The sequence below is a fragment of the Choloepus didactylus genome, chromosome 6 (assembly GCF_015220235.1).
Source record: "Choloepus didactylus isolate mChoDid1 chromosome 6, mChoDid1.pri, whole genome shotgun sequence".
Classification (NCBI taxonomy): domain Eukaryota; kingdom Metazoa; phylum Chordata; class Mammalia; order Pilosa; family Megalonychidae; genus Choloepus; species Choloepus didactylus.
Genome location: NC_051312.1, coordinates 121773185 through 121917363, shown reverse-complemented (window position 1 = coordinate 121917363; position 144179 = coordinate 121773185). Strand labels below are relative to the sequence as shown.

At 36.5% G+C, this 144179-nt stretch overlaps 2 protein-coding genes across 4 annotated transcripts; one reads left to right on the top strand and one right to left on the bottom strand.

The window, feature by feature from the left end:
• Positions 1-63107: 63107 nt before the first annotated feature.
• AASDHPPT (aminoadipate-semialdehyde dehydrogenase-phosphopantetheinyl transferase) lies at positions 63108-104823 on the bottom strand. Its single transcript, XM_037841275.1, has 6 exons — positions 104561-104823; positions 102672-102897; positions 87181-87302; positions 86394-86555; positions 66507-66578; positions 63108-65133 (listed from the first exon to the last, which is right to left on the bottom strand). The coding sequence occupies exons 1-6, from the start codon at positions 104741-104743 to the stop codon at positions 64969-64971; spliced, it is 930 nt and encodes a 309-aa protein (XP_037697203.1). The 5' UTR covers positions 104744-104823; the 3' UTR covers positions 63108-64968.
• Positions 104824-104890: 67 nt separating this feature from the next.
• KBTBD3 (kelch repeat and BTB domain containing 3) lies at positions 104891-135550 on the top strand. 3 transcript variants are annotated; one of them, XM_037841271.1, is made up of 3 exons: positions 104891-105154; positions 123928-124166; positions 128370-135550. In XM_037841271.1, exons 2-3 carry the CDS (start codon positions 123952-123954, stop codon positions 129970-129972), a joined length of 1818 nt encoding a protein of 605 aa, XP_037697199.1. In that variant the 5' UTR covers positions 104891-105154; positions 123928-123951; the 3' UTR covers positions 129973-135550. The 3 variants fall into 3 exon arrangements, with proteins under 3 accessions (XP_037697199.1, XP_037697201.1, XP_037697200.1); XM_037841273.1 differs by lacking the exon at positions 104891-105154 and adding an exon at positions 107097-107435; XM_037841272.1 differs by lacking the exon at positions 104891-105154 and adding an exon at positions 121023-121381.
• Positions 135551-144179: the final 8629 nt, after the last annotated feature.

Genomic DNA, 144179 nt, shown 5'->3' with positions numbered 1-144179 from the left:
TCACAATACAAGATTAGAGGAAGCCGAACAACGTCTCAGTGTCCTAGAGTCCACAGAAGAGAAAATGAAAGAACAAAAGAAAGAATGAAGAAAAAAATCGAAAAAATCGAAAAGGATCTCAGGGATATGATAGATAAGATAAAACATCCAAACTTAAGACTCATTGGTGTCCCAGAAGGGGAAGAGAAGGGTAAAGGTCTAGAAAGAGTATTCAAAGAAATTGTTGGGGAAAACTTCCCCGACCTTCTACACAATGTAAATACACAAAGCATAAATGCCCAGTGAACTCCAAATAGAATAAATCCAAATAAACCCACTCCGAGACATATTCTGATCAGACTCTCAAATACTGAAGAGAAGGAGCAAGTTCTGAAAGCAGCAAGAGAAAAGCAATTCACCACATACAAAGGAAACAACATAAGACTAAGTTGTGACTACTCAGCGGCCACCATGGAGGCGAGAAGGCAGTGGCATGACATATTTAAAATTCTCAGAGAGAAAAATTTCCAACCAAGAATACTTTATCCAGCAAAACTCTCCTTCAAATTTGAGGGAGAGCTTAAATTTTTCACACACAAACAAATGCTGAGAGACTTTGCCAATAAAAGACCTGCCCTACTTCAGATTCTAAAGGGAGCCCTACCAACAGAAAAACTAAGAAAGGAGAAAGAGATATGGAGAATTTTAACAGACATACATAGTACCTTACATCCCAAATCACCAGGACACTCATTTTTCTCTAGTGATCATGGATCTTTCTCCAGAAGGGATCATAAGCTGGGACATAAAACAAGCCTCAAGAAATTAAAAAAAAAAAATTGAATATACTCAAAGCACATTCTCCAACCACAATGGAATACAAATAGAAGTCAATAATTTTTGAACTGTAACTCCACTATTTACTTCCTACATGATATAAAATACACAAATCCTAATGACAAATCAGTGGTTTTTGAACTCAAAGTAAAATATGTAATTTTAGCTATCAAGGTGGGGGAATGGAGGAGTATAGGAACATAGTTTATGTGTCCTATTGAAATGAAGGTGGTATCAAAGAAAAACAAGATTGTTATGGATTTAAGAGGTTAATTTTAAGCCCCACAGTAAACACAAAGTAATTATCAGAGAATATAACCATAGAGATGAAAAAGTAGAATATGGGTTAAGAGAAATGGGGGAAGGGGCAATGGGGAGTTAAGAAATGAGCGTAGGGTTGCTGTTTGAGGTGAAGGGAAATTTCTAGTAATGGATGGTGGGAAAGAGCATTACAACATTCTAAATGTGATGTTTCCACAATTGAAAAAAAAAAAAAAAACAAAAAAACTCTAAATAGATGACAATTGAATGCCAAGGATGAGCCTGGATGGGATTGGAGGATGGAGGACAGGAGGCTCAAAGGGACACAGTTGAGACATAAGGAAAAGGAAACACAGAATGTAAGCATTGTATCATTGTTGAATCTCTTGTACTTCTTAGCTGTGCTCAATAGGATTGCATAAAAGAATGTTCTTATTCATGGAAAGTGTATATGTGAATTACAGTGTTTGTTCAAGGGTGTGTGCAGCTAGCTCTCATATGTTCAGAAGACAGAGCAATAGATGATGGATGATAGGGAGGGAGCGAGGGAGGGAAAGAAATAGCAATGTGACAGCATGTTAAAGTTGGTGGATTGGGCTATCGGGGGAGGGGGGTCAGGGTATGATGGAATTCTGTGTATGGGGTTAGTATTGTTTTTGCAACTGTTCCTATAACTTTGAATTTATTTCAAAATAAAAAAAAAAGAAGTCAATAACCATCAGAGACATAGAAAATTCACAAACACCTGGAGGTTAAAAATGAGGGGGAGATGAAAACATTCCCGGTTAATCAAAAGCTAAGGGACTCCATCACCAGTAGATCAGTCCTGTAAGAAATGCTAAAGGGAATTGTGCAGGCTGAAAGGAAGGGTCACTAAACAATTGACTGAAACCACATGAAGAAATAAAGATTTCCAGTAAACATCACATGGTAAATAAATACCAATACTACTGTATTTTTTATTTGTAACTCCACTATTTACTTCTACAGGATCTAAAATACATAAACTGTAATGATAAATCAGTGGCTTTGGACTCAATGTGAAATACGTAATTTTTGACAAGAACTACATAGAGGTGGGGGAATGCAAGAGTATAGGAAAATAGTTTATGTGTCCTATTGAAGTTAAGTTGGTATCAAAGAAAAACATCTTAAATTTAAGATGTTAAATTTAAGCCCCATGGCAAACACAAAGAAAGTGTCAGAGAATATGACCCTAGAGATGAAAAGTAGAGTATGGGTTACGAGAAGTGTGGGAAGGGGCAATGGGGAGTTAAGAAATGAGTGTAGGGTTTCTGTTTGGGGTGAAGGGAAACTTCTAGAAATGGATGGTGGGAAGGTGATAGCATTGCAACATTCTAAATGTGATTAATCCCACTAATGGAATGCTAGGGAGGGGTTGGAATGGGAAGATTTTGGCTGTATATACATTTCCACAATTGAAAAAAAAAAAAAAAAAAGGCAATCTAAATAAATAATGACAATTAAATGCCAAGGATGATCCTGGATGGGATCTGAGGATGGAGGAGAGGAGGCTCAAAGGGACACAGATGAGACATAAGAAAAAAAAAAAGGAAATATAGAATGTAAGCTTTGTATCAACATTGAAATTCTTGAACTCCTTAGCTGCGCTTAATGGGATTGCATAAAAGAATGTTCTTGTTCATGGGAAATGTATATGTGAAAAATACTGTTTGTTCAAGGATGTGTGCAGCTTGCTCTCATATGTTCAGAAGACAGAGCAATAGATGATGGATGAGATAGATAGGGAGGGACCGAGGGAGGGAGGGAAAGAAAGAAATGGTGGTGTGACAGGATGTTAAAGTTGGTGGATCGGGGTATTGGGGGAAGGGGGTCGGGTATGCTGGAGTTCTGTGTATGGGGTTTGTATTGTTATTGCAACTGTTCCTGTAAGTTTGAATATATTTCAAAATAAAATTAAAAAAAAAAAAACTGGAAGAACTAGAAAAAGAAGATCAAATTAAAACCACAGCAAGCAGAAGGAAAGAAATAACAAAGATTAGAGTGGAGATAAATGGAATAGAGAACAACAAAAACAATGGAGAGAATCAACAAAACTAAAAAGTTGGTTCTTTGAAAAGATAAATAAAATTGACAAACCTTTAGCTAGACTGATGTGGTAAAAAAAGAGACAGGACAGAAATAACAACCCTGCCTAGGTAAGAAGGACTTTAAGAGCATACTATGAACAACTGTATGCCAGTAAGTTAGATGATACGGACAAATTCTTAGAAACACACAGACTAGCTACACTGGATCAAGAAGTAATAGAAGATCACAATTAAACAATAACAAGTAAAGAGCTTGAATCAATCATCAAATACCTTCCAACAACAACAAAAAAAGCCCAGGACCAGATGGCTTCAAAGGTGAATTCTATCAAACATTCTAAGAAGAATTAATACCAATCTTGCTAAAATTCTTCCAAAAACTTGAAAAGGAGGGAACTCTCCCTAATTTCATGCTATGAGGCCAACATCATTCTTATGCCAAGGACTGATAAAAAAATCACAAGAAAAAAACTACAGAAAATATCTCTTATGAATATATATGCAAAAATCCTTAGCAAAATTCTAGCAAACCAAATCTAACAGCACATTTAAAGAATTATACACCATGATCAAGTGGATTTATCCCAGGTATGCAAGTGTAGTTCAACATAAGAAAATTAATTAATATACTACACCACATTAAAAGAATAAAGGGGGTACACATCTCAGTGATGCAAAAAAGGCATTTGACAAAATCCAGCACGCTTTCTTGATATAAACACTTGGAAAACTAGGAATAGAAGGAAACTTCCTCAACATGATAAGGGCTTATATGAAAAATCAGCAGTCAACATCCCACTTAATGGTGAAAGACTGATTTTCCTCTAAAATCAGGAACAAGACAAGGATGCCCACTGTCACCACTGTTATTTAACATTGTTTTGGAAGTTCTTGCAGAGCAATCAGGCAAGAGAAAGAAATAAAAATCATCCAAATTTGAAAGGAAGAAGTAAAACTTTCCCTATTTGCTGATGACATGATCCTATATTCAGAAAATCCTGAAAAATCCACAAGGATCCTAGAACTAACAAAAGAATTCAGCAAAGTGGTGGGGTACAAGATCAATACCCAAAAATCAGTAGTGTGTATATACACAAAGGATGAGAAATCAGAAGAAGAAATCAAGACAAAAATTTAGTTACAATAGCAACTTAAAGAATCAAATATGTGGGAATAAATCTAACCAAGGATGTAAAGGACTTGTACATAGAAAACTACAAAATACAGCTAAAAGAAATCAAAGAAGACCCAAATAAATGGAAGGACATTCTGTGTTCATAGAATGGAAGACTAAATATCATTAAGAAGTCAATCCTACCCAAAGCAATTTATAGTTTCAATACAACCCCAATAAAAATCCCAACAATCCTCTTTGCAGAAATGGAAAAGTCAATCATCAAATGTGTATGGAAGAGTAAGGGGCCCCAAATAGCTAAACCTACCTTGAAAAGAATGAAGGTGGAGGACTCAAACTACTCAATCTTAAAACTTGTTACAAAGCCACAGTATTCAAAAGAGCATAGTACTAGCACAAGGACAGACATATAGACTAATGGAATTGAATTGAGAGCTCAGAAATCAACTCTCACATTATGGCCAACTGATCTTTGACAAGGGGGCAAAGTCTACTCAACTGGGAAAGAATAGGCTCTTCAAAAAATGGTGCTGGGAAAACTGGATCTCCATTTAACAACAATAACAACAACAACAAAAAAGGATTCCTTACCCCACACCACATATAAAAATCAACTCAAAAATGGATCAAAGAACTAAATATAAGAGCCAGAACTATCAAACTCCTAGAAGAAAATGTAGGGAAGCACCTCCAGAACCCTGTGTTAGGCAATGGTTTATTAGATTTTACACCCAAAGCACAAGCAACAAAAGAAAAAAAGAGATAAACGGACCTCATTGAAATTAAAACCTCTTGTGCCTCAAAGGACATTACCATGGAAGTAAAACAACCTATACAATAGGAGAAAATATTTGGAAACCACATATACAACAAAGGTTTAATTTCCAGAATATATAAAGAGTCCTTCAACTTAACAACAAAAAGACAAACAATCCAATTTTAAAATGAGCAAAAGATTTGTATAGACATTTCTCCAAAAATTATATACAAATAGTCAAAAAACCACATGAAAAGACGCCCAACATTATTAGGCATGAGGGAAATGCAAATGAGATACCATTTCACCCCCACTAAAATGGCTACTATTTTTACAAGAATAGAATTACTAGTGTTGGAGAGGATGCAGAGAAGTAGAAACATGGATTTATTGCTGATCGGGATGTCAAACGGTGCAGCTACTGTTTGCCAGTTCCTCAGAAAGTTAAGTACCATATGACCCAGCAATCCTGCTACTAGGTACATACCCAAAAGAATTGAAAGCAGGGACTCAAACAAATACTTGCCCACAACTGTTCATGGCGGCATTGTGCACAACTTCCAAAAGATGGAAAGCAACCCAAGAGTCCATCAACTGATCAATGGATAAACAAAATGTGGTATATATATATATATATATATATATATATATATATATATATATATATATACACAATGGAATATTATTCAGCTGTAAAAAGGAACAAAGCTCTGATATGCAACAACATGGATGAACCTTTAAAGACATCATGTTGAGTGAAGTCAGGCAGAATAGGACAAATATTGTATGATATCACTGATATGACTTAATCAGAATAAGCAAACTCAAAGAGTCAAAATCTAAAATACAGGTTACCAGGGGATAGGGTAGGATAGGGAATAAAGAGTTAAGGCTAAAAATGTACAGAGTTCATGTCTGGAACAATGGAAATATTTTGGTTTTGGATGGTGGTGACAGTAGCACAACATTGTGAATGTAATTAACAGCACTGAAATATATGTCTGAATGAGGTTAAAAGGTGAAATGCTAGGTTGCATGATATAGTGATAGAATTAAAAAATAATTAAATCCATTGAACTGCACTACACAGTGAACCATAAGTTAAACCACTGACTATATATAGTTAATAACACAATTACAAAAATGTGTTTTCATCAATATAACAAATGTATCACAGCAATGCAAAGTGTTAATAAGTTGGTACATGGGAATCCTGTATTTTATGCATGATTGTTCTGTAAACCCACATCTGTAATAACAAGAAAAAAATTATCTGTCTTCCACACATGCAACATACCATGGTGGAATGGGGACAGGATAACCATGGTAAACATTTGCATTTTTATTAAAAGGCAGAAAATGGGAGGCACACCAGTACTTGGTTAACAGCAATGTTGAAATCTCTCTGGGCACATGTTTCAATAAACCCTTACAATGGGGGTATGGAATATTCCTTGGTTAGGAACAGGTTTTCCGATTCGGGATTAGCTCCACAATCTATTGTTTTCCATGTCCCTTGGCTCCACCTCCTGGGAGGTATTCCCTTTCCATTTTCCTCCTTGGCCATATGTGAAGGAGGCAATGGAAAGTTTGCAGTCCTTTAGGACTAGGCAGGTTTCCCAGCCTACATTCTGCCCATAGAAGCTTTGGAGAGTCACAGTCTCATTTAAACCAGACTGGTAACGCTTTTGGCAGCAAGAGTCTCTTTAAAACTATGTCAACATTTTACTTTATTACAATCAGCTTCATGTGCCAATAATCATGCCCACCATTATTTTTGTAACATACATCTTTCTATATTAATAACAGGTACTTTTAGTTTATTGGGCTTCTGTGACACCATACCAAAAGAATTTACTGATACCCTCCCCCACCTGCCTTAATCATTTAAAGGCTTTGACAAAGGGCAAGATGACCACACCTTTAATTTGGTTTTTGCCCTAATGCTGAATCTTAATCAGCTCTTATTGCTTATAGCATTTCTTAGTTTTAACTTTTTTAGTTTTTTAAACCATTTGAAGTAAAACACAGTTGCATCTTTTGACTATTCAAGTTCCAGAATTTCTGGATTCTTTCTTTTCCCTCCATCCCTACATGCAAACAGACCAGTTCTTCTCTAAGCTCATGTCTTTCTAGTAGAATCTGGGCTAAATGAACCTAATAAGAACCAATGCATATGAGTAACAAATTCTATTTCCTAACCTCCTTACCTAAAGCCACAAGTATATCAGGCACATTATTTGCCTCTAGGTGTTTACAATTTGAAAAAGTTTTATCAAAATTTTTCTTCAGTGAAGAACATGAGCCACCATCTTTCAAGCTTCCAAAAACAGTGTATTTTGCTGCCCACTGCCTAACCCCAAAGCCATTCAACATATTTATTTGTTGTAGCTGCAGCCCACTTCTACGTGCCAATTTCTGTATTATTTAGCTTTGATACAGAACCAACCCCAAAATCTTATTGGCTTATAAAAAGAATGGCTTTTATCTGTCTCACATTATGTGTTAGGAGCCGTGGATGCTCCAGGTTGGCTGTAGCTCTGCCTCATGTGTCTTCTTCATTAAGAATATTGCCCTGGTTTGCCACTGCTGCCGTAACAAAGTACCACAGATTAGTTGGCCTAAACAAGATTTTTGTCTTACAGTTTTGGAGACTGTAAGTCCAAAGTCAAGGTATTGGCATGATCATGCTTTTCCAGAAGTCTGAAGAATTCTGGTTGTGGCTTGCCAGCATAATTCAATTTCTGCCTCCATCACATGACCATCTTTCTGTCTCTTCCTCCTGTTGTGTCCAAATTTCCTCTGCTTATAAGGACTCCAGTCATATTGGATTAAGTCCCAGCCTCATTCAGTTTGGCTCACTTTGACTAATACTGTCTTCCAAAGATCCTATTTACAAATGTGTTCATATCTATAGGACAAGGAGTTAAGGTTTGAATACGTCTTTGTGGGGGACATGATTCAGTCCATAACAAACATGATGTACTTGGGGCAGAGGAAAAAACTGGAAAACTGGTGAAAGCACACATGGCATGGTTTCTGCTGGGAGGCAGCATACCTCATATCTGCTCACATGTCATTAGTCAAAACAAATCACCTGGACAAGCTCAGTGTCAATAGGATGAGGATGTATAATCTACCTACAGAAAGGAATCAATTATTTAGGTACAAAAATACAGTCTACCACAGACAGGATGCAAAGGAAGAGGAGAATGTATGAGGGAGAAAATAATGTATTCATTTTCTGAATTGTGAAATTTTAATTGCCTGAGAGATCCAAATGTATATTTCCATTTGATCATTGGATATACACAAATAGAGGATTCAAAAAATGATCCAGATTGAGATATTAATTTGGAAGATACCAGCATTAAGATGGAAATGAAACCTTGACATGGATGAAATTTCCTGAAAAACCAAAGATTTGGAGTTAAAACAGAGCCAGTTGAAGAGTCCTTGAATTGCTTGAGATCACCAAGCTGGCTTCCTCATCTGGATGATACGAGTAATAATGGTAGATGCTTTCCTAACTTGTTATGAAGATTAATTGTGACAGAATTCTCAGCTGAAGTTAGATCATTTGCATCAAGGAAAAGAAGAATTTCTGCATCTATCAGCCCTGATACATGCACTTCCATGGAAATCCATGGAATGACACAGGTCATGCATCAGCATGAAACATAGAAGAAAATCACATGTCCAAATTATAATTCTTCTCCTTGGAATGGACTCTGTGACTATAAACTGTATTTCATAAAGTTAAAGACAGTATTTTCTATGACTTTTTGGTTTTTACTTATACTTTGCAGGGTACAAATTAGATTTTTGAAAAGTGGATATTAAAATGTTTTTATTTTTTATTACATTTTTTATTTTTTATATTTAAAGGCTTCATTGAGTTATACTCGATAAACAATAAATGCACATATTTAAAGTATAAAACTTGATGAGTTTTAACATATGTATTACACCCATGAAACTATCACCACAGTTGAGTTTTATGTGCTCCATTATAATCCCTCCCTTCTGCTACTTCTCCCCAGCCCTCGGCATCTACTGATCTGCTTTTTGTCCTATACATTAGTTTGCATCTGCCTAACAACTCTATGTCCAAACCTGACGTCAAAGATCAAAAAGATTTTCTCCAATACTTTCTTCTAAAAGCCTGACAGTTTTATGCTTAGATTTTTGGTTCATTTTAAGTTAATGTTCTGCAGGGTATAAGGTTTAGGTCGAAGCTTTTTTTTTTTTTTTTTGCTTATGAATATCCAATTGTTCTAACACCATATTTAAAGATTTTTCCTTTTTCTGTTGCATTGCCTTTGCCTTGGTCAAAAAGCAATGGGTCTATTTGAGCGGGTCTATTTCTGGACTCTCTTATATGTTCCTTTGGTCCATGTGCTTATCCCTTTGTCAATACCATTTTCTCTTTATTACTGTAGCTTTATAGTAAGACTTAAAATTGAGCACTGTGATTCTCCCAACTATATCCTTCCTCATAAACATTGATTTAGCTATTCTAATTCCATTGGTTTTCCATATAAATTTTAGAATTATCTTGTCTATTTCAACAAATCTTGCTGGAGTTTTTGGCTCAAATTGCATTGACTCTATAGATCAAGGGGAGATATGATGTATTAAATATATTTATTCTTGCAATCCATTAACATGGTATATCTCTTCAATTATTTAGATCTTTGATTTCCTTAATTAGTGTCTTGCAGTTGTCAGCATATAGATACTGGATTTCCTTTTTTAAAAATGTATAATTAATATAAATGGTATTGTTTTTAAATTTTAGTTTCAAGTTTTACATTTGTGATCATAAAGAAATAAAATTCATTCTTGAGTGTTAACCTTGTTAACTACAATAGAACTAAACTCACCTATTAGTTCTAAGAATATTTTTGTAGATTCCTTAGGAAGCTGTAGGATCTATAGCAATGCCCACTCTTCTATTACTGATATTGGTATTGTGACTTCTCTTTTTCCCTTGACAAATCAAGCTAAAGTCTTACCAATATTACTGTTGGTTATAAAAAATATTGGATTTTATTGATTTCTTTCTGTTGGGTTTCCATTTTTTATTTAATTAATCTCTGATCTTTATTATTTCTTTCCTTCCACTTACTTTGTTTTAATTTGCTCTTGTTTTCCTAATTCCCTATGGTGGAAGGTTAGATCATGAATTTTGGACACTTCTTTTCTAACATAGCATTTAAAGATAGTATTTTTCCTTAAAGCACCACTTTAGCTGCATCCTAGGAATTTTGATATGCTGTGTTTTCATTTTCATTCAGTATGAAATATTTTTTAATTTTTCTTGTGAGTTCTTAAAAGTGTGTTCTTTAATTTCTAGATAGCTGGAGTTATACAGATTTTTTCTGTCATTTAATAATTTGTTTTGTTGTGGACAGAAAACATAATCTGTTTTATTTCCTTCCTTTAAAATGTAATGAGAGGCTGAGGAGGGGCAAGATGGTGGCATAGAGAGGACTGGAATTTAGTTAGTCCCCTGGAATAACTAATAAACAACCAGGTACAACTAGTAAATAATCTGGAATAACTGCTGGGGGACAACCGTGACTGTCCACACATCATGCACCAACCTGGATTGGGTGGAATGGCCAAGATCGCGGCATAGAATCTGTAAGTAAAAACTGCGGAACCATGCTGGGATCCCCCACCCCCCATGGCAAGCTGAGCTGCAAAACCTCACTGTGGTAGAAAGCAGCACTCTCTGAGCAAGTAAATATAGCTCAGTCCAGCTCCAACTGGGGTTTTAATTAACAAATGTGGACTGCTGAATACAAGCTACATACACAAACCCCTAACAAGCAGACAGAGGCTTTTAGTGTCGACTCACCTTAAAGAGCCAGAAGACTCCTGTATCCCAGGAGGGGGAGCCTAGAAGACTATGTGCTATCTCTGGCCAATGGGTGAAACTGGGGGGGCTGTGGACTGGCCCTGAAAGGGAGATTTCTGTCCCTTTTTCTCTCTTTCAACCCGAGCAGCTCAGTGGAGAAAACCTCAGCCATTTTCAGTTTGCAGCACCCAGACAAAGGTGGAGATGGCAGAGGAAAAATAAAGACTGGGACTGTATAACTCAGTGAAACCTAGAGTCCTCAAAAATTGTGATAAAATTTACAAATATGTTTTTACATGAGGGAGAACAAATGAATGTCAACCTTGCAAGGTGTTAAAAATAGGGTGGTATTGGGGAAAAATGCAATAAATTCAAACTAGAGACTATAATCAACAGAAACTTTGTATTATGCCTCCCTTAATATAACAAAGGCAATATACCAAAGCTAAATGCCTATAAGAGGGGAACATAAGGAAAGGGTATGGGACTCTTGGCACTGGTGATGTTGTCTGACTCTTTTATTTACTTTAGTTTAATTCTATCTTTCCTCTTGTTTTTGCTTGTTTATTTGTTTTTTTAAATTTCTTTCATTTTCTTTTGTCTCTCTAACTTCTTTGACTCTTCTTCCTTCTTTGTGGAAGAAGTGGAGATGTCTTTATATGGATAGTGGTGATGGTGGTGAATACATAAATATGTAACTATACAGGGAACCATTGATTGTTTACTTAGTATGGAAAGAATGGTGGGTGAATAAAACCACCTTAAAAAAATAGGTTGAAGAAACCTTGAGGGCACTATATTGAGTGAAGTAAGTCAGACACATGAGGACAAATATTGTATGGTCCCTCTGATACGAACTAATTATAATATATAAACTCATAGACATGAAATATAAGTTACCACGTTGTAGAATGACACCTGAAATACTACACACAAAAGAACAGATAGGGTAAAGATTGGGAAAATATCAGCAACATCTCAGGCTATTAAATGACAACACGAAGCACATGAATGTACATGTCATGGGTGTCCCAGAAGGAGAAGAGAAAGGAAAAGGGGCAGAAGCAATTATAAAGAAAATGATCAATGAAAACTTCCCATCTCTTATGAAAGACATAAAATTACAGATCCAAGAAGTGCAGCATACCCCAAACAGAATAGATCTGAATAAACCTATGCCAAGACACTTAATAATCAGATTTTCAAATGTCAAAGATAAAGAGAATCCTGAAAGTAGCAAGAGAAAAGTGATCCATCACATACAAAGGAAACTTGATAAGACTATGAATGGATTTCTCAGTAGAAACCATGGAGGCAAGAAGGAAGTAGTGTGATATATTTAAGATACTGAAAGAGAAAAACTGCCAACCAAGAATCCTATATCTGGCAAAACTGTCCTTCAAATATGAGGAAGAGTTGAAAATATTCTCTAGCAAACAGACAATGAGAGAGCTGTGAACAAGATACCTGCGCTACAAGAAATACTAAAGGGAGCACTACAGATAGAAAAAGACAGGAGTGACAGGTTTGGAACACAATTTTGGGTGTTGGTAGCACAGCAATGTAAGTACACTAAACAAAAATGACTGTGAGTATGGTTGAAAGAGGAAGGTTAGGAGCATGTGGGACACCAGAAGGAAAGAGGAAAGATGAAGACTGGGACTGTATAACTCAGTGAAATCTAGAGTGCTCAACAATTGTGATAAAATGTACAAATACATTCTTATATGAGGGAGAACAAATGAATGTCAACCTTGCAAGGTGTTAAAAATGGATGGTATTCAGGGTGTAAATCTCCTTGGCAATGTGGGATATGACTACCAGGGATGAATCTGGACCCGACATCATGGGATTGAGAACATCTTGACCAAAAGGGGGATGTGAAATTAAATGAAATGAAGTTTCGGTGGCTGAGGGATTTCAAATGGAGTTGAGAGGTCACTCTGGTGGGCATTCTTATGCACTATATAGATAACCCTTTTTAGGTTTTAATGCATTGGAATAGCTAGAAGTAAATACCTGAAACTATCAAACTCCAACCCAGTAGCCTTGACTCTTGAAGACGATTGTATACCAATGAAGCTTACATGGGGTGACTGTTTTTGTGAAAGCCTTGTGGATCACACTCCCTTTATCCAGTGTATGGATGGATGAGTAGAGAAATGGGGCAAAAAACTAAATGAAAAAGAGGGTGGGGGGGATGATTTGGGTGTTCGTTTTTACTTTTATTTTTATATTCTTATTTTCACTTTTCTGGTACAAGGAACATGTTCAAAAAATAGATTGGGGTGATGAATGCACAGCTATGTGATGGTACTGTGAACAACTGTACATTTTGGATGACTGTATATTATATGAATATATCTCAATAAAATTGAATTAAAAATTGGGTTGTATTGGGGAAAAAATACAATCAATGCAAACTAGAGACTATAGTTAACAGAAACATTGTATTGTGTTTCCTTTAATGTACAAAGGCAATATACCAAAGCTAAATGCCTATAAGAGGGGGATATAAGGGAGGGGTATGGGATTCTTGGCATTGGTGATGTTGTCTCTTTTATTCTACTTTAGTTTAATTCTATCTTTCCTTTTGTTGCTTTTTAGTTGTCATGGATTTTTTTCTTTCTTTTTCTTTTTCTTTTGTCTCTCTACCTTCTTTTACTCTTCTTCCTTCTTTGTGGAAGAAATGGAGATGTCCTTATATAGATAGTGGTGATGGTGGTGAATGCATGAATATGTGATTATACAGGGAACCATCAATTGTTTACTTAGGTGGGTGAACAAAACCATCTTTAAAAAAATGGGTTGATGAAGAAATCTTGAGGGCACTATATTGAGTGAAGTAAGTCAGACACATGAGGACAAATATTGTATAGTCTCACTGATACGAACTAATTATAATATATAAACTCATAGACATGAAATATAAGTTACCAGCTTATAGAATGAGGCTAAAAAATGGGGGGCTATTATGAGCAGAATGTTCAACTAGGCTGACCCTAAGTGTTTGGAAGTGGACAGAAGTAATGGTAGCATGTTATTGTGAGAATAACTAACAGTGCTGAATGATGTGTGAATGTGGTGGAAAGGGGAAGCTTAGAGTCATGTATGTCAACAGAAGGAAACTTGGAGGTTAAAATATGGGAATGTATCAAACAGTGAATCTTGTGGTGGACAATGTCCATGATTAACTATACAAATATTAGAAATCTCTTTCATGAACTAGAACAAATGTATGACACTATAACTAGAAGTTAATAATAGAGGGGTATATAGGGAAAAATATATGTACTGCAAACTATGTACTATAGTTTGTGGTATTTTAACATTCTTTCTTCAACAGTAACCAATGTACTATACCAATACTATGAGTCAGTAATTGAGGGGGAGGAGTGATTAGGGGTATGGGAGGATTTGAGCTTTCTTTCTTTCTTTTTTTTATTTCTTTTCTGGAGTAATGAAAATGTTCTAAAAATTGAAAAAAAAATGTGGTGATGGATGTACAGCTGTATGATGGTACCATGGGCAACTGATTGTGCACTTTGGATCTTTGGATGATTGTATGGTATGTGAACAATCTCAACAAAATTAAATTTTAAAAAAATGTAATGATACTTGTTTTATTGGCCAGTATTGTGGTGAATGCTCCCCATGGACTTTGAAAGAATGTACATTTTCACAGTTGGTTATAGTGTTCTATATAAATTTCTGCTTAGTCCAAGTTGGTTTAAATTTATTGTTCATGTCTTCTATATCTTTCTTTCTGTCAATTTATTATATCAATTTTAGAAAAGATAACTGAATTCTTCAAATAAAATTGTGAATTTGTCTATTTTTTTCCTTTTGGTTTTGTTCATTTTTCTTCATATATTTTGAAATTTGTTATTTAGTACAAACCATTTAGTATTATGATATTGTTATAAATGGAAGCTTTTATGATTTATAAATTGAACCTTTTATCTTTATAAAATGTCTCTTTATCCCTAGTAATATGTCTTGTTCTAAAACCCATATTGTCCAGTATCAATATAACCACTCTAGCTGTCTTATGTTAATGTTTGCAAGGTATGTATTTTTCATACTTTTATTTTTAACCTGTGTCTTATATTCAAAGTTGGGTTTTGCTTTTTTTACCCAATTTGGCAATCTCTGCCTTTTAATTGATCATATATAGACAATTTATATTTAATATTATTACCAAGATGGCTGAGTTGAGATCCACCATCTTGCTCTTTGATTTCAACTTGTGCCGCTTGGTTTTTATTCCTCTTTCCACTTTTCTCATACTTTATTGGATTGAATATTTTATAATTTTATATCTAATACTGACTTTTTAACCTTAACTCTTTGGTTTAAATTTAGTGGTTGCTCTTGGATTTACAATATGAATCTTTAAATATTCATAGTCTGCATTTAAATAATATTATCTCACTTCATATATATCAACCTTAAACAATATACTTTCATTTCTCCCTTCCCATTGTGTTATTGCTGTCATCGGTTTTACTTATTGATCTGTTATGAAGCTGACTATACATTGATATTACATATGCTTTAAAAGGTCAAAAATCTTTTTTCCCCAAACATTCTATACCCAACAAACAACAATTATCTTTTAAAATATAAAAGTTAGGGAAATTTCATATGTACCTGTAGATTTACCATTTCAGATGTTCTTTATTCCTTTGTGTAGATTCAAGTTCTCATTTGTTATAACTTTTCTTCCACTTAAAAAACTTTGATAATTCTTGTGGTGTGGTTTTGTTGGCATTTAATTCTCTCAGCCCTTAGGAATCTTTATTTTGGCATTATTTCTGAAAGATATTTTTACAAGGTTTATAATTCTAGATTGATGACTTTTTTCAGCACTTTAAACATGCCATTCTATTGTCTTCTGATTTATATATTTTCTTACATATCTTTGATCATTCTTACCTTTGTCCCTTTTTGTGCAATGTGCCTTTTTCTCTCTGGCTAATTTTAAGGTTTTCTCTTCATCAATGGTCTCTGGAATTTGGTTGTGATGCGTCTAGCTCTGTTTTTCCTTGTGTTTGTTCTACTTGAGACTTATCGATCTTGTATCTGTGGGCTTATAAGTTTTCATCAAATTTGAAAGGGTTTTGGTTATTATTTCTTCAAATACTTTTATGTCTCTTCATCTCTCTTCTCTCATTCATAAATTCTAATTATATTAATGTTAGACTGCTTGATAGGTCATTGAGATTCTGTTACTCTTTTTTGGTCTCTTTTTCTCTGTGTTTTATTCTGAATAGTTTCTATTGCTATGTCTTTGAGTTCATTGATTTTATTTTTGGCATTGTCTAAGCTGCTAAGTGCATCCAGTAGTATTTTCTTTTTATTTTATTAAATATGTATATGTTTTGTAAATATAATATATACATATTATATATGTATAATCAAGTAACCAAATAAAATATATAAAAAATGTGTATAACTTTTCTATCATCACTATATTCACATTTTCCTTTAAACTTTTGAAAATATTTATAAGTGCTATTTTAATATCCTTATTCACTAATTTCATATCTCTATTATTTTTGGGTCTGTTACTATTGACTGATTTTTCTCCTGATCATGGGTCATTTTCCTTGCTTCTTAGCATGTCAAGTGATTTCATTGGATACTAGACATTGTAAATTTGATGTTATTATGGTATGAATTTTATTATTCTCATTTAAAGAGTTTTTCTCATAGGCAATAAAGTTGTTTGCAGTTTAGTCTGATTTGATCATGGATTGTTTCTAAACTTTATAGGGTGACTCTAGAGTATCCTTTTCTTGAGGGACAGATTACCCCCAATACTGAGGAAGGGCTTTTCTGGGGTCTCTTACTAAATGTCTCCACATAATTAACAAGGGCTTGTCTCTCTGGCTGTTGTAAAATCAAATGATTTTCATTTCTGTGTGAGTTCTGGGTACCATTCAGCTCACCACTCCCCAGTCACTTGATTTTCCAACTTTATGGTTTCATCTTATATATGCATGGGAATCCCTTGGCAGATTTATGGGGCTTTTTTCCTTTGTAATTTTGCCTCTCCAGGACTCTGCCATGAAACTTCCACTGCTTCATACTCTCTGAACTCTGATCTCTGTCTCAACAAAGAAGATGACTATGATCTGCTTGGGATGTCCCTCTCTGCTCCATGTTCCAGAATGTGCATCCAGGAAAAAATCCAGTGTAGTCATAAGGCTCACTTCATTTGTTTTTCTTTTCTCATGGGTCATAGTCCTGCCTATTGTTTAATGTTCAAAAACAGTTTTTACATATATTTTGTCTAGTTTACTAGTTGTTTGTAACAAGTTAAATTTGTTCCTTTATTCCACCAAGGCCAGAAATGGAAGTTGTCATGTGTTTTTTATTCTGGAATAATTCTTCAACCTTTCTTTACTTTCTCATGACACTTTTCATTTTTGAAGACAGCAGCCCAGTTTTTGTTAGAGTGTTGTTCAATTTGGTTTGCCTGTTTCCACAATACTAGATTCTGATTATGTACTTTCGTCAGGAATACTACAAAATTATTCTGTGATCTCTAAGTGCATATATCAGGAGGCATATGATGAAATGTCTTCTCGTTTTTCAATACATATTTGAATTATTTTGATACCTTGAAATTGTGCATGCCCTCAAGTTTATATTAGATTCTTGATATAATCTCTCATTTTTTCCCAAAATGTTCAGTCTTTTCCTAGTATCCACTCATCCCTACTCATACAAGAGAGGAAATACATGTTTTCTAGACAGAAATAGACATTCTGTTATTATGGGACTTAGGAAAGCCCATCTTTCCTCCATTTGTTAAACCAATGAGCAGAAGTCATGGATACAATGAAGACAGCAGTAATTGTAACAGAAGAAATAGACATTCATGTATTTCTATTTAGAATACCATCCTGAATATATCATTTTATATAGTATCATAAACAGCATTTTTGTTAAAGTTTATTGCAACAGAAAATGACTTTAGCTTTTAAAAATATTTTCCCTATATGAAACTGAATACATGGCTTTATATTTTTATTTGACCCAAGTTTCATGTTTCTTCCTTGATAGATAAGAGGCTCTCAATAGCTGGTATATGGACTGCTCCATTAACCATGGCAGTTTTTATTTAAAATTATAAATGAGGATATAAACACACTTAAAAGCATTGGGGGATCATAGAAACAGATAAATTGCCAGAGATCAGTTGCTATGGTTTTTACACTAAAAAAAAAAAAAAAAAAAAAAAATAGACAATAGACAATTATTTAACACAGTTCTTAACACAGCACTGGCCCTAACTAAACATTGGTTCCCTTCCTCACCCTCTCCTCTTTCTGTGGACAAGATGTCACAATGTCCCTTAGTAGCAAAAGAAAAAAAATTCCTGATTCTGACACTTGTATTTCCTCTCTTCCAACACTAACCTTGCAGGTGGCCAAGATTTAATATAAAACTAGCCAAACACTGTTTTCTTTACAAATCCTAATATTGGTTCCAAAAAAAGCACATTTTAATCTACAGGGGTGTGCTGGAGCCACTTCATGGTACAGTTAGCAGAGGCTGCATATTGCAGCTAACTGTCTGAACTATGCAAATGAAGCTGTAACAGCTGTAATTAGAAGGAATCTCACTGTAAATCAGTTGACATGAATAAGCATCTTCAATGCACTTCAGGAAGGCCTTTTTAATTAACAAGGTCTAATAATTTTAAAGGCTTAACGAGTAATTACACTAAAACCAATGATAGCACAAAGATGATTCATCCTTATTTATCGTTTTTTCTCAGATGTGATTTCTAATAATAGCGTAGGCAAGATAATGATTGTTCTACACTTATCAATATACCATTTTCATTACGAATCTACCCACTACCTAATGCTATGCATCCTAATAGGAAAGGGAAAGAAGAAAGGACATTTATTAAGCATCACTGATATAGGGGTTTTCTATATATTAACACAACTAATGAGAGAGCTATGGCAATTCACATTTTGTCAAATGAGGAAATTTAGATTCAGATATGTTCAGGAAAGATTACAGATATAACAGGTTTAACCCAGACTTACCAAACTTCAAATCTAATATCCTTTCTGCTATATCACATTGCCTCTTTTTTAATACCATTGTAGCTGTATATTGTTATTAATTCAGGATCAGAAACTAGCATTTTAACTTCCATCCCTATTCCTGCATTCTGATCAATAATTGATAAATCAATAAACATCTTACATTTTTTATTAGTATTTGAGGTGATTTTGTCTGTGTATAATAAAGGACACTGTGTCTTTATACAAGTAAGTCATATTGTGTCTTTTTGATGTTCAGCTAATTTATAAATGGATAATATTTATAAATAGCTTCCCATCCTATCCATCTACTTCTGTTACAATTACTTCTGTCTTCATTGTATCCATGATTTCTGCTCATTGGTTTAACAAATGGAGGAAAGATGGGCTTTCCTAAGTCCCATAATAACACCCACCAGTGCCTTATGTTCCTCTGAAATCTCTGAACTCACTTTTCTTTCTTCCACCCACTCCCAAGACAATTCTTTAGCTTGTGCTATGGGCAAATAGATTTTGGCAACACAATGCAAATATATAGACATGGTACACAATGAACAATACTAAGACCTTTTTATTCTCCTTGGAACTCAAAAGCAGAATTTGTTAACAATTCTTAGCTCTGAATAGCCAATGTCTTTGTTTTTATCCCTACCATTTCTTGTCTATTTTGTTCACAGTTGTATTCCCAGCATCTGCACAATACCTGACCCGCAGAGGGTGCTCAATTAATATTTGTTGAATGAATGATGCATAACTTGAAGTCCCTCATTTCTTCTTGCCCTTTCACCTGGCAGGACTGTAGTATAAAACCAACCTTTCATAAATCCCAGAACACTCAGTTGATAGTAATAATGACCTATCTGAATTGCTATTCTAGAATCTGTCTTATCATGATATGTCTCCCAAACCATGATCTTCTAATAATAGCCAAGTAAGAAAAGCTGCCATTGTTTATTCTGCCTTTGAGGGGAACTTGTATAATGTCAGTGAAATCAGATTTGAATCTGCAAGGCAATAAAGAAATAGCTGGACAGTAAACATTATAAGAAATCATTCACTTCCAAACATATTCACTTCCCCTATGCTGAGCACAAATGTATCAGCTGGGGAAATTTAATCTCTCCAGAGGACAAAGGTCACCTAATGTGTGGGTTCCATGAAAGATATCACCATTTTATTTTAAATTGACCCGTTGCCCCATCAAGTTAAAACTGCATAGCTCATATACAAGTGCAATTTAACTCAGGTTCTTATTAAACAATTCATAACATTTTAAAATGAAAACAATCATGCTGAAAGAAATTAGAAAATGTGCTCTGGAAATGAAAATGGTAAAATAAAAACACTGGATTTAATATTTCCAAAGGTCTGAAAGTAAATCCAAAAGGAAAGCTGCCAAAGTCTGAAGGGAGAATGGCAACCTTAACCACTTTAACAGTTCCCCAACCAGGAAGGACTAATTACAAAATAGTCATTCCATATTTCTACTAAATAAATACATGATCAGTGTAATTGGAGGACAGAGAGTTAAGCCCCCCATTCAGCTCCATATGAATATAAAGGAAAATTCTCCTTCATTATTTAAAAATGTGCGACGATGCCATGTGAACCAAGCCATAGATGTTTAATGATAGCGACTATTAGAAGGGACATTTCAATCCTAGACCTTGTGTCCACAGCCAGAAAGACAGAGACATGTGGATCCAGTCTCTCTTCAGACCTCACTGTCTCCTGTACTTTCTATCATTTCTCCTTAGTTTATTGGTATGTGTTAGGTAGCAGACAAACACCATGCCAGGCTGTACAAACAATATAAAAGGGAACAAGACAGTTCTTAACTTGCTTTCATGGATTTCATAGTCTGTAAGCAGAGAAAAAAAGGGAAGGAAAGAAAACTAGCATTTATCCTTAGCAAGAAGCAATACTGTATAGTAGTTAAGAACATGGGTTCAAATCCCAACACTACCACTTACTAGCTCTGTGGCCTTGAGTAAATTACTTAAGTGTGCCTCAGATTCCTTACCTGTAGAATGGGGTGATATTAAGACTACTCACCCCTTAGGATCACTGAAGAGAAATAATCAAGTAAACACATAAAATAAGCTCTCAATAAATATTAATTACTATCTTTAGATACTACTACAAGTACCATACTAGGTACTTTTGGATACATTAACTTTTGGCCTTCACATCACCCTTTGTGGTAGTTACCCTATCATACAGAAAACTGACATGCATAAAATTCAAATTCATTGCCCAATGATACATAGCACATAGTAGAGCTAAGAATGGAACTCAAATTTAATTGCAAAGCTTGCATTCTTTCTACTACAAATACATAACTGACATAAATATCTATGAAGTATTTCACTAGATGCCAGATTTAATAATTTTTAAAAGAGGTTCAATCAATACTTCCATACTTTCAAAAACAAACTTAAGCTCATCTTTATAACTTGGCTTAACTAGACTTCCTCTGCCATTTAAGATGGATCTAATCATGGTATAATTAACTACCATGAAAGTAGGCTACAAATTGATTTGATCTTCTTTTCTATACATTGATCTTGTTCCTCTCTTATGAACAAGAATAACTTTTTAGAATAATTACACTTTACCACAGATATTTCCAGAAATTGGGTTTTCAAAATTCTGCTACAGAGAGGGGAAAAAAAAAATGTGACTCATCTTGTCATATAAGGCCATGGATACTAGACCACCTAGGCTACTAGGGTAGGATTGGTGCCTAAAGTCAGATTTACTTCCAGATCTGGCTCTTGGTCTACACTTTGTACCATTTGTCAATTGCTCCATTCCTAGTCTTCTTAGCTGCAGACCCTAAAGACCTGAAGATTCTGGCATGTGCAGCTTCTGAATCCATTTTCTGTTTGCTCACTATATATTTATTGGGTGCTTTTGATGTTCCAGGCACCATTCTAGTCTCAAGAGAGATGGCAATAAACAAAAACAGTCGTTGTCTCTAAGAAGATTTACTTCTAGTGGGAGAAGAGATGCAATAAATCAAATAACAGAATGTCCAGGGATGAGAAATGCAATGGAGAAAAAACAACAGGGAAAAGAGAAAGTGTATGCAGTGGGGGAAGAGTTTCAATTTTAAACAAAATTATTAGGGAATCTTCACTGAACAAGTAATGTTTGAGCCAAGACCTTGAAGAGGTGAAGGAGCATGTCATGAGATATAAAAGAGAAGCATTCTAAGCAGAGACAACAAGCAAAAGGACCCTGAAGATAGACGATTCCTAATACTTTCAAGGAATTGCAAGTAAGTCATGATAGCAGGAGTTTGGTGGGCAAGGGGGAAAGTTGCATGAGATGAGGTAAGAGAAGGTCAGATCAATGACTTTAACTTTTACTTTATGGGAACTGAGATGACATTGGAGGTTTTGGAGCAGATGACACTGGAGTTTTTGGTCTTGTTGCTATGTTGAGAAAAGGTTGTAAAGGTTAATGGCAACAAGCAATATAGAAATAAAAACTTTTGCATTCTCAGAAGAAACTTGTGTTTAATGGGAATTAGAGGAGAAATAAAAAGAGTACAGCAAATGTAAAATATGAAATAAGATGGCAGAAATAAATTCTACCATATTAGTAATACTACCTATAAATGGGTGAAATTTACCAGTTAAAAAACAGAGGTCTCAAATTGGCCAAAAAATTAGTCAGCAATACATTTTGTACAAGAAACTCTCTTAAAAGAAAACAGCTCAGAAAAGTTATAAAGGTTGAATATAAAAAGATAAAAATTTTTTTATCAGTTTGGATTGTTTGTATAGATGTGAATGTATCTCAATAAAACTACATCAAAAATATTTATCAGGCAACCATGAAACCAGGGAGAGAAATATTAATATCTGGCAAACTTATAAGTAAGGCAAAAAATTACCCAAAGGAATATTATGTAATGGTAAAAGGAACAATAGGAGATGCTATATCTCTATTAACATCAATGCACCTAACAATGGTGCTTCAAAATATTTCAAGCAGCAACTGACTTAACTATAGGAATAAATACATAAATGAGTAACAATAACTGGAGATTTCAATACACCAATCTCAGAAAAAGAGATATCAAAGATTTGAACAATGTCATAAATATGCTGGTACTAATACACACAGAGAGAGAGAGGAATGAGAGAGAGAGAGAGAGACAAAGAGATAGAGTGAGAGAGAGAGAGAAATCTATACCCAATAATGAGGCATTCACAGAACATTTACAAAACTAGACCACATATTAAAACAAAAAGGAAGAAACAATAAAAGCAAAAGTGTTAACATTATATAGATTATATACACTGACCATAATGCAAGAAAATTAGCAAATAAAAAATAGCTTAAAATGTATACGCTTGAAAACTAATTAACATATTTCTAAAAAGGAAATCACATTGAAAATTCAATATTTTGAAGTAAGTGATTATGAAAACACTATATGTGAAAATTTGTATGATATAGCCGAAAGAGAGTAAGATTTTTTTTTTTCACTCCCTCCCTAAGAACCAATTTTCAACCTTTTGGGGGAAATATCACCTTTGTTGAGCATGCATGCCCTTGATCATCTACCAATTTATAGGAGTTGCAAGACATAGAGGAACATATTAGACACCACCACAGGGATGCAATCAGCAAAAGCCAGAGTGTACTTTTTTAAAAAAATTGAAGGATAAAATAAGACATTTTTTACCTTTGGGTAACCTTTTGGGAGGGAAGCTAACAAGGTGCAGAAAAGCTGAACTTCTCAATATATCCTGTTTTGTAGAATTGACTTTGCAACTACTATTTTTAAAAATTAAAAGAGCTCTAGATGTAACAAGGCCTCATTCAAAGAAGAAAAAAGGCAAGAGAGAAAACACCGAGTCCAATCCCAGTTGCCATCAGTGTGGTAAAGCAGATCTGGAGTCTAGAAATATAAAGATCCTCAAATCTGGTGTGACAAGAGCATGCTGAGACATAGCCCACTAGTTTCAGTAAGAGAGAAGACAGATGTTGCTGCTCTAAACGACCACAATTCAGTGCAATTTACAAAAGAGCAACTTGTGCTCCTCACTGTTTAACTATTATTGTAAACTACCTTTGTCTAGTGCAGAAGAATGAAGGATGTAATTTTCCTGATGCTGATGTTAAATGGGAGTGGATGGTAGCCAAGGTCAGAATATCAGAGTGAAAATCTGTAGAAGAGTGCCAGGAACTACTGTTGTATATAGCCAGTTCAGATTAGGCTCAGCTGCATATAATAAACATCCAAAATCAATGTTATCTAAATTATATTTTTAAAAGCCCAAAATCAGAGCTGTTCTGGAGAGCTAGACAAAGGAAATGCAGGAAATAGGTACATCAGGGAAATTGACCTTTCATTTGCCCTCTTAGTAAGCATTCAGGAATATGCTGGGATTGTTACAGTTATATATGCATTTTTACTGGCAAATAGGAAAGTAGCAGTGATCTACAGAACAGTCGGGGGGGCAGGATTTATAAAAACAAAAAAGCAACAACAAAACCTGAGAGTGAGAGAGAGAGGCAGAGAGCACTTCTCAAGGTACCAGACACAGATCCCATCACAGCTGATGGAATCATTGGTAGCACTTTGTTGGAGACCTGGAAGCTAGTGACATTTGTTCCTCTGGCTGTAATTGCTCTATGTGGCATCTACATGCTCTGAGTATATCCTTTGAAAATATTAAAGTAACTTGTATCCTTTACCAGTATCTACTGGAATCTTTCTATTAATCGTATCACAATTCTAGTATGACAACAGCATAGGAAGGAAAGGTTGAAAGATCTCAAAGTTGACAACTTTTATTAGATTTTGACAAACCATAGTGATATTTAGCTTCTAGAACATCTGACTTACCTATAATGCCACTATATTAAAAGATTAAGTATATATTAGAAAAGAATAGCTATGATATAAAAGAAAAAATATTGGCCCATTTGTTGACCACCATCTATGCTAGATAATTCAAATATGTTGTTTCTAACCCTTATAACGAACCATTTATAGAGAACGAAACTATGCAATGGGCAGATATATATGTTAAGGACTTGGCCAGAGGTTGCTGGTTGCTTCCCACTACATCTATTTCCCCTTTCCTCTTCAAATGGACACCTGATTTTCAGTGTTGCCATGCATGTGGTCAAAAGACTACATTTTCCTGACACATTTCCAACTAGGTGCAGCAATGAGACTATTTTCTAGCCAATGAAACATACACAAAAACACCATGTGAAACTTTCAGGAAGTTTCTTTAAAAGGAAAAGGTCATGCCAGTCTTTGTTTCCACCATTCTGTTAGCGGATGTGATGGCTGGCACTCCAACCACCATTTAGGACCATGAAGGCAAAAGCCACATCTTAGAATGGAGGAACACACAGCTGGCCCCTGTCCACATCATGTGGATTCTAAATGATACCTTTTATCTTCTGTATAAGAGAGAAAGATTTTAAAAATATCATTTAGCCAGGATTAATTTGGGGCTTTCATTGTATGCAGCTGAACCTAATCCAAACTTGTACAACACAACTAACATTCCAAGTTCGCAGATCTAGTAAGTGATAAAAACAAGATTTAAACCTACTCCAAACCTAGGTTTGTCTGATGCCGAAGTCCAGACTCTCTAGAAAATGACCAAGTGAAAGGGCAGGTGTTTTATGCTTGGTTCTCCAGGCAACAGATTCTGAATTGGAAGTTGGAGATTTGCATAGAGGAAATTTATTGGGGAATTCCCTCAGGAACAACATACATGAGGACTGGGCAGAAGGAGAACTTGAATTTCTGAAGCAATTGCAATAGAGGTCTCAGGTGTTCCCATGGGGAATTTTAAACCTGAGACGGCCTGTCCGAGATGTCTCAAATTGAGACAAGGGGGCACCTCAACCTCACTTCAACCAGTTATTGGATGCTGATTGTCCCCAGGTAAGAGTCATAGCCTTAGATAAGGTAACACCTCAAAAGGGGCTCAACTGTCAACCATAAGCAGCCATAAGCAGCCAAGATTCCCAAACATAGGAAAGAGTATCTGGGTTCTGAAAGTGTCTCTAAGTGGCTCCAGAGTTCCCACTGCAATGTATTTACTATTAATGAGATATCAAAAGGACTTAGATATTTTTCAAGTATGATCTTAGAACATTTGTTCCTGGTCACTCACTCATTTCAACACAGGACATTCTTAAGTACTTGATCTGCGCAAGGTGCTCTGGAAACAGAATCCTGGATTTGCTGTTCATAACCTGTGTTACTTGTCCAAATTATTGGACAACTCTCTACTTTTCTCATTTGCAAATAGGGCCACTAATTGTACCTGCCTCAAGGTTCTGTAAATAGTGAGTAAATTAATACATGTAAGACTCTTAGTGTCTGTATAGAGAAAGCACCCAATAAATGGTGACGATGATGTTGATGATGACAACCTTGTGATTCATGTTACATACTTACAAAAATTCTTGTCATGAAGATACATTTGCACAACATTGCATAGCTTGGTACATGTAATTCTTATCATTTAATTATTCAATATTACTGTCTTAGTCAACTGCATTTTCTTGGTAACTCAGATTATTTTAAACTGAGTTATCCACATAAACTGGCTTTTTAACCCTGAAAGTCTCAGTAGTTGTACTTCTCTATCAGCATCTTTCCTTCTCCTTCCCCCTCTCTCCTTCCACCTCCCTTCACAACACTTGTTCAGAATTAATGGAATAGAGGAAGAAGATATCATCAAAGTCTCAGGAGCCTGGAAACAGCTGGATCGTGGTGCATAGTGATTGTTCAGGACCACAAATACACTGACTGCAGCACTACATGCCAGCATATCCCCCTTACCTCATCCTCTCATACGAGACCTGTGTTACCATAAAGGAGGTTGGGAAGAAAGAGAAAAGACGATTAGAGACATCTTCCTCTATGGTTTTCTTTCTCTTCCTTCCATCTAAAGTTGTGGTTGTTGTAAAAAGGTCAAGCAGGACAAGAGACGCACTCACAGGAAAGGTTTGAAAAGCCGTATAATTAAGAAGCAAAATAAAGTCCCTGATGCTCTCAAGTTGTCCAGTTGAGTGCTCCAAGTCCGGAGATCCACTTTTGGCAGTATAGTCCAGTTGGCAAAGTCAAGGGGATATGACCATCCAGGCCACAAATTCCCTCCTTTAGAGCACTATCCAAATTACCTTCCCAAGTGGCCCAAACTGCTTCCAGTGCCTGCTCAGTTCTCTTCCCTAGTCTGAGGTAACTATTTAGCAATGTGCACAGAGCCTGGGTGTGTGGAATGGGTTGTCCACCCAAAGGAATGCAAAGAAAGGGTGTGAAAAGAATGGTGCATGCTACAGGCTGTGGCCAGGGGCTTGGGGCTATCTCCCCCATGCTGCCACATTCCACCAAAGAACTCTGAGGAATGTAAGAACTCTAAATTCAAACTTAGCCTTCTTAGTCAAGATGAAGATAGGAAGAAGGTAGGAGGATAGAACATAATTTATTTAATACTTTGTTGGTTTGATTAATAATGTTTTAATATTTACACGTGAGTACCCATTTGTACTTTTGTGCCACATCATAATAGCCTGAATGTTTGCCCAGAGCAGTCTCTATATTCTCCTTTTAAGAACCAAGTTGGGTAGCGATGGTTGCGTAAAAGGATTTGGTATCAAATTGATCCCAGCACAAATTGATCCCAATGAACAGTACCAGGAACAGTAGGTAGGCACTTAAAAATGTCTGTCAATGTCACTCAGTCCAATACCTTTGAAACTTAGCACTTAGCACACTGGCAAATATTTGTTGAACAAGAAAATAAAGGAATGAATGCACTCAGAAACTGTCCCAAAGGCTCAGAAGACTTGAGAAACTTGGATATAGCCTTCCATTTGGCTGCACATACTGCTAATATATGCAGGTGCCTTGTGAATGAGAAGCAATGAAGCTAATGAACAATAGCAATAACTTTGAAATTAGCATAAAATGCATATAGAAAAAACTATTTTCTGTTTTTTAACAGCACATTGAGGTACCCACAAGTGTAAACCAGCAATGCTACACTTGGAAATAAGGGCCACTTATTCTCAACTCCTTGATTACATATTCAAATAAACGTACACAGTTTTATTTGAATGTGCAATCCTATGTGAATGGGAACATTCAAACAAACTCATTTGGTCCATCTATTTAGATCTCTGATGGCTCATTCTAAGTAAAATGCATGCACTTTTCCCACTTTTCTTTCTAAACTATTAACTGGAAGAAACATAATTTGAAGTATTTTTTTAAAATAGCATTAAGGATGATGGGGTTCCTCCCCACCTTTATTTCTTTCTGTTGCTCTTACATTGAACTGTGATGCACAGAAGTGTATTTATCTCCACAGAAATGAATACACATTATGTATGACCTCAATAATATTCTACTAAGTAAAATGCCCTCATGTATAGCAATGATTTCTTATTATAAAGAAAAAAAATGGATTCCACTAGAACTAAAGTGAAAAGGATACTTTCTTATCTCTGCTGCTTCAACTACTGTGGATTGTAGGATTGAATGGGGGAAGATGGAAAGTAGGCCCTTAACATTACATAAAGGCTTAGCACGTCATGGGGGGTGAGGGTGGGGAGTAACATACAGAAAATTAGAAACTGCTTTTTTTGTGTGGCATATAGGCTTTCTAATCCTTATAACTGTGCCCTAGAGCCAGTGGCACATACAGGGAGTGATATGACTGGAGCTGAGTTTCCGGAAGGTTAATTTGAGAACAGTGTGTAAAAGCTAAAGGGAAAGAGAGATCGGGAAGGAGGGGATTCATCCTGTAATAGTCTCAATGAGAGTAATAAGGGTCTAGAATGGGGTCATGGCAACGGACAAAGAAAGATGGGGAAATGGTCAGCAGATATTGATTATGGAGGAAGTAACAAAGGGATCGACAATGAAACAATGAAACAGGTATTATTGCCTGTCCTCCCTCCAGAACCAGAGACCCTCTAATGGACTTCACACACACATGGGCATCTTTCAGAAATCTCAAAGTTGTAAAATCAACCCCTAACTTAGCATTTTTTACTATCTACTTAGTTCTTTCACAGTTGATGAGTATGTTAAAATCTTCCCCATCCTAAAATATATGTAATTTGTTAATGCTTCTCTGGTAACTTCTGGGTCTCTTTCCTTATTGTCAAACTTTTTCCCCTTTTCTCCTTCAGAAAGCTTCAGGTCAAGGACAAAATAGCCTTTGATGGGAAGGGTGAAGGGATTATGAAAATCTCCCTGTCTGCCTTTTGGGCTTCTTTTTTCTCCCTGGCCCTTTTTCAGATGGTAAGACAAAGAATAAAGTGAGTAACTGAGAAGAACTTTTACTTCTGGGGTTTGATGGGGACAGTGTGGGCCCAGTTTGGGCCAGCACATGTACCACCCAGCTCATTATAGAGAGAAAGAGAAAATAAGAATTTGAGCCAAGGCCTTCTCAAAAACGGAGTATACATTTGGCTGGAGCATCTCATGCCTTATTTCTGAGTAAACTCATCCTGATAAAGGCCAGACACTGGCAGGGTGGGAAGGAGAGAACCCCAGCTGCTAGGAAACCCTATGTACTCAGTCCTTTATGCAGCGCACTGTAACTTCCATTCCCATTACTTTATTGAAACAACTCTGGAAAAATGGGCTTCTCATCCCCAGTTCCTGTGGACGCTCTCCACTTCATGCAGCCTGGCTCTCTGCAATGGCTTCTAGGCACTCTTGCTTCCTTGCCTTCTGGGTAGTGCCTGGCTCCCCTACTATCTCTCTGACTACACCTATGCAGCTGGCACCTCGAGCTCTTCTTCCTTCTCCTCTATCTTACCCAATTGGTCTGCCCTTTTCTTTCTTTTCCATCGTATTTTCTCTTTAGGAAATTTCAATTTATCACATGGCTTCAACATCCATATTTGCTGAGTTGATTCCTAAATCTCTATCTCAGGTTCCAAAATCTCACCTAAGCTCCAGCCTCACAATTTCAACTGCTTGGCTTCTCCAAATTAGTGCACTCAAAATGAAATTCACCAGCTTTCCTTCCAAATCTGCTCCTTCTTCTAATTTTCCCTAAATACAATGATGCCAGACACACGTATGCAGTATTATTATTCATTCATTCACTGAAAAAAATGTTAACTATGCACCTGGTATATGTCATGTACTGTGCACTGTGACTGCTGTATACACATTTGTGCTGCAGTCGCCTTTTTCTTGTCTTTCATAGAATCCATTGCAAAATTCTAACAACTCTTTCTGGACAATATCTTTCAAATCCATCCTGTCCTATCCATTTGTGCCAGTTTAAATGTATTGTGTCCCCCAAACACCATTATCTTTGATGTAATCTTGTGTGGGCAGACGTTATCAGTGTTGATTAGATTTCTTTGAGTGTTTCTTTGGAATGTGCCCTACCCAGCTGTGGGTGATGACTCTGATTGGATAGTTTCCATGGAGGTGTTGCTCTGCCCATTCAGGGTGGATCTAAGTTGAGTCACTGGAGCCATATAAATGAGCTGACGGACAGAGGGAACTCAGTGCAGCTGTGAGTAACATTTTGAAGAGGAGCCACAGCCAATAGGGACACTTTGAAGAAAGCACAGGAGCTGCAGAAGAGAGACAGTTTGAAGACGGCCGTTGAAAGCAGACTCTTGCTCTGGAGAAGCTAAAAGAGGACAAATACCCCAAGTGCAATTAAGAGTGACATTTTTGAGGAACTGCAGCCTAGAGTGGAACATCCTGGGAGAAAGCCATTTTGAAACCAGTACTTTGGAGCAGACACCAGCCACGTGCCTTCCCAGCTAACAGAGGTTTTCCGGACACCACTGGCCATCCTCCAGTGAAGGTACCCGATTGCTGATGTGTTACCTTGGACACTTTATGGCCTCAAGACTGTAACTGTGTAACCAAATAAACCCCCTTTTATAAAAGCCAATACGGGGGCAAGATGGAAGACTGGTGAGCTGTATGTTTTAGTTACTCCTCCAGGAAAGTAGGTAGAAAGCCAGGAACTGCGTGGACTGGACACCACAGAGCAATCTGTCTTTGGGCATACTTCATACAACACTCATGAAAATGTCGAACTGCTGAGATCGGCGAAATCTGTAAGTTTTTTGCGGCCAGGGGACCCGCGCCCCTCCCTGCCAGGCTCAGTCCCGTGGGAGGAGGGGCTGTCAGCTCCGGGAAGGAGAAGGGAGAACTGCAGTGGCTGCTCTTATCGGAAACTCATTCTACTGATCCAGACTCCAACCATAGATAGAGACCAGACACCAGAGAATCTGTGAGCAGCCAGCCCAGCAGAGAGGAGACAGGCATAGAAAAAAAAAAAACAACACGAAAAACTCCAAAATAAAAGCAGAGGATTTTTAGAGTTCTGGTGAACACAGAAAGGGGAAGGGCGGAGCTCAGGCCTAAGGCGCATATGCAAATCCCGAAGAAAAGCCGATCTCTCTGCCCTGTGGACCTTTCCTTAATGGCCCTGGTTGCTTTGTCTCTTAGCATTTCAATAACCCATTAGATCTCTGAGGAGGACCCTTTTTTTTTTTTTTTTTTTTTTTTTAATCCTTTTTTCTTTTTCTAAAACAATTACTCTAAGAAGCCCAATACAGAAAGCTTCAAAGACTTTCAATTTGGGCACGTCAAGTCAAGAGCAGAACTAAGAGAGCTCTGAGACAAAAGGCAATAATTCAGTGGCTGAGAAAATTCACTAAACACCACAACTTCCCAAGAAAACGGGGGTGTCCGCTCACAGCCACCATCCTGGTGGACAGGAAACACTCCTGCCCATCGCCAGCCCCATAGCCCAGAGCTGCCCCAGACAACCCAGTGTGACGGAAGGGCTTCAAATAACAGGCACACACCACAAAACTGGGCGTGGACATTAGCCTTCCCTGCAACCTCAGCTGATTGTCCCAGAGTTGGGAAGGTGGAGCAGTGTGAATTAACAAAGCCCCATTCAGCCATCATTTCAGCAGACTGGGAGCCTCCCTACACAGCCCAGCAGCCCAGAACTGCCCTGAGGGGACAGCACTCACCTGTGACATAGCACAGTCATCCCTCAACAGAGGACCCGGGGTGCACGGCCTGGAAGAGGGGCCCACTTGCAAGTCTCAGGAGCCATACGCCAATACCAAGGACTTGTGGGTCAGTGGCAGAGACAAACTGTGACAGGACTGAACTGAAGGATTAGACTATTGCACCAGCTTTAAAACTCTAGGATCACCAGGGAGATTTGATTGTTAGGGCCACCCCCCCTCCCCGACTGCCCAGAAACACGCCCCACATACAGGGCAGGCAACACCAACTACACATGCAAGCTTGGTACACCAATTGGGCCCCACAAGACTCACTCCCCCACTCACCGAAAAGGCTAAGCAGGGGAGAACTGGCTTGTGGAGAACAGGTGGCTCGTGGACGCCACCTGCTGGTTAGTTAGAGAAAGTGTACTCCACGAAGCTGTAGATCTGATAAATTAGAGATAAGGACTTCAATAGGTCTACAAACCCTAAAAGAACCCTATTAAGTTCAGCAAATGCCATGAGGCCAAAAACAACAGAAAATTATAAAGCATATGAAAAAACCAGATGATATGGATAACCCAAGCCCAAGCACCCAAATCAAAAGACCAGAAGAGACACAGCACCTACAGCAGCTACTCAAAGAACTAAAGATGAACAATGAGACCATAGTACGGGATATGAAGGAAATCAAGAAGACTCTAGAAGAGCATAAAGAAGACATTGCAAGACTAAATAAAAAAATGGATGATCTTATGGAAATTAAAGAAACTGTTGACCAAATTAAAAAGATTCTGGACACTCATAGTACAAGACTAGAGGAAGTTGAACAACGAATCAGTGACCTGGAAGATGACAGAATGGAAAATGAAAGCATAAAAGAAAGAATGGGGAAAAAAATTGAAAAAATCGAAATGGACCTCAGGGATATGATAGATAATATGAAACGTCCAAATATAAGACTCATTGGTGTCCCAGAAGGGGAAGAAAAGGGTAAAGGTCTAGGAAGAGTATTCAAAGAAATTGTTGGGGAAAACTTCCCAAATCTTCTAAACAACATAAATACACAAATCATAAATGCTCAGCGAACTCCAAATAGAATAAATCCAAATAAACCCACTCCAAGACATATACTGATCACACTGTCAAACACAGAAGAGAAGGAGCAAGTTCTGAAAGCAGCAAGAGAAAAGCAATTCACCACATACAAAGGAAACAGCATAAGACTAAGTAGTGACTACTCAGCAGCCACCATGGAGGCAAGAAGGCAGTGGCACGATATATTTAAAATTCTGAGTGAGAAAAATTTCCAGCCAAGAATACTTTATCCAGCAAAGCTCTCCTTCAAATTTGAGGGAGAGCTTAAATTTTTCACAGACAAACAAATGCTGAGAGAATTTGCTAACAAGAGACCTGCCCTACTGGAGATACTCAAGGGAGCCCTACAGACAGAGAAACAAAGAAAGGACAGAGAGACTTGGAGAAAGGTTCAGTACTAAAGAGATTCGGTATGGGTACAATAAAGGATATTAACAGACAGAGGGGAAAAATAAGACAAACATAAATCAAAGGATAAGATGGCTGATTCAAGAAATGCCTTCACGGTTATAACGTTGAATGTAAATGGATTAAACTCCCCAATTAAAAGATATAGATTCGCAGAATGGATCAAAAAAAATGAACCATCAATATGTTGCATACAAGAGACTCATCTTAGACATAGGGACACAAAGAAACTGAAATTGAAAGGATGGAAAAAAATATTTCATGCAAGCTACACCCAAAAGAAAGCAGGTGTAGCAATATTAATCTCAGACAAAACAGACTTCAAATGCAGGGATGTTTTGAGAGACAAAGAAGGCCACTACGTACTAATAAAAGGGGCAATTCAGCAAGAAGAAATAACAATCGTAAATGTCTATGCACCCAATCAAGGTGCCACAAAATACATGAGAGAAACACTGGCAAAACTAAAGGAAGCAATTGATGTTTCCACAATAATTGTGGGAGACTTCAACACATCACTCTCTCCTATAGATAGATCAACCAGACAGAAGACCAATAAGGAAATTGAAAACCTAAACAATCTGATAAATGAATTAGATTTAACAGACATCTACAGGACATTACATCCCAAATCACCAGGATACACATACTTTTCTAGTGCTCACGGAACTTTCTCCAGAATAGATCATATGCTGGGGCATAAACAAGCCTGAATAAATTTAAAAAGATTGAAATTATTCAAAGCACATTCTCTGACCACAATGGAATACAATTAGAAGTCAATAACCATCAGAGACTTAGAAAATTCACAAATACCTGGAGGTTAAACAACACACTCCTAAACAATCAGTGGGTTAAAGAAGAAATAGCAAGAGAAATTGCTAAATATATAGAGACCAATGAAAATGAGAACACAACATACCAAAACCTATGGGATGCAGCAAAAGCAGTGCTGAGGGGGAAATTTATAGCACTAAACGCATATATTAAAAAGGAAGAAAGAGCCAAAATCAAAGAACTAATGGATCAACTGAAGAAGCTAGAAAATGAACAGCAAACCAATCCTAAACCAAGTACAAGAAAAGAAATAACAAGGATTAAAGCAGAAATAAATGACATAGAGAACAAAAAAACAATAGAGAGGATAAATATCACCAAAAGTTGGTTCTTTGAGATCAACAAGATTGACAAGCCCCTAGCTAGACTGACAAAATCAAAGAGAGAAGACCCATATAAACAAAATAATGAATGAAAAAGGTGACATAACTGCAGATCCTGAAGAAATTAAAAAAATTATAAGAGGATATTATGAACAACTGTATGGCAACAAACTGGACAATGTAGAAGAAATGGACAATTTCCTGGAAACATATGAACAACCTAGACTGACCAGAGAAGAAATAGAAGACCTCAACCAACCCATCACAAGCAAAGAGATCCAATCAGTCATCAAAAATCTTCCCACAAATAAATGCCCAGGGCCAGATGGCTTCACAGGGGAATTCTACCAAACTTTCCAGAAAGAACTGACACCAATCTTACTCAAACTCTTTCAAAACATTGAAGAAAATGGAACACTACCTAACTCATTTTATGAAGCTAACATCAACCTAATACCAAAACCAGGCAAAGATGCTACAAAAAAGGAAAACTACCGGCCAATCTCCCTAATGAATATAGATGCAAAAATCCTCAACAAAATACTTGCAATTCGAATCCAAAGACACATTAAAAAAATCATACACCATGACCAAGTGGGGTTCATTACAGGCATGCAAGGATGGTTCAACATAAGAAAAACAATCAATGTATTACAACACATTAAAAACTCGAAAGGGAAAAATCAATTGATCATCTCAATAGATGCTGAAAAAGCATTTGACAAAATCCAACATCCGTTTTTGATAAAAACACTTCAAAAGGTAGGAATTGAAGGAAACTTCCTCAACATGATAAAGAGCATATATGAAAAACCCACAGCCAGCATAGTACTCAATGGTGAGAGACTGAAAGCCTTCCCTCTAAGATCAGGAACAAGACAAGGATGCCCGCTGTCACCACTGTTATTCAACATTGTGCTGGAAGTGCTAGCCAGGGCAATCCGGCAAGACAAAGAAATAAAAGGCATCCAAATTGGAAAAGAAGGAGTAAAACTGTCATTGTTTGCAGACGATATGATCTTATATCTAGAAAACCCTGAGAAATCGACGATACAGCTACTAGAGCTAATAAACAAATTCAGCAAAGTAGCGGGATACAAGATTAATGCACATAAGTCAGTAATGTTTCTATATGCTAGAAATGAACAAACTGAAGAGACACTCAAGAAAAAGATACCATTTTCAATAGCAACTAAAAAAATCAAGTACTTAGGAATAAACTTAACCAAAGATGTAAAAGACCTATACAAAGAAAACTACATAACTCTACTAAAAGAAATAGAAGGGGACCTTAAAAGATGGAAAAATATTCCATGTTCATGGATAGGAAGGCTAAATGTCATTAAGATGTCAATTCTACCCAAACTCATCTACAGATTCAATGCAATCCCAATCAAAATTCCAACAACCTACTTTGCAGACTTGGAAAAGCTAGTTATCAAATTTATTTGGAAAGGGAAGATGCCTCGAATTGCTAAAGACACTCTAAAAAAGAAAAACCAAGTGGGAGGACTTACACTCCCTGACTTTGAAGCTTATTATAAAGCCACACTTGCCAAAACAGCATGGTACTGGCACAAAGATAGACATATAGATCAATGGAATCGAATTGAGAATTCAGAGATAGACCCTCAGATCTATGGCCGACTGATCTTTGATAAGGCCCCCAAAGTCACTGAACTGAGTCATAATGGTCTTTTCAACAAATGGGGCTGGGAGACTTGGATATCCATATCCAAAAGAATGAAAGAGGACCCCTACCTCACCCCCTACACAAAAATTAACTCAAAATGGACCAAAGATCTCAATATAAAAGAAAGTACCATAAAACTCCTAGAAGATAATGTAGGAAAACATCTTCAAGACCTTGTATTAGGCGGCCACTTCCTAGACTTTACACCCAAAGCACAAGCAACAAAAGAGAAAATAGATAAATGGGAACTCCTCAAGCTTAGAAGTTTCTGCACCTCAAAGGAATTTCTCAAAAAGGTAAAGAGGCAGCCAACTCAATGGGAAAAAATTTTTGGAAACCATGTATCTGACAAAAGACTGATATTGCATATACAAAGAAATCCTACAACTCAATGACAATAGTACAGACAGCCCAATTATAAAATGGGCAAAAGATATGAAAAGACAGTTCTCTGAAGAGGAAATACAAATGGCCAAGAAACACATGAAAAAATGTTCAGCTTCACTAGCTATTAGAGAGATGCAAATTAAAACTACAATGAGATACCATCTAACACCGGTTAGAATGGCTGCCATTAAACAAACAGGAAACTACAAATGCTGGAGGGGATGTGGAGAAATTGGAACTCTTATTCACTGTTGGTGGGACTGTATAATGGTTCAGCCACTCTGGAAGTCAGTCTGGCAGTTCCTTAGAAAACTAGATATAGAGCTACCATTCGATCCGGCGATTGCACTTCTCGGTATATACCCGGAAGATCGGAAAGCAGTGACACGAACAGATATCTGCATGCCAATGTTCATAGCAGCATTATTCACAATTGCCAAGAAATGGAAACAACCCAAATGTCCTTCAACAGATGAGTGGATAAATAAAATGTGGTATATACACACGATGGAATACTACGCGTCAGTAAGAAGGAACGATCTTGTGAAACATATGACAACATGGATGAACCTTGAAGACATAATGCTGAGGGAAATAAGCCAGGCACAAAAAGAGAAATATTATATGCTACCACTAATGTGAACTTTCAAAAATGTAAAACAAATGGTTTATAATGTAGAATGTAGGGGAACTAGCAGTAGAGAGTAATTAAGGAAGGGGGAACAATAATCCAAGAAGAACAGATAAGCTTTTTAACGTTCTGGGGATGCCCAGAAATGACTATGGTCTGTTAATTTCTGATGGATATAATAGGAACAAGTTCACAGAAAGGTTGCTATATTATGTAACTTTCTTGGGGTAAAGTAGGAACATGTTGGAAGTTAAGCAATTATCTTAGGTTAGTTGTCTTTTTCTTACTCCCTTGTTATGGTCTCTTTGAAATGTTCTTTTATTGTATGTTTGTTTTCTTTTTAACTTTTTTTTTCATACAGTTGATTTAAAAAAGAAGGGAAAGTTAAAAAAAAAAAAAGAAAGAAAGAAAAACAAGGAAAAAAAATGATGTAGTGCCCCCTTGAGGAGCCTGTGGAGAATGCAGGGGTATTCACCTACCCCACCTCCATGGTTGCTAACATGACCACAGACATAGGGGACTGGTGGTTTGATGGGTTGAGCCCTCTACCATAAGTTTTACCCTTGGGAAGACGGTTGCTGCAAAGGAGAGGCTAGGCCTCCCTATATCTGTGCCTAAGGGTCTCCTCCTGAATGCCTCTTTGTTGCTCAGATGTGGCCCTCTCTCTCTGGCTAAGCCAACTTGAAAGGTGAAATCACTGCCCTCCCCCCTACGTGGGATCAGACACCCAGGGGAGTGAATCTCCCTTGCAATGTGGAATATGACTCCCAGGGAGGAATGTAGACCCGGCATCGTGGGACGGAGAACATCTTCTTGACCAAAAGGGGGATGTGAAAGGAAATGAAATAAGCTTCAGTGGCAGAGAGATTCCAAAAGGAGCCGAGAGGTCACTCTGGTGGGCACTCTTACGCACACTTTAGACAACCCTTTTTAGGTTCTAAAGAATTGGGGTAGCTGGTGGTGGATACCTGAAACTATCAAACTACAACCCAGAACCCATGAATCTCGAAGACAGTTGTATAAAAATGTAGCTTATGAGGGGTGACAATGGGATTGGGAAAGCCATAAGGACCACACTCCACTTTGTCTAGTTTATGGATGGATGAGTAGAAAAATAGGGGAAGGAAACAAACAGACAAAGGTACTCAGTGTTCTTTTTTACTTCAATTGCTCTTTTTCACTCTAATTATTATTCTTGTTATTGTTGTGTGTGTGCTAATGAAGGTGTCAGGGATTGATTTAGGTGATGAATGTACAACTATGTAATGGTACTGTAAACAATGGAAAGTACAATTTGTTTTGTATGACTGCGTGGTATGTGAATATATCTCAATAAAATGATAAAAAAAAAAAAAAAAAAAAAAGCCAATACATCTCTGGTGTTTTGTATCCCGGCAGCATTAGCAAACCAGAACACCATTCTAGCTTCTACTACTCAAACTCAGACCTTCATATTTCTTAGTTGGATCATTGCCAGGTCCTTGTCATGGGCTTTCTTTCCTCCAGTGTCTCCCACCTTCCTAACTCATTTTAAAATCCATCACCAGATTAATTTCTTGAAGCACAGTTCTGATCACATCACTGAGCAGAAGCCAACACATAGAGGTAGAAAGACAGCCCCATCTCAATGAGACAAATCACTTTTCTTTTCTGAGCCTGTTCCTTCCTTTATAAAATGGGACTAATGATGCCATTTTCATCAGAGATGTTGTCAGGTTTCATGAAAAAAATAACAACATTGTTCCAAGCACTTTCTACATCAATAAATTCTGGCAGTAACATTATGAAGTATGTATTATTATACCCTTTTCACAGATAAGGAAACTGAGGCACAGAGAGAATAAGTAACTGACGCAAAGTCATAAAGCTAGCTGGACTGGATCCGAGGCAGTCTGATTCTAGACTATAAGTTCTTACCTAACACATAGTGGGTATAAAACAAATGTTCTTTCTTGTTCTCTTCCTAGATTTATGAGTTAATTTTCCCTCTTTTGTATAAACTAGAGAGACTTGGATTTCTGGCACTTGAGAGACTGAAAGAGTCTTAATTAATTTATCTGCCAACCACTTTAGTTCACCTTTGGTGAATATACAGGAGGCTTGGGAGAATCTCTGTACATGGACAAATCAAACTCTTTATGCAAAGCTTATGACATTAATCTTTTCAAATATGTTGTCCTAGTTTGCTAATGCTGCAGAATGCAAAACACCAGAGATAGATAGGCTTTTATAAAACGGGGGTTTATTTCGCTACACAGTTACAGTCTTAAGGCCACAAAGCGTCCAAGGTAACACCTCAGCAATCGGGTACCTTCACCGGAGGATGGCCAGTGGCGTCCGGAAAACCTCTGCTAGCTAGGAAGGCAGCTGGCGTCTGCTCCAAAGCTCTGGCCTCAAAACGGCTTTCTCCCAGGACGTTCCTCTCTAGCAAGCTTGCTCCTCTTCAAAACATCACTCCCAGCTGCACTCACTTTCCTCCCCCCAAGTCAGCTCATTTATACAGCTCCACTGATCAAGGCCCACCCTTAATGGGCGGGGCCACGCCTCCATGGGAACATCTCATCAGAATCATCTCCCACAGCTGGGTGGGGCACATTCCAAGCAAATCCAACCAGCACTAAAAACGTCTGTCCCACAAGACCACAAAGATAATGGCATTTGGGGGACACAATACATTCAAACTGGCACATTCCACCCCCTGGACCCCAAAATAACATCATCTTTCCAAATACAAAATACATTCATTCCACCACAATATCACAAAAACTCAAATCATTTCAGACAAAATCCCATCAAAATCAATTATAGGCATGGCCAATCCTAAGGCATAATTTTTCTTTAGCTGTGGATCTGTGAACTTGGAACAAGTTTTGTGCTCCCAATATACAAAGGAGAGACATTCAGAGGATAAACATTTCCATTGCCATAAGGAGAAACAGTAAGGAAAACAGGGTTAACAGGAGCAAAACAGTTCCTAAAACCCGCAGGACAAACTCCATTAGATTTCAAAGTCTGAGAGTCATTTACAGAACAATGTTGCATCCTTGGGGCTTGAGAGAGCGGGAGTCTAACCCTTCCTAAGGGCCTTTGTGGCAGCCCTTTTCTCTCCAAATGCTTGGGTGAGTGCTCCAACATATCCACACACTGGGGAGACCACCTTCTCGGCCCCACCCTCCTCAAACATCGGGGCAGCTCCCGGATTCCCTTCCATCTCCGGGGCACACGCTCAACCCCTTCAGAACAGTGTGGTGGCAGCCAGGCTCTCCCCAATTCCCTGGGAATGTGCTCCAACCTCTTTGGGACCTGAGGTGGCAAAACTCTTTCAGAGCATCGAGGCGGAAAGCCTGCCCTCAACCTCCAGGGCAAACTCACCCTTTCCATGAATGTGGGCTGCTCTGCTCTCCTAGCCCGAGACCTCCTGACTCCAGACCTCAACCTCCATGGCTCTATCTTTGAAGAGATTTTTCCTTTAATTTTTTCCTTGTCTGTCTCCAGTCCAGACTGGCAATGGCTCTGTCTATAAAGATCTCACAAAAATTCTGTTGGCTTTGCATGAAGCACACAGGGGTCAAAGCCATTAGACAATAGGACTTTCCACAAATCCTTTCTGGATAATTCCATCTCCAATCTTGGCTTGTACTGAAATGGTGGCTGGGTTCCATGTTTGGTTATATCCTCATGTTGGGCTATAGCTTCAGGGATTCCGCCCCCTAGAAGCTCGTAATTTTCCAGAATATCCATTTGAAAAGCCGTTCCAACATGTTTGGTATCTGCAAACTCAGCAGCAAAAGCACCCCACTTCTGGTACCAAAATCTGTCCTAGTTTGCTAATGCTGCAGAATGCAAAACACCAGAGATGGATAGGCTTTTATAAAATGGGGGTTTATTTTGCTACAGTTACAGTCTTAAGGCCACAAAGCGTCCAAGGTAACACCTCAGCAATCGGGTACCTTCACCGGAGGATGGCCAACGGCGTCCGGAAAACCTCTGTTAGCTAGGAAGGCAGCTGGCGTCTGCTCCAAAGCTCTGGCCTCAAAACGGCTTTCTCCCAGGATGCTCCTCTCTAGCAAGCTTGCTCCTCTTCAAAACATCACTCCCAGCTGCACTCCCTTTCCTCCCCCTGAGTCAGCTCATTTATGTAGCTCCACTGATCAAGGCCCACCCTGAATGGGCGGGGCCACACCTCCATGGGAACATCTCATCAGAATCATCTCCCACAGCTGGGTGGGGCACATTCCAAGCAAATCTAACCAGCACCAAAACTTCTGCCCCACAAAACTACAAAGATAATGGCATTTGGGGGACACAATACATTCAAACCGGCACATATGTTCAAAACATTTTGTTTAAAGGGAAAACCACAGAAAGTTTAACAAAAGAATATTTCTCAAGTATACTGTCTAAACAAAACATAATTTTCAATGTTCACGTTTACTCAAAAAACATGATTTTCAATGATCAGTTTTGTAATTTAAAGTGGAGTTTAGATATTGAGATTCCTCTCTATCCTGATATTGCTAGCATCTCATTTGAAATGACATTAAGTAGGTGAATAAACTTGAACTTTACAGGTAATTAATTTGCACATGTTGTTCCACTTCAGGTCATTTTTTATTCATTTAATCTTTAGTCAAATATTTGAGCAAAGGTCTACATTAGATATTGTATCAAATAGTATTGCAACCAGCCAGAGTTGGTAATTATGCCCATAGCTTCTTTGCTTTCTCAAATAAACACTCTATTCAGTAAGAGCTTTGTCTCTTACTTTTACCACCCTAAAGCCAGAACTGTTCTTTTATTTCCCACATTCTCCTGTCCCAGCCATAAAATGTACTCAAGACTGCAGCCATAGGCGCATTCTCAGCATGTGCCTTCTCTGCAGTAAGACTTAGTCTGAGGAGCCATCATTTAGACTGCTCAAGTTTATCTCTATTTTTGTATCCTCAAGCTTCCCATTGCACATATGGAATTTCTTTTAGAAGCATACAGTTTGTTAAGTAGTTTCAGCTATGCTTGGCATTGTAAGCGGAGAATCCAGCACGGGAAAAATGCCTTTTGAAATGTTTGCTATAGAATTTCTGCATATAGAGATGACAAATGCTAGGCTTGTTTTACAAAAATGTTGTTTAAAAAAATCGACCAGCTAAACGAGCATAATAAAAATTGGACAAAATAACAATATACATTGCCCTCTCTAAAATTAGTGTCTTAAGTTTGTATTGGGTTTACAGTACTCTGTAGACAAAATAAATAAAAGCAAAAATAAAAGTCCTGAAATTTGAGCACTAATGTATCACCAGAGCTTTCCTACATTCTTTGCTGCTACAAGTAGAGAAAGCACAAAGCTGAGCCAAATTCACTGTCTGGTTTAGAACTAATCTTTGGGCAGGCAGATGGCTTTTTATTTTCATACATTTTACTTGAGTTTTCCTCATCTCTCAAGTCAGCCTCATCAAGATTTATAAGCTTTGTAAACATTTCCAAAGGTTTTTGAGCCAGAGAAGTGCCCTTGGAACATCCAAACCCAGGTTTAGGGAAAATGATAAACAGTTAACTAGGTCAACTCTGATGTGATCTGACAATGAGAGAGTTGATCTGTCAATGGTTAAGCCTTTTCTCTTTTTTTTAGACATCTTTTTTTTTTTCAGTTTACCTATCTGGGGATAATAAATACAGCAGAAGGATGAAACATTTGTATTAACAGTTCCATACAATGTCCCTTTGGGCTCATGAGAGTCAAGCAAAGCTTGAAGGAAGACTTAATAACAACAGCCCTTTATAAATTATCAAAGCAATCCACTATTTCAAATCCCTCCATTGACTTCCTATCATCTATAACATAAAATTCAAATCCCTTAGCCTAACAAATGATTGATGACCAGCACCCTACTTACCACTCACATTTCACTACAGCCATCCTTGATACCAACTCCTGAACCTTAGATTTTATTTATTCTTCCATCTAATCCATCCACAGCTAACACAGCAATTTTCTAAGTTTTTCCTGCCTCTGTATCTTTGCTGCTGCTTCACTCTCTGCCTGGAATCCCTTCTCACTCCTATTAGCCCCACAATTAACAGACACTTTCAAGAATCAGGTCAATATCCCTGAAGATGGGGAAAATGATTAAACAAGAGGAAGGGGTAGCAACAGACAAGATACAATTTAACAAAGGATTATGAATACTGAATCTCTATGTAATTTTCTTTTTCTTAGTTGCTAGGGTATTAGAATAGTTAGAAGGAAAGAACTGAAATGGTGGAACTGTAACCCATAACATTCTTTGAAATTTGCTATATAGCTACTTCTTAAATTGTAATTTGAAAGTTATCACCTTTATATACAAATATATTTCACAATAAGGAAATAACTGAAACTATGGTACTGTAACCCATAACACTCTTGGAAATTTGGTAACTACTTGTAAAATTGCACTTGGAAAGTTATCACTTCTATGCATGTATGTATGTTATATTCCACAATAAAAAAATTAAAAAAAAAAATCAGGTTAAGTATCAACAACTTTATGCAGCCTCCCCAAGACCCTCTTTCCATCCAGAGAGAGTTGATCTGCCCCTTTGTTTTCTAACCATATACTACATATGCTCTTATAACACCAATAACACTTTATTATACTTATTTATATGTCTATTGCCTATTAAGAGATTATAAGCTCCTTGAGGACAGGGACTAGTTTATTGATCTTTACACCCTCAGTAATTAAAACACAGTTTGGCACACATTAGATAATGAATGGTTAGTGAGTAAATGAACACAAAAAATAAACTTCACTTCTTCACTAAAATTACATACTGGAAGGAAAGTTGAACTGGGAAATTCAGCTCAAATTTTTCAAACATTCTTTAAAAATTCTACTTGACCATACAAGACATAACTTTCAAAAATCAAGCATTCTTTCTTGGAACAAGAGTTCTCAAATGTATTCTCACGCCACTGTACCTACACACCTAATGCCCTTAAAATCTGAGATAATAAACACAAGATTTGTTTATTCTCTTGAGAAAATCAGCTCTTCTCATTAACAACTGATTTGCTTTTACAAGGGAATTAAGTTCCTTACTTTTGAGGAGTGTTCTATCTAATGGGATGCTTTAAAATGCAGAATTCTAGGTCCAGGCCCAGCTGAGCTGAATCCAAATTTCTGAGGGTGAGGACCATGAAGGTGCATTTTTTGCAAGCTTCCTAGATGTTTCTTAAAGTTTGACAACTGCTTCTCTACAGCTGGTGGATACTGATAAACAACAGTTAGTGCCAGGAGTCCCAGGTGCCACTGGGGGCTGGGATTGTTTCCCTTTTTGTGACAGTTCTTAGAACTGGAGCTTTTCTTCTCTGATGTAAAACATAACATGCCAGTTATACATGACTTTCTGACCCCTAAATCTTATTACTGCAAAGCACATTCTTTTGAGGTTTGCTTTGAAAATCACTTCAAAGTTACAGATAATCCAAACATTCACTGGCTTATTTGATTAAGTCACTAAGCCCTACTGAACACCAACACCTGCACTACTTACTCTGCACCAGCAGCAACCAATTTGCTGCAGGGCCCAAGTCTATGAGCTTGAATCTGATCACTCATAACAATATAATTCCATAATATGTAAAAATACGCATATGCATATATATTATTATGTTATTAATAACAGTCTACGAATCAATTTAAGATTTTGGGATGGTAAGTTATATCTATTGGTAATATCCATAGAATTTTTCTTATCAATTAAGATGACAGAAAGGTATTTTGAGCAAATTTGTATGTATGTAGCAGGATTTACTGGTGGTTATAAGTGGCCCAATTACTAAATATTATTGTATTCTTATATCTCTATAGAGCCCTAAAGTGCTCCAGATCAGGCATTATGCTACAATTACATTGTCGGTTCCATGGAATTCTTCAGGCAATCTATGCAGTCTCTGAAGTGTTAAAATAGATCTTTTTGAAAAACAGAAAGCATATGAGTCTTATTTATAGCTGTAATTGGCAAATACTCAAGCAATAGCTTTTCTGAGATTAGTGCTACAGCTACATTTCAGATGGAGTCTGATAGGGATTATTCCTCAGTTTCTGCTGTTTGCCCTGTCTCTAAGTTCACTGGAAAATGGATATTTACTTCCACTTATAAATGCACAGGACTGTAAAATACAAGAGCCAGAAGAGACTTTAGAGATCAACCTCCTTGTTCAAGGTCAGTGGCAAAAATGGGACTAGAACCAGGTCTGCTCTACTCTTTCTACCAATGGCTCTATAAATTCACTTCAATTGATTCTACATACATGTTATTAGATGTCTACTCTGTATAAAGGGAGCATCTTTTTAAACATGTAAGTTTTAAAAAACATAGTTGTGCCCAAGTATCAGCCACAAATTCCTCCTTCAATATAAGACACCATTTCTTAATAAAATTTTTGTTAAAATGTGCAGCCAGTAAGAGTAACATATTAATCTGAAAAAGAGGAATTATTCTTTGTCCATCCATATATTTACACATTTCATCCTTTCAATGCTAGAGAGAGCTAAGTCTGAGGACACATAGGTTAACAAGAAATCATTGCTCCCTTTGGGGAATTTATGAATTAGGAGACAGAGACATCAGCCAGTAAACACCATACAAATTAGGATAGAGGCAAAGGAATGCTGAAACACTGGTGTAAAAGTTAGATTGAAGGAAGTTAACAAGGATAACATTTGTGTTGGATTCTGTAGTATATTCTGGTTGTCTCTCTTTAAGGTTTGAGACCCAACTGATGGGTCCTTGTCAGTACTTTGCTCGGTTATTATCCACCATGTAGCAGGATGTTCAGACTATCTCACTCTACAGCTCTCATCCTCTCTACTTTTGTGCATCAAAGATGCCAGATCTAGGAGTGGGAGAGGTGAGGAAGAGTAGATTTGTTTTGCCCTAGCTTGCTAATTAATTTGGTGGCAACTGGACATTTAAAACTGGCATCAGCAGGCTGTGCCAGAAGTATGGTAGTTGGATTAAAACTGGCATCAGCAGGCTGTGCCAGAAGTATGGTAGTTGGAGCTCAGTACTTACCACAAGTAAGGCAGCATCTTATCACAGCTGTAAAGACTCTTTGAGAGTGGAAGAACCCACTCCCAGCATTATACTAAGAAGAGGCCAGACCCTGAGAATCAATGCTGGTATTTTCTCATCTGTGCATATTCACAGGGCACAAGTCTGCCTCAGAATGGTGAGGTCTGGTCAGTTTCCAAAGAACCTGACACCTCAGGGGCTAGCAGCTGTGGGGTTCTCTCAGATGTGAGGTGAAGCTTTTTGGTAATAATAGCCAGAACTGAGGAGGGGACTGTAGGGAGCAACATTTCTGTGGAGGAAGCTTTCTTCAGAGACTATTTGAAGAAGGTATAGTGTTCACTGTGATGAATTCCTGCTTTAACAGGCCCAAACTTCAAGTGTTTGAGCCTTTCATGAGCCAATTTTTTACTTCACCTGCCCAGATGCTTCCTGGGGAGGCTGGGTCAGAAACAGTTCCAGGGTTTAATGCACTATGTAAGTGAACCCACTCTCCTTACTACACAAAGCTACCTCTGATCATGGCTCTCACCATGGCAATAAGAATTATCCTTTCTCCATCACTAAGTCTTGGGAAGGGATATCCTAGTCCACCAGAATACCAAACCCTAACAGTTCCTTCTTCCCAGAAGGTCCATATACTCTCTTTGGAAATTTATTCACCCCTTCTCAGCAGCACTCTGATGCCTACAGTAGGAGGAGCTGGCTTCTGTAAGTCGGACAAAAGTCTATATACATTTTTTCCAAGAGAGGGGCCCTCAAGAGCTACTTAATAATGAACTTCTATCTCTAGGCAGCATAGCACTTATGGATGAAAGCACAGACCTTAGAGCCAGATTCCCTGGGTTGAAAAAAAAAATCCTGGCTTTACCACTTACTACCTGTGTAATTTGAAACTTCTATGTTGACTCATCTGTAAAACAGGCATTACAGCAGCCCCTACTTCATCAGATTGCTATGCCATTAATATAGGTTAAAGCACTTGTATCAGACCATGAAAAACAAAGGATAAAAATTACTATTATCAAACTGAAAGTGACTGGCAGCTGCTTTCAATCAGAGGAAAATCTCTGGTAGAATGCTGTACTACAGAAAGAAGATTAAGACTTGTTAAACAAATCAACATACATTCAAGGCATCTCAGAGTGAGAAGTTAATATAAAGATAAGGTATTCAATCATTTAACAAATAGTTATTGAGACCTTCTTCAAAGCAACATGATGCTATAGCCATGAACAAAACAGACCACAATCTCTGCCTTCAAGAAGCTAGCATTTATTTGGGGATGGAAAGAAAATCACATACTGTATCAGATCATGATGAGCGGTACAGAAAAAAATAAATGGGAATAGCTGTATGAATTAGAAAAGAAGTTGCAATTTTAATTAGGGTAGTTAGGGAAGCTTTATTGACAAGATATCGTGCAAGAACCACGAGGTAAAAGAGCAACCTTTTGCATATCAGGTGGAAGACTTTCCAAGTAGAAGGAAAAGGAAGAACAAAGATTCTGAGATGGGAATCTGCTTGGTGTGTTTGAAAAATAGTAAGGAAGCCAATACAGGTGTGGCAGAGCGGAGGAGGGAGAAGACGGGCCAGAGAGGTAGCAGGGATGGGGGAAAAGAATGTAAGATCTCACAGGCCTTGGTAATGACTTTGGTATTTAGTATGTGAGAGATGGAAAGCCACTGAGGATTTTGAGTGAAGGAGTGACAAAATGACACATGTTTTTAAAGAACCATTTCTGGCTTCTGTATCAAAAAAATATGAGCTAAAGGGGCAGAATCAGGAGACCAACAAGAAGGCTACTGCAATGTTCTAGATGAAGGATGACAGTGGTTTGGATGAGAGTGGCAATTGTAGAGATGATGTAAAGAAGTCAGATGTGGATATATTTTTTAGGTAAGGCCAATGATATCTGATGACAGATTGGATGTGAGGGTGGAGTTTGAGAAAAAGAATGGAGTCAAGGGAATTCCAAGGTATTTTAGCCAAGCATCTGAAAAGATACAATTGACATTTACTATGGAGAGAGGGCTGTGGAATAAGCAGGTTTTAGGGAGATTAAGAATTTGGTTTGCATATAACATTTGAGATACTTGTTAGACATCCAGTTGAAGATGTCAGGTAAGAAGATATGAGCCTGGAGTTCAGGGGAGAGATCTGGGCTGGAAATATAAATTATGTATAATGTATTTAGAGAGAGTGAATATAGAGAGAAGAAACCCAATGAAAGCTGAAACACACCAACATTCAGATTTTGAGGACTTTAAAAACAATCAGCAAAGGAGAATAGAAAAGGAGACTAATGAGGAAGAGGAGGAAAACTTGACTGACACGGTATCCTGGAAGCCAAGGGAAGAAAATGTTATCAAGGGTGAGTTTGCAATGAGCTAAACACTGTTCTTATGCCAAGATGAGGACCGAGAATTTCCCAAAGGACTCAGCAACATGGAGGTCTTTGGTTACCTTGAAACAGAAGTTTTAGCGCTCGAGTGGGGCAAAAGCCTGATGTGAATGAGTCCTAGAGTTAATAGGATGAGAAGAACCAGAGATCATGAAAGTATCTCCAGTTTTTACTGAAAACAGGAACAGAAAACTGGGACAATATCTAAGGGGGAGGGACGGAATCTAGATGTTTTTTTAAGACGGGAAAAGCAATAACATATTTATATGTTTGGGGGAATGATGCCACAGAGACAGGGAAATTGATGGGTCAAAGAGGTGAAAATTGCCAAAGTAACATCCTAAGTAGGGCAGAGGGAAGTGAAACTAATGTACAAATGGAGAGCTACACTTAAAACAGGTGGACTGTTCCTCTAGAGGAGCAGGAGGGAAGGCAGTGTCTAGGCACAGGTGTAGGGATTTGGGTAGATGTGATGGGGAAAATTGGGGAGGTTCTGTTCTGAATGATGATGCTTTCCTCCTGGAATGAGAAGCATGCTCATTAGCTAAGAGCAAAGATGGAGAATGAAGTTAGAGAAAGAAGGTATGAATAGTCATCTGGATGAATGGACCAGGGAAATGTACCATGGTTGTAGGGCAGCACTACAGACCCATTTAAGGTTAGTGGTGGTAAATTTAAATAAGGCCAATTACCCGGGAGGGGCAGGTACAGAAAGTATAAAAAGGTTTGGAGGGTTGGGGAGGAGTGAGGAGCTGTTTGTTATTATTACACCTAACTCTACAATATTTCATACTTGATCCCATAGGAAAAAATAACATTAATGACCTTGTTTCTCAAGCAGGGCAAACCATAATTTAATATGGTTTTCCACAAAGACAATTCTGGCAGATATGAACAGGATGGACTGACAGTTTGTTACTGAATAAATGGACTTTGTGGTACCTAAAACTACTTACCACCAGAATTTTATGGTTCACTATAAAATTAAACTGGTAAATAAAATTTTCCTAAAGAAATGTGGTTGAAAAATCTTACCCCTTCAAGGGCCACCATTAAACTTTCTATCAAGGGTTTCCTTAACTTTCTTAGGTAGCCCATAAATATGGACTCTCTGTTCTGAAACAAATTTGTTTGCTCTTGCCTTGCATGGGAGGTTAGCAAACTGAAAGTATTTTCCTACGACTTGGCTTGTTAAAAAGAAAAGGAAACAGGAAAGAAAATCCATTTGAAATAAATCAACTATTTCTCATGATGGAAAATTTGCATGATTACTTTGAACATAATGTATTGCATTTGGTTCTGGCTGACTTTCTAAATTAGTTAAACTTTTAAATGATTAAACACCACACTTTTTCTCACACACACTAAAAATAGTATGAAATTCAAGTGACTGGGATATAACATTAGTGAAAGGACTTATAAGATTAATATTCCTGTAAAATATGAAGTAATTGCTTTGGGAACATTTTTCTATTGGATAACTAAACACGTAAATTTATCTTGACTTGTACTTGATCAATATTTTGAGAAATACCATTTTAAATGATAATTCCAAATACAAATGTGACTATAGTTCAAAGAGAGGTAAACATTTTTTTCCTATTAGTAAATTAATCTCACTTAGTGTTGAAAGGATGTCAATTTTGCAAAAGGCAAATCCAATAAATGATGTATTTGATATGTGAACCATGTTTTTTGTTTTAAAAGCAAGATGCTGTAAGGCCCTGTCCTTAACACAAAATCACATGCCAGTCTGTTTTTGAACCCCAGAAACATTTTCCACATGAAAATTGTCATCAACGTGTTTATCTTCATCTTTTTTAAATGTTCAAGTTATCTTGTTTTTTTTTGTTTTTTGATTTTTTATTAATTCTTCAAGTTATCTTGATCTGGCATTTTTAGTCTAGGTCTATTCTAAAATAGTTTTAATTCATTTGCTTCAAGACTTAGCTTAATCCTGAATAGCCAAATAAAAGACAGACCTCAAACTAATTTCATCATTGAAGGAGAGGTTTCCAACAATGTTACAAACCAAATTTCACTAGACAATATGCTTATCTCTTCTGAATTACTAAAAGAATAATGCTTTCATTCAACTTAAAGGTCAAGTCAACGGAAGCACCATCTCTGCACCCCCACCTCCCGACATTAAGTTAAAAAACCACTATTAATGGCCACTTGATCAATATCTACAAGTTCAGCACAGCAGTTTGGAAAAGCCAAATGAAAATCAAAGTTCGACAGTTAAAAGTAATCACACTGTGGCCTATAGTACTTCTGTATACACATCAAATGAAAAATTGACAGCTATTTTACTGTCAGTTTAATGATTTCCAACTGGTATCCAGTGGAATTGAGTTTTTCAAAGTAAACATCAAATACAGTTGAAAGCCAAGTTCAGTCTAAAAGTAAAAACTATAGAGAAAATTTTAATTTCTATTTTTAAAATATTTGTTTTATCAGCTAAACACAAAGAATGATATTCACAGACTATAAACAATTGACTTTCAAAACTCAATATGCTTTTGCACTAGTAAAGCTCTGACATTTCATCAAGAGCATGTTTGTTAAACTCATAATAAAAGCAATGACCTTTCCCTCTGCATTTGAGAATAAAATAAGCCATTGCCTTGGCATTATAAATTCACTGTAGAATTCTGACAACTTAATAAGAAAACAAACTTTATACTTTCTGACCTTATCTTCAGTTTCTCCTTCCTTCTGCTTGCTTTGGATTTATTTTGCTCTTCCTTATCCAGGATCGAGGTGGGAGCTTAGATTATTGAATTAAGATTGTCTCTTTTCTAATGAACACATCGGTATATATTTCCTTCTCAGCACATCTGATATGCATTTTGCATTTCATTTAATGTATTTTTTCAAATTTCCCTTCAGACTATCTCCTTGATTTATGGAGTATTTAGGAGTATGTTGTTTATTTTCTAAGACTTTCCTATCATCTTTGTTATTGATCTTTGTGTGATATCAACCCTTTGAAATTTGTTGAGCTTTGTTTCATAGCCAAGGATATAGTCTATCTTGTACATATTCGTGGGCACTAATATTGTGTATTCTGATGTCTGGTGGAATTTTCTAGAAATCTCAATTAAATCCCGTTGGTTAAAGGTGTTGTTGGGTTCTACATCTTAGCCGGTATCTTTGCTGAAGACTGACTGTTCTGGCAATTGTTAAGACAGAAGTGTTGTAATCCCCTACGACAACTGTGGATTTGACTATTTCTCTTTTCATTTTATTACAGTTTTTACTTTACATATTTTGCAGCTGATTCTTAGTGAATACACATTTAAGACTGTCTTATTTTCTTGGATGATTTGTCCCCTTTATCATTATATAATGAATCTTTTTGGCTTTGGTAATATTATTTGCCCTAAGTATACTTTATCTGATATTAATGTAGCTACTCCTGCTTTCTTTTGAATAATGTCTGCATGATATATCTTTTTCCAAGCTTTTACCTGCCCACATGTGGTTATATCTGAAGTAATTTTCTTGTGGACGGACAACTTGTTTACACACGTTTTTTAATAGATTTGCCAGTATCTGTCTTTCAAATGGTGTATTTAGACTATTTTCAATTAATGTAATTATTGTTAGGTTAGGGCTAAGTCTGCCATTTTCTCTTTTTTTTTATATGTTTCTCGTTTTTCTTCTTCCTCATACTTTAAAAATTGAGTTATAATTCACATACCATAAACTTCACCCTTAACTTCAAAGGTTTTTAGAATCTTTAGTATATAGTTAGTATATTCAAAGTTGTACAATTATCACCACTTTCTAAACATTTTTGTCACCCAAAGAGAAATTCCATACCATGTAACATTAGCAATCACTAACCATCCTCCCCACCAGCCCCCCAGCAATTATAATCTACTTTCTGAGATAAATTTGACTCGAGATAGACTTGACTATTGTGGACATTTCATATAAATGGAACCATGTAACATGTGGCCTTTTGTGTGTCTTTCACTTAACATACTTTTTTCAAGGTGCATCCATGTTATAGCATGTATCATTACTTTATTCCTTTTTATGGTTGAATATTCCATTTTACGGGGTGATGGTTAATTTCATTTATCAACTTGGCTAGGGTATGGTGTCCAGTTGTTCAGTCAAGCAAGCACTGGCCTGATTACTACTTTGAAGATATTTCATGGTAAGATTTAAATCATTAGTCAGTTGAATGCTCTCTGGCTGTAAACATCTCATAGCTTTCAGCAATATGAGAACTCTCCTTACTCAATCTGTTGAAGTCCTTAAAGGGAGAACTGATGATTTCAGCAGTCAGAATGAAGAAATTCTACCTCTACTTCAGCCAGCCAGCTTCTCCTGGGGAATTCATTGTCACCGTCGAGTTACCAACTTGTGGCTTGCTCTACAGAATTCAGACTTCCACATTTCATTTCTGTATTTATCAAATGATGAATATTTGGGTTGTTGCCAATTTTGGCTATTATGAATAATGCTGCTATGAACACTGATGCACAAGTATTTGTACGAACATATGCTTTCAATTCTCTTGGGTACATACATAGCAGTAAAATTGCTGGGTCATATGCTTATTCTATAGTTCACTTCTTTGAGAAACTGCCAAATTGTTTTCCAAAGTGGCTGCACCAACTAGCAATGTATAAGGGTCTCCATTTCCCAATATCCTTGTTAGCACTTGTTATTGTCCATCCTTTTTATTATAGCCATTCCAGAGGGTATAAAGTGGTATCTGTGTCTTGGCTCTCTTGCAAAAAATCAATTGTGCACGGAGACTTCAGGGGAAGATGGTGGAGTAGGGAGCTCCAGGACCCAGTCCTTCCAACGAAACAGTTCCTCTCTCAACAACTGTTCTAGGGCTTCAGAAGTGAAAAGAACATTGTACAGCAACCAAGGAAGGGTGGGAGGAAGAGGCTGATAAACTGAGGTAAGGAACAGTGAGTTGCTCTCTCTGTTTGGTGGCCTGTGGTATTCATCCCCTACTCTTTTTTTTTTTAATCTTCATTTTATTGAGATATATTCACATACCACGCAGTCATACAAAACAAATCGTACATTCAATTGTTCACAGTACCATTACAGTTGTACATTCATCACCTAAATCAATCCCTGACACCTTCATTAGCACACACACAAAAATAACAAGAATAATAATTAAAGTGAAAAAGAGCTATTGAAGTAAAAAGGAACACTGGTTACCTCTGTCTGTTTGTTTGTTTCCTTCCCCTATTTTTCTACTCATCCATCCATAAACTAGACAAGGTGGAGTGTGGTCCTTATGGCTTTCCCAATCCCATTGTCACCCCTCATAAGCTACATTTTTATACAATTGTCTTCGAGATTCATGGGTTCTGGGTTGTAGTTCGATAGTTTCAGGTATCCACCACCAGCTACCCCAATTCTTTAGAACCTAAAAAGGGTTGTCTAAATTGTGCGTAAGAGTGCCCACTAGAGTGACCTCTTGGCTCCTTTTGGAATCTCTCTGCCACTGAAGCTTATTTCATTTCCTTTCACATCCCCCTTTTGGTCAAGAAGATGTTCTCTGTCCCACAATGCCAGGTCTACATTCCTCCCCGGGAGTCATATTCCATGTTGCCAGGGATCCATCCCCTACTCTTGCAGTGGGATGCCTTGGGGTCTAGTCCCTGGCTAGTTCACTAGGGACAGAAAGAAACACAAACATCCTCTTCTCCAAGAACAGGGGTGGGCACAGCAGATCATGGTTTTTAATTAGTGAATTCAGGCTGCCAAGTCTCAGATCTAGTGCCCCAAAGAGGGCAGCAGCCACTGTTTCAACTCCACTCCAGAAAAGGGTGGAGCCTGTGGAGATTTAAAGATGCAGCCCTTCCCCAGGGCTCCAGGGAATGGTTAGCTGAAGACGTGCAATTGCTGGGAAGACCAGGAAAGCACAGATTTGGGGAGTCATCAAAGAGGCTTTGGGTGCCCTTTGTGATACACCCCCAGGGCATTTTGGAGCTCGTCTGTGCCCCCTTTGTAGCTCCCTGACCCTGTTTCAGCCAGGAAATACTGACCTGGGAAATTCCTCTCCTGGGGGATCCTCCTCCCAGAGTTTGCCTCTACGAAAAAGCAGCTAGAGACAAAGAAAGGAATGTAAAAACTTAGAGGCAAAACATAAACAAACAGAACAGATCAAGATTCCCAGAGAAGGAAGAGAGAAAAGGAAGCTTTCTCCTGGAGGGGAAAGAATTGCACAAAAAGTGCCATCTTAAAACTGTACAGCATATTGAGGATGAGAATCAGATGAAGAAAAGCAGAAAAAAATCTGATCAGTTAAACACAGGCTATTCTAAAGGTATAGAAAAAGGCAGACTAAGAGTCAAAGAGGAGCCTTAACACCAAGCCAATCAATGATAAAACCCCACAGGAGAGAGAGAAAATGACTTTCAGAATAAATTCTGAAAGATAAGAAGATTCTTAGACATAAGCAAAAATTTACAAGTCATAATAAGAAACAGGAAGGTATGGCCCAGTCAAGAGCACTGAAATTATGGGAATGAAAGGCACAATAATGGAGACTGGAACAGACAGAAGAATGAATCAGTGAACTAGAAGACAGGACAATAGAAATCTTACAGACAACAGAACAGATAGAGAAAAGAATGAAAAAATTGAATAGTGTCTCAGGGATTTGCATGACAGCATGAAGACCATGAACATACACATTATGGGTGTCACAGAAGGAGAAGAGAAGGGAAAATGGGCAGAAAGTATATTTAGTATATTTGAGGAAACAGTGACCAAACCTTTCCCAACTCTTATAACAGATTTAGATACACATCCAAGAAGTACAACATACTCCAAACAGAATACATCCTAATAAACCTACTTCAACACACACATACTCATCAGAATGTCAAATGCCAAAGATAAAGACAGAATCAAAGACGGTAAGAGAAAAGTTGCCACATACAAGGGCTCCACAATAAGACTAAGTACTGATATCTCATCAGAAACCATAGAGGCAATAAGGCAGTTGTATGATATATTTAAAGTACTGAAAGAGAAAAACTGTGCCAGCCACAAATTCTTTATCTGGAAAAACCGTCCTTCAAAAAAGAGGTGGGGGGGGTTTAAAATATACACAGGTAAAGAGAAACTGAGAAAGTTCATCAACAAGAGACTTGGCCTACAGGAAATACTAAAGGGAGTCCTGCAGGCAGAAAGGAAAAGACAGGAGAGTGGCTTGTAGTAATGGAAAGACATGAAGCTTATCAGTAAGGGTAACTAAAAGTCTAAAGGGAGAGAACAACAACAACAAAAGACATGACATATAAAACCAAAGGATACAATGACTGAAGTAATTAAGTACAGCCTTTACAATAATAACATGAATGTTAATGGATTAAATGCCCCAATCAAAAGACACAGATTGATGGAACGGATAAATAAAAGCATGATCTAACTATATGCTGTTTACAAGAGACTCCCCTTAGAATACAAGACATAAATAGGCTAAAAGTGAAAAGTTGGAAAAGGATATTCCATGTAAATAGTAACCAAAAAAAAAGGGCTGGGGTAGCTATACTGATAGCAGACAAAATAGACTTAAACACAAAACTGTTATGAAAGGCAAAGAAGGGCAATATATATTAATAAAAGGTACAATCTACCCAGAAGAAATAAAAATCAAAAATATTTATGCACCTAACCCAAAATACATGAGGCAAACACTGGCAAAACTGAAGGGAGAGACACCTTTACAATAATAGTTGGAGATTTCAATACACCAGGCTCATCAATAGAAGAATAGTAACATAGAGATTAATAAGGAAACAGAGATCTTGAATAATAGGATAAATGAACCACACCTAAGAGACATATACAGAACACTGCACCCCCACACAGCAGGATATACATTCTTCTCAAGTGTGCATGGATTGTTCTTCAGCATAGACCACATGTTGAGTCACAAAACAAGTCTCAATAAATGTAAAGACTGAAATCCTACAAAGCACTTTCTCTGACCATAATGGAATGAAACTGGCTAACAGTAACAAGTGGAGAACTGGAATATCCACATATACATGGAAGTGAAACAATACTCTTAAACAATCAGTGGAACAAAGAAGAACAAACAAACAAACAGACAGAGGTACCCAGTGTTCCTTTTTACTTCAATAGCTCTTTTTCACTTTAATTATTATTCTTGTTATTTTTGTGTGTGTGCTAATGAAGGTGTCAGGGATTGATTTAGGTGACGAATGTACAACTGTAATGGTACTGTGAACAATCGAATGTACGATTTGTTTTGTATGACTGCGTGGTATGTGAATATATCTCAATAAAATGAAGATAAAAAAAAGAGTAGGGGATGGATACCACAGGCCACCAAACAGAGTGATGAATGAAAACGAGAACACAACATAACAAAACTTAAAGGATGCTGTGAAGGCAGTGATGAGAAGAAAATTTATAGTCCTAAATTCTTACATTAAAAAAGAAGAAAAAGCTAAACTCTAAGACCTAAAAGCACAACTGGAAGAAGCAGAAAAAGAAGAGCAAACTAATCCCAAAGCGAGCAGAAAGAAATGAAGTTTAGAGCAATAATAATGAAATTGAGAATAAAAAAAAGAGAGAATTAAAAAACTTGGTTCTTTGAGATGAATAAAATTGACAAACCCTTAGCTAGACTGATAAAGAAAAAAAAAATCAGAAATGAGAAGGGAGCCATTACCACTGACCCCACAGAAATAAAAAGGATCATAAGAGGGCACTAAGAACAACTGTATGTTGTTCATAGTGTCCTAGAACATGTGAACATGTTAGATTAAATGGGCAAATTCCTAGAAACACAAGAACAACCTACTGTGACTCAACAAGAAATAGAAGACCTCAACAGACCCATTACAAGTAGAGAGATCAAATGAGTCGTCAAAAACCTCGCAACAATGAAAAGTTCAGGACCAGATGGCTTCACATTCTTAACAATCATTCTGAGAAGAATTGATACCAATCCTGCTCAAAAAGTTGAAGAGAAGGGAACACTACCTAACTCATTCTAAGAGGCCAATATCACCCTAATACCAAAGCCCAATAAATACACAAGAAAAGACAATTACAAACCAATTTCTCTTATGAATTTATATTCAAAAACCTCAATAAAATACTTGCCAATCAAATCCAACAGCACATTAAAAGGATTATACGCCATGATCAATTGGGTTTAACCCAGGTATGTGAGGATGGTTCAAGATAAGAAAATCAGTTAATGTAATATACCACATTAACAAACGAAAGGGGAAAAAAACACTTGATCATGTCAACGATACAGAGAAGGCATTTCACAAAATCCAGCATCCTTTCTTGATAAAAACACCCAGAAAACTAGGAATAGAAGGAAATTACCTCCACATGTTAAATGGCAAAATATGAAAAAAACAAACTAACATTGTACTCAATGATAAAAGAATGAAAGATTTCCCTCTATGATCTGAACAAGACAACAATACCCATTAACATTGCTATTATTCAACACTGTGCTGGAAGTTCTCACCAGAGAAGACAGGCAAGAAAAATAAATAAAATGCATTTGTCCCAGTTTGCTAAAGCTGCCATATGCAAAATACCAGAAATAGATTGGCTTTTAAAAAGGGGACTTATTTGGTTATAAATTTATAGTTCTGAGTCCATATAAGTATCCAAAGTAAGGCATCAACAAGAGGAACCTTCACTGAAGAATGGCCAATGGTGTCTGGAACACCTGTTGGCTGGGAAAGCACATGGCTGGCATCTGCTAGTCCTTTGCTCCCAGGTCCTGGTTTCAAAATGGCTTTCTCCAAGATGTCTCTGGGCTTCTGTCTCTCTTAGCTTCTTCAGCAACTATGCATCTAAGCATCTGGGGGCCCTGTCTTAGCTTCTCTGGGGCGAACTCTAGGCTTCATCTGTTATCTTAACATCTCCAAACATCCTTCTGTCTCCATCTCCCAGCATCTTAAAACATCTGGGTCTGCGTTGGCTCTTAGATTCTCCCGGGGGCAAACTATGGATTACATATTTTAGCTTCTCTCCAAAATGTCTCTCTCAGCATCTCTGAGCTTGTTTCTGTGAGCTCTCTTAAAGGACTCCAGTGACGTAATTAAGACCCACTCAGAATGGGCAGGGTCATACCTCCACAGAAATGATCTAATCAAAAGGTCTCACCTACAGTTGGGTGAGTCACATCTCCATGGAAACAATCTAATCAAACATCCAACCCTAATCAAAAGACTAGTAAGTCTGCCCCCACAAGATTGCATTAAAGAACATGGCTTTTGTGGGGGGCATAATAGATTCAAACAAGCATAGCATCTGAATTGCAAAGGAAGAAGTAAAACCTTCTTTATTTGCAGATGACATGATCCTATATAGAGAAAGTACTGAAAACTCTACAATAAAGGTACTAGAGCTAATGAACGAATTCAGCAAAGTGGTGGAATACAAGAACAAAATGCAAAAATCAGTAATTCTATACACTAGTAATGAACAATCTGAGGAACAAATAAAGAAAATAACCCATTAAGAAGAGCAACTAAAAGGATCAGACACCTGGAAATAAATTTAACTAAGGATTAAAGGACTTGTACCCAGAAAACTACAAAATATTGTTAAAATAAAGCAAAGAAGACCCAAATAAATGGAAGGACATTCTGTATTAAAGAATTGGAAGACTAAATATAATTAAGATGTCAATTCCATCTAAATTGATTTACAGATTCAATAAAATCCCAATCAAAATTCCAACAGCCTATTTGCATAAATGGAAAAGCCAATTATCAAATTTATTTGAAGGGTAAGGGGTCCCAAATAGCCAAAAACATCTTGAAAAAGAACAAAGCTGGAAGACTCATACTTCCTGACTTTAAAGCATATTACAAAGCTTCAGCAGTCAAAACAGCATGGTACTGACATAAGGATAGATATGCAACCAATGAAATTCAATTGAGAGTTCAGAAACTGACCTCAAGTCTATGGCCAATTGATTTTTTTTTTACTTCAGTTTTATTGAGATATATTCACATACCATACAATCATCCATGATGTACAATCAACTGTTCACAGTACCATCATATAGTTGTGCATTCATCACCCCAATGTATTTTTGAACATTTTCCTTATACCAGAAAGAATCAGAATCAGAATAAAAAATAAAAATAAAAAAGAACACCTAAATCATCCCCTCCATCCCACCCTATTTTTCATTTAGTTTTTGTCCCCATTTATCTACTCATCCATCCATACACTGGATAAAGGGAGTGCGAGCCACAAGGTTTCACAATCACACTGTCACCCCTTGTAAGCTACACTGTTATACAATCGTCTTCAAGAGCCAAGGCTACCAGGTTGGAGTTTGGTAGTTTCAGGTATTTACTTCTAGCTATTCCAATTCATTAAAACCTAAAGTGTTATCTATATAGTGTACAACAATGTCCACCAGAGTGACCATTCGACTCCATTTGAAATCTCTCAAGTCACTGAAGCTTTATTTCGTTTCATTTCACATCCCCCTTTTGGTTAAGATGTTCTCAATCCCATGATGCTGGGTCCAGATTCATCCCTGGGAGTCATATCCTGCGTTGCCAGGGGAGATTTATACCCCTGGGAGTCAGGTCCCACACAGGGGAGAGGACAGTGAGATCACCTGCCAAGGTGGCTTGGTTAGAGAGAGAGTGGCCAATTGATTTTGACAAGGCTGTCAAGTCCACTCAACTGGGTAAGAACAGTCTCTTCAACAAATGGTGTTGGGAGAACTGGATATCCATAGGCAAGAGAATAAAAGAGGACCCCTATTTCACACTATATAAAAGCCAACTCAAAATGGATCAAAGACCTAAATATAAGAACCAGAACTACAAAACTCTGAGAAGAAAATGTAGGGAGGTCTTGTGGTAGGCCATGGTTTCTTTGACTTTACATTCAAAGCAAAGGTAACCAAAGAAAAAATAGATCCAATGGGAACTTCTCAAAATTAAAAATGTTTACATATGAAAGGAATGTCAAGAAAGTAAAAAGACAACCTACTCAATGGGAGAAAATATTTGGAAACCATATATTCAATAATAGCTTAATACATAGAATATATAAAGAAATCCTATGGCTCAACAATAAAAAGACAAACAATCCAATTTAAAAATGGGCAAAAGACTTGAACAGACATTTCTCCAATGATGAAATACAAATGGCTAAAAAGCACAAGAAAACATGCTTAATATCACTAGTGGTTAGGGAAATGCAAATGAAAACCACAATGAGATATCATTTCATACCCACTAGAATGGCCATTAAAAAATCTGAAAACTAAAAGTGTTGGAGAGGATGTGGAGAAATAGGAACACTCGTTCATTGTTGACTGGAATGTAAAATGGTGCAGCCACTGTGGAAGAGTTTGGCAGTTCCTCAGGAAGCTAAGTATAGAATTACCTCATGATACAGCAATTCCACTATTAGGTATATACTCCTAAGAATTGAAAGCAGGGACTTGAACAGATATTTGCTTACTGAAGCTCATAGCAGCATTATTCGTAATTGCCAAAAGATGGAAGCAACACAAGTGTCCATCAATTGATGAATGGATAAACAAAATGTGGTATATACAAACAACGGAATATTATTCAGCTGTAAAAACAGAATGAAGCCCTGATGCCTTCCACAACATGGACAAACCTTGAGGACACTGTGTTGAATGAAATAAGCCAGACACAAAAGGACAAATATTGTATGATTCCACTGTTATGAACTAATTATAATAAGCAAACTCAGAGTCAGAATCTAGAATATAGGTTACCAGGAGAAAGATTGGGGTTAGAGAATGGGGAGTTGATGATAAACTTGCACAGAATTTCTATTTAAGTTGATGTAAAGACATGGAAATGGACGGTGTTGAAAGTAGCACATTATTGGGAGTGTAATAAATGGCAATAAAATGTACAGGTAAATATGGTTAATAGTGGAAACTTTAGGATGTATATATTACAATAAAATTAAAAGATAAAATATAGGGAAAAAATAGGAAAAAAAAGATAAAGCATAGGTCTGTGTAACACAGTGAACCCTACTGTAGATGATGGACCATAATTTAATAGTACAAGTTTATTCTTTCATGAATCATAGAAAAAATATAACACAAGGTGGTAATACCAGGATGGTATATAGGGAAAAAATATATCTAATGTAAATAATGGATATAGTACAAATTTAATAATCTTTCATCAATTGTAACAAAGATAACTACTGTTTAACAAAATAGTACAATTATTTACAAGATGCTACCATCAATTGTAACAAATGTTCCATACCAATGCAAGGTGTTCGAGGTGGGGTGGTGTATGGGAATCCCGTTATTTTATGCATGATTGTTTTGTGAACCCACAACTTCTCTGATTTAAAAAAAAAAAAAAAATCAATTGCCCATAAATATGTGGGTTTATTTTTGGACTCTCAATTCTATTCCATTCACCTTTATCTACCCTTATGCCAGTACCACAGTCTTGATTACTTCAGGTTTCTAGTTACTTTTGAAATCATGAAGTGTGAATTCTCCAAATTTATTGTTCTATTTCAAGATTGTTTTGACTATCCAGGGCCCCTTGTATAACCCTATGAATTTTAAGATCAGCTTGAAAATTTCTGCAAAACAAGCCAGCTAGGAATTTAATAAGGATTGCATTGGAACTGCATATCAACTTGGGAGTATTGCCAATTTGAGTTTCACTTTTTTTTCTTTTTCATGGTCAGGTTAGCTACAGATATGTCAATTTTGTTGATCTTTCCAAAGAATCAACTTTTGGTTTGCTGGGTAAGAATAAGATCACTCAACTGTGAGTGGCATTACACAGTCTTAATATTATAAATGTACTCTTAATGTAATTATATGCTTAACAATGTAAACACTGTATTAAAATATAATCATGTTGGGAGGAGGGGGGGACAAGAAAGGAATATATGGTATTTGGGAAATAAAAGAGCTAAGCTTTCAGAGGAAGAATAAAATAAATAATGTTTAAAACGGAAAAATCAAGTATAAAAGCAATAAAGGCACGTTATTTAGAGATATGGTTAAAAAATAAAAAAGAATCAGTTAAAAGAGTTGAATATACTTGCCCGGGAGTGGGAAATGGAAGGGAGGTCAAAGTAGTGGGATTTTTCATTTAGAAGATAAAATGTCAAAACAACCGAACCTTGTAGAGATCTACTTTTTAAACTATGTGCCTGTGTAACTTTGATTTTTTTAAAAAAAGAGGAAAAATAAAACACAAATCTAACACAATGCCTAGTTCATAAAAATTCCATAATAAATGTTAATAGTTTTATTATTATAATGACAAGACAGATGATTTTTCATATTACCATTACATTCATTTTAGGGATAACAATACTTCCTCTATTATAAATGCTACTTGACTTTTTTATAACACGTTATTTACTTTGCCTAAGATATTTGGGCATGCTTAATAAAATAATAAAAAAATTATAAAACATTCCAATTAATTCTTTTACTAAGTAAGGTATCTAATTTTATACAATTTACACACAACCTTTAATTTCAGTAGTAAAAAAAAAATGAAATTATATCACTTCTTGGTATTTAACAGTAACAAGACTTTAACTCCCCAAGACATGCACTACAACCATATAATAGATTTTTCATCAATATGATGGTCTTGGCATCTTAAATACTATATTCCCATTTTAAATTAAGATCTATTTGCTAAAATAAACACAGGCAAAGACAATGAACAGGCAGTTCATAAAAAAGAAATACAAACAGCCATTAACATTGATATATCAACTCATTAGTAATGAAAGAAATACAAATTAAATAAGATACCATTTTTCACACTGTTAAAAATGAAATATTAAAAAAACATAATTTGACAGTTGACAAGGGGGTAGGTAAGTGGCAATGGGCACACACATACTACTATCTGGACAGGTAAGTTGTACAGCCTTTCTGGAGAGCAATTTGACAATATCAAAGCTCTAAAATTGTTTAGTCCTCTGAATTAGTCATTCCACTTCTATAAAGTTTTTTAAGGACATGATTAAGCCTAGACCTCAAAATGTGACTACAAGGATATTCATTACACCATTTGCCTAGATTAGTAACAGCAATCAAAATGTTTAACACAGAGGAAAGAGCGAGTAAACCGTGGCATACCTTCTTTACGGCAAGCAGTGGGCTTCCTCTTATGCCATTCTCCCACCTCCACCTCATCTTCTTCCTGACCAGCAGAGTTCACTTTCCACACAGAAACTAATAATGCTAGATACTGGCTTTCCATGATCTGAGTCAAAGGAAACTGAAGGGAAACCTGTGAGCATCTGTGAAAAATCTTCCTCACTGATAAAAACTGAGATGTGAAAGGAGAAATGGCCCTTCCTGACTTTTGGATGTGATTGTATGAGGGTGTAAAGTTGAAAGTTACCACAGGAGCTCTTGTGACCATGAGGGGAACAATCCTAAGGCAAAAATCAATAAAATAAAATGAGGATGGCAGAGCCAAAAAAAAAAAAAACCCTCAATGACATCTCTGAGCTGTGTGTTATACGATAATATATGTCCTTGGTTGAAGTCAATTACATTTGGACATTGTATCCTCTTGCAAAAAGCATCTGAACAGATACAGTCATACACAATACAGTACTTTGGAGTCACTAAAAGTTATGCCACAGAGGTATATTTATTAACAGTAGATGCGCTGGTAAGTGAAAAAAATTACAAAAAAATGTATATCCTCATTTGTTTTTAACGAATGTTTCATTGGATTCATTGCCAAGAAAAGTCTAGAAGGATATACACCAAGGTTTTAGGAGTAGCTATCTCTGAAACAAAGGATTTAAATGCTTCCTTTTTGCATATTTGCATTTTCTATTTTTTTCTACAATGAGCATGTAGTACTTTAAAATTCTGCTACCTTTCTTTATTTCTTCTGTCAATTCAATGCAATTTTGGTGAAAAAGACGTCAATATATTCTAGTGAACTACTGTGAACCAGAATTTTTTGCTTTCTTTACTAGGAATTTTTTTTTTTTTTACTGTTTTGTGAAATAAAATTTGATACTATCGAGTATTTATTTTTCAGTGAAAATGGGAAATTACAAACAGTTTTCATTTTCCTTACTTAAGGAACCATATCATGACTTTGTACCATTTCTCATTGGAATTTCTTCCGTGAAGCAAAAACAGTCCCAAAATGAAGGATCTTCAGGTGTCATAGGAACAGCAGATGCTATTAAATCATTAAAGGTCAGAATAGTAAACTGCCTTTGGGTCGGTTTAGAATCATCTTGAGATGGAACCTAAAAGGGAAAAAATAGATTATCCTATTTGTTATATTGCATGCTAATCTTATGACTGATTTTATAATTATGAAAACCAGAAACAAGGCCAAATTACATTTCAGAGTATTAAATTACAACATAAGATTTCTAAAACATTGAGTTAATTCCTTATTTTATTATTGCATATATATCAAGAAAAATATCAAAGAGAAAACCTGTTTCTCAAACTCTCGTATATAACTACAACCTGAGGCATTTGAAACGTAGATTTACTGAGACCCACCATCCAGAAATTTGATTCAATAGATTTGTATTAACTTTAGGGACTCTAAAATCTAATTTGAACAAGCAGGTGGGTGATTCTGATAGAGGCGGGCCAAAAAGCAAACCTTTCAGAAATACTAGTAGAGGTAGTTCTAATAAACTCTCATAACTACAGCAATGTAACAGTTCTTCAGGAAATGATTTATTCAACAGTAAATTTAGACTGTATCTTATACTTTGAGATAAAGCCTTGATCACAACTAAACTGAGTGTAGACCTTTGTTACTACTCTATATATTCTATTATAGATAATACTAAGGCTTTGTATAGTATTTTACATTGACAAGGTTCAGAACCTATTTTATATGATTTATGTCTCACAGCTACCCTGTGATATGGTTATTATTGAAATTTTACAGATGGGTGAATTAAGGCTCAAGAAGAGCAAACAATGTGTCCAAGCTCACAATGGTTAAATGGCAGAACCAGACCTACAATCCAGGTTTTCTGAATCATACTCTAATCCTCTCCCCACAATGCCACTGCTATCTAAATCAGCTCTATCTATTGCAATAAAAGGAAATAATACATGTGCAAATGTTTCAAAAACTGTAAAGTTCTACAGAAAACTAGGATATTTCCAAGGACTTAAAAGCCACAATATGACAGAAGGTCACTCATATATTTGGCACTATAACTTTGTGTATGATTTGAATATTACTTTAAAAGTGGAAGGTAATTCCATTATCTACCAACCTTCAACTTAGAACTCTTATTCAACACAGCCCCAGTTCACTAGGAAATAAATCACTGTTAAGACAACTAGATAGTGATGATCCTGAATTTCTTTTGAAAATAGGAACACTATGACAGACAGCATTACCAACACTTTTTCTTTGTAATACTTGAGTGTAACTGAATGTGAAAAAACAAGTGAAGAGTTAGTTTCTGAGGAATCCCAGATGATCTTAAGAATTTGAAAATCAAAAACACTTTTAAGTCTGTAATCTTTAAAAAAAAAGATTCTAACCTGATATAAACCAAATGATTGTTTCATCAAACAAGAACAAAATCAACATTGATATATGCTTTCTAAAAAAAAAGTCAGAGAAATCCTAAAATCTTACATCCTGATGTCTAGATCCATCGGGCTTCCTAAGAGCTACTGCAACAAAATGGTGCTCATCTATTTTGCTTTCCTGAAAAATAAAAGTAAATACAAATTACTAAATACGGAAACCAGATAAACTTTTGTCTCCATTTCTTAAATCTCAATCTCTCTCTTACACACACATATATATATATTTTCCCCCATCTCACCAAAAACCGTTTAAGGATAAGTTACATATATCTTGGTCCTTTATTCCTAAATAATTCAATATGTATTTCCTAGTAGGGATACTCTCTTATATAACCATAGCAATTATCAACTTAGTAAATTTAACACTGAAACAAAACTTTAGTCTACTATCAGTATTCCAAATTTTGTGAATTCATCCAATAATGTCCTTTATAGCTTTCCCCCCTTCTGATATAGAAGCCAGTCTAGGGTCAACTGTTACATTCAGTTGTCATGTCTCATTAGCCTCCTTTAATCTGGAAATTTTTTTACAGTCTCTATCTTTTACGACATCAACAATTTTAAATACAAGCCCCACCTCTTTTCTTTCTAATAGAACACTTCATTTTTGGTTTGTCTGATTTTCTTTAACATTAATCTTAAGATTATACATTCTCAACCAGAATACTACAAAGGTGATGTGCCCTATCTAGAGGCAGGTGCTACCTAGAAGCACATAATGCCCATCTGCCCCTCAGTGGTTATGTTAATTTTGCATATGGTTATTTTTAAAGGGTAAATTTCAAAAATCAGATTTTAACATTGGTTTGTAAGCATTTAGTTAACCATATACCATAACCTATAGGAAACCATGGTAGAAATTTAGAGTAGACTTGAAGATGTAATTTTCTATTTTTTCCTATGAATGAGATGAAGGGGGAAGGCCTTCAAATTTAATACTGAGGCAGACCGGAGAATATCATGAACTATTAAAAACTGAATAAAATTTTCACTGAAAAGCCACTTTACAAAGTAACATATCAATTTAAAAAGGAAATTACATAGACTTCAAATGCAGGGAAGTTTTGAGAGACAAAGAAGGCCACTACATACTAATAAAAGGGCAATTCAGCAAGAAGAAATAACAATCGTAAATGTCTATACACCCAATCAAGGTGCCACAAAATACATGAGAAAAACACTGGCAAAACTAAAGGAAGCAATTGATGTTTCCACAATAATTGTGGGAGACTTCAACACATTACTCTCTCCTATAGATAGATCAACCAGACAGAAGACCAATAAGGAAATTGAAAACCTAAACAATCTGATAAATGAATTAGATTTAACAGACATATACAGGACATTACATCCCAAATCACCAGGATACACATACTTTTCTAGTGCTCACGGAACTTTCTCCAGAATAGATCATATGCTGGGACATAAAACAAGCCTCAATAAATTTAAAAAGATTGAAATTATTCAAAGCACATTCTCTGACCACAATGGAATACAATTAGAAGTCAATAACCATCAGAGACTTAGAAAATTCACAAATACCTGGAGGTTAAACAACACACTCCTAAACCATCAGTGGGTTAAAGAAGAAATAGCAAGAGAAATTGCTAAATATATAGAGACCAATGAAAATGAGAACACAACATACCAAAACCTATGGGATGCAGCAAAAGCAGTGCTGAGGGGGAAATTTATAGCACTAAACGCATATATTAAAAAGGAAGAAAGAGCCAAAATCAAAGAACTAATGGATCAACTGAAGAAGCTAGAAAATGAACAGCAAACCAATCCTAAACCAAGTACAAGAAAAGAAATAACAAGGATTAAAGCAGAAATAAATGACATAGAGAACAAAAAAACAATAGAGAGGATAAATAACACCAAAAGTTGGTTCTTTGAGAAGATCAACAAGATTGACAAGCCCCTAGCTAGACTGACAAAATCAAAAAGAGAGAAGACCCATATAAACAAAATAATGAATGAAAAAGGTGACATAACTGCAGATCCTGAAGAAATTAAAAAAATTATAAGAGGATATTATGAACAACTGTATGGCAACAAACTGGATAATGTAGAAGAAATGGACAATTTCCTGGAAACATATGAACAACCTAGACTGACCAGAGAAGAAACAGAAGACCTCAACCAACCCATCACAAGCAAAGAGATCCAATCAGTCATCAAAAATCTTCCCACAAATAAATGCCCAGGGCCAGATGGCTTAACAGGGGAATTCTACCAAACTTTCCAGAAAGAACTGACACCAATCTTACTCAAACTTTTTCAAAACATTGAAGAAAATGGAACACTACCTAACTCATTTTATGAAGCTAACATCAATCTAATACCAAAACCAGGCAAAGATGCTACAAAAAAGGAAAACTACCGGCCAATCTCCCTAATGAATATAGATGCAAAAATCCTCAACAAAATACTTGCAAATCGAATCCAAAGAAACATTAAAAAAATCATCCACCATGACCAAGTGGGGTTCATTCCAGGCATGCAAGGATGGTTCAACATAAGAAAATCAATCAATGTATTACAACACATTAACAATGCAAAAGGGAAAAATCAATTGATCATCTCAATAGATGCTGAAAAAGCATTTGACAAAATCCAACATCCCTTTTTGATAAAAACACTTCAAAAGGTAGGAATTGAAGGAAACTTTCTCAACATGATAAAGAGCATATATGAAAAACCCACAGCCAGCATAGTACTCAATGGTGAGAGACTGAAAGCCTTCCCTCTAAGATCAGGAACAAGACAAGGATGCCCGCTGTCACCACTGTTATTCAACATTGTGCTGGAAGTGCTAGCCAGGGCAATCCGGCAAGACAAAGAAATAAAAGGCATCCAAATTGGAAAAGAAGGAGTAAAACTGTCATTGTTTGCAGACGATATGATCTTATATCTGGAAAACCCTGAGAAATCGACGATACAGCTACTAGAGCTAATAAACAAATTTAGCAAAGTAGTGGGATACAAGATTAATGCACATAAGTCAGTAATGTTTCTATATGCTAGAAATGAACAAACTGAAGAGACACTCAAGAAAAAGATACCATTTTCAATAGCAACTAAAAAAATCAAGTACCTAGGAATCAACTTAACCAAAGATGTAAAAGACCTATACAAAGAAAACTACATAACTCTACTAAAAGAAATAGAAGGGGACCTTAAAAGATGGAAAAATATTCCATGTTCATGGATAGGAAGGCTAAATGTCATTAAGATGTCAATTCTACCCAAACTCATCTACAGATTCAATGCAATCCCAATCAAAATTCCAACAACCTACTTTGCAGACTTGGAAAAGCTAGTTATCAAATTTATTTGGAAAGGGAAGATGCCTCGAATTGCTAAAGACACTCTAAAAAAGAAAAACGAAGTGGGAGGACTTACACTCCCTGACTTTGAAGCTTATTATAAAGCCACAGTTGCCAAAACAGCATGGTACTGCCACAAAGATAGACATATAGATCAATGGAATTGAATTGAGAATTCAGAGATAGACCCTCAGATCTATGGCCGACTGATCTTTGATAAGGCCCCCAAAGTCACTGAACTGAGTCATAATGGTCTTTTCAACAAATGGGGCTGGGAGAGTTGGATATCCATATCCAAAAGAATGAAAGAGGACCCCTACCTCACCCCCTACACAAATATTAACTCAAAATGGACCAAAGATCTCAATATAAAAGAAAGTACCATAAAACTCCTAGAAGATAATGTAGGAAAACATCTTCAAGACCTTGTATTAGGCGGCCACTTCCTAGACTTTACACCCAAAGCACAAGCAACAAAAGAGAAAATAGATAAATGGGAACTCCTCAAGCTTAGAAGTTTCTGCACCTCAAAGGAATTTCTCAAAAAGGTAAAGAGGCAGCCAACTCAATGGGAAAAAATTTTTGGAAACCATGTATCTGACAAAAGACTGATATCTTGCATATATAAAGAAATCCAACAACTCAATGACAATAGTACAGACAGCCCAATTATAAAATGGGCAAAAGATATGAAGACAGTTCTCTGAAGAGGAAATACAAATGGCCAAGAAACACATGAAAAAATGTTCAGCTTCACTAGCTATTAGACAGACGCAAATTAAGACCACAATGAGATACCATCTAACACCGGTTAGAATGGCTGCCATTAAACAAACAGGAAACTACAAATGCTGGAGGGGATGTGGAGAAATTGGAACTCTTATTCATTGTTGGTGGGACTGTATAATGGTTCAGCCACTCTGGAAGTTAGTCTGGCAGTTCCTTAGAAAACTAGATATAGAGTTACCCTTCGATCCAGCGATTGCACTTCTCGGTATATACCCGGAAGATCGGAAAGCAGTGACACGAACAGATATCTGCACGCCAATGTTCATAGCAGCATTATTCACAATTGCCAAGAGACGGAAACAACCCAAATGTCCTTCAACAGATGAGTGGATAAATAAAATGTGGTATATACACACGATGGAATACTACGCGGCAGTAAGGAATGATCTCATGAAACATATGACAACATGGATGAACCTTGAAGACATAATGCTGAGCGAAATAAGCCAGGCACAAAAAGAGAAATATTATATGCTACCACTAATGTGAACTTTGAAAAATGTAAAACAAATGGTTTATAATGTATAATGTAGGGGAACTAGCAATAGAGAGCAATTAAAGAAGGGGGAACAATAATCCAAGAAGAACAGATAAGCTATTTAATGTTCTGGGGATGCCCAGGAATGACTATGGTCTGTTAATTTCTGATGGATATAGTAGGAACAAGTTCACAGAAATGTTGCTATATTATGTAACTTTCTTGGGGTAAAGTAGGAACATGTTGGAAGTTAAGCAGTTATGTTAGGTTAGTTGTCTTTTTCTTACTCCCTTGTTATGGTCTCTTTGAAATGTTCTTTTATTGTATGTTTGTTTTCTTTTTAACTTTTTTTTCATACAGTTGATTTAAAAAAGAAGGGAAAGTTAAAAAAAAAAAAAGAAAAACAAGGAAAAAAAGAGATGTAGTGCCCCCTTGAGGAGCCTGTGGAGAATGCAGGGGTATTGGCCTACCCCACCTCCATGGTTGCTGACATGACCACAGACATAGGGGACTGGTGGTTTGATGGGTTGAGCCCTCTACCATAGGTTTTACCCTTGGGAAGACGGTTGCTGCAAAGGAGAGGCTAGGCCTCCCTATGGTTGTGCCTAAGAGCCTCCTCCCGAATGCCTCTTTGTTGCTCAGATGTGGCCCTCTCTCTCTGGCTAAGCCAACTTGAAAGGTGAAATCACTGCCCTCTCCCCTACGTGGGATCAGACACCCAGGGGAGTGAATCTCCGTGGCAACGTGGAATATGACTCCCGGGGAGGAATGTAGACCTGGCATCGTGGGACAGAGAACATCTTCTTGACCAAAAGGGGGATGTGAAAGGAAATGAAATAAGCTTCAGTGGCAGAGAGATTCCAAAAGGAGCCAAGATGTCACTCTGGTGGGCACTCTTACGCACACTTTAGACAACCCTTTTTAGGTTCCAAAGAATTGGGGTAGCTGGTGGTGGATACCTGAAACTATCAAACTACAACCCAGAACCCATGAATCTCGAAGACAGTTGTATAAAAATGTAGCTTATGAGGGGTGACAATGGGATTGGGAAAGCCATAAGGACCACACTCCACTTTGTCTAGTTTATGGATGGATGAGTAGAAAAATAGGGGAAGGAAACAAACAGACAAAGGTACTCAGTGTTCTTTTTTACTTCAATTGCTCTTTTTCACTCTAATTATTATTATTGTTATTTTTGTGTGTGTGCTAATGAAGGTGTCAGGGATTGATTTAAGTGATGAATGTACAACTATGTAATGGTACTGTGAACAATCAAAAGTACGATTTGTTTTGTATGACTGCGTGGTATGTGAATATATCTCAATAAAATGAAGATAAAAAAAAAAGGAAATTACAATAATCAGATATAGTATTACTCAGGGGTGCTTTCATCGTTTATCCTCGTCACATCTTCACACCTTTAAGATACCAAAATTGGGGAAAAATGAAATTCCATAAGGATAAGTTTAAGATAATATGCTTAAAGAGGGAAAAAATATGACTACCTAAGTATCAGAAAAGAAGTAACCTGAACTCCTACATTAAGATAATTTTTCAAAATTTTGGCACAGAGGAGAGTTCTTAATAAATTTTTAGAATATTTTAGTAAATAAAAGCCATGCTTAATCTATAATTGTATGTATGCTTGACAACTGGACATTAAAGAATGTTATTAATGAATGCACTGTTTTGAGCATATCTATGAGTGTTAGATACCCACAGAGACTGACATGTCCTACCACGACTGAAAACAAAGAAAAATATTTTCCCTTGAACTAAACACAAGCTCAAAACATTTATTATAAATAAAATTACTTTTTAGTATAAAATTAGTTAATATATAAATAAGGAAGGGTCCTCCTCAATTCTGTAAGAATGTACTGATAATATGAACATTGTAAACGAGATATTTTATCTGTAATTACTTTAAGAAAACCACTTGAATTAACAATTCTTTAGTGTCTTTAAGGTGATTATCAGGGAGAACTGTTTCATTTAGCTTGCTAGCTATAATGCCAAGATCTCCTGCTTACTTTATCAACTTATTATAAATCAAAAATCAATGAGAGTGATTTCAAAATAAAGCTTCATTATCTACTCAGATCTTATCAGCATCACATAAATACGAAGTTTGACATAGCAAAACTAGAGAAGTTACTTTACAATGACTCAATTACCAAACTGTGTCACGTACTTCACCGTTGTGTTTTGACAATGTTAAATATTAATTCCAATGTCCCATCAGAACAAAAGCTTTACGAGGCCAGGGATTCTGTCCTGAGTCCTTTCTGTAGATATTGGTTGAATAAAAGGAATGAAACAAGAAAGCTAGCTACCAAGGTAGTTAACTCATTTAATTTAATTTAATGCTACTGAACTTAAGACTTATAGTTTAAAGCCAATAGGTTCTAAATTTTCAATACCCCTAAACTTTTCATTTGTTATCCATAAAAACATTGTGAATTAAAAAAAATTCCTATAATCTCTATTAAATCCAAAAGGAACAATAATATTTTATCTTTTCAGGAGATAGTTTAGCATTCAATTAATAAAATTAATCTGCTTCAGTAAAATTGCATGTCATTTTTTTAATACCTACACCATCCTATAAACAAAATGATATACAATCGTTACAGAAAGCAGAAAGAATAACATTTAGGTATCAAAGTGAAGTTTAAGCTATAACTTAAAACCAACATTCATATTTTGCTATTTTTTTCCAAATTTTAACATTTCTACTTTTAAGTTCTTTCTTTTCAAAAGCAAAACAATGAATTTCTATTTCATCTAATCTTATCATTTGAAACTGTGGTGGAAACTTTCTTAACAAAAACTGATTATGCAAATTGAGAGCCTCTGAAAATATGAGATTCCCTTTGGCGTAAGATTTTGGGTTTATTTTCTAGAGCAGTATTTTTCCATGTGTAAGATACAACATTCAGCTAAATGGAAAATCCTTTGAATTTGATGCATTAAATAATGGATTCTTGATTATGTCCAAGCTAGTGTTTTAGGTTTATAAGGAAAGAAAAATGCTAAATAAGATCCTATCTCTGCCCCCAGGGAGCACTGGGGAAGTAAAATAAGTAGGTAAATGCAAAGAATACAAGGCAAAATGTGGTATGCCAGAGGAAAGAAATAAAGAGAAGGCACTCAAAATGTTAAGGAAAAAGCAGAAAGGAAACTGGGGGAATCATGGAAGAAAAGAATATGAATAGGAAAGGGTTGGGGATATTCAAGAAATGGCAGGTTGCAATTTGGCTGCAATGTGGAGTATATATAAGGAAAATGATGACTAAAGACTAAAGCAGGCAGAAGCAAAATAATGAAACAGGAAACCAGTTAGAAGATTACTGCACTGGTCTAAGTCAGATGTAAAGAGGGTTCAAATGAGGGAAGTGGCAGGAGCTGGACAGTTTTCAAGGGAGATCATGGTGAGTTAACTAAACTGATTGGTATGGCAAAGGAAGGAAGAGTAGCAGGAACCAAAAACGGTTTTTGCTTTTCATCCTGGATTAATGTATGATGATACCATTTAAAAGCAAAGTTAGAAAGAAAAATTAACTGGAAGGTTATTTATGATTTTGACCAAATATTTGAAGTCTCTGTGGAATTTTCAGATAGAAATCCATGGCAGTGAGAGGAAGGAGTCTGAAGAACGGAAGAAACTGAAAGATTTGGTAGTTAGACACAGAAAGATGTAGTGCTTGAGACCTTGTGAGTTTATCCATGAGCAGCAAAGGTAAAGACAGATGCTTGGAAATATGTCTATCATTAGAGCATAGCAATGAAGTGCACTTACTGTATCTATTTCAGGGTTTAGTCCTTTGTCCTCTTTTCTACATACTATTCTAGATGGTCTCAAAGACTATTTACCTTCACTAACAGCTCTAGAGGCCTTACAGGTTGTGCCAATCTTCTAAGACACACCCTCAGGGAAACCTGATACTGAATATTGCCCCCTTCTGAGACAAGAGCCTGTTCTGGTCTAGGAAAACGTGATTGGAGTAATCAAGGAAACCAGATGCCTAGACAACAGAAAACTATAATGTACACTAAGAAAAACGAAGACATGGCACAGTCAAAGGAACAAACGTACACTTCGACTGAGAAAAGGAATTGAAACAACTAATGCTAAATCAATTCAACAAGTTTAGGGAAGATATGGCAAAAGAGATGAAGGGCATAATGAAAACACTGGGCAAACATAAGGTAGAAATTGAAAGTTTAAAAAAACAACTGGCAGAATCTATGGAAATGAAAGGCACAACACGAGATGAAAGACACAATGGAGACATACAAAAGCAGATCTCAAGAGGCAGAAGAAAAACTCAGGAACTGCAGAACAAGACACCTAAAATCCTACACACAAAACAAAAGATAGGGAAAAGAATGGAAAAATATGAGCAACATCTCAGGGAACTGAATGACAACATGAAGTGCATAAATGTATGCGTCATGGGTGTTCCAGAAGGAGAAGAGAAGGGAAAATGGGCAGAAGCAATAATAGAGGAAATAATCAATGAAAATTTCCCAACTCTTATGAAAGACAGAAAATTAAAGATTCAAGAAGTGCAGCATACCTGAAACAGAAAAGATCTGAGTAGTCCTACGCCAAGACACTTAATAATCAGATTATCAAATGTCAGAGAGAATCCTGAAAGCAGCAAGAGAAAAGCGATCCATCACGTACAAAGGAAGCTTGATAAGACTGTGCAGATTTCTCAGTAGAAAACATGGAGGCAAGAAGGAAGTGGTGTGATATATTTAAGATACTGAAAGAGAAAAACCACCAACCAAGAATCCTATATCAAGCAAAACTGTCTTTCAAATATGAGGGAAGTTTAAAATATTCTCTGACAGACAAGACAATGAGAGAGTTTGTGAACAAGATACCTGTGCTACAGGAAATACTAAAGGAAGCACTACAGACAGATAGGAAAGGACAGGAGTGAGAGGTTTGGAACACAATTTTGGGTGATGGTAGCATAGCAATATAAGGACACTGAACAAAGATGACTGTGAGTATGGCTGAAAGAGGAAGGTTAGGAGCATGTGGTACACCAGAAGGAAAGAGGGAAGATAAAGACTGGGACTGTATAACTCAGTGAAACCTAGAGTACTCAACAATTGTGATAAAATGTACAAACGTGTTTTTTCATGGAGAAAAAATGAATGTCAACCCTGCAAGGTGTTAAAAATGGGTGGTTATTGGGGAAAAAATACAATCAGTGAAAACCAGAGACTGTAGTTAACAGAAACATTGTATTATGCTTCCTTTAATGTAACAAAGGCAATATACCAAAGCTAAATGCATATAAGAGGGGGACATAAGGGAGGGGTATGGGACTCTTGGCATCGGTGATGTTGTCTGACTCTTTATTTCACTTTAGTTTAATTCTATCTTTCCTTTTGTTGCTTCCTAGTTGTCATGTTATTGTGTGCTTTTTTCTTTTTTCTTTTTCTTTTGTCTCTCTACCTTCTTTGACTCTTCCTCCTTTGTGGAAGAAATAGAGATGTCCTTATATAGATAGTGGTGATGGTGGTGAATACATAAATACGTGACCATACAGGGAACCATCGTTTACTTAGGATGGGAATGTATGGTGTGTGAACAAAACCATATTAAAAAAAAAATAGGTTGATGAAACACTGAGGGCACTATATTGAGTGAAGTAAGACACATAAGGACAAATATCGCAGGGTCTCACTAATGTGAACTAATTATAATATGTGAACTCATAGACATGAAATACAAGTTACCAGGATATAGAACAAGGCTCAAGAGTGGGGAGCGGTTGCTTATTATGAGCAGAATGTTCAACTAGGTTGATCTTAAGTGTTTGGAAATGGACAGAGGTGATGGTAACACATTGTGAGAATAACTAACAGTGCTGAATGGTGCATGAATCTGGTGGAAAGAGGAAGCTCAGCGTCACGTATGTCACCAGAAGGAAAGTTAGAGGTTAAAAGATGGGAATGTATAAAACAGTGAATCTTGTGGTGGGCCACTTCCGTGATTAACTGTACAAATATTAGAAATCTCTTTCATGAACCAAAACAAATGTACGACACTATAACTAGAAGTTAATAATAGAGGGGCATATAGGGAAAAAATATACCTATTGCAAACTATACACTATAGTTAGTACTATTTTATCAGTCTTTCATCAACAGTAACAAATGTACTATACCAATACTATGAGTCAATAATGGAGGGGGGTTGTTAGGGGTATGGGAGAATTTGAATTTCCTTTTTTTTTTGATGTTTATTTCTTTTCTGGACTAATGAAAATGTTTTAAAAATTAAAAAAAAATTAACTGTGGTGATGGATACATACCTATTATGATGGTACCATGAGCCATTGATTGTATACTTTGGATTTTTGGATAATTGTATGGTATGTGAACAATCTCAATAAGATTAAATTTTTTAAAAAAAGGACATTACTGAGATGTAAGAAAAAACTAGAATATAGACTGTAAGCTTTATATCAATGTTAAATTCCTTGAACTTGGTAACTACACTTAAGATGAATACCAAGCGAATATCCTTGTTCTTAGGAAATGTACGTGACAGAATTAAGTGTTCAAAGAGCATGACGTCTAAAACCCACACCCAAGTGTCCAGAAAATGGATTGATAAGCCAAACAGATGTACTGATAAACTGATGGATAGATCGAATGATACAGCAAATATAGCAAAATGTTAAAATTTGTGGATCTGAATATCTGAGGGGTTAGGTGTTATGTTGGAGTTCTCTGTGTGGGGTTTGTATTATCTTTGTAACTATCCTATAGGTTTGAAAGTACTTCAAAATAAAAAATTTAAAATTAAAACAACAACTATAATCCCTGATATACACTGCTTGCTGGGGATTTTTCCTGTCTCCAACCCAGGCAATATCACTTTCTATAATGGTCTGTGTACTTAAATTTAGTCTCCAAATAGATATGAAAAAAAAAAACCTAACCATGGGGCTAATGGGAATATAACTGGCAGTTTAGGAAGTAATATTTATGTTGTAAAGAAAGGGGAAGGGAAGCAGATTGCTACCAAGTTGATATAAATCATTCATTTGGAATTAGGCATAAAAAGTGGGGAGAGGCTGAACCTTCTTCCCTTGTTTCCAGTTTACTAAAGGAGCTAGACTCTATACTGTGAGAATAGAAGGCAACTTTATTTTTTCTCACCACTTCCCTTTACACAATTACTAACAACTGATTTTTTTCCTTCCCCTGGATGAAATCCAGAAGAGATCTCATATATGGCATTTCTGGTCACTCTCAAGTATTAAATTTTCTCTGAATCAAGATGTTTTATCCTATTTGATACAAATGAAGGTGTTAACTCTCATCTGATACAAAGCTTCTTCCTGAAACTTCCTCTAGCTCAAACCTAATTCAGGGTTGGAAGCCTCCATTAGGGAAGGGGAGCAGCATTGATTCTGTCTCTCTTTCTAACTCCATATACTCCCCTTCATTTACTCTGCTGCCTCTTGTCGTCTAGGATGGGTGATCTGAGAATGTGTGAGTGAGGATGGGAAGAGGGTGGAGGAAAGAGAGGAGAGGTGAAGGGCTATAAAGATCATTCTTGACCGTTATGGTTGTACAATGAAATCATAGGCTATTCTCAGCTATATGTCTGAAGGTTGGATCCTTAACTTGTGGGACAGTTTGGAGATGCCCTGACAAGGAACTCCTATCTGTAAGTTCCTTGACTCCAGGGATGGCTCCTTTGGGTCTATGCTTCCTACTCTCCCCTCAGTCCCTGGTTTCTGGCTGTCCACACTGCCAGACTTACTGTTAGGTTCACTTACCCCTCCTAGGCCTGTTTATACTTTGAAAAAAGAAAAATCCACACTTCAATACATGCAACTAAAGTACACTTTTAAAAAAAGTAATTACTCATATTTTCAGAACTGGTACATCTAATAGACGAAACACTAAGATCTATTCAGTGAAGAACTTTATTCTTCCATGGATGCTTTCAAATATGCCCCAGTTCTCCCTTCCCAGTTCCTGCACAAGGCCTTAGACAAATCCCATAGCTCTTTCATCACTCTCAGGTGTAACAATCCCATTTTGGTCACAGAACACATGCACATTCTTCTGCCTGCCCTTACCTTGCTCTTCTATTCCTATTCCACTGTTATTATTAGGGTGGGGGACAGAGAGGAAGAAGACTGGAGAAAAGGGGCCAAGTAATGATGAGTACTATTGTAATTCAGTTCTTGGAGCCCTGTGTTATATCAAGGAGTCTATCTGTGGAATTTTCAGAGAACTACTTCCAATTTTTTAGCACTGCACCATTCCCTGGAGCTAGAAAAATATTTAATAGGCGACTTCTTGTAATACCTGTCCCTCAGCAACTAATACACAGTAAAATGCCTACTGTCTCTCTTTTAGGTTCCTCTTGGGTGGAATTCTCTCAAGATACTTCAATTGTTGCTGTTCTACACATCTATTTGGTACACAGGAACTCGATCATCTTTGTCCCCCAGTATAGTGCAGCTGGCCCAACTGCTGACTCTTCCCATCTCATCCTGCAAACTAGGGCTACTCCAGCCAGGATCTTGCTGCTTTCAAACTTCTCCATTTGAAAAGTACTAGTCTATTTCCACAATAGCTCCAAAGTCCTGGGAACACAAGTCAAGTTTTCCTACAAACTCTCCTTATGCTCTCTACTCTACTTCAGTGGCCACAGAGACGGGTTGAGTGTTCCACCTAAGCAAGACCACTTTCCCAACTCTCCCCCCACCTCCACATACTTCTCTTACATATAGGCTGGTTTGAGTGGTGGTTACTGGACCAGTTTTGCTATCCTAGTAAGTGTTACATGTATGTGCCTTGCACTTCTTTTTATAATAAAGCAAAAAGAGAAATTCTATTTAACATACTTTATATTTGTTTTTGAAAAGAAAACCTATTCCATACTAGATATTAACATAATGAATGTTGACTTCTTAAAAGACCTCAAATATTTTTAATTAAACATGGAAAAACAGAAAGATTGCTACCTAACGCTAATTCAGTTAACTTTTAAACATAAAATAACGTTTTCATTGATTAACCCAGAAGAATGTATATAAATCACTTTGAAATATGCAATATATTTCTAAAAGTGAAATTTTCCTCTAAAAAGTTGTGAAAAATATCAAAAATAAAAACTATTTATTGTAAGAAAAAAAAATAAATGCAGTTCACCTAGAAATAAATCTTTAAAAAACTTAAATCAAATCTACCCTAAAATAAATATTACAAAATCTCAATTCACATAACAGAATACTCTTTAAAAAAAAAAAAGTAATATCTGCAAAACTAAAAAAGACGGTGTTAAAATTCTAACTCCACAACTACTCAAACACCTAACTGCCTTCTGAACATCAATGATTTGTCTCCAACCTGCCTTTATTTAATGTACACATAAATTTGTTTTCCAGTTGTAAAGATTCTTTTTTAACTAAGCAGCATATAATACATAAGCATTATTTATACGCATAACAATGTGTTTAATATAAGCAGCCTTTTCCACATTGATGCAAGTTATTATTAAGCATAATCTTTAAGGTTGCAAGAAGAAGCTAACCTAGTTTGCTCCATAGTGTTCTTATCTTGTGATGCAACAGACTGAATTATGAACCCCCTTAAAGCACATGTTCTTAATCTTAATCTGTGTTCTGGTGAGTACCTTATCAGTTAGGGTGTAGTCAGTTAAATCAGGGTGGGTCTTAACCTTTGTTACTAGAGGCCTTGTAAAAAGAAGAAACCAGAAGACAGTAATCAGAGAAAGCTGCAGTGAGAAGCTGGAAGTCAACGGAAACTGGAAGAGCAGACACAAGGAGAGAGAGAGAGCCATATGGCGGGAGACAAAGATGTAAGCCAAGGAACCCTAACGATTGAAGCAAGCCAGCACCAGAACAAAAAGTCAGATGAAGTAAAGCCCTGCAATACCTTGATTTGACTTCTAGCCTCTAAAACTATAAGCCAATATTCTTGTTTTTCAAACCAAGCCATTGTGCGGTATTTGTCATAGCAGCCTGGCAAACTAAGACAGGTGGTTTCCGATTTTTCCCTAGTCATAAATAATGATACAATTAACATACAACTTATTTTCTACTGAATGCAGAAGCTAAAGGTAAATTTTTAAACATACAGGATTCTATGGGTTTATTTTCGTATGGCTGAGCCTGCCCCTTTAAATATGAAAATATGTGATTTTGGTATAATTTTTAAAGTTGTACTACCTTTTAAAATGGCATCCTAAATATAATTTACTCTTTAATTGATAGAATCCCTACTTTACCTGGTATCTTAGCAATTGACGCAGCTCTCATTCTTAATTACTTTCTTCCCATGGATCCCCTGACACCCTCTCTTAACTTACTTCTTACCATTTTAGTCATTCTTTTCAGTTTCTTTTATTCTACCTTTAAATACCAGTACTCTCAAGGCTCTGTTCCAGGCCATCTCTTTTCTCACTTTATACTTTCTCCTTAGGTAACCCTATAGCTTTAACCACGAGTTTCTCTACATAGATTTCAATTTCTAGCCTCTCCTCAGGTAATCACATTGCTTCAACTTCAAATCCCACAGCTTCAACTACCATCCATATGCTAACAGTTATGATTTTTTGTCTCCAGTCCAGCCCTTGACATCTTCACTTGATTATTTCTGTGACATCTCAAACTTAACATCTCAGTTCTCCAGTGTTCTCAATCTCAACAGGTAGTCATAAGTCACCAAATTGCTGATAACAACTTTGATACTTCATTTCCTTAATCTTTACACACCATCACAGAGAGAAGCTGGTCTTCTTAAAATACAAGAAGAGATAATCAGTGAACACCTCCTATTTTATCCACTCATCACCAATTCCTTATTCTGGGAACTGCCCTTCTCTGCACACTATTCACACTATCCACTCGTCACCAATTCCTTATTCTGGGAACTGCCCTTCTCTGTACGCTATTCAGGTGATTACAGCAGAACAACCATATTGTAATATAACCCATTCACTGGTGTCTGGACACCTGACACAACCTGGACCAATCACAGATTACTCCCTTGGCTAAAATGACTGGTCTGGAGATAAACACCTGATCCAATCTGGGCCAGGGAGTCACTTCACCAGGGGTTTTGTGCTTGAAACAGAAAGGGGGAACACTGGTCTCTTTGGGTTTTTAACTGTAAGTTATGGGCAGGAGTGGCAGGTAGCCATGTTTCCTGCTATGCAAACCAGAGAAGTTGAGAAAGCTGTAACAGAGAATAAGAAGCAAGGTTGGGAGAAAACTGAAGCCAAGACACATAGAAAGGCAAAAATTAGAAATAAAAAGGACCTGCCTCTAGCTAATTCTGAGAACCATTTACATGAATCACTTTAGTAGCCTGTAATAATTTCTTTCCGGCTTAAATAAGTTTGTGTCGTCTTTCTCTCACTAAAAAACAAGATTCGCTAGAAACAGAAAACACAGAAAAAGACCAACATCTTTAACCCAACCAATAATGCCCTGCAAGAGCTTACCAACCTCATTTGGAACCTCTCAAATCCCCTCATCACAGTCAGCCAAAGTAGCTTCCTTTGGCTCTTCAAACACTCAAAATTTTTTCCATTTAAGGGTCTTTACAGAGCTGTTTTCTATGTCTAGGCTTCTTCCTGATTCCTGTTTTATTTAACTCACTATGACTATCTTTCAATGTTACATACTATCACAGTATCCCTGACTTCACCTTCAGAGCACCAGCACCACATTCCAGTTTTGTCTGATTTCAGTGCCTAGCCTCTCCCAAAATAATTTCATATACATCAAAAATAAAAATATGGGGGAGGATCTAAGATGGCGGCATAGAGAGGAGTGGAAGCTAAGTAGTCCCTCTGGAACAATTAAAAAAAAAACAGAAACAACTAGTAGATAATCTGGAATAACTGCAGGGAACAGATGTGACCGGCCACTCATACACCAACCTGAATTGGGAGGAGTGCCCAAGATCACAGCATAAAATCTGTAAGTAAGAACTGCAGATCCAAATTGGGAGACCCCTCCCCCACAGCCCGAGTTACAAAGCCTCATGGTGCCAGAGAGAAACTTTCTCCCAGCAAGCAAATACAGATCAGCTGAGCTCCAACTGAGGTTTTAATTAGTGAGTGTGAACTGCTCACTACGAGGTACGAATCCCCAACAAGTAGGCAGAGGCTTTGGGTGACAACTAACCTTGGAAAGCCAGAGGGTCACCTCGGACTAGCTCTGTTCCTTTTTCAACTCAGTGGAGAAAGCCTCCGCCATTTTCAGTTCTCAGTTCTGTGACCCAGACAAGGGTGTGGCACAGGCAGAGAGAGACCACTGAAATGCTAATGACCTCCCCCTAAGGCGTCTATCTTCTCTAAGAGGAAAGGGGTGGGGCCAAGCTCTGCAACCTGCCTTTCATTCAGAACTTACACCAGTCAAGAATTACAGGCTAATCTTTGCATCAGGCAGAGAGCACCCCTGCATGGCCAGGCGGCCCGGGGCTTCCCTTGAGGGATGATGCACACTAGTGATGTAGCACAGCCTTCCCTTAGCAGAGGTCCTGGAAGATCACAGCTGAGAAGGGGGGCCCGCTCGGAAAACCCAGGGACGCTACATCAATGCCGGTGGTTTGTGGGTCAGCGACAGAGAAAATCTGGGGCAAAACTGAAATGAAGGCTTCGACTCTTGCAATAGCCTTGAATCTCCGCGAACACCTGGGAGGTTTGAATATTAAAGTGGCCCTGCCTCCCTGACCACCCAGACACACGCACCACGTTCAGGGCGGACAGCTCCAACAATAAACCCAAATTGAGTTCACCAACTGAACCCCACAAAAATCATTTCCCCACACATCACAGAGACAGAGTTAGGGAGAACTGACTTGAGGGGTATAGGTGACTCGCAGACACCATCTGCTGGTTAGAGAAAGTGTACACCACCAACTTGTATTTCTGAAAAAATTAGATTGGTATTTTTTTTTTTTTTTTTTACAACTTGAAAGAACCCTATCAAGCAAAGCAAATGCCAAGAGGACAAAAACAACAGAAAATCTTAATGCATATGATAAAACCAGATGATATGGAGAACTCGATCCCCAAACACCGAAATCAAAATATCAGAAGAGACACAATACTTGGCACAATTAACCAAACAATCACAATCGAGGAATAAAAACATGGCACAGGATATCAAAGACATGAAGAAGACCATGGAACAGGATAAAAGGGACATAAAGAAGACCCTAGAAGAGCATAAAGAAGAAATTGCAACATTAAATAAAAAAACAGAAGATCTTATGGAAATAAAAGAAATTGTTAGCCAAATTAAAAAGACTCTGGATACTCATAACACAAGATTAGAGGAAGTTGAACAATGACTCAGTGTCCTAGAGGTCCAGAGAACAGAAAATGAAAGAACAAAAGAAAGAATGGAGAAAAAAATAGAAAAAATTGAAATGGCTCTCAGGGATACGACAGATAAAATAAAACGTCCAAATGTAAGACTCATTGGTGTCCCAGAAGGGGAAGAGAAGGGTAAAGGTCTAGAAAGAGTATTCAAAGAAATTGTTGGGGAAAACTTCCCAAACCTTCTACACAATATAAATACACAAAGCATAAATGCCCAGCAAACTCCAAATAGAATAAATCCAAATAAACCCACTCCGAGACATAGTCTGATCAGACTCTCAAATACTGAAGAGAAGCAGCAAGTTCTGAAAGCAGCAACAGAAAAGCAATTTACCACATACAAAGGAAACAACATAAGACTAAGTTGTGACTACTCAGCGGCCACCATGGAGGCGAGAAGGCAGTGGCATGACATATTTAAAACTCTGAGAGAGAAAAATTTCCAATCAAGAATACTTTATCCAGCAAAACTCTCCTTCAAATTTGAGGGAGAGCTTAAATTTTTCACAAACAAATGCTGAGAGAGTTTGCCAATAAAAGACCTGTCCTACTTCAGATACTAAAGGAAGCCCTACCGACAGAGAAACAAAGAAAGGAGAAAGAGATATAGAGAATTTTAACAGACATATATAGAACCTTACATCCCAAATCACCAGGACACTCATTTTTCTCTAGTGATTACGGATCTTTCTCCAGAATGGACCATATGCTGGGACATAAAACAAACCTCAATAAATTAAAAAACAAAAAACAAAAAACAAAAAAACAATTGAACATTTTCAAAGTACAATCTCTGACCACAATGGAATACAAATAGAAGCCAATAATTTTTGAATTGTAACTCCACTATTTACTTCCTAAATGATACAAAATACACAAACTCTAATGACAAATCAATGGTTTTGAACTCAATGTAAAATATGTAACTTTTGACAAGAATTATATAAAGGTGGGGGAATGGAGGAGTATAGGTACACAGTTTATGTGTCCTATTGAAATCAAGTTGGTATCAAAGAAAAACAAGATTGTTATGGATTTAAAAGTTTAATTTTAAGCCCCACAGTAAACACAAAGAAATTATCAGAGAATATGACCATAAAGATGAAAAGTAGAGTATTGGTTAAGAGAAATGGGGGAAGGGGCAATGGGGAGTTAAGAAATGAGTGTAGGGTTGCTGTTTGAGGTGAAGGGAAAGTTCTAGTAATGGATGGTGGGAAGGTGATAGCATTACAATATTCTAAATGTGATTAATCCCAGTAATGGAAGGCTAGGGAGGGGGTGGAATGGGAAGATTTAGGCTGTATATATGTTTCCACAATTGAGAGGAAAAAAAAAAAAAGTCTAAACAGATGACAATTGAATGCCAAGGATGACCCTGGATGGGATCTGAGGATGGAGGACAGGAGGCTCAAAGGGACACAGTTGAGAAATAAGGAAAAGGAAATACAGAATGTAAGCTTTGTATCATTGTCAAATCTCTTGTACTTCTTAGCTGCGCTTAATGGGATTGCATAAAAGAATATTCTTGTTCATGGGAATTATACATGCAAATTATAGTGTTTGTTCAAGGATGTGTGCAGCTAGCTCTCGTATGTTCAGAAGACAAGAGCAACAGATGATGGATGATAGATAGGAAGAGAGAGAGGGAGGGAAGGAGGGAGGGAGGGAAAGAAATAGCAGTGTAACAACATGTTAAAGTTAGTGGATCGGGGTATCGGGGGAGGGGGTTCAGGGAATGCTGGAGTTCTGTGTATGGGGTTTCTATTGTTTTTGCAACTGTTCCTATAACTTTGAATTTATTTCAAAATACAACTTAAGAAAAAAAAAGCAATTGAGAAAATGACACAACAAAAAAATAAATAAAAAAAATTAAAATATGGAAATTCTAACAGTTATAACGATTCTGATAAAATTTCTTACCTCAAATGCCCATTCTTTTTCTTCCTCCCCATCCAGGAACAAGCGTGTTTCTTTATAAACTTGGCCTATATCCAGGTTTAATGGTGATATATCAAATTCAAGCCGCTGTAATTCAAATCCTAGTCCAACGCCAATGGCTTTTATGAAGCTTTCTTTCAGTGCCTAAGATACAGAGAGACTTACATTTTCTCATAGTGTTATTTAGTGGACACTTTCCTAAGATCTACAGGCCCAATACATCTGGATTTTCAACTCTACATTATGGCTACAATACATTTATTTTTTCCCTTATAATAGAATGGAGATAAACTACTTGTGTAATATTAAGAAAAGTCATTTAAACTGTCTGTGCCTCCATTCCCTCATCTGTAAAATGGGATAATAAGCACAGCCACCTCATAGAGGTGTTATGAAAATTAAATTAACTAACTTAAGAAGTTAGTAAATGCATGGCATTTAGTAAATGAAGTGTCCATTAGATAACGCCTCATGTGTACGAGTTCCTTCAAAACAGAAAATATTTATAAATGGTGACAAACTGTCTTGCTTTAGTTTTAAGAATAAGTGCCTTCTAATTGAGCATTGTATATAGGTTAAATTTTCTTCAAATAAAAGCCATTATATTGTAATACTGTATACACAAAAATCATGGCATTCCCAAGTAATGACCTATTTTTTCAATTACTGTATGAACTGCTGGGTAACAAGCACTTTTGCTCCTAAATATTTAACAAGGATAATGGAATCATTATGGATTTTTATTTTCAAAATTGGAAAGAAATTATACCCAATTCCTATAAAACATATCCAGCTGAGTCCATTCGTCCTTAAAGCTTCTGATTGTTTCCCATTCTTTGTTGGTAAACTTTCTTTTCATAATATGAAAGAACTCTGGAATTGAACCACGACCTGTCGACAAGAAAATATAGAATTAAAAATAGCTGTTCTATAACCAAAACTGTTAAAGACAACACAAAAAAGACAACTATAGGCCAACCTTACTAATGAATAGTTATAATAATCCTAAAGAAAAAATATACAATGAGAAGCACAGTTTAGCCCAGAGACAGGAAAATGGTTTAGAATTAACCAGTTAAATTCTGTCAATTATTAAATTAAATTTAATATAGGAGAAAATCCATATGGTTATATCAAAAAATGTTCCCAAAAATACTTAATAAAATTCAGCAGCCACACCTGTTTTAAATTCTAAGTAATCAGAAGAAAATTTCCTGAATGTGATCAAATGTTTATGAAGAACCCACATATCATGGGGTTTAAAATTTTACTTCATTATGTAATAGGGATAAAAGGGAGCAATTTCTTTATTGTAATTTTTGGGAATTATTAGAAAGCAAAGATCATTCTTTTATTCTACGTTATCGCTGTGTTTGGAAAATATACACTTATTTCCTTCAAAGTAATTATTTATCAACATGTTTTGCAATATGACTTCTCCAAATAAAAACAACAGATTTTAATTTCCATCGTTTTCTGAGATGACAATGTGAAGTATGCTTATTTTGAAAAATATGGAAATTATCCCAGTATTCATTCTTCAATTCAACACATATTTACTGGGTGTCTAACAAAGGCATGGTGCTAGGTGCTGACATTGTTTTTAGGCTTAGGGAACTCACCAAGCCATTTACAATACCATGTACTGGGAACCATGTGGTACAGACTAGAAGATCCCTTCACTGTGACAAGAACCACCATCCTGGACAGTAACTTTGCAAGTGCTCTCATGATTACACTCCTAGGAGTTAGTTAATTTTAAGAAACAACAGAGGCAAGAATGGAAGAAAATCAGAAATTTTGTTAGTAAAGAGATTTTTTCCCCACTCAAATGAAAACATTCACTGCATTTGTGAGACTAGACTAAAATAACGAACTTATTAGACTAATAAGACACGCGAAAAAAATTTAAGACCTTTCAATAACCTTCTTCCCTAGAAAAACTAAATATTTGTAACAGTAGAATACATACCTTTTTCTAGTATTTCAAAGTTTTTTTTAAAGTATGTCATAGTTTTCAATGGGCCAGAGGTCAAAACTACAGAACTCTTCTCTTTGGTAGAAATAAACATTATGAATAAGTGCTACATCAAAATGCAAGGCACAGATTAAAGCATGTAAACAATGTTTTATTTGTAGCACCATTTTTCTGTAGCATTTTTGTGGTAATAACTACTCAGAAGGGATAAAGCATTTTTTTGAACCCCTTTAAAAAATATTCTACACAGAGCAAATACTATCACTGGCTTACAGTTTAAAATGTCAACTTCCAGTTATAAAATAAAAAAAAAAAAAAAAAAAAAAAAACTCTACGTCTCTCTTTGCTGAGAAACTAATGGATCAGAATTCTCAATTATACTATTTAAAGATATAACATTAGAAAGAAACTTTAACCATAAAATAAAGTCAATGTTTTACTTTTAAACTTATCAAATTTAAGACACAGTGAGGTAACTGTCTACTAGAAAAGGTAAGTAGCATAAGAGGTTATTTTTCATTTAAGAAATTGGTTTCTTCTTAATCAGAATTCTTTAAATGTAAGTGTTTGATGTGCCTGACAGTTTCAATTTTTTTCCCTAGGAACTCTTTTAACTAAATCTAATCATTTTGCTAACTTCATTACAATGAATGGAGAAAGGGCCTCTCCCATACTCAATAGAAGAGAACTATGTTGCCTTCCTACTATACTCCCTCTATCTTTTCCCTGTCACACCTCCAAAAACAAAGAACCAAATCATTCCTACCTATACTGTCAGAAACATTTCATGCAATTCACCAAACATCTTTATTTCTATCATGAAGTACAAAATGAATTTGCATTTTTTTTTGCAATTTGAAGAATGGATCATAAACCAATTATCAGAATAAATAATTATTCTAACGGTATAAACAAATTAAATTCATCAATATTTTTTAAGGGCATGCTACAAGGAGTGACAATTTTAGATTTTCTAGAGCAGTGCTGTCCAAGTAACACTTTTTATGATTATAACAATAGTCTACACCTGTGCTGTCCAATGTGGCAGGCATTAGCCATATATGGCTAGATCACACTTGAAATGTGGTTAGTGTAACCGAGGAACTGAATTTTTTTTTTAATTAGTTTTAATTTACATTTACATATCCACACATGCTAGTGGCTACCATATTGGACTATGCCGTTCTAGAAGACACAAAGTTGAGTTAGCAGCACCCTTCTCTCTTCAGGGATTTAGAGTCATAATTTTAGAATTTTCCTTTGAGGCTGTAATTGAATTCCCTTATTTATAAAAGCCAAAACAGCTCCAACAACAACAAAAAAGCTGAAAATAGAACCCTAAGGGATGTGATTCCCAGAACTACAGGAAAAGATATGGTAAAATACATGGTATGGCTCTCTTATCATATTTCTCCAGAATACTAAACTTATGTGTTTGTCTATCTTTACTAAGCATGGATTTTCTATCATCATTCATTTGCGTATAGAATATGTACAAATATTACACTAATATGTACTGAACCAATGGTTAAAACATATTGATCATGGTTCTTTCCTTCACACAGAGTATAACAGGACTATCAGAGAGCCTGGCTCAAGGTAGTAAAATAGGTGAACCACATATTTATTGAATGAATAAACAAATGTTAACTTATTATTTGTTAAGATACTTCCTTAATGCTCTATTGCCCTATATTCTTAGTTCACGGTTACATTATTTTTAGAGAAATCCTTGGAGGTTCTCTACAGATTCTATTAACTTAGCTTGTCTACTCTAATTCCAGCTACCATTTTTAGAGCACTCAACTCCAAAATCTGAAATTTCCAACTATGTGATAACAACTCTTAAAGTGATAGCTACCACACTCTGTAGACATTTCTTATGGGGAGAAATATGCCTGGAAAAAAGCAGATGTCAAATCCCCCTATTTAATTCTTTACTAGCATTTAATCACTAATTTACTCCATTCAACAAACTAAACTCTTATTATGATCATTCCCTTTAAAAATATGGCAGTATCACGAGAAGCAAAACATACACAGTCCTTATCTTCATTTCTCCTACAGTAAACCAAGCACTTATAACACAGTTATCTCAAGGGCTGAAAATGTCAGTTCTCCCACAAAACGGGTTTATGATTCCCCTATTTCAAAACAGTCAAAATGGTTTCTTCTTGTTTAGCCAAGAAATATTTCTGGTAACCTTACAATGATATGTGGTCCTTCAGATCAAGACAAGATCCTCATTCATTTTCAAGTTCATCAGACTCATTTAACTCACCTACTCCTTAGCCTTCTATTATTCTTAAGAATATTTAATTTCAATCCACAATATGAAATGATGTCTACTGTTTGTTATGTGTCCATATTAATGTAGAAAAAAAACAAACTAGTCTTTCTTACAAGTATCCCAGCAAAGCTACAAAGTCATTTCATATAATAGCACTGAAATATTAAACTGTGATTCTAAGAGCCCTAAAGCAGGGGACTCACAGCCTTTTGGGACCATGGACCCTTCTGGTAGTCTGGTGCTTATTCTCCAACATCTTATTAAGACTAATTGGAAGGCCCTTAATAAAAACTGTTTTGTTAAAATGCATGACTAGTTCATATTTGCTTGGCAAATAACACCCCAAAGAACACCTAAAGAAAGTAAAGAAAGAAAACTTCTAAAAGTTATGAAAATAAAACTGGAAATTTTAAATATTAGGAGTACTATATCTATGTGAATCATAAATTATTTCCTTTTGAGTGGATTCTGGTACAAACGTGTAAATAATAACAATGGGAGAAATATCTGCCTTGGATTTGAAAGACAGCATTACGTATTTTGAGTAAAACCATAGTTTAAACAGAATAATATCCCCAAAAACTAAAATTTAAAAAGATATGCCTGTTGCCATCTACAGTATCATTTTGTTTGTTGGTTTCTTCACGTTATAATTTCATAACCTTCAAAGAAGCCCTCTGATTTTTAACTAAATATGATGGAGCAATCAAGTGAAAAACTTTAAATATGCAAGCTAATAAAAAACTGACTGATTAACATTATAAGCAATATAGCACAACCACTGGAAAACAATCACATAATTGATTATATACAGCTAAAAACATATCCAATAGCGTGCATTTTCATATACCTTGGGGAGCATCCTGTCTGCTCCACAAAGAAAGAGATATGACAGCCAACAGGAAAAAATGATTTTTTAAGTATTCGGCCAAAGCACAACAGCGCCACAGAGTGGCATCTAGATGCAAATACACGGGTAGGATGAATATTCTGTCAAATAGTTTACCTAGGTAATTGGAATTAAAAAAATCAGCAGGAAATATCAGAACAGTAAATATGTCCCTCGAACTATCTGAAGACAGCAGAATTATGAGACTACAAAAATTGGCAAATCTGCCTAATAATTCCATTACATATTCAAGTAAATTACACCCTTCTATTTATAGCACATATACCAACTGAGTAAGAATCATATACATTAGAAAGATAAAGTGAGTGAAAAACTTACACAAAACAACCAGGCAAGTTTAAGAAAACCAGATTCCCTGTCTTATACCTTTATCTAAAGGAAAAATAGTGTTAGATATTAAGTATTCAGTAATGATTAACAAAGACTGCACAGCAACTAAAAAGTTTACTGAATACACTGTAGTAATCTATAACAAAATAATTTAGAGCCAACATCCTAATCAGGTACTGGAGGCCTACAAAAACATCTTTTGCGTACCAGTACAAAGAACAGCTAGAGATGACAATGGAGAAGTAGATGCAAACGTGACAGAGGGTCATGTTAAGGGGACTTAATTTTATTGTATGTACAATGGAAATCAACTTAAAAGTTTTAAGTAAACTGATGTAGGTATTTTAAAGACCACTCTGTATGGAAAATACACTGACGGGGTAAGGGCAAAAGTGAAAAGGGGAAACCAATTAGGAGTCAAGAGAGGTAGTATGATGGAAGGAGATAAGGAATAGGTCCACCACCTTCCAAGCTATCATATAATACCACCACCTAATTTATACTTAATGTAATTTAGCTTACCATCTAAGGGCTGTTCAAGAGAGTAATTTTGTGATATAATCATTTCCAAGTTAATAAATTCATATTACAGTGTATCTCAAAATATTTCTATAGGTCATTTTGTCCTGTTAATTAGTATCCAGCAAAGTTTATGATAAAAATTTAAACTTGAAAATGAAAAATCATGGGAGGAAAAACTATGATTTTTTCCCAAATTTAAATCAAAATTTTGTACTGTATCTTGTCTATCTTATCTTGCCTTATTTTGTAAATATGACAACTGAACAATTCATACAACTATCTTTCCTTTATACTTATAACCATAAAAGTTCTATTGGTAGATTAAAAATTTAAAAATGAGGGGAAAACATCCGAATTTCCCAATTGAGGGTAGCAAATTATAATGACCTAAAAAAGAGCATTCTCTCTGGGTTAGGAATGTACTGCACTGGAAGCACAGCTATGCTAGGGTCAGATAATTTTATAATCCCTCTATGGTGAACATTGCATTGAACATATTTACTGAGTGTTTGATATACATACCAGTTACTGACATAAGGTTCCTTTCTCCATTAAGCTGAGAAACAGCCAAATGAAAGCAAATGACCTAAATATTAAAATAACCCAAACAAAATCATTCAAAAAAGCTGGGGGGAAAAAAGTCTAATAAAACATAATGAAACTGAAAGACAGCAGGGTAAAAAGATGTACTATTTCCTTCGTCCTCTAGGGCAGCTAGTAAATAGCCAGAACTATCTGGAACAACTGTTTGGAGGACTTCTGTGACCAGATAAACATCGTACACCAGTCTGGAATGGGTGGAAGGGCTGAGATCACAGTACAGAACTGTAAGTCTCCCAATCTGTGGGGGCTGGAACCCCTCCCCCACCAGCACAGTACGCTGTTTTGGAGTCACTTCCCCATGGGAAAAAGCAACAGTATCTACCAGAAGCAAAGGAAGGTAGCTCAACCAAGCTCTAATTGCAGATTTATTTAACAAATTCAGACTACTGAATACAAGCTCCAAGCACAGATAAACCCAGAAATAGCAGGAAAGGAACACGCAGGTCTCTCCTGGCTGGCACAGAGGAGGCAGGGTTGTGTGCAGAATACTAGAAAAGGGCTGTGCCCCAAGAAAAGAGCACAAAGAGCCGGGTACCACCTCTGGCTCTTGATTGGCAAACCAGAGGGTCGCGGTGGGGGGAGCCGGGGATCAGCTCTGACATGAATTTTTCTTTCTTTCTTTCTTTTTTTTTTAGCATAAGGAAAGCAGCGGGCCTTTTCAGTTGTCAGCACTACCCCAGGCAAGGGCAGAGTTAAGGAATCTGTGAGAGGCAAAGTAACTAGTCAGGTGAAGGAGATAATTCCCTGAAGGGCATTTCTTTCTCAAGAAAGGGGTTGGGGAGGCAGGGCCCAGCACAAGAGGCTGCTCTCATTCAGAGAACTCAGCCCCTAGGAGCTGGAAAACAGAAACAGTTTAAGCCTGCCCTCTGCCTCAGCCTCTGTTTCAACCATAGCCCTGGCAACGGCAGGGTCTGCTGAGAATTAAAGGCAACCTACCACTTTACACAGGTGGGGAGCAGCAAGCTGACAAGCACCACTTGCTGGACAAGATAGAAAAAGCACAGAATCAAGAGGCTTCAAAGAAAGACTGGCACCTTGCTGGGTCTTGTCCCCAGGGAACCCATGATACTGAATACACCCTTTTCCTGAGTCCTGGGCCTGCCTTGTCCGGGAGATTCTGACTGGGGTTGATCCTATCCGAGGAGACCCTCCTCAAATAAAGAACTTCCATTTAGGCAGGGCAAGAATCAGAAAAACAAGAGTTGAAAAATTCTGATCAAACAGAAGCAATGCTAGAGGTCTAGAATAAGTTGAATTGAATGTCAAAGAACAGACAGAGAATAAAGCAATCCAAGAAGAAAACCCTAGGTAAAAGAGAGAAAATGACCTCCAGATTAAAAAATCAAGGAAATCAGATGCCTAGACACCAGCAAAAATCACAAGTCATTCCAGGCAACACAAAGATATGAATTAGTCAAAGGAAAAAAACTAACAATCCAAATGAGATATAGGAGTTGAAACAACTAATTAAAGATGCTCAAACAAATCTAATAAATCAAATCAAGGAGTTGAAGGAAAATGTGGCAAAACCGATGAAGGATATAAAGAAGACACTCAGAGACCATACAGAAGAACTTGAAAACTTGAAAAAACAAATGGCAGAACATATGAGAATGAAAGGAACAACAGAAGGATGAAACACACAGTGGAGACATACAACAGCAGATTTGAAGAGGCAGAAGGATTACTGAATTCAGGAACATGCCATCTGAAATACTAGACACAAAAGTACAATAGTAGAGACTTCAATATACCACTTGCATCAATAGATAGAACATCTAGACAGAGAATCAATAAGGAAAGAAGAGATTTTGAACAGTATGATAAATGAGCTAGACTTAACAAACATTTACAGAACACTGCACCCCACAACAGCAGGATACCCATTTTCTCAGTGCTCATGGATCATTCTCAAGGATAGATCACATATTGGATCACAAAACAAGCAGATCTCAATAACTTTAAAGAGATCAAAATTACACAAAACACTTTCTCAGATCATAATAGAAAGAAGTTGGAAATCAGTTAACAAGTGGAAGGCTGCAGTAGTCACAAATATATGGAGGCTAAACAACATACTTTTAAACAACCAGTGGTTTTAAGGAAGAAATTACAAGAGAAATCAGTAAATATCCTGAGACAAGTAAGAATGAGAACACAAGATATCAATTATGAAACGCAGCAAAGGCAGTGCTGAGAGGGAAATTTATTGCCATAAACACCTATATTAACAAAGAAGAAAGAGCAAAAATAGAAGACTTAATTGCTCACCTGGAGGAACTTGAGAAAGAATAGCAAACTAACCCCAAAGCAAACAGAAGGAAGGAAATAACAAAGATTAGAGCAGAAATAATGAAAACAATCGAATCAACAAAACCAAAAGTTGATTCTTTGAGAAAATCAATGAAATCAATAGACCCTTGGCTATAGTTACAAAGAAAAACAGAGGCTGCAATTAAATAAACTAAAAAATAGGAGGGGGGGACATAACTACTGACCCAGAGAAGATAAAAGGATAATGAGAGGATACTGTGAGCAACTATATGCTAACAAACTAGACAACTTTAAAACTAGACAACTTTGAAAGGGACAACTTCCTAGAAAAGCATGAACAACCAACATTGACTTGAGAAGAAATAGAAGACCTCAACAAATCAATCACAGGTAAAGAGATTGAATCAGTCATCAAAAAACTACCAAAAAAGACAAGTCCAGGACCAAATGGCTTCACATGTGAATTCTACCAAGCATTCAAGAAAGAATTAATACAAATCCTGCCCAAACTCTTCAAAAAACACTAAGAGGAGGGAAGCCACCTAAATGGTTCTATGAAACCAATATCACCCTAATACAAAAGCCAGACAAAGATACTACAAGAAAAAAAATTACAGACCAATCTCTTTCACAAATATAGATGCAAAAATCCTCAAGAAAATACGTGCAAACTGAATCCAGCACACATTAAAAGACTTACACACCACAACCAAATGAGTTTTATTCTAGGTATGCAATGGTGGTTCACCATAAGAAAATCAATAAATATAATACACCACACATCAATAAATCAAAGGGAAAAATCCACATGATCATCTCAATTGATGCGGAAAAGGCATTTTACAAAATTCAACATTCCTTCTTGATGAAAACACTTCAAAGTCTAGGAATAGAAGGAAACTTTCTCAACATGATAAAGGGACTATATGAAAAACACACAGCTAACATCATATTCAATGGGGAAAGACTGAAAACTTTCCCTCTAATATCAGGAACAAAATAAGGATGCTCACTGTCACCACTGTTATTCAACATTGTGCTGAAAGTTCCAGACAGAGTAATTACGTAAGAAAAAGAAATAAGAGGCATCCAAACTGGAAAGGGAGAAGTAAAAATCTCACTGTTTGCAGATGACATAATCCTATATGTAGAAAATCCTAAAAAGTCTACAGTAAGGCTACTACAGCTAATAAATGAGTACAGCAAAGTGGCAGGATACAAGATCAACACACAAAGATCAGTAGTGTTTCTATATACCAGTAAGGAGCAACCTGAGGAGGAAATCAATAAAAAAGTTCCATTTACAATAGCAACCAAAAGAATCAAATATTTAGGAATAAATTTAACCAAGGACATAGAAGACCTATATACAGAAAACTACAAAAAAATTGCTACAAGAAATCAAGGAAGACCTAAGTAAATAGAAGGAAACACCATGTTCATGGATTAGAAGATTAAATACAGTTCAGATGTCAATTCTACCCAAACTGATTTACAGACTCAATGTAATACCCATTAAAATCCCAACAGCTTACTTTGCAGAAATAGAAAAACCAATAATCAAATTTATTTGAAAGGGCAAAGTGCCCTGAAAGCTAAAAATATCTTGAGAAAGGAAATGAAGGGGGGCGGGTCTCATACTACCTGATTTCAAAGCGTATTACAAAGCCACAGTGATCAAAAGAGCATGGTACTGGCATAAAGATAGGTATACTGACTAATAGAATTGAACTGAATGTTCAGAAATAGACCACCTCATCTAAGGACAAATGATCTTTGATAAGGCAGTAGTCAATTCAACTGGGATAGAGCAGCCTCTTCAACAAATGGTGCTCAGAGAACTGGATATCCATATCCAAAAGAATGAAAGAGGATCCCTATCTCACATCATATACAAAAATTAACTCAAAATGGATCAAAGACCTAGAAGTTAGAGCTAAGATCATAAAACTATTAGAAGAAAATGTAGGGAAATATCTCAAAGATCTTGTGGTAGGAGGTAGTTTCCTAGGCCTTACACCCAAAGCACAAGCAATGAGAGAAGAAATAGGTAACTGAGATCTCCTCAAAATTGAAAACTTTTGCACATCAAAAGACTTTTCCAGGAAAGTAAATAGGCAACCTGCACAATGGGACACAATATTGGAAACCACATTTCAGATAATGGTTTAAAATCCAGAATTTTTAAAGAGATCCTACAACTCAACAGCAAAAAGACAAACAACCCAACCAAAAAATGGGCAAAAGACATGGACAGACACTTTTCCAAAGAGGAAATACAAATGGCTCAATAAACATTAAAAGATGCTCCACTTCACAAGCTATTAGGGAAATATAAATCAAAACCACAATGAGATATCATCTCACACCTTGGAATGGTCATTATCAAAGAAACAGAAAACTACAGTATTAGAGACAATGAGGAGAAATAGGTAAACTTATTCACTGTTCATGGGAATGTAGAACGGTGCAAGTGCTCTGGAAGGCAGTTCAGCGGTTCCTCAGGAAGCTAAGTATAGAAGTGCTGTATGATCCTGCAATAAATTACTAGGTATATACTCGGAGGAACTGAAGGCTAGGACACAAACAGACACATTTGTACACCAGTGTTTACAGCGGCATTGTTCACGATTGCCAAGAGTTGGAAACAGCCCAAATGTCCATCAAAGAATGAGTGGATAAACAAACTGTGGTATATAAAAACAATGGAATATTATGCAGCTGTAAGAATAAAGTCATGATGAATGCAACAACATGGATGAACCTTGAGGACATTATGTTGAGCAAAATTAGTCAGAAACAAAGGACAAATACTGTATGGTCTCACTAATATGAACTAACTATAATGAGCAAACCCTTGAGAGTTAAAGTTAAGAACAGATTATCAGGAAGTAGAAAGAGGGCAGGGATTAGGCATTTGATGCTGAAGGAGTACAGAATGTTCAACAAGATTGGATTATAAAGATCCAGAAACGGATAGCAGAATATTGTGTGATGGTAGCACAAAACTGTAAGTATAATGAACAAAGCTGAGTGAGAGTCTGGTTGAAAGAGGAAGGCTAGGGACATGTATGACACCCGAAGAAAAGACAGAGGATAAAAACTGGGAATATGTAACTTAACAAAACACAGAGTGGACAACGATAGTGATTAAATACTGAAATATAAAAAAGTTCTTACATGAGGGAGAACAACTGAATGTCAACACTGCAAGGTGTTGAAAATGGGATGGTATATGAGAAAAAATACAATCAATGCAAACTAGGGTCTATACTTAACAGTAACATTGCAATATTCTTCCATTAATTGTAACAAAGGCAATATACAATGCTAAATGTCAACAGAGGTGGATATAAGGAAGGGGTATGGGATTCTTGTTGTTTCTCCTTTTTTATTCATTATTCATTATTTATTATTTTTTTCCTCCTCTTCATTCCTTGCAGAAGAAATGGAAATGTTCTCATATAGATTGTGGTGCTGAATGCATAACTATGTGATTATACTGGGAACTACTGATTATTCACTTAGAATGGATTGTATGGTATATAAGTAAAACTGTCCAAAAATAAACAGAAAGATACAAGTGCTGGAGAAGATGTGGAAAAGAGATATACCTATTCACTGTTAGTAGGGAAGTAGAATGGTGCAGTCCCTCTGGAGGGCAGAGTGGTGGTTCCACAGGAGGCTAGTACAGGGGTGGCATATGATTTGGTACATACTTGGAAGAACTGGAAGCAGGGACACGAATAGGCATTTGCACACTGGTGTTTATGGCGGCAGTATTCAGGATTTGCAATGGACCAAGATTGCCTAAGGGTACATCAGTGGGTGAACGGAAGGGAGAACTGTGGTATATACACAACAATGGAATATTAAGCATATTGAGCAGCTACAGTAAGGAAGGAAGTCATGAGGCATGCAATTAGGTGAATGAACCTTGAGGACATTAAGTTGAGTGAAATAAGCCAGAATGAAAGGATGAATATTGTAAGCCTCACTAATATAAACTAAGTATAATGAGCAAATGCTGAGAAATGAATTTGAGAGCATAGGTTATCAGGGGATAGAACGTGGGAAGAGATCAGGTGATTGGGCAGTTGATGTAAGAGTACAGAATGTTCAATAAGGCTTATTGTAAAGGTTCCTAGACCGTAAGCTCTAACAGCAGTCAAATCTATTCCTGAGTTTTAACTGTTATTTAAGAGATGTTTATTTGGTACAAAATTTATATTCTCTGTAGCATATTATCTAATTTAACCTGTATGGTCAATTTATTTAAACAACATAATTACATGGAACCTAGAATAAGGAATGAGACCTTGTTATTCTGTACGGGTTAATGTAATACTCCGATACATCCCAGAGTATTATGGGCAGAAAATAAAGTATTTGCAAAGTTCCCTTGAGGGACTGGGAAAAAACGTGGAAATATTAAACTTCCCCACCTGGGGAATTCCTGATATTCTCGCAAGCATTAGGGACTCCTAATTTAATAAGTCAAGCCCTCAATCTTGGGGCTTGCCATTATGAAACTTATTCCTGTAAAGGAGAAGCTAAGCCCACTTATAGTTATGAAGCACCCTCAGAGAACTTCTTTTGTTGCTCAGATGTGGCCTCTCTCAGCCAATCTGCAAATAAACTCACTACTCCCCCACTCCCCACTACATGGGACATGACTCCCAGGGTTGTAAGTCTCCCTGGCAATGTGGGACTTGACTCCCAGGGATAAACCTAGCCCTGGTATCATGGGATTGAGAATGCCTTCTTGACCAAAAGGAGGAAAAGAAATGAAACAAAGTTTCAGTTGCTAAGAGATTTCAAATAGTCAAGAGGTCATTCTGCAGGTTAATATTATGCATTATATAGATATTCCTTTTTAGTTTCTAGTGTATTAGAATAGCTAGAAGAAAACACCTGAATCTGTTGAACTGTCATCCAGTAGACTTTATTCTTGACAATGACTGTGAAACTATATAGCTTTTATCGTGCGACCATGTGATTGTGAAAACCTTGTGACTGACAATCCCTTTATACAGTGTATGGGCAGATGAGTAATAAAAGAAAGACAAAAAAATATATATATAAATAATAGGGGAAGATAAGGGGTATGGGATGTTTTGGATGTTCTTTATTTTCTTCTTCATTTTGGAGTAATGAAAATATTCTAAAATTGATCATGGCGATGAATGCACAACTATATGATGATACTGTGAGCCAGTGATTGTATACTTGTATGGATTTTATGATGTGAGTGTATCTCAATAAAATTGCATTCAAAAAAAGATTTAACCACTGGGAGGAAAAAAAAAAACATAATGAGCAGGCAACTTGAACCTTTAATTTTTGCTCAACTACCTTCTTATGATTTTTTACAAGTTTCAATTAGTAATTAGTTGTTTATCCAGTAATGACCATAAGCCAATATTTGCTCATCATACCAACTGGTAATAAAATCTGCTTCTCACAGGCCTAATTCCCAGGCAAATATCATCATGCTGGGTCAACAAGTACTGTGTAATTATGCTGGCTGCATTCTAAGGAGCAATGACTTCACCAGTCATTTCTGCTTTTAGGGGAAGAAAGTCCTCATTAGGAGAGCAGAAATATAAAAGCACATGGGTACATTCCTATGCTCACTCTGAATGTTCTACAATAGTTCTTTTAGATTAACCCCTCTATGACCCTGCTGAAAACCAAATCCTCTCCTGAGAAAACTGCACATGTACACAGTCACATAAAACATAGCAATTTCAAGAGGAGGAAAAAAAAAAATGTCTTGAAGCTCATCCATGGATTCCAGGTGAAGAACCCCTGTTATAATGTTTCCAAAACCACCTCTAGAACTGCCTTCTGAGCCAAATTGAGAACGGACTTGTAACAGAAAGGTTTATGAGCAGGTCAGAGAAAAAGTATGGTGGGGAAAAGCAAGGTAAAGACACTGAAAGCAAAAGTAAGAGCCGAGATTAACAGAAATAATTTGAAGCCTATACTTTAGAAGTTCAGAGTATTTACTCATTCATTTGACGAATATTTATTGAGCATTATTATGTAATAGGATGCTGAGAGATGTGATAGTGATCAAACTCAGATGTTGCTGACATGGTTCCTGCTCTCATGTAGTGTATAAGCACCATGAGTAAGCCAATCAATCATCCTGATAAATGAATAATTATAAACTGAGATACGATATTGGAATAAAGGAAATATGTTTGAAGATAGCCTATAGCAAAAGAACCTAGCTTAGATTAGAGAATCAAAAAAGGCTTCTCTAAAGGCTGAGGTGAAATCTAACCAGTAAGAGTTTCTATGTAGATATGGGAGTGGGAGACAAAGCTAATGCAGGCCTTCCAAACTGTGGGAACTACATAAGCAAAAGCCCTATCATGGAGGGAGCATGATGATTATGGAATTGTACTACGAAATTAGGATTATGTGGGTTCTCTTAATAGTTCTTTCTTCTTAGCCGGTTATTTTACCCTCTGATAAGAATAATAGTATATTCATCATAGGGTGGTTGGGAGAAGTAAAGCACTTAGTAAAATGCTGGCACACGGATAGTGCTCATTAAGTAATAGCAATGATGACGACAGAGTATTAGGAAAGCCTATGTTTCAGTAAAATTGCCTGTGTACACTGAACCTCCCATGTCAGCAGCTCCTGAAAACATCAATTACAAATTTCTAAGGCTATGAGCAACTTATATGTTTTAATAACTGCTTGCTCTTCATTTTTGCTTTCATAAATGTGCTATAAAGGGCTGTATTTAGATACAGCACAAATGCATGTTATCTCCAACTGAGGACCATGATATACTCTACCTTTTGAGCATTGTTTTATCTAACAATCTAACAACTTACTGAAATTCTCAAGTGAAACAAAATTCTTACAGCATAATTACATTTCTTGAATAGCATGCTATTCAAAACTATTTGTTGAGCTCAATTCAAGTTAACATCTATTACTTAAATATAGTACTTAAACTGAGCTATTAAAATAACTGCATTTTACAAAATTTAAGTGTCTTTAAAAATGGGTTTAAATTAAGTCTTACTCAGCAAGCCGAAGTATGATTCCAAAACAAAATCTTTTATATTTTCACTTTGCCTCTAGGCAAAGCATTGTATGGATCCCCAGTAATGGAGAATCCATTCTTTACATACAAGTCTGATAATATTCAAGGAAATAAACCCCTTTCAGATAAATGCTCTTTCATATATATTACTTTTGGACATTGAGCAAATTCTTCCTAAACTTAAAAATCTATATTATACCTTCTGGCCTGAGATTACTCAACAGATTAAGAGTTAAGATGGCAAGACAATAACTTCTGTTGCCACAACAATGCAACATTACCTGGAAAACTAGTCTTCATTATATCAATTCCAACTTGTAGTTCAGGTTCAGCAGCAAGTACAGCATAGTCTCCTTGATGAGAGATGTTAAAGTTGAAATTGGGATAAGGATTCAATGAGTCCTTTGCAAGAACTGGTTTTCCTTTTGCAGTTCTTTGCAAACGAATGTTATTCCAAGGGATATTCAATTTCTCTGCAACTAATTTCCTTATCATCAGACGACCAGCCTGTTAAGTATATGAAATATTTAGTATATAGTGATGCCTACTACAGATTGAGATATACTTCCTCTATCACACAAATGCATATTTTTGTGGTTTCTAAAATATTCATTTTTTAAAATTACACCAGTATTAAATGAATACATTGTGTTGCTAAGATTTAAGCAATACTTAAGAACAGTGAAGAAAAAGTTAGTCCCTCCTTAGCAATTCCCTCCCCTCAATAAGTAACCAATGTTAACAAGTTAGTAGACATTCTTCCAGTCTTTTAGGTCTTTAAATATTATGTATTTGCATATGCTTTTACTATATATATACACACACATACATGTATATGACATCATACTATGTATAGCATTCTGTCATGTATATGCTTTGTCATTAGATTATTTAATGGCCGTACATAAACAGTCTGGCCTGTGCATTAACAGGAACGTATTTCTTGATATCAAGGAACCATAATTTGTTTGATTATTTCCCTATTATTGGACATTTAAGCTGGCTCTAGTTTTGCTATAAAAAATTCTGCAGTGAGCAGCCTTTTGTATCTTCATCTTTGTGCAATGTACCAGTATTTCTAGATCTTATATACCCATCACTCAGCTTCAACAATTAGCAGGTCACGACCTTTTTTGTTTCATTTATACTCCAGCTACTCTCTTCCATCTCCATTAATTATTAAGAACTAAATTACTAAAAACACCTAAAATCCGATGGGTACAAAATGACAAAGTATAATTCTGTAAATTATCTTCCAGTCCTTTTTTTTTCTTCGATTCTAACAATAATTGCTGAACACAGCAGCGCTTTGAAATTCCCTCATTTTACAATTTCAAAAATTTTATTTTAAGCGTAGAAAGTATCCACCCATATGCCTTCAAGAAATTATCAGTTTACATTTCAAACTGAAAGATGTTCTGAAATAGACATATTTTCAAAAAATCACAGATTTTGTAGTGATCCTAATTACAGGTTGTTTTGAACTGCACTATGCACTACAAGTATTTAAATTGTAATCCAATTTTCCATTTATTGCTTTAAAATACACAATTTAAATAAATGATTCTATTTAAAATTCGTATCCCAAGTTATCTGGTCAGGAAGGTAGGCCTGGGATTGCATATTTCCTGGGCCTCAGTTTCACTGGTAAAAGGAGGCTGGCCTCAGCCTCTTCCAGTTCCACGGGGTACACAGCTAAACCAATTCAGACTGTCAATGTCTTTTAGGGCCTACCATGTGAAGGATGCCCTTGGAGTGGTGAGACATTTAACAGGCAGACTAAGCATGTGCTATGGGGCCAAGCAAAGAAAGAAAATAGAATTTGATAACATTCACAGGTAATCAAAACATCATTATAGAAAAAAAAATTACTTCGTAGGTCTTCCCTACACTTATCTTATGGTTTAGTATGGTCTCGGTTTTCAAATTACAAGGGGGGAGGGGTCATCTATTCTGCGATCCAGGCCTCCCAGCCGGTTACAAAGACTGTCGAGACCAGGCCGTGCGCGCTCCGGAGACATGCCAGCGCCCACCAGCCCTCGCCCAGGCCAGCCACAAGTGGGCTTGATGGCGGGCGTCGACGCCAGGGCCGGAGGGTGGGTCTCCGCAGCCCGGCCTACCTCCCCCAACACCTGCTTCCTCGGCTCTAAATACCAAAAACCTGAAATACCATGGCTGCCTTAGCGTCCCGGGCAAAGACGAACTGGCCAATGCGCTCCTTCTCCTCGGGCTGGATCGATCGCACCGCCAGCAGCCATTCGGCTCGGCTCGGCAGCCAAGTGCCGCAGGAAAAGGCCCAGCGCACACCCTCCATTGCTGGCACCAAGCAGAACCGCTTGGCGGGGTAAACCATGCACTGAAAACTAACGTCGCCGCCACCTAGAGCCTGAGATGGCGCGGACGCTAGCGTGACCCCGCCCCTTCTTCCCGACGTCTGTGCGAGGGGCGGGGCGCCGCGTTGCGTCACGCGCACGCTATCCACCAGGGACCCTCACTCCCCCGCCCTCAGGCCTGTCGCTTCCTCTTGGAGAAAGCGGCTGGTGGCGCGCTTCAAGAGACAGGCCTTTGCGCTCTGCGGCAACGTGTGACGTCACGAGGGGACGGGGCTTAAGAGGGGAACGAAGGGAGGAACCAAGACTAACCGCAAGACAGTTACGCCACTCACACGTCGAAAATTGCTAAAGGACAGTGGTGCAAACCAATTGCAGTCTGATCTCTGGAGGCAGGGAGACTGGGGTGGAGACTTCGAAGCCGGCAGTTGCAGGTGGGTGAGCTCTGGGGTCTAAGGGAAAGAGTGGGATGGTAGCACCTTATTCCCAGGGGCTAGGGTTGGCCCTTACGACCCACGGAGAAGAGAATTCCCTTGGCTTCACCTGCCTTTGCCATTCCTCCGAGTTTGCGGTCCAGAGGGAGTTCCGCGTCTAGGAGGAGACTACGATGCTCCTAGACTACGATGTGGATGGTACCCTCTGGAGTTGTGCAACGCGGCGGCCCTGAGTTGGCCCCTTCGGCCCACGGCACACCCGCACCCCGGAGTACTCCCTACCCCTACAGCCGCCCACCCTGAAACCCGCCTGCAAAGGCTGAGCTAAGACACTGCCCCAGATGCAGTGCGCCGGCTCTTTCTGAATACGAGGCTGCCAATAAGCAGCTGGGCTAATACTGACCTTTTATTGCAGCGATGAAGTGACCCAGGTGTAGTTTTGGGATTATCAAGACTGGTCCGGAGACTTAGGAGAAACCAAGAATGCTATTGTTGAAGCATCAGTGTTTCCACATCCTAACAGAGGTTCTTGCCCTATTAGTAGCAAAAGCCAGTAAATAACTTAAGCAGTTCTTCAGATTTTACTCCGTGCCTTTGCTCAGTTATTTCTTCTGTCTTTATGAAGGGCCATATTGAAGTTTCTGTTTACATAGTTCCATGTAGACTGCAGATGACGCTTATATGAGAGCCCACGTGATCAAAGTCCTCTGCGGTTTGGGTCCAGGGAAAAGTTCATCTCTGCAGAAAAATGCAAATGCCTAACTTTATACTAGAATAAGTACTGTACTGTAGGATTCAGCATCTTTTTTCCTTTGGCTGTCAGGGAACATAAACCAAGAAGCTAGCAGTGGGAATGAACTCAGTTACCTGCCAACTCTTTCCGTCCTCTTTAAGATGGGTTCTATTCTATCCATAATTGTTTCCATTAACTTTTTGTGATATTATGATCCCCCTAGAATCCTTTACAAGTAAATGGAATTTTGAGCACACACATATACACAAATACTCAATGGGCTATAAAATGAATTGCTGACTTGACACATTCAGCTAATATTTACAAAAATCCTGTGTCAGGTGCCATATTTAAGATCTGCTTTCTATATCTGCTTACCACCCACAGGAATCTTACAGTCTGGCAAGGCAGATAAAACTTGTATATAAAGAACTACAATAAAAAAAGTATAATTATCATATGTAGAGTACAAAGTACTCTAATGATACCTGTATCAACAAAGTTCAGAGCTCAGTTCTCCATTTTTAACTTTTATGTATCTAAGCATCATACTAGAACTTTTTCAATTCCTGTCTTTTTGAACTGATTAATTTTATAATTAGCGTATAAAACTTTTCTCTTGCTAAAACACTTCTATATACATTATCACAAATGTTCTTCAGTGATTAGAAACTCAGCTCAGAAAGAGAATTTCTGAAATTATTTAAGTTTAGGTTTAAGAATTCAGATTCTATTCTTTTACCACTAAACTAAGCTCTGAATTCTAATATACAGCTGGGTAACATAGAGGTTATTTGTACTTGTTCTCTCTGCCTACAATACTCTTTTCCTCTCCTCATCACATTACTTGTTCCTCTGTATCATTCAGGACTCAGTTCAAATGTCACACCAAAGAGAATGTCTCTGTGTCCACCCAATCTAAAATAGCTCACTCTCCCCACTCTCCTTCCCTAGCTCATGCCCTAGTGACACCCTTCTTTTTCAAGATTGTTTTGGCTGTTTGGTGTCCCTTTCAATTCCATATAAATTTTAGGATCAACTTTTCCATTTCTGCAAAAAGGCCATTGGAATTCTGTTTCTTTTTTACTTTTTTTTGTTTGTTTGTTTCTTTATTAGAGAAGCTGTGGGTTTACAGAACAATCATGCATAAAATACAGGATTCCCGAACACCTCCCCATCACCAACACCTTGCATTGGTGTGGAATATTTGTTACAATTGATGATAGCATACTTTTCTAACTGTACTGTTAACTAAAGTCCATGGTTTAAGTTAGGATTTGCTGCATAGAGTACTTCCATGGATTTAAAAAAAAAGTTTGTTGTTACCATATATACAATCTAACATTTCCCCATTTAATCACATTCAGATGTATATTTCAGTGATGTTAACTGTGCTTAGAATGTTGGGCTACCATCACCACTATCTATTACCAAAATATTTCTGTCATTGCAAATAGGAACCCTGTACATTTAAGGCTGTTGGGATTTCAATAAGGACCACATTGAATCTGTAGATCGCTTTGGGAAGTATTTGCCGTATTAACAATAGTAAGTCTTCAAATCAATGAACATCGATTGTCTTTCCATTTTTTGAGGTCTTCTTAAATTTCTTTCAAAACATTTTGTAGTTTTCATTGTACTTGGTTAAATTTATTCCTACTTTTTTTATTCCTTTTGATGTTAGTGTAAATAGAATTGCTTTCTTAATTTCCTTTTTGAATTGTTAATTACTCTTGATTGCAACTTGATGCTGCAACTTTGCTGAATTCATTTATTAACTCTAATAGTTTTTATGTGAATTCTTTAGGATTTTCTCTATATAAGATCATATTATCTGTGAATAGAGATGATTTTACTTCTTCCTTTCCAATTTGGTTGCTTTTTTCTTTTCTTTTTTTTCCTTTTGCCTGATTGCTCTAACTAGAATTTCCAGTACAATGTTGAACAGAAGTGGCAAAAGTGATCCATCCTTATCTTGTTCCTGACCTTAAGGGGAAAGCTTTCAGTCTTTCCCCTTTGAGTATGATACTAGGTATGGTTTTATCATAAATGCCTGTATCATGGTGAAGAAGTTCCCTTCTATCCCTAGTTTGTTGAGTATTTTTTTTATCATTAAAGGGTGTTAGATTTTGTCAAATGATTTTTCTGTATCAACTGAGATGATCATGTATTTGTTTTTTTCCCCTTCATCCTCTTAATGCCATTCCCATATGCCACTGATTGATTTTCATTATGTTGAATCACCTTTGCATTTCTGGAACAAATCTCATCCACTGGACACTCTTTATAGGATTGCTGAATGTAATCCCCTTCCCTATTCTACTTTTTTTTTTTTTTTTCCCCTATCTACTTTTTAAAATCTTAGCTGTCCTTCAAGGCTTAGCTCAAACCTTACATCTCTTAAGCCTATCCTAGTCCTTTCTTTATAAAAGGTATTGTCTCTATCATCATTTGGTAATTGTTCTAGTATTTTCTTATAACATCTCTGCTGTTGTCCTAAACTATTTAAATGTGTATTATCTTGCAAATTAAAATGTAAGCCACTTGAGAAGGAATTCCCTATAGAGCTTACCTTTAACAGATACTATGCAATCTATAAATGCTGTTTTTATTGATTTTTTTAATAGATTTAACTCTTCTCATAGGATATTACTGATTTTTATATTTTGTCTACCTTTACTTTCCTCACTTGTTTTCTTAAAGTAATATAAAGTTTGCAGTTAATAACTCACCTAACTATATTCACTAAACCCCAAAATTTTATTAAAATATTTTTTATTGCATTTTTTAGGAGGAAAACATTTGTCAGGACTAAAATAATAAAAAGAGGCCTAACAAGTTTGTGAGTAATAGCTATCTTGGCTGAACCTGGTCTGTGGCTTCTTAGCAGCATTCTGGGATACTTGAATTCTGTTTCCAGGTCTACAACCCAATTATCTGTGTGACCTTGGGTAAATAACGAACCTTTACCAGGTCTCAGTTTCAATGGAAAGGCATTAAATAAAATCATCTCTGTGATTCAGTGATTTTTATATAATGTTCATTAACTTTTTATTGAGCTACAACTTAAACTTTACTCCTTCTCAAACCTTTTCCTATCCAAGACTTCAGTAAGTAACTCCATAATCCTACCAGTTACTAAGGAGGAAACTTCAATCCTTATATCCAATGCAACCCAAAGTCTTATTGGTTCAACTTCTAAAGTAGAGCTAAAATCCATCCATTTCTTTCCATCTCCACTGTTAACACTCTAGTCTGAACCACCTGAAATACTGATTCGTTTTCTAGCCTGCAGGAGAAAGGGGAGCATTCTCTTCCTGTGCCTGTCCTTTATGCTGTAAGCCCTCCTGGACCAAATTGTCTTCAGAGATAATACTAGAAGTCCATGATCTTAATCACTTTGCTACACTGCCTCCTAACTAGACTGAGAAGTCAAGGCCTGCATGGTAGGAAATATGGAGAGTGTAGTGCACAAAAATTAAGAGATGAGTGTTTCAAGAAGGGGAGAATAATTAACAATGTGGATACTAATGAGAAATTAAGGCAAGGAAAGAGAAGTGAGTATTTGCCTTTGTAAGATGGTAGTGTGGTGACATTGACAGCTGTTTTAAGTAGGGTAAAAGAGAAGAAATGTGATCAGAGTGGGTTAAGATGATAGGAGGTGACATTACCATCGACTGTTCTTTAGAAGTTTTTCTGGATTAAGGAGAAGAAAAATGGAATGGTAGCTACAGGGGAATAAAAGATCAAAGGATAGAGTTTTTGTCTGCTTGATGTTTAAGGTGGGAGGTATCAGAATTTATATGCTGATGGAAATGGTCCAGTGAAGTGGGAGAAATTGTGTGTGTGTGTTCACCACACTAAAGCATACTCGGGAGTGGAGAACTGTGGTAAATTGAAATCATGTCCTCCATATAGACATGTTCAAGTCTAACCCCTAGTTCTGTGGGTGTGGAGTCATTTGTAAATAGGATCTTTGAAGAGACCACATTGAATCAGGGTGGGTCTTAATCCAGTATGACTGGAATCCTTATGAGGAAAGGAAATCTAGACATAGACAACTGAGTAGGGGGAGTAGAAGCCAGAGGAGGTGGAGATGGATTGCCATGTGACAGAGACAGAGATAGATTGCCAACAAGTCACCACCAGAAGGCTACAGACTTTGGAGAAAGCATGATCTGTCGATACCTTGATTTTGGACTTCTATCCTGCAAACTGTGAGCCAATAAATTCTTGTCATTTAAGCCAACCAGTTTGTGGCATTGGTTATAGCAGCCCTGGCAAACTAAGACAAGAACTTTGTCTATATTGTTTTGGATGTATCCCCAGTATCTAGAACAGTATCTGCCACAATAAGAGCTACTCTGTAAATGTTCTAAGATCTGTTGAATAAGTGATTTAGACTTTATATCTCTTACCCTTTCTGGTTCACACATTAGCCAGGAAGATATTTAAAAAAAAAAAAAAAAGATCATGTCACTGCCCAGTTTAAAGTCTTCAGTGGTTCCTATTGCACTGAGAATAAAATCCCAACTCCTTGTTTTTTGTAGGATGCTGTGTGAGGAAGCATGTGCCTTCTGTAGCCCTATCTCCGGACATTCTGGTTCTCATTCACTGTACTTCAGGCAAAGTGGCCTACTTTCATTTCCTAAAACTGAAAGATTTTGTTCCCACATTAGGCTTTGTACAAGATTTCCTCCACCAATCCCTTGCCTCAGTCTGGCTCTTTCTTTCTCATCATTCAGGTCTCAACTTAAATGGCACTTTCTCAGAAAGACTCTCCCTAATATTGTAGTGGATGAGAGCAAGGACTCTGAAGCCAGACTGCCTGGGTTCTCATTCCAAGCTACCCCCTTACTTGCTTTGTGACCTTCAGCAAATTATTTAACTTCTCAAATTTTGTATTCCCTATATGTAAAGTGGAATAATAATATTATTTTCTTTGTGAGAATTAAAAAAAATATGTAAAGCATGTAGTACAGAGTCTGGTGCATAGTAAGTTGCTATGTTACTTACCATTATTGTCTGAAGTTGGATTCCTCCCACTGTTGGTTTTTGTATCCATTTTCCAGTTGTTTCTTCACAGTATTTATAAGAATTCATAATTATCTATTTTTGCGACTTATCAACTGTCAGACTTCCTCATGAGATACTTAACAAGAAGTCAGGGACTATATCTGCCTTTATTCTCCATGCTCTCTCAAGTTTTTAATTCAGTGCCTGGCATAGAGTTAGCACTCCATAATAAAAATGAGTTAAAGACAATAGGCCAGAAAGCATGCTCTATTTTGAAGCATCAGTGACCAAATTAATAGCACCAGAGAACCCAATGAAATCAAAGCCCACATCAGTCAGAGCACAGCTTAAGCTTTTTTGTTATTACTTCATATCACAGGCTTGGTTCTTCTACTTTATTGAGTTAATTATTTAAATCAAATTTTAATGCAAGACATTAATAGAACAAGAGTAATAACTTTGGAAATTAAATGTTTTCATGAGCAGAAAAGTGTTCTATTGAAGCTTAAACTTATAAAATACACTATTATTTTATGTTCTAGTAAAAAAAATGCTACCAATTTAATTCAGACATGATTCTTTATCACTTCAAATTTTTATACTTATTGAAAGTGCTCTTTTAGATTTCTTTAGACATAGATTTTTTTTAAAATGCAATTTTATTGAGGTATATTCATATACTAGATAATCATCCGAAGTGTACAATCAGTGGTTTATGGTATTATCATATAGTTGTGCATTCATTAGACATAGATTTTTAATAGCTTATCATCTTTGTACATATATAAGAAATATAAGCAAAATTAACTCGCTGAATCTTCTTCAAATTCAGTGTAACTCTCTGATTTACTTTTTTTTAAATGTACAATTCAGTGTTTTTAAGTATATTCATAGAAGTTTGCAACCATCACCACAATCTCATTCGAGAACATTTTCAATGACCCCAAAAGGTTAACCCCCTACCCATTAGCAGTCTCTCCCATATTCTCTGCCCCCAACCCCCAGACTCTGGCAATCAATAGTCTCCTTTCTGTCTCTATGTATTTGCCTCTTTTGGACATTTTATATGATATGAGGTCTTTTTTGGCTGGCCTGTTTCACTTAGCATAGTATTTCCAAGCTTCATTCACACTGTAGCATGTCTTTTTATGGCTGAATCATTTTCCACTGTATGAAGCTGCCACATTTTGTTTATCCATTCATCAGTTGATAGGCATTTAGGTTGTTTCCACCTTTTGGTTATTATGAATAATGCCGCTGTGAGCATTTTTTTTTTTAACTACAAAAAAAAAGGTTTTTTTTTTTTTATTTTAGCAAATAAAAAAGATGATGAAAAGAAAAATAACATATCATACAATAAAATATAACAGTAAGAACAGAAAAGAACACCACTTACCAAGAATCCCATATCACTCCCTTGTAACCCTCTCTTACAGACATTTAGCTTTGTTGTATCACCTTTGTTACATTTAATGGAAGCATATTACAATGTTACTGTTGACCATAGACTCCAGTTTGCTTTGATTATGTTTTTTCCCAAATACCATCCTGTTCTAGTTTACTAATGCTGCGGAATGCAAAACACCAGAGATGGATTGGCTTTTATAAAAGGGGTTTATTTGGTTACACAGTTACAGTCTTAAGGCCATAAAGTGTCCAAGCAACTGGGTACCTTCACTGGAGGATGGCCAACGGTGTCCAGAAAACCTCCATTAGCTGGGTAGGCACGTGGCTGGCGTCTGCTCCGAAGTTCTGGTTTCAAAATGGCTTTCTCCCAGGACGTTCCTCTCTAGCAAGCTTGCTCCTCTTCAAAATGTCACTCACAGCTGCACTGAGTTCCTTCTCTTTGAGTCAGCTCATTTATATGGCTCCACTGATCGAGGCCCACCCTGAATGGGTGGGGCCATGCCTCCATGGGAATATCTCATCAGAGTCATCACCCACAGCTGGGTGAGGCCCATTCCAAGCAAATCTAATCAGCACCAAAACGTCTGCCCCACAAGACTACATCAAAGATAATGGCGTTTGGGGGACACAGTACATTCAAACTGGCACACATCCCTTTTCAACACTCTGCATGGCTGACATTCATTTGTTCTCCCACATGTAAAAACATTTTTATATTTGTACATTTAGTAACAGTCATTGGCCACTCCAATTTTTGCCAACTTATACAATCCCAGTCTTTATCATCTATCTTTACCTCTGGTGTTATACATTTCCCTATCCTACCTCTTTCAGCTTTACTCACAGACATCTTTGTTAAGTGTACCTACAATATTGTACTACCATCACACAGTATTACGCTATCTATTTCTAGATGTATACAGTCAATCCTGCTGAACATTCTGGAGTCCTTCAGCATCAAATCCCTGATCTGATTCACTTTTAAACTTAGCATATCAATGTCCATGTTTATCCACAAGTTTTCTGTCATTAAGAGTATTAATGAGAGTAATTAAAAGATGGTGGCATAGAGAGGAGTGGAAGCTAGTAAATAATCTGGAATAACTACAGGGGGACAAACGTGACTGTCCACTCATCATATACCAACCTGAATTGGGAGGAATGCCCGAGATCGCAGCATAAAATCTGTAAGTAAAAACTGTGGATCCAAGCCGAGAGCCCCCACTCCTCACCAGCAGCCCAAACTGTAAAACTTCACTGTGATAGAGAGCGCCACTCTCTGAGCAAGCAAATGTGGCTCAGCCCAACTCCAACTGAGGTTTTAATTAACAAATATGGACTGCTCAATACAAGCTATGAATCCCCAACAAGAAGACAGAGGCTTTTGGTGATGACTGACCTTGGAGAGCCAGAGGACCTCTCTGGGAGGGAGAGGGAGCCTAGAGGACCAGGTGCTATCTCTGGCTGATGAGTGAAACTGAGGGTGGCTGCAGACTGGCCCTGAAGGGGGGCTTTTTGTCCCTTTTTTCACTCAGTGGAGAAACCCTCAACCATTTTCAGTTCCCAGTGCTCTGACCCAGACAAGGGTGGAGAGAGCAGAGTCAGAGAGCTACTCAAATGCAAATGACATCTCCCCAGAGGGTGTATCTTCCCTAAGAGGAAAGAGGTGGGGCCCAGCTCTACTACCCACCTTCCATTAAGAACCAGACCCCAGAGCCTGGGGCAAAACAGCCACAGGCCACACCTCCTTACACAAGTCTGAAGTGATAGGCTGACAGGAGCCACCTGCTAGGCAGAAAACCACAATGACTTGAGGCCTCACAGAGTGTATCAATCTTCTAAGACACCCTCAGGGAAACCGGATACTATTGCCTCCTTCCAAGGCCTGAGCCCATTCTGGTCTGGGAAAACCTGACTGGGTAACCAAGGAAACCAGATGCCTAGATAACAGAAAACTACAACCTAAGAAAAACAAAGTTATGGCCCAGTCAAAGGAACAAACTTACACTTCAACTGAGACACAGGAATTTAAATAATTAATGCTAAATCAATTAAAAAAGTTTATGGAAGAGATGGCAAAACAGGTGAAGCATATAATGAAAACACTGGGTGTACAAAAGGTAGAAATTGAAACTTCAAAAAAACAACTGGCAGAATCTGTGGAAATGAAACGCACAACACAAGAGAGGAAAGACACAATGGAGACATACAACAGCAGAAGAAAACACTCAGGAACTGGAGAAAAAGACACCTGAAAGCCTACACACAAAAGAACAGATAGAAAAAAGAATGCAAAAATATGAGCAATGTCTCTGGGAATTGAATGACAACACAAAACACAGGAATGTTTGCGTCATGGGTGTCCCAGAAGGAGAAGAGAAAGGAAAAGGGGCAGAAACAATAATAGAGGAAATAATCAATGAAAATTTTCCATCTCCTATGAAAGACATACTATCACAGATCCCAGAAGTGCAGCGTACCCCAAACAGAAGAGGTCTGAATAGGCCTATGCCAAGATACTTAATAATCAGATTATCAAATGTGAAAGATAAAGAGAGAATCCCGAAAGCAGCAAGAGAAAAGTGATTCACATACAAAGGAAACTTGATAAGACTATGTGTGGATTTCTCAGTAGAAACCATGGAGGCAAGAATAAAGTGGGTGATATATTTAAGATACTGAAAGGGAAAATCCACCAACCAAGAATCCTGTATCTGGCAAAACTGTCCTTCAAATATGAGGGAGAGCTTAAAATGTTCTCTGACAAACAGACAATGACATAGTTTGTGAACAAGATACCTGCTCTACAGGAAACACTAAAGGGAGCACTACAGACCAAAAGGAAAAGACAGGAGTGAGAGATTTGGAACGCAGTTTTGGGAGATAGTAGCACAGCAATGTAAGTACACTGAACAAAGATGACTGTGAGTATGGTTGAAAGAGGAAGGTTAGGAGCATGTGGGACACCAGAAGGAAAGAGGAATGATAAAGACTGGGACTGTGTCACTCACTGAAACCTAGGGTGCTCAACAATTGTGATAACAGGTACAAATATGTTTTTACATGAGGTAGAACAGATGAATGTCAACATTGCAAGGTGTTAAAAATAGGGTGGCATTGGGGGGAAATACAATAAATATGAACTAGAGATATAATTAACAGAAACATTGTATTATGCTTCCTTTAATATAACAAAGGCAATATACCAAAACTAAATGCATTTGCGGTGGGGAACATAGGGGAAATGTTTGGGACTCTTGGCATTGGTGATGTTGTCTGGCTCTTATTCTACTTTAGTTTAATGCTGTCTTTCCTTTTTTTGCTTCCTAGCTGTCATGTTTTGTTTTGTTTTGTTTTTTCTCTCTTTCTTTTTTCTTTTTCTTTTGTCTCTCTATCTTCTTTGACTCTTCCTCCTTCTTTGTGGAAGAAATGGAGTTATCCTTATATAGATAGAGGCAATGGTGCTGAATACATAAATACATGACTATACAGGAACCATAGATTGTTTACTTAGGACAGAATGTATGGTGTGTGAACAAAGCCGCCTTAAAAATAATGGGTCGATGAAGAAACCTTGAGGGCACTATATTGAGTGAAATAAGACAGATACATAGGACAAATATTGCAGGGTCTCACTGATAGGAACTAATTGTAATATGTAAACTCACAGACATGAAATATAAGTTACCAGGATATAGAACAAGGCTAAAGAATGGGGAGCCGTTGCTTATTATGAGCAGAATGTTCAACTAGGGTGAACTTAAACGCTTGGAAATGGACAAGGTGATGGTAGTACATTATGAGAATAACTAACAGTGCTGAATGGGATGTGAATGTGGTAGAAAGGGTAAACTTACAGTCATGTATGTCACCAGAAGGAAAGTTGGAGGTTAAAAGATGGGAATGTGTAAAACAGTGAATCTTGTGGTGGACAATGTCCATGGATTAACTGTACAAATACTAGAAATCTCTCTCATTAAGTAGAACAAATGTATGACACTATAACTAGAAGTTAATAATAGAGGGGCATATAGGGAAAAATATATACCTATTGCAAACTATATACTACAATTAGTAGTATTTTAACATTCTTTCATCAACAGAAACAAATGTACTATATCAAAACTGTGAATCAATAATGGAGTGGGGGTGGTGGTTAGCGGTATGAGAGGATTTGAGTTTCCTTTTTTTGTCTTTATCTCCTTTCTGGAATAATGAAAATGTTCTAAAAATTGAAAAAAAATTACTTGTGGTGATGGATGCACAGCTGTATGATGGTACCATGGGCAACTGATTGTACACTTTGGATCTTTGGATAATTGTATGGTATGTGAACAATCTCAATTAAAAAAAAAAGAGAGAGAGAGTTAGTGATGTAGCATTTCTTAAAAGAGCATTCATTATTGTCCCCAAGGTTTTCTTCAAGTTTCTGATACCCAGTCTTCCAATTCTGATGTACATACTCATGTGATGACAAATATAGTCATGACTGCCACCTGACCAAAAGTGATTGTAAGATGCATCCCAATTTTAAAGTTGTTAAGTTTCAAAAAACTGTCTTAAAATCAAAGAAATATATTGAATTTTCAGAATATTGGAAGAAAAGAATTGCCTTACACATCTTTTACCAAGAATTAAGAATTGTTTAACAGTTAATAATGATATTGGCTATATGTGTAAGGTATTGTTGGTTTTCATAATTAATATTTATACACCACTTATCAATATTCATTTAATATTCATGATATCATTTAAGCATCACAACAGTCCAGTGTGATAGGTGTTCCACCTTACCAAATGAGAAAGCCAAAGCTTCAGAGAGCTTAGGTAAGAAGTCACCAGTATGTGATGGGCCATTTACAACTCTGTTCCTCTGGCTCCAAACCTATGTTCTTTGTTTTTTGCAAAATACACCAGTACAATTAGAGATTTACTCACACCAATTTAAGAAATGGAAATTTCAGCTTCTCAAATTTGTCATTCTATGTTTGTCATTTTGTCATGGCAGGCTTTATCTTTTAACCACTTTATAAAAGTGAATAGCTATTTATTATGCTAATATATTATTTTAGGATACTTGAAAATTTCTAGTAAAGTTTATTTCATTAATATTTATAGAAAAAATAACTTTATTCTTACATATCATTGGTTTCATTTCCTATTTGTGAATCATGAACCTCAATAATTGATGTAATCCAACACAAGCTCCAAATAGCATGCATGTTTTTAATGACAATGAAATTAATTAAAATCTGTTTATGGCTGGCATTTTTTAAATTGATATTTTCAAGACAAATGTCACTATGCAGAGGAATCAAAAGTTTAGGTTTTTATCCTTTGAAAGTCTCTAGTTTGGATACTTTTCACTGTTTCATTTATTTTCAACTTATTTTTAAATATTGGGGAATCAATTTATACCAAAACTAAAATGATGTTTTGTGGGTTTTTTGTTGTTGTTGCATTTTCTAAGTGTTTCAAACAAGAACAAAACTGAAATACCAAAATAATTTCTGAATTGAAATTGAAATTTGCCTTTTTCTTTTAATTCTTATTTTGAAATAATTATATATATTCAAGAAAGGTGCCAAGATAGTACAGAGTGTGTCATATACCCTTCATTCAATTTCCCTAATGGTTATATACTTCATAATTATAATACAAAACAAAAACCAGGAATTTGACATTTGTGCAATGTGTGTATATAGTTCAGGTCATTTTATCACATGTGTAGAATCTTGTAACCATCACCACAAATATACATCACAACAGATCAATACAAAGATCTTCATCATGCTACCCTTTATGGTCATGCCTACACCCTCCCTCTTACCATCAACAATCCCTGGCAACCACTAATCTGTTTTCCATCTCTATAATTTTGCCATTTTGAGAAGTGTATATAAATGGAATCATACAGCATGTAGCCTTTTGAGATTGGTTTTTTCACTCATCATAATGTCCTGAGATCCATCTAAGTAGTTGTCCTTTTTATTGGTGAAGAGTATTCCACTGTATGGATGACCATAGTTCGTTTAACAAACTATTAACTCAATAGTTTAATCTATTGAGGGACATTTGGGTGGTTTCCATTTTTGGGCTATACAGATAAAGCTGCTATGAAAAATCATGTTCAAGGTATACGATTGCTAGGTCATATAGTAAGTATATGTTTAGTGGAAATAGTTTGGCAGTTTCTTTAAAAGCTAGCCATTTAACACCAGTAATATACGCAAGATCCAGTTTATCCACATTTGCACAAGCATTTGGCATTGTCACTTTTTTTTTTTAATATTCTAGCCATTCTGATAGGTGTATTGTGATATCTCATTGATATCATTGATATTTCCCTAATGACTAATGTTGAACATCTTTTCATGTGCTTATTTGCCACCTGTATATCCTCTTTGCTGAACTGTCTCATCATGTCTTTTGCCAGTTTTTAAAATGGGTTTTTTGGTTTATACTGTTGAGTTTTGAAAGTTTTTATATCTAACAGGTATGAGTCAGATTTCTGGTTTGCAAATATTTTCTCCCAGTCTGTACCTTGTCTTTCATCCTCTTAGCAGGGTTTTTCACAGAGGAAAGGTTTTTGATCATGATAAAATCTAGTCTATCAGTATTTTTTCTTTTATGGATCTTGTGGATCATGCTTTTGATATCATGTCTAAGAATTCATTGACTAACTCCTGGTCAGGAATATTTTCTTCTAAAAGCTTTATAGTTTTATGTTTTACATTTGAATCTACAGCCTATTTTGAATTAATTTTTGTATAAAGTGTGAGGTTTAGGTTGAGGTTCATTTTTTTGCCTATGTAAATCCAGTTTCTTCTGCACCATTTGTATCCTATGACTTTGCTGAACTGACTTATGAGTTCCATGAGTTTGTTGTTTTGTTTTGTTTTTTCCTGTAGATTTCTTGGTATTTTCTACATAGACCATCATATCATCTGCAAATGGAGATAGTTTTATTGCTTCCCTTCTCATGTGTATGCTTTTTATTTTATTTTCTTGCCTTACTGGTGCTGGCTAGAGCTTCCAGTACTATGATGAATAGCAGTAGTAAGATCAAACATCCTTTCCTTGTTCCTCATTTTTTGAGGGAACGTTTTTCACCATTAATTATGATGTTAGCTGTAGAATTTTTGTAGATATTCTGAGTCAAGTTGAGGAAGTTCCCTCTCTATTCCTTGTTTGCTGAAAGTTTTCATCATGAATGGGTGTTGGATTTTGTTAAATGCTTTTGCACTGATTTATATAATCATGTTATTTTTCTAATATGGTGGATTACATTGATTGATTTCTGACTATTGAACCAGCCTTGCATCCCTGGAATAAACCCTGTTTAGTCATATTGTATAATCCTTTTTATAAATTGCTGAATTCTGCTTACTGATATTTTAAGATTTTTTGCATCTATATTTGTGATACTGATTCTCTTGTCTTTTTGTTTGTTTATTTGTACCACCTTTATCTGGTTTTGGTATCACAGTGATGCTGGCTTTATAAACGTGGGGGAAAGTGTTCTCTCCTATTCTTTGGAAGAGATCGTGTAGATATTCTTTGGAAGAGATTGCGTAGAAATAATGTTAATTCTCCCTGAAACATTTGGTAGAATTTTCCAGTGAACCTAACTAGCTTGGAGATCTCTTTTTCAGGAGGTTTTAAATTATAAATTTAATTTCCTTAATACTTATAGGGCTGATCAAATTGTCTATTACATAGTGAGTAGGTTAGGGTAGTTTGTACTTTTCAAGATATGTTTCCATTTTATCTGCATTATCAAATTTATGTGCATAGAGTTGTTTGTAATATTCCTTTAACATTTTGATGTCTGTAGGGTCTGTGCTGTAAGTGATATACCCTGTTTTATTACTAACATTAGTAATTTGTGTTTTCACTCTTTTTTTTCTGTCTTGCTAAAAGTTTGTTTATTTTATTGATCTTTGAAAAGATAAAGCTTCTGTTTCATTGATTTTCTATGTTTTGTTTTCAATTTCATATATTCCTCCTTTTATTACTTTGCTCCTTCTGCTTGCATTATTTTTTTCCTCTTTTTCTAGTGCCTTGAGGTGGGAGCTTAGATTATTAGGAGACCTTTATTCTTTTCTAACATAAGCATTTAGTGCTACAGATTTGCTTCTCAGCATTGCTTTAGCTGCATCCTGCCAATTTTGATGTTTTGTACTTTTCTTTTCAATCAAGCAACTGAATTTCTAATGTTATTTAACTGTGAGTAATTTGAATGTAAATAGCCATCCCTGGTTAATGGTTACATACCGGACAGTGCAGTAGTAGACTGTCTCAGTCTTATAATGGAGCTTCAACTGATGCTGCAGTACCCTTCAAACTACTTCTCCAATGTCCAGCTTGAGTAGCAGATCTTCTGTGTAGCAGCCTACAGCAGCACAGGTTTGGTTATGGGTTCTAATTGTGAATCAAATTCATGAGACATAAATAGGCTGTAAACTATTGCAACTTTTACTTAGCTTTATAGAAGTTTGTAAAGCAAGAGGTACAGTAGGTATAGCATTGTTATTTCACTGGGAGGCCTGCCAATTACCAAACACAAAACTTCATTTGCTCCCTTACCCAGATTAGTGACGTATGTAGTGCTGCCCTAGAAGAGAATTAAGGAGTGTGTGTGTGGTGGTGGGGAGGGGGGGAGGGGCAGGATCCCACACTGACATATAAAAGCAACAATTTCTTTTACTCACTAATCTTTTATATCCCTCTTTTGGAGGCCCAAGGCCTACTTGCTCATGCAAACTCCCCCAACCCAGCTGCAATTCCACACAATTATTAACACAGACAGACACAACATTCCCCATATCTGTTAACTCTGCTGTTTCCAAGGAAACAGTGCTGTGGGAGACCAAGGTTATTTTCAGGCAGGCTTGCATAGCCCACTCCTAAAGTTAACCGTTTATTCACATAGCCATAGGAGAGTATTACCAGGTCCTGCCTCGGAGAACACAGGAATGGATCATTTTTGGAAGCTCAGACAAAACCACTCTTTGAAATTTAAAGATTTCATAAAGATTTATACTTCTCAACTTCATATGATAGCCTCTGTAAGTTAAACTTTTTTCTTTTTAAAGTTATGTTTATCATATGAGCAATTCGTATGAATAAATAATATTTTCAAATTTAAATGTACTGTTTTCTTTCTGCATTCTGTATTTGTAACCCAGGATAGTGAGATACAAATCAAAATTTAAAAAGCCTTTCATCATCTATCCAAATGGGGCTTATTGACTTGGTAACATCCTTGAAATAGATAGCTAATCTTTTAAGTTATAAAACATGGTTTGATTCAGAAAGGACTAGGTGATAAAAAGTACCTTTTTAACATGTCATTAATAAAATATTGTGAAATTTAACATACAGTACTAGCAGTATATAAAGCATTATAAAGTACTAAGTAGAACATTAGAAGAAAATATTTTAATTATATTAATTTAGATTTTAAAATACGAAATTTGGTCATGTTTCTATTTATAGTTATAGACTATATATATTATATAATATAGCCTATAGAGTAGGTTATAGTTTCTATTTTAATGGTCAGTCTAGATTTCTAATGAAGTCCATATTAGAGTGCAAACCTTATACACTTTTCACAGATTCAGGCAGTTTTCATTTGTCAAATGCATGTGTATTTCTAAGCTTTCAAAAGAGACCTCTTTTTATTAGACAGAACTATCTGAAAGGCACAGAAATTCAGCTCAAAGTAGCTTAAGCACAAAGGAAATATATTTGCTCATATAACTGAGAAGGTGTGGTAGGTTAGTTAACAAAATCCCCTGTGAGCCATTCCTTTCAGTATTCATGCCCATCTTGTGTAGTCCCCTCCCACTGAATCAAGACAGGCTCTGTGACTTACTCTTGATCATTTAAATGTGGTAGAAGTGAATTTGCATGACTTCCAAGGTAAAGACTTGCAGCTTCCCCCTGGGCCTCTTAGAACCATTGCTCTAGGAGAGAGAAGCCACCATGCAAGAAGTCCAACCACCCTGAGATTACTGCCATTATGTTTGGAAGCACAAGCTACCAATATGGAGAAGACACATTAAGAGAGAGAAAAAGCCCCCATATGTTCTAGCTGTCCCAGCTCAAGCATCAGATATGTGAATAAAGAAAGCATATATTGGACAGCTATCCCAGTCAAGCCTTCTGATGACTCCAGACACAGCTGTCATCTGACTGTAGTCATATGAAAGACCCTAAAGCAAGAATATGCAGCTAAGTGCATAAAACCATGAGAGATAATAAATTGTGCTTTAAGCCTGTAAATTTTAGGGTAGTTTGCAAAACAGCAAATAATCAGAATAGGGTTATCTATACTAGGGAATCAAGGTTCCCCATATATCTGGTTTCCCCTAATTCCCAGTCTTCTTTTCCTTCCTATTTCCCACTTCCTTTCTTCTGATGGTGCAGACTATTATCCTTGGAGCTGAATTTGGAATTCAGGGAAGTCATGATTATCTGACCTTCAGATGTGTTGGATTGTTCAACTGTGTTGGATTTGTAAAAGGCCTTTTTAAATAAAACTAAATGCTATTTTCCTCTTCGCTTTCATATAGGACAACTTAGACTGATGCTTGCCTTTTTCTTGCTTACCAAAGGTTATAATAAGTAATTAATAAAATTTTAATCTGTTCTTTTTCAACCAATTCTCTTTTAAAAATCTAAACTTAAAAGGTATATAAAATATATGCTCCAAGATCAACATTTTAACTCCTTGCTACCAGAAAAAAATGGATGAGGGCATGGGGGGGTGTGTGGGGTAGCCAAATAATCACTACCATAGAAATAATGCCTCTTATGTGTAATATTAAGATTAGATATGTAATAAGATCCTATATAAGATATTTAGTTTATACAGTTATCCCTTCCACATTGTGGGGGTTGGGGCACTCTGCCCCCTGGGATCTGGAAAATCTGCATAAAAAAATTTTTTCCCCAGCGTTTCAGGAAACTCCCTAGATGCCCTTGATCAGCAGACACTGCTTCTCCCATTACTTTTACATTGTGTAAACTAAACCTTTTTTAAAAAATTTTAAACCAATCTTTGCTGGCTTGAAAATCTTTAGGGGTAGACCCTTCAACTACATTTTCTTTAGGGAATCATATAAGGACTTAGCCTTTTCTTGTATGATGCCAGAGTCTACCGGAATGCCTATTTTATAACAATCCTGCACATTTCTAGCTTTCGCAGGTCATCTGCGGCTTCTGCAAAACTCCCCCAAATGCCCATTTCATTTCTTATGGGGACCCGCAATATATTGAAATCATGATGGGGAAAGTTGCAATGTGGAAAAAAGATAACTGTATACAATTTATGCAACTTACAAATTTTGCTACTTAGCACAGTTATATAGCTTTGAGTGTTATCCCTTAATGGTATACTTTTTATTCCACCAAGCTCAACATTGATGAAAATTTAAAGCAAATTTAGCATTAAATGTCATGAAAACAAACGTTTAGAACAAGGATTACCATCTTATGATTGTCCCTGGTGAGCATTTTTGTGTAATTGATACTCAAAGGGCAAATTTTAGAGACTGAAAATTTCATTAGGACTGACTACATCGGTGACTTTTTTTTTTCATTCCAGTTTTAAGAACAATTGGGATTGGCTATGGATAATTCATATGATTCCAGTCACCAAAACTCATGTAACGGAATTTCACCTGAGAACAACTTCCTTGTGTCAGAAGATCATGGGCAGAAAATCTTAAGGGTACTACAGAATTTTCGAGAACAAAATGTCTTTTATGATTTCAAAATAATCATGAAAGATGAAATAATTCCATGTCATCGTTGTGTGTTAGCAGCATGCAGTGACTTTTTCAGGTACTGTACCTCATCTTTCTCTCAGATTTTATGATATAAATAATTTTTTTTAACTACACTCAATCCCCCCCCCCACAGGAGCACAAACAGTATTTTTGTTTCTTATTTTAAAAAAAGCTAATTAGAACCAAGATTAGTGATTTTTGAGTATGAAAATTTAAGAGTATCCTTTTTAAAGCTCAGATCTCTCCAAGACAGCATTTCTCTTAAGTTCTGTCTAACATTAGTCCTTTGAAATATTCTGGAAAACAAAATTTTTGACCTGGGTTCAGTTGTGTTTGAGGGATCCCCTCACTTTATCAATCAGAAACAGAGGAAAGGAAGGGTTAATCGAAATTGGAAGCAACATTCAAAGAAAAAGTGGAGTCTGAGAGGAAAATCACTTTCAGCTGTGTCTATCCATATTTTCTCCAGGGGAAAGGGACTTTCACCTAGGGGACTTAAAGATTTCTCATCCCTTTGGCAAAGATACACTATAATAGGGAAAAGTACCTCTTAGCTAAGAAGCTTAAGATCATCTAACTACTTGCCTTATTCTGATTCTAAGTAACCTGTCATCCTACAGAGAATGCCATAGTCATGACCCTGCCAGAATCCACTGTGATGACACTAGGTTTCTGATTCTGCAAGGTTAAGGGTCAGTCATATGATCTTAATACTGCAGTAGCTGAATAAGGTAATATCACTGCGTGAGGCCTCTTGGTCAACAGAGAGACAGGACTTCTCTTAGTAACACCCTGACCTTCAGCCCTCCTAGTCATTCTTCAGTAAACTTAAATCCTGATTGCAGTATTTTGCATTATGTTTAATTTTTAATGCAATGTTAATTCAAAGTAGTCAGGATATAGATGTAAATCCTCAATAAATAAACTTGTTAAGTATATAGGCAGATATGGATATAAATCCCCAACAAATAAACTTGATAAATATAGAATAAGATTTAAAAAAAAACAGAAATACCTGATGCAAATTAACTTTAAGCCTGATTTTGCTGCCAGAGTCTAATTAGAACTCACACTTAGTGCCTTCTAGAGAAAATCTTACAGGTTATACTTCATTCAGCAAAATTCGATATCTAAAAACCCATTTCTATAAGATTTTTTGCTTTGAATTTGGGAGCAGTGGCTCAGTGCGGTACCAGTTTCCCACAGCGGGCTGGGAGGCTGTAAGTCTTTAGCTGTTTGCCTAATTAGACTATATGTATTCATCTGTTCTTTTCTGTTTCCACTCTCGGGTAACCTAAGTTGTTGTTCACTGAATTCTACTAGGACTCTAACTGTTCTTGTGTTCTGCTACTCTCAGGTTCCACCAGTTCCTTTTCACCTCCCTTCTAATCCAGCCTTTCTTCCATGTGACTCTTCTCTGCTCCCTTACCCTTCACTTTGCCACTTCATCCCAGAAAGCTGGATATTATAGTGGTTAAGTACTTGGCCTTTTAATACAGCCACCATAAATCTAAGCTCCAGCTCTCCTACTTATTATCCAGGTGATCTTAGATAAGTTATTTAATCTCTCCAGGCCTCAGTTTCCTCATTTGTAAAAAATTAAAATAAAAACAGGACCTAACTTGGAGGGTCATTATGAGGAGTAAATGAAATAATGTATAAATAATATTTAACACAGTGCCCACTACATTCAATTAATGTTAGCTGCTATTATTATGACTATTATTCTTTCCAAACCTTGCAAAAAAGTAGAAATAATTTGATGTGAACACAGAGCTTGATTTTCCTATAATGTTTTTATGCTAATAAAATAAGAGGTTCGTATAAGCATTTGAATTTGAAGTCTTGTTGAAGTTATTTATTAATTAAATATATCTTGCACATAATCTTTGTCATTGTCCTTTGCTCAGCATACTCCCAGCCTTTTTAGGGGTTGGCTTTTAATTTTTAAAATTACTGTTAAACAATATAGTATAAACAACCAAAATAGTAGAAATAAAATATATACATTTTAAATGTTCTACCTCTTTTGAAGTAACACGAATTTCAGTCTTACAATAACCTAATTCCTTAATTATATGTATAGTATTTTGCTAATTGAGTACACAGTTAACATAAAAATATGTACAAACGTAGACAGACATTCTGTCATTTACACTATTGTATGATAAGGCCCCTAAATTCATAATAGTTGTATTATGATAAAATTTACTGGAATATTAAGGAAAATATAAAATATAAATGGTGGAAAGTGCACAAAACATGACAAATGCCCTTTACAATGTTTTTGAAAAATGAAAATTTTGATTGCGGTGTAAGGTCATTGGAGACAAGAAATTGAAAAAGGAATCAAACAAATGTTATAACCACTTCATGATAACATAGTAAAGTTGAGATAGATGTTAACTGAATGCTTTAAAGACATGTAGGATAAAGTGTGGAAATATGAGCTTATGTGTGTTAATATGTAAGTGTCTTCTCAAAATGTGGAAGCTGATAGTCAACTTAAAAATACTCAGAATCTGATAGAAAATCTTTGCTTTCTTAAAATGATGATGATGATGATAATAACTGCTAATACTTTGCATCTCATTAACTCTTTTATTCCTCTCAACAACCCAGTGAGATACAGGTACTATCAATATCCCCATTTTCAGGTAAATAATTTGAAGCACAACAAGGTTAAGTAACCTGCCCAAGGTCACACAGCTACTAAGTGGCAGAAACTCCATGCCAACTCAGGCAGTCAGGCTCTAGCAGCCATGCTCCTACGGTTACCATAAACTGACTATAGATATCTTACTGATCTCATATAATTGTTATCACAAGTTAATGTTTCTAAATTGATACACATTTTGTGTAACATATATATATACACACATACATATATTTGTGTAACAAAAGTATAATTTTTAAACTCTATTTCTTTGTATTTGTATTTAGATGTATTGTCTAGTGGGAAGGCAGTTCCTTTTCCTAAGGAGCATCCATTATTTGGAAAGCACCTCATATTTTTCATTTGGATGCTCTTGCCTCTTTAATAGTTTTAGTTAACCCTCTAGAGTAGCCTCCAATAAATTTGTTTTCCCCCTAGAGTACCTGAACACCTACAGGCAATGCTCACAAGGGTATTCTGGACCATAGTACCACAAATAAACACCTGTATTAAACCAGAACTAATGCTCAGTTGATTGTCCTTGGTTCTTTGTTGTGGCTCTGTCCACTTTAATCTTAATCTCCATTTGCTCTTCCGCTGTCAACCACCATATTGGGTTTATTTATAAATGTAAAAATGATCAATTTTGGATATGAAGTTAATATAAAGGTGGATGGTAATATTGTTCTTACTAAACTGATAGTGAATACATTATAGTCTCCTGCCCAAACATTTCCAAATAATTTATATTTTTGCTCAAATGGAGCCAAAGAAATTCCCAATTCCTTAGATTCTATCAGCTTTACCATGTAGAGATAAATAAATTAGAATCTGTTATGAAGAACTTTCAAGCTAGTCTAGTTATTCAAATCTGGGGACCCATTTTCATCTCTCAGTGGCTATCATGAAGACTTACATCCAGCCTTTTTTAGTGTGATGGTACACTGTTATTGTTCAGTTTTAAGAAATCACATTCCCTTTTCTCTAAAGTCCTGTATAAAATGTGTCTTTTTAGACATGTATTTAAGTTTATCTTATTTAGTGGATTTCCCTCACAGACAAAATAGATTCATTGGAGACATCTGGTATCTCACTGTGCTCCGTCTTTCAAATGTTTCGCTACTGACAAATTGAGGATTAATTTGAAAAATACTTTTAAATCCCAAATCAAAAACTATTGTATATAAATGCATATTTAGTTATCACCAGCATAGTTAATACTAATTAATTCATAAAGAAATTCTACCATTAGAGAGATTTTGCCCTAATTTGATGAATAATATGAGAATATCAAATCAGCATATAAAATTTGAATCTTTCTATATTTTTATATTAGTTGCTGCAACTGAGGTACAATATATATATTTTGCAATATGAGAGTTATATAATACATGTTTTCTGACATTAAATAATATGTATAATTAATTGTTCTAGATATTAAAATAATTTATTAGGATGCTTTTAAAATACATTTTTATAAAATTTAAATCTTATTTTTAAATTGACCCAAGGGTAAAAGAAACCTCTGAGGTGATACTGAAAAATAAGCATAGAATAAAATATTCCTGTTTACTTGTTCTTCTGTGTTCTTTATTTTTGCAGGGCTATGTTTGAAGTAAACATGAAAGAAAGAGATGATGGAAGTGTTACCATCACTAATTTATCCTCCAAAGCAGTAAAAGCATTTCTTGATTATGCCTATACTGGAAAAACAAAGATAACAGATGATAATGTGGAAATGTTCTTCCAGTTGTCATCTTTTCTTCAAGTTTCTTTCCTATCCAAAGCTTGCAGTGACTTTTTAATAAAAAATATTGATCTTGTTAATTGTTTACAATTATTATCTATATCAGACAGCTATGGCTCTACCCGTTTGTTTGATCATGCATTATACTTTGTACAACATCACTTTTCTTTATTATTTAAATCCAGTGATTTCTTAGAGATGAACTTTGGAGTACTGCAAAAATGTCTGGACTCAGATGAATTAAATGTTCCTGAAGAAGAAACTGTACTGAAAGTGGTCCTTAGTTGGACTAAACATAACTTAGAATCAAGGCAAAAGCACCTGCCTCATTTGATTAAAAAAGTAAGATTACATCAGTTAGCTGAGGAGACACTTCAAGACTGTCTGCTCAATGAAGAGAGTTTACTCAAAAACACAAACTGCTTTGACGTAATCATGGATGCAGTTAAGTGTGTGCAAGGTTCCAGTGGACTTTTCCCTGATGCTCGACCATCCACAACCGAAAAATATATATTTGTTCACAAAACTGAGGAAAATGGAGAAAATCAGTATACCTTTTGTTATAATATTAAAGCCAATTCTTGGAAAATACTGCCACAGTCACACCTGATTGATTTGCCAGGATCTAGTCTGTCCAGTTATGGAGAGAAAATATTCTTGACAGGTGGTTGCAAAGGGAATTGCTGTAGAACAGTTCGACTTCATATTGCTGAATCATACCATGATGCCACTGATGAAACTTGGTGCTATTGTCCTGTCAAAAATGATTTCTTCTTGGTGTCAACTCTGAAAACACCAAGAACCATGCATACATCAGTTATGGCTCTCAATAGATTATTTGTCATCGGTGGAAAGACTAGAGGATCTCAGGACATTAGAAGTCTTTTAGATGTTGAATCTTATGATCCTCTTTCTAAAGAATGGATGTCTGTTAGCCCATTGCCCAGAGGCATATACTATCCAGAAGCAAGTGCATGCCAAAATGTAATTTATGTTCTTGGATCAGAGGTAGAGATTACTGATGCTTTTAACCCATCTCTTGACTGCTTTTTCAAATACAATGCTACAACTGATCAGTGGTCTGAACTAGTAGCAGAGTTTGGGCAATTTTTTCATGCAACACTAATTAAAGCAGTCCCAGTAAATTACACACTGTATATATGTGACCTTTCCACCTATAAGGTTTATAGTTTTTGTCCAGATACTTGCGTTTGGAAGGGTGAAGGATCTTTTGAATGTGCAGGCTTTAATGCAGGTGCAGTTGGAATTGAGGATAAAATTTATATATTAGGTGGTGATTATGCACCAGATGAAATCACAGATGAAGTGCAAGTCTACCACAGCAGCAGGTCTGAATGGGAAGAAGTTTCACCAATGCCAAAGGCCTTAACTGAATTTTACTGCCAGGTAGTTCAGTTTAATAAATACAGGGACCCATGGTTTTCTAATCATTTCTAAAAGTAGTAAGTGCTTGGACAGTCTGAAACGATTCCAGTTATAAAAACATACACTAAATGTGTTAATCCTAATGACTGGGGAAAGGTCTTTATGTCTTAAATAAAATGTTCTTGCTATTAGAGAATTACTATGTATATACACCACATATGAATTAACAGTTCCCAGAAACCTAAAATATAAAATACATTATACCAAAAATTATACTGAATATAACTTAATCTTTGGAATCCAGGAGTCCTTAGAAGTATTTTCATATGTAAATAAAAGCCATAGGCTTTGATGCTTTGATTTTTAAAGTACTTTATCTGTGAAAGGCTAGTAGAAACAAATCAAAGTTTGCAGATTTGTACTATTTAGATGGAAGAAATTTCTTTAGGTAATAAAAATAGATTATGTGCACTCCATATTATATAAAGTGAAAAATAAATTAGGAAGGGGTGAGACTCGTACCTTTTTACTGCAGGTATAAGAATTCTGGAGTTTCTCCTTTGATACTAGTTAACTACTTTTAAGCACTTCTTTTCTTTTACCATTTTTGGGGGTCAGAAATTTTTCTAATATGCAATATATTTCCCCAGCCTTCTAAACAGAACACTAAACATAGTGTAACTTTGTTTTTATGATTCATCTCTTCATTAAGTGCATAATGTACCATGTTATAATACCATTATGCCAGTAGCAGTTATTTAAATGCTTTAAAATTGCTGATTCTATTAGGTTTCAGTTTTCAACTGGTTTCAGTTTCTGGTAGTGTTATGCCTCTCTTATTTTCTTGCCAAGCTTAGTAAATTAACATTCTTAATTTAATTTGTAGTTCTAAATCACACCTGACCTGAGTTAATCTTAACATGTATGCCATTGAATGACGTTGGATTACAGGATGATTGTCCTAAAACACCTTTTCTGTATCTCTCAGGTTCCAATATAATGAGGATGTAGAAAATCTGACCTCTAAATATGTGGATCATTACTGCTGCATTTCTTAAACTTTTAAGTGTCCAAATTTAAGTTCCAATAAGAAATTTCATGATTTTAAGTCAATAACATAGCAGTTTTCTGTGATGATATATACTATATAAAGCACCACGTTGGTTCACTACTTCAAAAAATTATTCAGCATGAACTACTTTCTGAATTTAATAAAAATGGGGCTTTTGTATTGACACTAGTATTTGCAACATGCATCTGTTTAGATGTTTAAGCATCTTTAACCCAAATAATCCAAGGGTATCAATCACCCTTGTTCTCAACTAGGATGCTCCTGCCTTGTAATAGGGTGTATTTCTTTAACCAGTTTAAAATATATAAGCATTTTAGGTTTTAAGACCCTCATTTAAGTCTCAGGAAATGTAGATTGGATTTCTCTGGAACCAAATAGTGTTTCCTGTGCTTTGTAGTAAATGTTAATCTGTTGTACATATTCTTCAGAAGTGTATTCCTAAGTGGAAATATACCTAGATAAAGGTCCTTTTATTTTACCATATAAACATATGCACTAATAAGTTTCAAATATATTTTTCAAAATAGAACAGAATATTAGACTATGTTATCATGCGATGCCAAAATCAGGGACTGTCCCTAATCAGATGACAGTTGCATAAAAATATCCTGTAGAACTGGTGGCCTTCCTCTCTACATAAGCACATGATTGGTTAGCTCTGCCCTTTCCTGTGTGTGTGTGTGTGTGTCTGTGTGTGTGTTTAAAGAAAAAACTTAATGGAAGTGTGTGTGTGTGTGTGTGTGTGGCTTTGAAAAAAAATTTAAGAAAGATGATAACAAAGTAGGTGATCTATATGTGGATATTCTGAACTGTTAATTTAAGCATATATAATTAAAATGTTAAAATAAATATTGTTTTAATCACTAACTGTAGGAATTGTTCATCTTTTCTACAAAGAGGAAACTAAAGCAAAATCTAATCCCTTCCAAATTTTAATTGTGTCATCATCTTGATTTTCACCATTCTTCTCATTGCCACTGACTTACGGTAATAATTCCAGAAATATCCTTGTTATCAAGGCCTATTTGGCTCCCTATACATCTGATTAAATACATTTTCTAGTGCACAAGTTTTTTTGCCTTTGTTTCTGCAACTGGTGTGGGTTATTTGTCAATCATTTTAACTTCTGTCATCTCTTTGTATGTGCATCTTTGTGCTCTATTATAAACCTCATTGACTCTTCCTTTATTTACCGTTATTTTTCCTTGGCACCATAACTGGACTTGGCTCCATTAATATGTGATCTCATTCTCTCATTTTGCATCTGTTTGTAAAGGTAGCATGTTCATTTGATCTATCTGCCTTATGGAAAAATCATTCTGTAACTTCATAATCGTTAAGGAATCCAACTACATAAACACAGGGTCAGTGTCTAAACTGATTATATCTTTCTGGTCTTGCCAATCACTGTGACTTCACTATCCAAGAATCTTACATGTCATTCTGGCCTTTCTTTCCATTCTGGATCTCTGACATAGAACTCTCAGTGACCCCTCAAATCTATTCTCAGTACCCCTAGGAGGAGCTATTTTTCCTGTCTGTAAGGGACATTTTCCAAATTGCTGTTAATCATTTGGAAAAAAACTGTTTAATATTTCTAAATCTTTCTCATTTGTCTTGCTCCACTACTTTTGGCTTATGTATGCAAAAATATTTAATATTGCTATGTCTTCTAAAATAGAAAGTAGATACATGGCATTATTAAATATAAAAACATTAAATTTAACATTTATATGAGAGCAATACTAAGTTAATGGACAATTCTAGAATGAACTTCAAACTTGAGTTAAAATGAGCCCCTTCTGATCACCTGTTCTCTTAGTATGAAGTTTGATATTTGCATTATCAAAATTAACTACATTCCTGTAATACTCAACTTAGGTATTGAGAGGAAAAGAGAATGTCTTTTTCATAGCAGTATTCATTACATGCTATCCTTGAAAGCTAGAGTATTATTTCTTTGAAGGAGACCATGTGCTGTAATATTATTACATTTTTCCCAGATACCCAGAAAAGCAATCAGTATGTGTGCAGTATGCTTAACTCAAGGTATATTTGAAACTCAATCAAGTATAGTGGGAAGCATTTGTTTACATTTTGATATTTGGAAGCAATAAATATAATGCAATCATTAAATATATAGTTGAATGTATATAGTGTTATTTTTAGATTCTCATGTCAGTCTAATTGGAGTGTTCTGGAAACTCTTCTATTTAGAATTCAAAATGTGAGGCCCAGAAATGTCTTCCAAGGGGCAGTTCTAGAGAGCAATCTAGAATCAAGTGCTAGAATTTGCAGGAAAGCAAATTTCTGTTCAGTGTAAGGAACAAATTTTAAGCCATACTTCAGAAAGATACTAGTTACCAAAGACTGGCAGATTTTTATCCTAGTTATTTCTTGCACAGGATTGCAGGACCAAAGATTTCTACATTTTGTTTACACATTTTGATCTCAACAGTTTTCTGCTATATGACTGATTGCTTATCCCTCCAATTTATTCAGCATTTTAGGCATTCTGAGTAACTTGACTTCAATGATTCTGCATATGCAAGATTTCAATAGGACTTGAGTCTTAAAACTACATCATTTGGGGAGCATTTTCATTTAAGGTTTTTTTTTCTTCTGGTTTTTGTTTTTGTTTTTCTGTCTCAGGCAAATGTATTAAAACTTGAAAAGAACCTTAGAATCTAATACAGCTTCCTACCTGGTATAGACAGTCTCTCAAAATTCTAAAACATCCTGGAAACAATTTTTTTCAATCTCTATTTCAATGCTTTCAGTTACCTCATTTTTCTAACAGTTATTTTAGAAGGTTCCTCTTAACAATAACTACAACTCTGCTTCCCTGTAGTAACTGCCAGCTCTTGGTCCTAGGTTGCTTCTCCACATGCCAGTCATTCAAGTACTTTAAACAGTCTCCCATTCCTCCAAAACCAATTCCTCATTGTTCAAATGCTGAGCAGTTTAACAGCTCCCACACTAGTGGGGATTTACAGGCCTTCTCCAACTGCCTCAAAAAATCTATCCTAGCTCTTCTGCCTTTTTGCTGGCTTAAGCCTGACCAGCTCTGTTGACTCCACTTCACATATTGATCCTGCCTCGCTGTCCACTTCCAGTGAACTTGGTAATTCAGACATTTCATTCCCTCACTTAGCTCTCTAGTTCTTATAGATCCATTTTGGGCTAGAGCCTTGCTGTGTCTCCTTCTCCTACTCCCATTAACATATTCATAAACGTTTTCTGGGAGAGGAATTCCAAAGCCAAATTTTAAAGTCTTTTAATTATTCCTCATTGGACATGGTTTTCAGAATTTTAAAAAAGTTTCTAAAATTCCAGAAAGAATGAAAAAAAAAAAAATTGAATCCAAAGCAGCCATATCCTTGGTGATTAATGTGAGGTCGATTTGCTCACACATCAATACAGACCAGCCTTATTATGGTAGTAACAATATAAATTTGGAGACTCGTCTATGCTGTTAGTCCAGTTGGATAGAGCATGTTTTAATAAGGCCATAATTGAAAAACTGTATGGCTCAGATAGCTATGTTCACTTCATTAACTCTGACTATATCCCAACCATAAGGGTCCAACTAGCTCAAGAAATTATCCAATTGTTCCAAAGGGTAACAAGGTTGCTGGAATAAGTACAGTTCTCTGTTAATAATATCACATTGTAACGTAAATATTTCTTTATATGCCTCTCTTCCTCATTTTCCTGGAAAGTCTTAGGGGTAGGGATATATCTTCATCATTCCTAGACCCAGTGACTAGCCTGTCATATAATAAACAGTAAACATTTATTCTACTGAGCCAACTATGAAGCAAAATCTATTATAGCTATATTTTACTGAATGGCTTTAATATATCTGTAAATTTTGCAACTTATTTTCATGTAGAAGGAAATTATTTTACATCAGAATTTTACATTTTAGAATGCTATCACATTGTACTTTAGTTATCTATTAATGTGTATTAATTCTTTTTGTAATATTTGATATCTTGCTCATGTTCAAGTCTCTGAAGAAAATTGGTTTAGTACTTTATGCAACTTCTGGTTTCTTTTTAGTGTATGGAAAAGTTAATTATGAAGTGTTTTTGTGAAATTGCATTATATAGTGCACTGCCTGCCTTTGAAAAGCATGACTAGTTGACTGTATAGTTGTATAGCATATGTATAATTGGTTCCTGAAAATGAAATTACAGATTCGAAGTCATTTATCCACCTAATTTTTTTCATACTTGGGGATTATTTGTTCTCAGTGAATTTTAAGTACTTTATCTAATTCTGCACTTCCTTTCAAAGGCAATAAAGGATAAGAGAATGACTGCAACTTCATTAGTAAACATGCAGCCCCCATTTTTCCTACAGAGGCATAGTAGCTTCAGTGATCTTTTCCCCACTTGGGGGATAGTACCCAAAGCTACTTTCATTGCATACACAGATAATTTACTTAATTTCCATTTTAGTAGAATATGGGTTTTGGCATAAGAAATAAAGCCAGCATTTTTAGGTCCATATTAACCATATTAATGTGTAGTAAACATTTCAATTCTATGAAACAGATACTAATTTATTACAATGCATTTCATAAAAGAATCCATATTTTGTCTGTATTTGTTATTAGCAATTAAAAAGGTCGAGCAAGGTGGATGTCAGGGTTCTCATTTCTTGCCACCCCCTTCCCCATATACCCTGGGTTCCTCAGTGGCTCCGGCAGGTCTTAGAACTACTGAGAATACGGGGGCGGGGGGAGTGGGAAGATAGACATTGCCAGAGGGGCTTCTGTACCTGGGATCATCTGTCCTGCAATATAGACTTCAAGGCCTGGTCAGAAATGAATAGAGTAACAGCCAAACTTCAGGTGAGTCACAGGTGGGGAGAGACCCCTAGGCTCTGACTGAGCTAAGTAAGAACAGACCAAATGTTCATGAGCAGCAGATGATAGCAGCAGAAGCTCGCTGAATGTACAGGGCCAGAAGCTGACCATCCCCACCTCACGAGATACTAGGCGTACAAGGACCAGCCTGTTGCCAGGGTGGAAGCCTTTCTGCCTCATACAAGCGGATGCTCAGAAGTGAAGGGGTGAACAGGTGAAGGGGTCCAAACTGAGAAACTAAATGGTAACTTGAAAGGGCAGTCTAAATGTTTGCCTTGGGCAGATGCTCTCTTAATTCCAGTTCCTATGCTTTATCCTGTGTCTAGACAGGTTCATTTTTTATCATGATTTTGGTTCTCCTATGTGATGGACCTTAGCTTCCAAGTCCCTCTTCTAGACTACCACTCAAGCTGAAATGGAGTTCCTTCTGGGAAACTCTACCCTTGAAAAATTAACTCTGTCATCATCCCACATGACAGCAGAACGCCCTTCTCTAAATTTCTGAGGTTCAGTAGTGCTCACTCATCTGTCCTTGCTTCAAACTTATTGCTTCAGACTTCTTCCCTAATTATCTCCAGTTCTCCATATGCCTCTAGCTTTCTCCAGTTCACTTTGCCCCCAAACACTGACTCATTTCCTTCTCTTTAATCACCTAGGAAAAAGCCTTTAACAAAGTGTATTAAAAACTTAAGGATATGATGGAGAATTGGGCTGCCACCAGGTTGCTAGCTATGTCCCCCTCAAATCGGCTCTCTGAGTTAACATGTTAACACTCCCAGGCCCCCAGTGACGCTTTCTTCTTAAGTCATTAAACAGAATAGTTAACCATGTCAGTCTGATGAAATACTTCCCCTAAATTCTGATCTGCTTAAATCAGCCCCTTTCCTCCCTTCTGTCTGAGCCCTTGTAGGGCTCTAGTAAACTAACCAAGACCCACGCTGACTGGGCGGGGTCACACCTCCATGGAAATAATCTAATCAGAGCTATCACCTACAATTGGGTGGGTCACATCTCCATGGAAACAACCTAATCCAAATATCTCACAAGATTGGATTAAAACATGCCTTTTGGAGGGACATAATATATCCAAGCTGGCACATGCCCCTATGAAAAATGGAAGCTTGATGTCAGCCAATCAGAAAGAGTATCTCCTCACTTGCTTCAGCATTTGCCCTATGTGAGCTTCTGTTTTCCACCCCTCAGCGGAGCACCCTTCTATTTTCTGAATGGGTACCACCTGATTGATGAATCACTCAATATAGCAGTGAGATGCTAAATTGCAGGAAAAATTTTTCTTTGATCAACACCATGTTTCCAGGTTAGAGGCCCTTTGCAATTATTAAATTTCACAATTTTAAAGACTTTCATATAAGGAACTTAATGAGCCTAAACCTAAGATAGCCAACTTAATAATATTCATGAGAACTTAAGAAGAAATCTGTGGGTGCCATCTTAAAATAGAATTTAGGTATAAATATTAAATAGATCATCCTACTATTTATATTGCTAGATTCCACAGCACCTGATAAATATTTTTGTATTTTTTCCAAGTTTTTTCAGGGCTTATTTAACCTGATTTTTCCCTGGTGGTAATTAGTGAATCTTCCTCATGAAGTTAATTACCCTTCTCTAACCCTGACCAAAATGTATGCTATAAAATGAATTTAAATTTTTTAATCAAGAAAAGCCTTTCCCTGTGGGTGTTTCAGATTTAAAAATCCAATTAGCCTTAATGTTTTCCTTTTAAAGATTAACTACCCTTTTATGTTATGAAACTTTAATTGAAATTCAAACTATTTATAACTTTTTAAAACAACCTTTTAACAAATCAGCAATTTTAAGTTTCTTTCACAATAGTATTCACCTTGTATCTTTTCTTGAGGTGTAAAATATTACCACAGTATTCCTTCATTTAAATACAGCTCACACTGCTCTTACATGCACAAATTAATATGTATTCTTGCTCCTAATAATTTTTACAAAGAAACCATTCAATAGTTTAAAATAAAGCATTTAAATTCTTCCATTTATAAATGAAATATTGAAGCATCCAATAATAATTTTTGTAATGGAATGTCTACCAGGAATGTACAGTGACAGGCAGTGTTCCTGAAACTTGCTTCAAAAAACAAATTGTCTGGGGTACCTATTAAAATTACTAAATCAAAAACCTCATTCTTGGAGATTCTGATTTAGTACATTCTAGATTTGGGTCCTGGGAACACATATTTTTAACAAGCACTCTGAATAATTCTTATCAGTGGGCAAGTTTGGGAACACATGTGGGTAGTGGTTGAGAACCCAGCTCTGAATTCAGGCCTGGCTTTGAATCTCAGTTCCTCCATACAGAAAGGTTTATCATCTGTACAAGCTTGGGCAGGTTATGTAAACAGTCTGTACCCAACTTCTTTATTGGTAAAATTGGGGAAATAGTAGTACCTCCCCCAGAGGGTTATTATGAGAATTAAACCAGATAATGTATAAAACATGCTTGGCACAGTGCCTGACAAATGAGACATGCTCAGTAAATGTCTCTCTATCCTCATTCCCTTTCTCCTCATTTGATTTCAGCAGAAGTCATCTTCCTCTAACTCTCCAATATACTACCACAATTTTTCACTCCACAATTAAGGGTGAAATTTTGAATCTGAAAAGTACCCAATTCTACTTTGACAGAGGGAATTGATGGGACAAAGTAAACCTTCACCTAATGCACTGTTTAGTTTTTACCCAGCCCTGCTCCATCTCCTAAATAGCTCCCTCTTAGGCTCAACCACGTGTTCCTCAATGATTTATTTATGCATCCAACAACCATTTCTTGAGCCCCTACTGTGTGGCATCACTCGACCAGGTGTGAGGATACAATGGCCAGAAAACCATGTGTTCCCTGCTCTCTTGAATTTACCAAGCATCTGCTGTCTCTGGGAGTCTCTCTCCAGGGTTGAATTTGCCTGGTCTCTATTGCTAACACTTTTGATTTGGCTCCATGCTTTCTCAAGGCCTTGCACCTTAGAAAGCTGCTTGGCTTCCACATCTGCCCTGCCCACCTGAGAACTACATTTTGCTCCTTTACTCACAGCTCTCAAGTTCAATTTTGGCTCCCGAACCTGATTTCAGATGGAGGACAAAGCCCTGATCTCCTGTTTACCTGTGGGCAGAGGGGTCAGACATCCAGTTCACAGAACACAAGAGGGGTCATAAAATGCAAGAGAGATCTTCCAAGTCCATAAGAAATTTACAATCTATTGAATATTTTATTTTCACAAACTGAAATGCAGAAAAAAGTATAAATTTTTGAGTGAACAAAACCCAGTTTTTTTTTCCTTCAATCATATTCTACCCTGGTGTATGTATTCAGCCCTATGTAATACGTAATGTTGGCAAATTCTTATACATCATGCAGAATACAGCTTTATCTTTTTTTCACCTGGTAAACTGAATGAAAATACCATTGCTCATTTGTTCCCAAATATAATCTTTGCCAAAATAACAAAGAATTGAGAAAATTTGTAGAGGTCACCATACTGATATTTGGAAATAAGAAATAAGAGTGAACAGTCACGGAAAAGCTCATCTATGTTTAATGATCTCTCTCCTTAATAATTTAAGGGGCTGTCTTGATCCTGCAAATGTAAATTAATGCAGCATCTGGAGAATAAAAGAAGGCAGAGGCAAGTAGTATAAAGTCCATATTACCAGGAATATTTAGGAATTAATACAATGCAGAGTCAGGATCTCAGTAGAAAGGGAGGGCTGAAGAAAAGAGACCAGTGGTTGTTTTTGTAAGAGGAGTCACAACAACTGCTGTAGACTATCACTCCTCAGCCCTGTTCTGCCCACCCAACATCGCTGGCCTTAAGTGGGCTTCACTTACATATGACCAGGAGTTATAGCAATTTATGTCTTTGAGAAAAAAAGAGGGAAGAGTGGGAGAGTATTCTATGGAGTAGAAAGGATGTGCATTTATAGGTTCTGTCGAATCCAGAGGCACAGGTGGCTGTGGCCAGGCTTCCTTGTCACTAACCTTCACAGTCATCACAACAATCTTTCTTTGAGCAGGGGTGAGGGGTTTGCACATGAAGGCCCCGATGCTTAATAAATGAAAATGGGCTTGATTTCTTGCATATTCAACTTCACACACCTTAATTTCTTAAGCAGGGACCTGGGTATAGTCTTGACATTTCTGTATAATAACATTATCATAGTTTGACTAGAAAGACACATGGCAGTAAAGTGCCACCTGGAAAAGGCCACCCCAGACAGGTCCTCATAGGATGGCAGGACCTTGTTTCAGCCACCATGTTATCAGTTATCTATTGCTGGATAACAGACTACTTCAAACTTAATGTCTTAAACCAACAGTCTTCTTAATGCTCATGATTCTATAGGTCAGAATTTGGTCAGGGCAGCAAGAAAAGCTTGTCTTTCCTCCACATGGAATTGGCCAGAATGACTCAACTAGGGCTGACCCACGTGTCTGATGCTTTGGTGTTGGCAGTCAGCTGGGACACACATCAGTTCTTCATGTGGCCTTCTCTCAATTGATCTCTTTCTCTAGGACTGCACTGTCCAATATGGTAAGCATTAGACACATGGCTGTTTACATTTATAATTTATATTAAAGTTAAATAAAATTAAAAATTCAATTTCTCAGTCACAAGCCACATTTCCTATGCTCATGTGTGGCTAACAGCTACTGTATTGGACAACGTAGAATATTTCCATGAAAGCAGAAATTTCTGTGGAAAGCACTGATCTAAGGCCTCTCTCTCCATGTGGCCTCTCTCTCCGGCATGATGGCCTGGACTTCTTTCAATGGTGGCTGGGTTTCCTTTGAGTGAAAGTAGAAGACCAAGGTCTCAAGGTTAGGGCTTGGAAGTTGCAGATACCACTTTCATGGCATTCTATTGGTGGAAGCAAATCATAAAATAGCACAGCTTCAAGGGGGAAGAAACCAAACTCCATAGCAAATAACAAAGACATATTGTAAATTGTAAAGAAACAGACATAATTCATTGGGAGCCATTTTTAACAGTCTACTACCACAATACCATATTCAATTGTAACTTCACTCTAGGAAGTCTCTGGGAGGCCACTAACACTTCAGAATCCAGCCTCTTTTCAGCCTCGTCTCTTTCCACTCCCTATCTTACAGCCTATGCTCTATGCTTGGCAGCCATATTCCCTCACTACCCTAGCCTCTATATTCTCTCTTCCTCTCTTACTAAGTTTAAATTCCATTGTCAAACATTAGATCACTACCTTGCTTACATGCTCAAAACCTTTTCCCCTCTCTTGCTTTGTCATACTTAGTTAGCAAAATTAGAGTGATCACATGAGAACTTCTATGAATTCCCACCACTAACCACATACACTCACCTACTAGCATCTGCCTCCATAAACTCTGCATTCCCCCTTTTTACAATAGATGGACTACCCTTGCTCCTATTTCTCCACACACCCCCCACCACCACTTATGAGTAGATCCCAACTCCTCTCACTTCAGCAATTCTTCCCCCTCATTCTCCTTCACCATCCATCTCCCCATCCTTCTGGATCATTTCCATCAGCATACAAACATGTTGATTCCATATACCCTCCAGCAACTGTTCCATTTCTCTGTACTTATCCATTTCTTATATTTCTTATCTCAACTTTTGGCAACCATTACAACAAAACTGCTCTTGTCAAGGCCACCAATAGACTCCATGTGGCTTACTTCAGTGGTTAATTCTTGGACCTTCTCTTACCTGACCCATCGTTGCATCTTACCTAATTTAACACTCCCTCCTGCTTGATATACTTTCCTAGTGTGGTTTCCAGAACAACACCCTCTTCTGGTTTTCCTTCGCTCTCACTCAGTCTCAGTCTTCTCTGTCTTCTTCCTGATCACCTAATGTTAGAATGCCCCAGGGGAGCTTTTAGACTTCCTTTATTTTCCACCTACACTAATTCCCTGGGTGATCTTATAAAGTTGGAAGTTTTAAATACCACCTATTTGCTGATGGCTTCCAAATGTATACTTTAAATCCACATCTTTCCTGAAGTTCATATATCAAAATCCCTACTCATAGTCTGTTGAGTATTTAATAGACATCAAAATTTCAAAGGGTAAAATCCTAATCTACCCTCTATATTCCAGATACTCAGTATTGGCATGTCCACCCTTCCAGTTCCTCAGGCCAAAACTCTCCTAGGCATCCTCAACTTTTCTTGGTCACACCCTACATCCAATCCATTGGGAATTCCTTTAGGCTCTCTCTTCAGAAAATAACCAGAATTGCCACATCCTCTGCCTCCACCTTGGCATCTCTGATTTGGACTGTAATAGCCTCTTGACTAGACTTCCTGCTTCTGCTTACACCCCTACAATCCATGCTCAACACAACAGTCAGAGTGATGCCATTAAGATACATGTAGGTCAAATCATTCCACGCTTCTGTTGAAAACCTTCCAATGGCTCCAAATTTTCTCCAAGAAAACCAAAGTCCATGCAGTGGACCCATCCCTTTAACTCTCACCTCTCTTACTCCCCTCCCCCTCATTCACTCGACACTGGCAGTTTCCCTTCAGAACTTTTATACAGGCTGTTTCCTTTGCTTGGAATGCTTCTCCCCCATCTATCTGAGTGGCTACATCCCTCACCTCCCTCAAAGTTCTGCTCAAATGTCTCCTCAAAAACTCTTACTCTTATCCCCCCACTCCCAGAATCCCCAATCCCTCACACTCGGCTTTTCCTTGTTTGTCCCATGGCACAGGTCATGCTTGTTCATTGTCTCCCAATAAATTCTATAATGGCAGAGATCTTTGTCTATTTTGTTTCACTAATATATCCCAAGCACTTAGTGCCTAGTGTATCATAGGGTCTAATAAATATTCATTGAATGAATGATGTTATAGAAACTTGCATGTTTTATTTGTACCAATATGAGGACCAATGTCAAAACAAATCTAAATAATTATAAAGCAGTTTCATAAGCAACATTAACTGTTCCAGACGATGAGATTATCTTCTCTCTGGTAACCTGAAAGTAAATCTTGTCTTATTTAAGATCAGTTCTAGACCAAGTTGTCAAGAAAGTGAAGTTGGCCTAGTGGGCTTCTTTATTTACCCCTTTTCCCATGGTTAGTTTTCCTACCCTGTCTTATTTTTTTTCTTATCTATATCCCATTTCTAAGGAAATCTGCTAATAAACTAATTCCTTCTAATGTATTAGTCCAGAGTGGCTTAAAGTAGGTACTTCATCAGGGAGATACCTATAATAAAAATTTTATTTTCAAATCTCACAGTTTTCTTAAGTAGTGTTTTCTGTCCTATACATTCAGTTTTCCTATATTTGGGAATACTTAAGAGATTTAAAAATCAATTAACAATGTGAAATTAATTTTATTTGAACAATTCATTCCCTTCTTCCTCTTGGCCCCTCCAAGAGGAATTTGGTGTGGGAAGCTAAAGGCTTTTATCACTATGATATTTAGCCTCCTAGCAACTCAGTTTCTTCATCTGAAAATGTGAATAACAGTAGTATCTTTATCCTAGCATCCTAGTGTGAATTCAGTGTGTTAACATGTACAGAGCCCTTTGAAACCAGGCCAATAATAGCACCATGTAGCATGTAGCAACATTTTTTATTACTGACCTTCTTTCTAATTTTGACATTTTAAGTTATATATTTGTTTTCAAACATAATTCTATGGTTTTTTTTTTTAATTTAGGATACAGATTTAAAGATATAGAGAACAATCTAACACAATTTTAAATGAGTTTTGCCCAATGACCTAACAAATTTTTACTATAATAATTTTTACTATGATATTTTGCCTAATGTTTACCTGCTGCTTTCCTTATTTCATTCTAAGCCTTTTGAGGGCAAAAACTGCTCTAACTAGAATTACAGTGGTCCCAAAGTATCTAATAGGGTATAACCCATCCTGTGGATGCTCAGTGATATTTCAACATTTTTTAAAACAATATTTAATGTTTTCAGTATTCTTTGGTAGAGAAAGTCATATTTTTGACAATCATTTCCCCTTAGCAATACAGGCTGAATACTTAAAGGGTACTTACAAGGTCAAACATCTTTAAAACCAAGAAGTCATTTAGCCTTTCCTCTGAACATTCTATCCCTTGACAATTAAACGCATTCATTAAGGGTGCCATAGATTAGTAGCTGTTCTATTGCACAGTTTAATGGATTTTTGTTTTATTATAGTATTGATTCAATTTTTTAAAGATGCAAATATGTGTGGTCTATTTGCTAAAATGTTTTTTTCTTAAATGGAATAAAATTCAAGCACTCTTTCCTTTCTTTCCCTTTCTGGCTCTGGCTC

What these genes read in the sequence shown, in the direction of transcription:
- KBTBD3 (XM_037841271.1), top strand. Translation starts at nt 123,952, where the DNA reads ATGGATAATTCATATGATTCCAGTCACCAAAACTCATGTAACGGAATT. An exon ending in GCATGCAGTGACTTTTTCAG is followed by an intron (nt 124,167 to 128,369) that starts GTACTGTACCTC and finishes TTATTTTTGCAG; the next exon opens with GGCTATGTTTGAAGTAAACA.
- AASDHPPT (XM_037841275.1), bottom strand. Translation starts at nt 104,743, where the DNA reads ATGGTTTACCCCGCCAAGCGGTTCTGCTTGGTGCCAGCAATGGAGGGT. An exon ending in GGGACGCTAAGGCAGCCATG is followed by an intron (nt 102,898 to 104,560) that starts GTATTTCAGGTT and finishes TATACTTAACAG; the next exon opens with GCTGGTCGTCTGATGATAAG. An exon ending in AATGAAGACTAGTTTTCCAG is followed by an intron (nt 87,303 to 102,671) that starts GTAATGTTGCAT and finishes TCTTGTCGACAG; the next exon opens with GTCGTGGTTCAATTCCAGAG.